The following is a 138,946-nucleotide window of genomic DNA, read 5'->3' on the forward strand; positions in this document are numbered from 1 at the left end:
CTTTGTTTGGAACCTCTCTTAAACTGATATGCCTGTTTAAGGCTAGGCATAACCACATCTCTTGACACGGCTAAGGAAAGCTGGGAAGCAGAAATGAGAGCTCAGCTGGAGCCACAGAGGCATTACCAGGAGCAGGTGGCAGAGCCACGGGTGTCCTGCAGCCCCCAGTGTCCACCCAGGGCTCCCAGGATGCTTCAGCCAGCCGGGACAGGCGGTGTCCAGGAGGCCATGGAGGTTCTCTGCCCTCCAGAGGCTCATCCGAGACCCCCAGGCCTGGGGCTGGTGACTGGAATCATAGAGAGTCCTTCTGGGATGGGTGTTAAATAAACTGGGATTGCCCCAAAGCGCTGTTGGAGTGTTCCTGCTGTTCTGGATTTGACTGGGAGAGGGCAGCTGTCTTCCCAGGAACTGCCTCGGTGCTGGGTTTGGGTTCAGGCTGGGAATGCTGTGGAATTGTGAACTACTTGATTTGATTTAAAGTTCTGTTTCTCCTCTGGGGCTGAGGAAGTATCAGTTTCATCCCTCACAGGTATTTTTCCAGCTGCAGCTGGTGGCACAGCCATTTCTGGTGCTCGTGGGGCGGTAGGGCCACGGCTTGCAGGGTTTAGGGGCTGTTCTCTGCAGGGTTCAGGAGCTGTGTTCTGCAGGGTTTAGGGGCTGTGCTCTGCAGGGTTTAGGGGCTGTGCTCTGCAGGGTTTAGGGGCTGTGCTCTGCAGGGTTCAGGAGCTGTTCTCTGCAGGGTTTAGGGGCTGTGCTCAGCAGGTTCCGTCCCTGCTCTCGGGATCGCGGCATTCCTGCGCTCAGCGGCCGGGGATGAATTACGCATGCGCGGGAAGGGGCGGTACGGCCCCGGGCCCCCGGCGCATGCGGCGAGCTGCGCGAGCTGCGCATGCGCAGGACGGGGCCTGACGCAAGGGCGCTGCAATCGCCGTGCGCTTTATCCTGTCCGACCTTGAGTGCGCGGCCGCTACAGGACCCGGGCTGCCACAGCCGCGCCGGTGTGCACCGCTCCGCTTCTTTGCCTGTGTCCTGCCTCGGCCCGCGCCAGCCTGTGCACCGAGCTGAGTATCCGTGCCGGGAAGCCACCGTGCACCCGCGCCTCCGGTGCCGGAGTCCGAGCGGCGCGCCGAAAGCGAGCGGTGGTATCAGGCATTATTGGAGACAGCCCCCGGCGGGGGTCCTGCGGCGCGTCTCGGCCCCCCCGCGGCCCACGTGGGTGGAGGTTTCCAGAAGAGCCGCGGCCCCGCGCGCCCTGTCCTCCGCCGCCGCCATGCTGAGCGCGAGCCGCCTGCCCCTGCTGCTGCCGCGCGCCGCGCCCGCGCCGCCCGCGCGCCCCGCGCAGGTCAGCGCCGTGAGGGGCCGGGGGAGAGCGCGGGCCGAGATGGGCCGGGGGGACGGAGCAGGCCGGGAGGGGCCGGGGGGAGAGCGCGGGCCGAGATGGGCCTGGGGAAAGCGAGGGCCGAGAGAGGCCGGGGGAGAGCGCGGGCCGGGAGGGGTCGGAGAGAAAGTGCGGGCCCTGAGGGGCCGGGCGGACAGAGCGGGCCGTGAGGGGCCGGGCACTGCAGGGCACAGAGCCGGGGGACAGAGCGGGCCGTGAGGGGCCGGGCACTGCGGGGCACACAGCCGGGGGACAGAGCGGGCCGTGAGGGGCCGGGCACTGCAGGGCACAGAGCCGGGGGACAGAGCGGGCCGTGAGGGGCCGGGCACTGCAGGGCACACAGCCGGGGACAGAGCGGCCGTGAGGGGCCGGCACTGTGGGGCACAGAGTCAGGGACAGAGCGGCTGAGGGGCCGGGCACTGTGGGGCACAGAGTCAGGGGACAGAGCGGGCCGTGAGGGGCCGGGCACTGCAGAGCACACAGCCGGGGGGACAGTGCTGCGCTGGGAGAGCAGCGAAGGGCGCTGCCTGCGGACGGGCCCGGGCCGCGGTTCCTCAGCGCTCAGATTTTATTAAGAGCTATCTCGTGTTTTTGCGGGGCGATGCGGTTCTGGCGGCCGTAGAGGAGCCTGTTTGACGTGTTGGAGTCTGTTTTGCGTTAAGGAGGTTTGTAGTAAGGCCGCTCGGTTCCTCACCGTGCGTGTGCCGGTGACAGCGGGGATCGGGCTGCGCGGGGCACATTGAGGCGATTTAGGAACAAGCGGGGTCCGCAAATCCCCCCCGCGCTGTGCTGGCCCTGCTCTGTCACACCTGAGCCACCCATGCACTGTGCCCGGGCCTTACATCTTTAAATTTCTTCAAAGTAGTCATGGCTCGGTTCCGTTCGCATTAAAATATCATCTTAGACGTTCGTTCTTAATCAGAAAGAGGGCCAGTGCTTCCCCAGCTCTCCAGGATGTGCTTTACATGTGCACAGGGGTGGCCACGCTGGGGCGGAGCTGGAGTTGTGCAGCAAAATCTCAGCTGCAGGTTCCTCAAGGGATGCACTGGGGCTTTTGTTGCTGACTAGGCACAAAAATCTCTGAGAAATGGGGTTAATGTTTATCTGCTGCTGCTCGTGGAATGCTGAAGGTTCAGTGTAGACTTACTGAGATATATTTTGCCTGGTAACATGCTCACAGATTATTCTGTATGAGGGAAATACCTCGGTTCTGGTCATAGAAATTAGGCTTGTGGCAGATTGATTAGTGCAGTAATTGAGTGGGGGGCTGTTTATGTCAGCCTGAGTCTTGCTCAGGTTATTAATTCCTTTGCAGTTGAGTGTTTGAAGAGGGTTGACTGCAGTAGGAAGGTGTTGCTTCAGACATTATCTGCCTCTGAAAGCCTTGGTTTGAAGAGCTCTTGATGTTTTAAACCAAATTCTCATTGAATGTCTCTGTTTTACAGACATTTTGGAATGGCCTCAGCCAAAATGTTCTCAGAGCAGCATCCAGCAGGAAATATGCGTAAGTGCTCCTTGGGGTGGTTGTGTTTGGCTCTTGGTGTTTATATTTATCTCTTTCTGATACCAAAACTGATTATTGGAGCCAGGGATTGGGTAACAGAGCCAAACCAGCAGAATAAAGCTGGAGCCTCCTCCCTTAACTTCTCTTAGGTTGTTTTTTAATATCTTGTTTTTCTCCAGGGGAGCTTTGAGAATTGCTGTTCCCTGCTGCTCCCCTCACCAGCAGTGCCCACAAAACATGGATTGCTGAGATTTGTTTGATCAAAACCAACCAAAAAGTAATCCAAACACTGTTGGGACAAATTGTTTTACACTGACATAATATGGGTGATGTCTGGATCCATTTCCCTGCAGATAAAACATTTCAGACATGCATTTGAATCACTCATTTTCCCTGTTGCAGGATAGTGGGAGAAGGGAGCAGTTGCTTGTGTGACTTACTCAGATGTTTGTGGCTGATGCTGATTCAGGCCATGGGCTGGGAAATCTGTTTGTGTTGGGAAAGCTGGGTCTGTCTGCTACAGCTGAATGTTCCAAGCTCACTGCTTTGTTACTGGAACTGGAGTTAGAGCCCCTGGCAGCTTGGGCACTGAGAAGGTGACATTCCTGGAAATAAACAGTCCTGCTCTGCTGCAGAATGCCTTCTCCCTCCCAGGCTGTGCCTTTGTCTGTAAGCAAAGCTACGGTTCAGGGATTCTCTGAGCTTCAGGGGGAGTGATGCACTCTTCCCACAGAGGAGGAAGGGGTTCACATTTGTCTTGTGTGAGAGCCACCCCCATTTTTCAGGACTAAATTCTCCTGTTGCTCCTGAGGATCAGGAAGGTGGTTTGCTTTGGCTCTGGCCCAGAGCACCCTGCATGGCCCAAGTGATTTATCACTGTGGATTCTTCTCCCGATGCTAAGCAGTGGTAACACAAATAAATTGTATTTGTTTATTTTCCATTCCAGGTGAATGTTTTCAAATAAATTTGAACACCAGGGTTGCCCAGAGCAGCTCCTGGATCTCTGGATGTGTCCAAGGCCAGGCTGGACAGGGCTTGGAGCAGCCTGGGACAGTGGGAGATGTCCCTGCCAGGGCAGAGGGTGGCACTGGATGGGCTTTAAGGTCCCTTCCAACCCAAACCAGTCTGGGATTCTGTGATCAACAGTAACCCAAAACACTTTCTGTCTGTAGGGACAAAGTTAGTTGTGACTTTTTTATACCAAACTCTTAAGGGTTGTTGAGAAGATATAAATATGGACATGAAGTAAAGATATTCTGGGGAATAATAATATTTTATATGCTTATTTTAACAAGCAAGGGTTTACCTGTAAGTCATCTGGCTCAGAACAGAGGCACAAGCTTGAATTTTGGTGTAAGAGTCAAAGAACACCTTGGATTAGGATACAGCCTGGTTTTGCTTCAACACTGAGTGGAAAATCACTTTGTCCTGTCTTTGGAACTGGACATTTTTTTGCAATTAATTCTTCTCCTTTAATGGTGATTTTTCTCTGCCCTGATGTGCCATCCAGCTCAGAAGCGATCAAAGGCGCCGTTATTGGGATTGACCTGGGCACCACCAACTCCTGCGTGGCCGTTATGGAAGGGAAGCAAGCCAAGGTGAGTAAAGCAGGAGAGTGACACGTGGGGTGTCCCCAGCGTGTCCCCAAGGTGAGTGTGTGGCTGTCACTCCTGCCTTTGTGCCCAGGTGCTGGAGAACTCGGAGGGTGCCCGCACCACGCCGTCGGTGGTGGCGTTCACGGCCGAGGGCGAGCGCCTGGTGGGGATGCCGGCCAAGCGCCAGGCGGTCACCAACCCCCACAACACCTTCTACGCCACCAAGCGCCTCATCGGCCGCCGCTTCGACGACGCCGAGGTGAAGAAGGACATGTGAGTGAGGGGACAGGGACACTGCCAGGGCAGCAAACACCACGGGGGCAGCACGACCTGCTCTGCTGCCACACACCACCCTGCTCTGGGGGAAGTTGTGCCCTCTGCTCTTGAGATTGCAGTGCTTCTGTGTGAGGGCCAGCTGTGTATAGCTGCATTCATTGCTGATCACATTAAAGCTTCCAGAGAAGCAGAAAAAAGGCTTGCTGGTGCTTGCAGTGCAGACTTTTCTAATTCTTGAGGATGCTTGCAATCAAAGCTGTGTGATCATACCTCAGGCCTGTGATTAAATGAGGTGTCTGATTAAAGCAGCAGAGAACAATGCAGTGTGTAAGCTCTCTGCAGGGCTGCTGAATAGGCATGAGTGCTGTCTGTGCATTTGATGACTTAATTATCTTTCTTTGAGACCTTAAATAGGGTGTAATACATATTTTCCTGACCTGTCTCAAACACTTATAAAGTTGGTATACGTGTATTATTTGTATTGTGTAAGTGTTGGCAGCAGCAATCTGTAATTGGTACTTCTGAGACTGTGGATCTGGGGCTGTGCTGGCAAGTTCACTGCTCTTTGTTTAGAGCTACCCATGTTCTGTATGTGCTGATACTGATGGTAGGGGGTTTGTGCTGCTGCAGAAACTGAGTGTGAGTTTTGTTGGTTTCAGTAAGAACGTCCCGTTTAAGATTGTCCGTGCCTCCAACGGGGATGCCTGGGTGGAGGCTCATGGGAAGCTCTACTCTCCCAGCCAGATCGGTGCCTTTGTCCTCATGAAGATGAAGGAGACTGCAGGTTGGTACAGCTTGCTCTTTGCTGTCTCTGTGCTTTGAACGTGGAAGTGCTGCAGCCAAAACAGCACTTTCTTGGTACCAAACCCTTGTAGAGCAGGGCTGCAGATGGGGGAAGGAAGCAGGGTGGGCTCCTAGGAAGCCTCAAGGAAGATCAGTGCCTGCCTCAGTCTTGGATCTATGGCAAAATATCAGTGTTTAACTTTAAAGATACTCATACCAGAATTGGTTGCTGATTAAGTGGACTCTGAATTCGCACTTTCTCAGAAGGGGGAGCTCCATTTCCCTCCCTGTGCCTCCCTGGCTGCTGCTGGGCACAGGCTGGGGCAGCCAGGCTTGAAGTGGCTTTGTTGCTACTCAGCTGCTGGGTTTGTGGCAGGTAGGGAGAGAGGAGGGAGTGTTCAAGGCACCACATTGTTGGGCCCTAATAGCTAATTAACCAGTGGTGAGTTTAAGCCTTCACTAGGAGAAAATGCCTATTGGCCTGAAGAAATATTCCTCTCTTTTTTAATTCCTTAAGCGTTTTCTGGGGAAACTTAAGTGTAGTACAGAGAGGGAACAATCAGTAGTGCCTTCTGCACCCTCACACTCACTGTGTCCAGTGAGTGTCAGGACAGGACTGAAGCTTCATCAGTTATTGTATTTTCTCTATTAGGTTCTGGGCACTTGCTAGAGCTCCACCAGTAGTAAAATACAAGTATGTGGTGTGTGAGCATCTGGAGGTGATAGATCTGACTGGGATCTGCTTCCTGGAGGAGTGTTGTCTTTTGGCCTGGCTGCTGCCTGGTTTCAGCAGTGCCTTTGCAGGCAGCAGAGAGCAGTGCAGTGTGTAAGCTCTGTGCTGGAGTGCTGCACAGCCATGAGTCTTGTCTGTGCATCCACACTGCATTGTGTACATTTGTATTTTTTAGCATTTGGTGACTTCCCTTTTTTGAGACTTTAAAATAGAGTGTGATAGACATTTTTCTGACTTGCTGTCTCAAACATTTATAAAGTTGGTATACGTACATTGCTTGTGCTAAGTGTTGGCAACAGCAGATTCTATAAATGGGATGAAAATGGGTAACTTTTAAGTGCACAGCATGCAGGAAAATGGAGTAGAGCTTCAGTCTCATGCAATAAAAAGACAAGCTCTCAGATAATTCATTACAGTGGCATCCACTCACTGATGGAATTGCAGAGGTGCATTGCTGTGCTGCCAGAAGTGTACAAGCTATTCTGTTTTGTGGAAGGACTGGAATTCTGCACAGCTCCCTCTGCATTTCCCCAGAAAACAGCAAGCCTGTCTTCTGTTGGTTGGGAGAAAAAATTTCAAACTAGGTGCTAGTGGAGAGAGAGTATTTATAAAAGCATGTAGTGATGGGACGGGGGCAGTAGATTTAAATTAGGAGAGTGAGTTTGTTAGACAGTAAGAGAAGTTTCTCCTGTGAGGGTGGGCAGGCCCTGGCACGGGGTGCCCAGAGCAGCTGTGGCTGCCCCTGGACACTGGGGCTTAGAGCAGCCTGGGATAGAGGAAGGTGTCCCTGCCCCTGGCAGGGTGTGCAGTGGGATGGAGTTTAAGGTCCCTTTCCCACCCTTTCTGTGAGTGATAACTTGGTGTTCTCACAAGGATAACTTCTGTTTTGTCTCCTTTTTCTTCCAGAGAATTATCTGGGACATGCAGCAAAGAACGCCGTGATCACAGTCCCTGCTTACTTCAACGATTCTCAGAGACAGGTACTCATCAGGCTGGGATTGTTTGGGCTCATGAATTGCATTCAGTTTCTCTCAGCAGTCAGCACTGTCCCCTTTCCTCCTCAGGCTACCAAAGACGCCGGGCAGATCGCTGGCTTGAACGTGCTGAGGGTGATCAATGAGCCCACAGCAGCTGCACTTGCCTATGGGCTGGACAAGTCTGAAGACAAAGTGTGAGTGCATAACACCAACCCTCTGAAATAAACCTGCTGGGATTTGCCTCCTCTGCTTGCTGGGTTTTAGAGCACTGCTTGGAGTTCTGCCAAGGTGGACTCAGCTTTTAGTGAGAGCTCTGTAATGTCATCTCTGTTCTGTGCCAACCAGCCTTGTTAAAGAGAGTTCATAATTTGCAGCTACAACTTAATTACCCAACCTGAGTGTCAGTTTAATTTCCTTACCTGCCGGTGGCAGCAGTGGGTGTGGCTGAGGACAGCTGGGTGACAGGCTGTCACTAGAGGTGCTGATGGGCAGCACAGGAGCTGTGCTGAGCTGTGCCAGCTGTCCATGGCCTGCAGCTCCCCTGCCTGCATTCAGTCCTCTCTTGCTGTCAGGGATGGTTACAGAAGTGCAGGCTTTTGTTAGACATTCTGTGTTTCTGTGCTAGTGATAATGCTGCAAAAGCCTCATTACATTTGAAACATTTTGGGGAAAAAAAAATTCATCATAGTTCTGGTGTGCCTGCTCTTGTCACTGAATGTGACGATGCCTTATTTTGTAGAGGCAGGAGCTGCCCTCTGAAAAAATGGGCAAGGTCAGGCTTTGTGCAGCACATTTCCAGGGACCCCCACATGGACTCTGAGTGCTCAGGGGGTATGGACATTTTGGGATGGTTCAGTCTGTCTCTAGAGAAGCTTTGAACTTGTGTGAGCACCAGTGTGTGTTCTGCACGTCATCTCTTGAGGAGAGGGAGTTCTGAGCCACTCACCTTTGTTGAGAAAGTAACATTGTCCTGCCTCTCTCCCTGCAGCATCGCAGTCTATGACCTGGGTGGTGGCACTTTTGATATCTCTGTGTTGGAAATCCAGAAGGGAGTCTTTGAGGTGAAGTCTACCAATGGTGACACTTTCTTGGGTGGAGAAGATTTTGACCAGGCTTTGCTACAGTATATTGTGAAAGAGTTCAAGAGAGAGGTAAGGTGTCTCTTGAGAGTACAATCCTGTATTACACTGCTTTTCAACCTCACTTCTTTAGAAGAATGAGCATTCTCTTAAATTCTTAGGACTTGTCACCTCTGGCACTGCAGGAATTTAAGAGGATTAGACACTCTTTAGCCTGGCTTCCACTTCTTTTCTTGAAGTGGAATGTTCCTTTCCTGGAAGACAGAGAATTGCAGAACTTCTGCCCTCTTTCTCATTGGTGTAGCAGGACTGTCCTATATACAGTCTGCTTACTTTTAAAAGTAAACATCTGTGGTGCAATTGAATGTGACAGGACAGATGCAAATGGGTTGCTGGGAGGAGACTGCCAGGTAATTCCAACTCCTTTGCCAATTCAGTCCTGTCTTACTATTCTGTGCTGCAGCAGCCTTTGCAAGGTTCAGTCTGTAATTCAGTGTATGATCACTTGCAGAGCAGAGGGCTGGCAGATTGGAAATGCTGAGTACCCCTGGCAGCAGGGAGAGAGCAGCACAGTGCACATGGCACTGCTCTAGAAATAGCTCTTCAGTCAAGAGCCCTGAGTGGTGAACTGCAGGGATGTGACTCCTGGGCAGGTGCTGAGAGTCTGTTAACCCTGTTTTTTCACTCAGACGGGAGTTGACCTGACTAAAGACAACATGGCTCTTCAGAGGGTGAGAGAAGCATCAGAGAAAGCCAAGTGTGAGCTTTCATCATCTGTGCAGGTACGTGCCTGGATCCAGAGCATCCAGTACAATGCTAGGAGACGTGGAGTTCTGCACTGGCTTTGTTTACTGAGCTCTCTGACACTGTTTTTTCTTCTCTGTAACCCGGTGGAATCACTGGCACAGGAGGTCAGTCAGCAGGGTGGGCTTTCAGACCACAGAGAGCTGCTGGAAGCTGAGTTGTTGGGTGCTGGGGTTTGCCCTTTTTCTGGCACCACACCTGATCTTGCAGGGAACGTGACCTTCCCAACTTGTTCTGTACCTCAGAACTGTGATGGGCATCAGGGAATTTAGCCAGTGCTGCTGGGTTACTGGAACCACTTACAGCTCTGTGCAAGCACTTCCAAACCCTTGGTGCTGCTCATTCCACTGCAACAGCTAATTTGTGTAGTAATTCTTATACAGAACCTTGACTTACGTGCCTATGGACAAGTTGGCTGCACAATGGGCAGCAGCCACCCTCCTTCCTTTTTTCCATCAGCTTTGTATATTAATGCAGTCAAGTGTGTCTTTTATGAATTCATTACTGAATAAGGAACTGGAAAAGCAGAAAGTTTGGAGTGTAATAGTCCTGGCTAAGTGAAATTAAGGTCAATTATATAGTAATTGAAATGGGGAGTCTGCCAAGTTCTAGCTTCTGAATAAGCATCTTGAATTTTATCTGATGGTGGTCTTTTTTGCTGGCCAGTGGGGAGCTCATAGCAAGGAGCTGAGGGCAGTCACAATGGCTGCATAGTTCTGCCAGAGACATAGCAAGCTCTGTTTTATGAGCCCAAGAGCTGGCAAATGCAGTTTGTTCATACCAGGAAAGACTGAATTCTTTAACTCTTTAGCAGTGAAGTGAAAACAACTTGCTTTTGGTCCTGTTTTCCCCTAATACTTTTGACCATGCTGTGTATAAAGTGAGTGCACACCTCTAGTCAGCAGCGTGGTTTTAATTCTTGTATAAACTTAATCTCTAGAGCTTAAAGCACTAATGTTTTAATTGCTTTGGATTGTAGTGTCTTTTGAGGTCAGCATGACTCAGCACTTGAATCAGATGATTTCAGTATAAGATTTGCTTTATAAATCCAGCATGTGACAAACAGCTATTAAAATGGGGATTATGGTTCCTTGCTCTAATTAACTTTGTGTTAAATGGCAGCAGAGTGGCTGTTGAGCATGAGCTGTTGGCATTGAGAGAATAGCCAGGAGGGAGGGAAATACCTTCAAGGAGTTTACCTGGTGTGGAGTGTCAGTCAGTTGGCAGAATCGTTGCAGGAGCTCTGCAGATGGGCTTTCTTCTGTGTTGTGCTGAAGGAACAGCATTAAGGTTGTCACTTCCAGTATTTCTGCTCTTACCTCCTGGCTGTGACAGATTGTTTTGCTCAACAGTGAAAGACCTTGAAGTAACACAGTCTTAAAATTGGGGTTTAGCAATTGTAACAGTGAGGTGCGGAACAAAATAATTGTCTTATTTCTGAAATGTCAAACATAAAAGTGTGCCTGCTGCCTCTTAAACTGGGCTGGAGGGTGAGCAGCCACACAGATACCTCAGCACAGCCAAACAGAACCTGTAAGCTGGTGTGAAGCCCATTGCTGGTTTTTCCTGAGCCTGTTTCCGTGCCACAGACCGACATCAACCTGCCCTACCTGACCATGGACGCCTCCGGACCAAAGCACTTGAACATGAAGCTGAGCCGGGCGCAGTTCGAGGGCATCGTGGCTGACCTGATCAAGAGGACGGTGGCCCCCTGCCAGAAAGCCATGCAGGATGCTGAAGTCAGCAAGAGTGACATTGGGGAAGTCATCCTCGTCGGTGGCATGACCAGAATGCCAAAGGTATGAGCTCAGGGCCCGTTCAGGCAGGGCTGGCACAGCTGCCCTGTGCCTCTGTTTGGGGATCAGGACAGAGGAGCTGGGAGTGCTCAGGGCAGGCTCAGTGCTGAGGGTCCCACGGGGGCACTGCCCAGGATCTCCTGTTCTGTTTGCTCAGCCCAGCTGGGCCCTGGGGGCTGGAGCTGAGTTGCACTGTGCAGAGCCAAGGGGACGTGCTGGGAGGTGAAAGTCCAGCTGCAGCCTGACAGCCTGGGCTGCACTGGACACCAGCAGCATTGCTGAGGAGTGCAGGGCACTTCCTCTTGTTGTGCACTCAGTGTGGTAAAGGTGCATTTCAGTGACAGCCACTTGTAAGCAGTCTGTGCCTTGCAAGGGATTTCCAGCACTTGCAGGTATGAAGAACCTGCACAAGCAGAGCCCCTCTGGTACCTGCTGGTTGTGTGTAATCAGAGGTACCTGTTGGAGGCTGCTGTTGGCAGGCCCATTTACCTGGCTCTTGCAGACACTCCTTATCTAAAGCTTAGCCCTTAGTTCTGTGGAGATAAGCTCAGCAGGTAGCTTTAAAGCCAGCTGTGCTGACATGCACAGTTGTGCAGATAAGTGCTGTCTGCAGATGATTTACTGCTCCTGTTCCAGCCATGCCCTGCTGCTGCTCCTCCATCCCAGAGCTGAGCAGGGATGTTCACTGCTCCCTCCAGGGGTACAGCCTGGCCTTTCCTGCAGAGAGCACCAAAATCTCACTCCAGGGGGATCACTCAGGCTTGCACTATTTGTTGCTTTTTGATTTGCAGGTCCTCTTTAGGACATTAGGTGTGTACATGGTCCTGCTTGGGGTTGATTTGGGGTTTGGTGGGAGGGTTTTTCCTTCCTGCATTAATGAGCCTGGTGGCTGGAGGTGGTACTGGTATAAGCAGAAGGTCACCCAGGCAGGGGAGCCAGAGCAGCAAGATAAACAGAAGCTCCTGTTCTGGCCAAAGCTCACATGGAGTAACTCTGCTGTATGTTCCCAAAGTCCTTGTTGTTCCAGCTGGATAAAGGAAAAATGGTGTGGTTACCTATGTATAAAGTGATGACAAACACAAAAGCTTTTCCTGAAACATTATGTATCCTTCAAGGGTGGAAGACAGAACTTCAATTGATTTTTTTTTTCCCTTCTTCCCCTCTTAACCCCTAGCTGTGTGTAGGTTTGGGCTGGCAGAATGCTTTCCCAAGTGCCAGTAGTTGCTGCTCTGCCTCTGCAGTTGGTGCCAGTGTGTTGTAGACAGCCAGGCCTTCTCTTGAGTACCTTGTTGTTCTCTCCTCCCCCTGCTAGGAGGGAATGTGGCTTCTCTGGAGCTGCCCCATGGCCAGTACTCTGGGAGATGGGCTGTGGGTGGTTACATGCATTGTTTTGTTCTGTAAAATAAACCTCCAGAGGGAAAGACTTGCATTTAATTACATGTTCACACATAGAGTCTCCTCTGTAATGGGTGCTTGCTTGGGGCAGGTGTCTCCTGGCTGCAGAGTTGGGTGTTTGCTTCCAGCAATCTTCCAGGCACATCCCACTCACCTGGGCTGGTGTGCCCAACACCTGTACTGGGAGAGGAGGCCCAGCCCCACAGCCTTCCCTGTGTTCTGGGGCAGACCCTCAGTGCATTCCTGTGTGGATTCTTCAGCAGGAAATCTGTTGGGATCGTGAGCACAGTCCTGGGGAGTGGGCTGAGTAGGGCAGAGCTGACAGCAGAGCTCAGAGTGTTGACAAAACACATCTCTGCTGAAACAGCCCATGAGATAAAGACTTGGAAAATACTGTTCTTTATACAATTCCCTTTTTTTTTTCCCCTTCACTGCACACAGACAACATGAACTGCACTGCTGGATTTTTTCCCTTCCCTGTGCTCCTCCACAGCTGTACTGTCCTTGGCAGTTGTGTCCTGCTCAGTGCTGGCTTGCACAGTTCCCAGGGAGCAGTCCTTGACTCCCAGATAAGCCTGGAAGGATCCCCTGGGGATGTGGCTGGGCTGTGTCAGGGCACTCAGGGGGCTGCCTTGCAGCTGGCACCCAGAGCCTCTGCAGAAGGGGCTGCCTGGGCTGCAGTGAGGGCATGCAGTGCTGTGCAGGAGGGTGGGCAGTGAGGGAGCAGGCACAGAGCTGAGGCTCAGTGTCTCTGTCTCAGGCTTTCTTTGCAGCTTAAGGACACAGAGCTGAGCCAAGGCTGCTCAGTGTGAGGGTTCCCCTGTGGATGAGCTGTGCTGTGTCTCCACTCAGGTGCAGCAGACTGTGCAGGAGTTGTTTGGCCGTGCTCCGAGCAAAGCAGTCAATCCTGATGAGGCTGTGGCCATTGGAGCAGCCATCCAGGGCGGGGTGTTGGCTGGTGATGTGACAGATGTGCTGCTGCTGGATGTAACTCCCCTGTCCCTGGGCATTGAGACCCTGGGAGGTGTCTTCACAAAGCTCATCAACAGGAATACCACCATCCCCACCAAGAAGAGCCAGGTAACAGTTGACTCAGGATGGGTGGCACTTTGCTGGTGCTGTCACACAGCTCGGGAAAGGCCACCCAGAGCATGCCAGTAGATGGATTTGCCTCCTCATCTGACAAGAGAACCTGAGAAATCAGGTTTAATGTCAGCCACTGAGTATCTCTGAGGGGAGGGCAATTGAGTTAACGATGACAAGATATGCCAGGGTGTTTGTGGCCTGCTGAGGGTTGTTACTGTGTGTGTGCCATGATGTCAATTGTCAACACATCATTCTGAAGAAGGATTGTGTGGAGCCCTTGTGGGACTGAGCACCACGCCCATGGGAGAGCCCTTCTTGGCTGAGTGCCTGGGAAGGGGTTATCTTTGCATTGTAATGTCCTGGTGCCTTGGGTGTGATCCCTTCCTTCCCTTGGCTCTGTCTGGGCCTGCTGCTGTGTGCTCTCTGATAACACCTGAGCTGCCTGGGGTGTGGGCTGGAGCCTGCTGCTTCAGGGGGGATTTTCTGGAGTGTGGTGGCTGCCCTGGAACCTGCTCCTGCCATGGCTGGCCAGTTTTTGTGTCCCCAGGAGCATACAGGACAAGAAAACATTGGCTTGGCTCTTGCTAGCCTTGATGCCACGGAGTTTTGTCAGAGGGACGTGGGAACAAGCATTTCATTATTTTCCCTTCCAAGCAGCTTCCTTTTATTCCTTGCTCAGTCAGCTTGTAACTGCAGATGTTTGTGTTCTAATTAGCTGTATAGTAACTTCCAGTTCCTTTTCCATAGGTGTTTTCTACAGCTGCTGATGGGCAAACACAAGTGGAGATCAAAGTGTGCCAGGGAGAGAGAGAGATGGCCAGTGACAACAAACTGCTTGGCCAGTTCACTTTGGTACGTTGGCTTCTCTACTCCTGACCTTAGACCTGACCTTCTGGGAGATGTTCAGAGCCTTCTCCATTTCAGCTGCCCCCTGAAGGCAGTGTTGAGGGGGAGTCATCTTACAGAAGACATTTGACCCCTTTCTAGTACAAAGCAGCCTCTAGAGGCACAGCCTGGACCTGGGACAGCCTTTCTGTGGCTGAGGACCAGCTGGTTTGAAGATGGAGCTCAGAGTTTCTGAGCACTCCCATAGAGCACTGGGGCTGCTGCAGCTTTAGGGCCTGGTCACCAGGAAGGGCTCTCTGGGGATAAAAAAGCCTGTGCAGTACCAGGAGATAATCTGAATACTCCTCTGGTGTAGCAAAGATGGGACCTGGAGCAGCTCCAGGATACCTGCAGTCCCCAGGGACCCCATTTCAGGCTGGTGAGACCCTGGGAGCAGAGTCAGTGTGAGCTGAGGTCCTCCAGGGTGTGTTTGTGGGATTGCAGTGTGTGTGCCATGATGTTAAACTGTCAACACATCATTCTGAAGAATTGTGTGGAGACTTTGTGAACTGAGCCCACACCCTGCTCCCTGGGGAACAGATGTGTTCTGGGATTGCTGGGAGCAGAGGGGGGCTGCCCAACCAGCTCCCTCAGCAAAATGGGTTTGGTCAGTGCTGGCAAAGTTTGGCACTGTTAAACTGTCCAAGTTTGTGTGAACTTCCTAGGAAGAACTCTGCAGAAAGGAAGGACTTTGCCCTTCTGTGCTTTTGAAGGAATCTGTGCTGCCTCTCACTGTCTTAAAATGGTTCCCCAGGGGTGGCCAGTGAAATCTATGTCCAGAACTGAGGAAATAGAGCATCCTGCCACATCTAGGGAGGACAGGCTTGTGTAGCAATAAAGCAGAGCCTGTCCCACCTTGGAACCAACCCTGGGGGTTCTCTCTTGGGGTTTCTGTGCACTTTTCCAGGGCAGAAACCAGATCCCAGTGCACAGCATGGTGCCAACAGGTACTTAGAGGACTCAGCTCTGAGGGTTGGCTAGTGGCTCATTCAGTGTCAGATCCCCAGGGTGATGTGCCCAGCCCTTGTCCCCTGAGCTGTGTCCCTGTGGGAGCTGATGGCCACCCCTTGTCCTTGTCCTTGTCCCTGCCCAGGTGGGGATCCCTCCGGCGCCGCGGGGAGTGCCCCAGATCGAGGTCACCTTCGACATCGACGCCAACGGCATCGTGCACGTGTCAGCCAAGGACAAGGGCACCGGGCGGGAGCAGCAGAGTGAGTGTCTGGGCGGGGCATGGACTGAGCAGGGGGTGCTGGGGGTGCCACTGACCCCAGGGGAATGGAGTGTGCTGTCCCACAGTCCAGGCTGGGGATGGAGCGTGGGGCTCCATGCCTGGGTCACCCCCACTCTTCAGGCTGTTGCCAGTGCAGCACAGATGCAGCTGAAGTCATCTGAGCCTGTGTCTCTCCTGGAAAGGAGGGTGGCAAAGGGCTAAGTGAGAGCTGAGCTGTGGGTTTGTTGTAGGGCAGTGAAGCTCTGTAGGCACACAGCCCCTGCCCTCTCCAGTACCTGCTGCCAGGGGATGCTCTCCTTGCACGTTAGGCAGAGATGAGGCACCTGCCTGTGCCAATGTCTAGGCAGCCCTCACTGGCAGGGTTTCACCACATTCCAAGTGGTTTTGCCCTGTGTGACAGTCCTGCCTTGGTGTTGCCATCTGGAATAATTGCAGCAACGTGTGAGCAGAGTTCAGCTGTTTCCTGGGTTTGCTGCATGGATCAGCTGTGTCCCAGTGCCAGGTGTTGGGGCACACAGGGTGGCTCTCTGAGGGATCCCTGGTGTTGGTGGGCCGTGCTCTGTCACCAGGGTGTTTGGGGCAGTCATGTGTGCCCTGTGTTACTCTGAGGGGACAGAAGTTGGAGTCTGGTATTGCAGCACTGTGGTGAGTTGTCCTTGGGCTGTTTGGGGGTGCTGTGTCTTTGGGAACACACAGGGATTGCTGTCTGTGAGCCTGGCTGCGTGAGGGTGCCAGCTTTTAAGGCAGAATCAGATCAGGAGGATCTCTGACTCCAGGGTGTGTCGTGTACAGCTGAGCAGAGCAGCCCTGTGCCAAGACCTGTTTGTTATATTCCATTATAAAGGTCTGGAGATTAAGGTATTTTTTGGGATATTTTGAAGCAGCAGCTTTTACCTGTAACCACCTTGTCCGTTTCTTGTGTTGAAGCTGGAAGTGACTGCAGCTGGCAGGAGGCTCAGGGAATTCAAGTTGCCAGTGTATTCTGCTCTGTGGTACAGTGAAACATTGGGCCCCATGTACTGGGGTAATTAATGTCACAGTTGACAGTTTCAAAAGCTCTGTGGTGGGTTCAGGAGATTAATTCTAAGCATTTACAGATTCCCCTGATACAAAATAAAACTCTCTTCTCCCTTATAACTGGAGGCCTCTGTACTGCCCTTCAGCTGTTTCTTGGAGAGAGCCCTTGAGCAGTGAAATGCTCCAGTTAGCAGAAGCATTAGCTATGCACAACTGGAGGGTTTAATCACACTGCTTGGCTTTTTGGCAGCAGGTTGACACCAGAACCACCCTACACTTGTTACTTGGATTTCCTTGGAGATCTTGCACATGTGGCAGCCTTCTACTGCTGAGTAAAAGGCTCCTGGTGACAGGCAACCAGAATGACTTTTAGCTGCCTACCTGTAGGTAGATGTGGTCCTAATTACAAAGCTCAATTGCTCATCCCACATCTGTATCCAAAGGACACCTCTGTGTGTGTGTCTTTGTTCAGGGTTCTGTACCATTGACAAAGAATTCCTTAGGAAAGTTCCTTTAAATGGTGATTGTAGCTTCCACTTTTATGGGCATTGAGATATTCTGGGTATTGGTCCTCTTTCAGTGAAATTTGACTAATTCCCACAGTAAAACCTGAATCTGGGCTGTGCTTTTTGACACTAATAGAGGGAAAAGACCAAGGAAGGGATGTGTAAGAGCCTGCCCATAGAATTGTGCTCCATTCCTTATTAAGGGCAATGCTAGGAGCTGGGTGGGAAATGTTGTCTTACCCTGCCACCAAGCCTGGGCTGTTTCCCAACAGGGAAAGGAGTCTTTAGTGAAACCATTTCTTCTCTTTGGATTTTTTTTTTGTTGGGTTTTTGTTGGAGGGTTTATTTGTTTTGAGTGGTTTTAGTTTGGATTTTTTTGTTATTTTTAGTTCTGTGGTTCTAATTTGGGATGCTCGTTTGGTGTGAGGGCTTTGCACCCTCGATTAAGTGAGGACTGGCCAGAGTGACTTGCAGACCAGCAGGCAGGGTGTGTGTGGCAGAGCTGGGGAGTTGCAGACCCGGGAGATGAGGCTTTCACCTTGCCAGCAGCACCAGTGGCTCTCTAAAGAGTCTCAGTCTGTGTCCTGCCCATGGGGCCTCCCTGGGCGCAGAGCCTCTGAGCCAGGCTGCTGCTGTTAGGCTGGGGAATAATCCTCTCCTCAAAGGGGAGAGCAGATCCTTCATTCCTGTTCTTGTGTGCTGCAGTTGTTATCCAGTCCTCCGGCGGCCTCAGCAAGGATGAGATTGAGAACATGGTGAAGAACGCAGAGAAGTACGCGGAGGAGGACAGGCGGAGAAAGGTAACGGGGAGCAGAGGAGCTGCTGCCTTCAGCACTCTGCTCTGAGCTCTGCCCACCCCTGGGGGCCCAGGGCTCTGCTCTCCGAGCTCTTGCCAAGCCTCTGCTCCTTGCCCTGCACTCATTTTGTACCCCTGGCTCTCATGAAGGTGTTTGCAGAGGCATTTGGGTCTTGAGTTGGATACCTTGCCCTGTGTGACTGCACTTTACTGCTCCCTGAGGAATTGCTGGGATGTGGAGGCAGCAGTGAGCAAAGCCACTGCCTGCTGCTCATGGCAAACAGCTTTGCAGCTCTGGTGGGGGTTTCTGTCATCACTGCTCTGCACTGTCCCCCTTGGCTGTGCATTTGGCACCTGGAATGCTGTGCCCTTGTGAGCAGTGCTGGTGAGGCCAGGAGGTGGTGATGGAAATCCTCACTGGCCTTGTTGAGTAAAGACTGGCACTTGCCATGGACTGAACCTGTAATACACACAAGATTAATGGTTGGAACTAATTGGTTTAATGAGGGTAGTAATAATGAATTATGCAACTAAATATAGACCATTGATTTTTTCAGCAGGCACAGCACAGGCTGACTCTGGGATGTGGCACCAGCATGTGTTTAGTGATTGCTGAAACTGGCACATGGAGTTGATCCACTTTGTGTCCTTCAGCCTGTCTCAGGTGTCCAGGCAGTGCTGTAAATCTTGCCCCCAGTGGGGAAGGGATCAGAAGAGGGCTGAAGGGGAGAAAGCATGGAATAAATCCCCCGGAAGCATCACTGCCTGGCCTCAGAACCTCCAAAGCCACAGAGCAGTGGCTGATGGGCATTTGTAGGTTAGCTGGGGAACCTTCAAAGACCTTGCTCTGAAAGTCCCACTGTTTGAACAACCTCATCATCGCTGTGGAGGGTAGGGGAGGCTGCACTGAAAATTGTTCTGCTGCCTTACTTGGTCTCTTAAATTGTTGGATAAGTTCCTCTCTTTTGTAATCTGAAGTGGGACTCACCCCTGTCCAGTGAGCTCACAGAGCAAGGTGATCACTTGTATAACTGTAATTTTCAAAAATTGCCTTCTTACACTTTTCTGCTCCTAGTTTTGCTACCATAATGAAATGCATAAATGGGAGTTTTTTTATAAGGGACCATGAGTAAAAGCACCCAACATTTGAATTGTCTCTAGTGCCCCTGTTGCTGAAGAAGCTTCAGGATGTTCTCCAAAAGCTCTGCTCTTTGCCATGGAGCAGAGTGTGCTGTGCTGTCCCTGAGGTGTCTTGTCCTTTCCCATGTGCCAGCAGTGGTGGTGCATTGGTCACTTGTAGTTCAGGGGAGTCACTAAGTGAAAGGGTTGGCTGGCACAGGCTCCTCTTGGGGCCCTGTGAGGCCACAGTGCACCTAGGGATGGTTTGCTTGCATTTCTTCTTGCCCTGGTGCCATTGAGAAGGACCCTGGGTGGGAGCTGTTGTGGGGCTCGGCAGTCTGGGCATGCAATGTCACCACGTGTGTCACCGGGGGTGTGGGCAGCAGCCCTGACGAGCTCTCTCCCCCAGGAACGCGTGGAGGCCGTGAACATGGCCGAGGGCATCATCCACGACACAGAGTCCAAGATGGAAGAGTTCAAGGATCAGCTGCCAGCAGATGAGGTGGGTGGTTCCTGATCCTGGAGTGCTACAGCACGTGAAATTCCTCGCAGAATCCTTGCTCACATTCCCACTCAACTCCCAGCTGGCTCTGGCCGTGTTTCTGTGCTGGGTGAAGGTGGCACAGCCCTGCACCTCTGCCTGTGGCACTCCTTGGGAGGGCTGAGTGTGGCTGAGGGGGGATGGACAGACATCCTTAGGGGAACAGGGTTTGGGTGCTGGCAAATAACCTATTGCAGAGTGCTGGGTGGTGCCACTGAGGCTCTGCAGGTTCATCAGCCTGGGAAGCTGCTCAGAGGTTTCTGTCAGAGCTGTGGCCTTGCATGCAGTGATAAGGGCTGTGCTGTGGCTGGCTCCTCACAGGGGGTTTGCTCCAAGGCTGGGGGTTGAGGACAGTGCCTGCCCTTGTTAGCACAGGGACAGAGGCACAGCTGCTGTGCTCTCCTGCAGTGTGTGCACAGCACCCAGGAACCTGGGGGCAGTAAAAAGCAGCCCCCACTTCACTCCAGTTTTTCTCTCTCAGAAGTTAAATGGGTATTTGGTATCCAAGAGGGCTTTTCACAGCACTCTAAGGCGGTGCATTGTGAATTTCAAAAGTCAAGTTTAGAAGTGTGCACCCAATTACCAATTTAACAGCTCTGGCAAGCAGAATTAAAAGGCTCCTGGGGGTTCTGAGGTGTCTGAGGGAGCACAGTTACAGTTTGTTGGTAGCAGCCTCTGGTCAGTGAAAGGCTGTTTCTCTGCCAGCAGATGGGAACAGGACGAGGGGGCAGTGCTTTTAAACTGCCAGAGGGCAGGGCTGGATGGGATATTGGGAAGGAATCCTTCCCTGGCAGGGTGCTGAGGCCGTGGCACAGAGTGCCCAGAGCAGCTGGGGCTGCCCCTGCACTGCTGGCAGTGCCCAAGGCCAGGTTGGACGGGGCTTGGAACAACTTGGTTGAGTGACCATGGCAGGGGATGGAATGAGATGTTCTTTAAGGTCCTTTCCCACCCAAACTATTCTGTGATTCCATGATAATAGCTGGCTCTTTGTTTGGAATTATGTGAGAGTTTCCTCTCACAGGAGCACGGAGCCTAAATCGCTGTTCCCTGCAGGGACTGTTCCTGTGCCTTCCCTGGGGAGGTGGCAGCAGCCTGTGCTGGCTGGTGCTGATGGTGGCTGTCACTCTGTGTCCCTGTCCCCTGGTGTGCTGCAGAGCTGTGCCCGTGTCTGTGAGCCCTGCTGGCACAGCCGTGCCCAGGAGCCCTCTCCAGCAGCCTGCCAGGGAAGGAGGCAGTGCCAGCCTGTGCAGGGACTGGCAGATGGCTCTGGGCCAGGCTGAGCCCCCTCTGCTGCTTTGCTCTGAGCTCCTGCTCCACGGGCAGCACAGGGACTGAGCAGGGCAGGAGCAGCTCCCCACCAGGGCTTCAATATCCATGGAGGCCCCAGCTTGCTGTCCCCTGCCCTGGCATGGCTGTGCCAGGCACAGAGCACAGCCTTGGCCAGTGGTCAGGCCCTGCAGAGCTCTGTTCTTGGTACCTCTGCCCAGACAGCAAACAGGGCCCTTTTAATGCCAGCTGGGACACTGTTGGTGAAGTGGACAGGTGCCCACTGGGAACTGGGCACAGTCCTAGGCCCTGCACACTCACTTTGAGGCTCCACTCTGTGGCTTCTGGCACAGAAAGGGGGCCAGCAGGTGGTGGCATGACAGGGTGGAGATTAATGATGAACCAAGTGCAGCATTTCACCTTTGTGTCTTTGCAGTGCAACAAATTAAAGGAAGAAATTGCTAAAATGAGAGAACTTCTGGCTCGTAAAGATAGTGAAACAGGAGAGAACATCAGGCAGGCAGCAACCAGCCTGCAGCAGGCTTCCCTGAAACTCTTTGAAATGGCATACAAGAAGGTAGGTGCCTGGGCAGCTCTCAGTCAGAGCCTTCAGAGGGGAAGGGGGGAGTCAGGACACCGAACCCTTGGGTGGGGGGTGGTGCTGAGCCTCTGCAGCTCCCTCTGAGTGGCACTGGCTGAAGGGGCAGCTCTGGAATGGCAGGGAGAGCTGAAGGCTTGAAATCCTGACCATGCTTCAGGCTGGGTGTTCCGTAGCTGTGCTGCATTCCATGGAAAGGGGGAAGCTCCTAGTAAGGAGCATCCAGAAGAGTAAGGAGAGGGCTGTCCCCTCAGTGCAGTGAAGGAGTAAAGTAACTCCTGAGCTTTAAAACACGATTCCAGTTCAGTCTGCCTAAAGCCACAGTAAAGGCCATTGGGATTTCTTCTCTACCCCATTCCCAGTGGAAGGACCTCCCAGCCCCTGGCTCCTGGCCAGGCTGTGCTTGCCTGTGCTGGGAGGAGTCCCAGCATGGCAGGGGCACAGTGCCCAGGTGACCTTGGTGCTGAGCTGTCCTTTGTGGGGACAGCTGCTTCCCTGATGTCAAACCAAACCTTCAGTGCTGCAGTGTCAGCCTGTTACATCCCCTGGGAAAGGGAATAATGGGAAGATTGTTTTGTCCCTCTCAGAGCTCAGGCAGAGATGAAGATTTCCCTTCTCTGTGGACATTGCTGGTTGCACTCAAGGGAGGGTTCTGCAGGCTGGAGCTGACCTGAGCAGCCAGCCAGGGCAAAGTGGCCAGGAGAAGCAGTTTGTTGTATAATAAACCTGTTTGTTCACAGATGGCCTCGGAGCGAGAGGGGTCTGGAAGTGCAGGAGATCAGAAGGAGGAGAAGCAATAAGGAGGAGTCTCTGTCTTGCCTTGACAAGAGAGTGATGAAGAGGTCGATTTTCTTGATGCTTGGGAGAGAAGGGACCTTCCTGAGCAGCAAGGGGCAGAATTCAGACTTACTGTGTTTTTGCAGTATTCTATATATAAAATTCTTCAATGTATAAATTTAGTGATGTGTCTGCTAGATAAATTGTCACTTGATGAAAGTTAATTCATGCCAGACAAAGTTACGAGTTTGGCCCTGGCGTGTTCCCTGAGCACCTGGGGACTGGCTGATCATTTAATACTTGACACAATGGTGTAGTAAATCCGAGATCCAAGCTTGGAAACCATGTCATGAAATTGGAGGGTGGAGATGGAAGCTGTCCGGGCATGGGGAGGAGAGTTCAGCCTGCATGGCTCCTCCTCGTGGGTCTGAGGAGCTGGGAGCAGGTGAGGGCTGGGAGCAGCAGGGGCAAGGCTGGGAACATTGCTGGAGACCATTTAGCCCTGAGCTAGGCTGGTACCCTTGTTCTGAAGGAAAGGGGCTACTTCAAACTCAGCTGTAACATTATTTCTTACAAAAGAGGCAGTGTGGAAGTTCAATACTTTGCTTGTCTAAGCCTTCTGCTCCATCCTGTGTCTGTTCTCTGCTTATGGTAAAACAATTTCCTTGATAATAAAACTGTTACTGGATCCATTCTGGATTTTTTTAAAATAAAAGCAGAAAAGTGTCCAACATGGAGTTCCTGGTCTCCTGGCCTTTGATGGAGAACACAAGCACTTAACTGCCTGTGACAGCTGCAGAGGGAACAGCCAGGCAGCTGTAACTTTCTGGGCTTGTGCTTCATTCACAGGGACAAAGGAGGTTTCTGGTGTCAGGTTGGGGCTGGGCTCTGCTGAACGTGGCAGTGCTGCTCTCACGAGGTGCCCCAGGTCCTGTGACTGCAGTGGCACTGGGTCTTCAGTGTCAGGCACCTTGTGCTTGGCTTAGCCTTAGAGAGCAGGCTGCAGCCTGGAGCAGCACTTGCCCACTGTGCCTCCAGCAGCCCGGCCTTGCAGGGAGCTGCAGAAATGTGGCTGTGTCTCCTTTTCCCCATCTGTTACTCTGTGTCTCTTGAACTGGAACAGAACCCGCGTTTGCAGCTGCTCTGTCCTGCCAGCTCAAGTGTTAGGGGGAGGAAACGGTGGTTTTTGTTCTGGCACTCGGGACAGTTTCCACCAGAGGGTACAGAGGTGACCCCGCATGTGCTCAGTGTGGGTTCATTAAAGGGAAGTTGTGTCTGACCCGCGTGCTTGCCTCCTACAGTGGGGCAGCCCCTGCATGGATGAGAGCGCAGCAGTGGCCGTTCCCTCTCCGGGCTGGAATCCTCCTGGGCAGAGCCGGGCACTGTGCGCTGGCTGAGGGGACAGCGGGACGGGCTGGGCACTACCGGGGGGCCATAGCCCAGAGGCCTCTTCTTGCGGGCATTGATGAACGTGGCCGTCCGTGGCTTGGATGGGGGGGTCAGTGCGAGCTCTCGGGTGCCACAAAACCCCAGTGGCTGTGCTTGGCCGTGAGTTGATGGTGCAGGCTGCTCCTGCCAGAGCCCCGCCCGTCCCCTCAGTCCCGCTCGGTGCCGGCCCCGCCCCGGCCCCGCCGCCCCTCACGGGCCCTTTAAGCGCGCGCGGGCCTTTCTGCGCAGCTCTCGCGAGACGCGCGCGCGCGCTCCCGCCCCGCCAGGCGGGCTCCGGACTACGCGCCCCACAATGCCCCGCGCGCGCGCTCGGGGAGGGGCGGCGGCCAATGGCGCGGCGCCCCGCTGCCGGCTCCCCCCGGAAGTGACGTCAAGGGCCCCCATGTGAGGCGATTGCAACACATGGTGCGCGGCGCGGGGGAGCGCGAGCACCGCGTGCGACGTCAGCGCCGCGCGCCGGGGGGAGCGGGCACCGAGCGGCGGGGCCCGACCGGCACCGGCACCGCCCGGGACACACCCGGCCCCAGCGCCCCGCTCCGCGCCGCCCGCCCGCCCCGCGCCGCCGCGCCCGCCGCAGCGCCTGCCGCCGCGGGAGGAGGAGGAGGAGGAGGAGGAGGAGGGAGAAGATGGCGGACGATCCCAGCGCTGCCGACCGCAACGTGGAGATCTGGAAGATCAAGAAGCTCATCAAGAGCCTGGAGGCGGCCCGCGGGTGAGCGCCGGGCCCGCGGGGCCGCCGCCCCGGAGCGCCGGGTGTCCCGGCTGGAGCGGGGCCGTGGCCGGGGCGCTGGCCGGGCCCGCCCGGCGCGGGGGGACGGGAGGCGCAGCCCCGGCCCCGGGGCCCTTTTGTGCGGCCGCGTGGGACCCGGCGACCGCTCGGGCCCGGGGGGCGGCGGGGAGGGCGGGCCGGGGTCGGGAGGGCAGGGCCGAGTGCAAGCGTGGCCGCACTTCCCGCACGGGAAAAGGGAAAAGGGCCGCGGCTGCCCCGGGCTCCCCCGGCCCCGCAGCCGCTCCCGCAGCCGGCCCCGGGCAGGGCGGTGCCCCCGGCCCGGCGGGAGTGGCACAGGTGCGGGTCCCCGGTGCCCGGCCCGTCCGGCCGGCCCGTGCCAGCTGGCACCGGCGGGAGGCGGATTCCAGCCGGGGGAGCCGCTCCTCTGTCCCCGTGCCGCCTTGGGCCGCTCCCAAGGGACCGGCTGGGCCGGGGAGGGCGGCGCGGCGGGGGCAGCGGGGCAGGGGCTGGGGCAGCGCTTGCTTAGTGCTTTCCTTACCGAGAGTTGTTTGATCTTTCTCGCCCCTTCCCCTCCCAGCCAAGGTGCTCAGCTCCGTTTCCCTAGAAGTATGCTCTTCCAAAGTTTGGACAGTGGGAGATTTAAAGTCTCTAGTCCCCCTTTAATCCTTGCACTTTAACTTTTTTTGTCCCCCCAGAATATCTGTTCCTGCAGCCTGCCCCATGCCAGAAGTGCCTGTTTGAGAGGGCAGCTTGGCAGTGGCTGCTTCCATCGTTTGGGAACCCTCTTGAGCCTGAGGAATTGCAAGACTTCAAGGTTCTGGGGCTGTAAAATAGCAAAGAAAGTGTGTCTGGGCAGACAGTCTGGTAAAATAAAAATGAGGGGTCACTCCTTAGCCACCCTTGTGGCTCCAATTTCCCCAGGCTCACCTGAACAGGTGTTGCTGTAGCTGGGGCAGCACTGGCATCGTTCTGGGGCCAGCTGGCAGAGGCTGAGCTGCTGTCCTGCCATGTCCTTCATGCTGGTGCTTGCTCTGTGCAGTCATTCAGCTGAAAACTAACCCAGGCAGGAGGGGATCCCCAGTCACAGGTCTCCCCAAATGTGTTTTACTCTGGTTCATGAGGCAGCTGTGCAGGGATGGTGGGGGGAGAAGCGAGTGGGGAGCCTGGGCTGCCCTGCCCTGTGGCACACTGGACTTTGGCTGCCCCAGCTGATCACTGTGTGCTGTGGGCAGCATGGGCTGTGCTCACAGGGGTCCTGGGAAGCTGAAAGGGCTTGGGGAGCTCCAGGGATCCTCTGGAGCTTTGTGCAAGAGCACTTAGGGAGCCTGGGTGGGTTTTGGAAACGTAGAGTTGGAGTTTTGTTCGAGCTGTGCCCATTTCAGTGTTGTTTGGGATGGGTGAGTGCTGCAGAGAAGGTCCCAGCAGCTGTTGGAGTGCTCCTGGCAGGTGTCTCCTGTGGTGTCAGCTTCCTGGGGCCACAGCCCAGGGTCTGCCCTGTCTGCCCTCCTCCAGTGATCCCTGGACAGCTCTGCTGTGCACTAGAGGTGCCACAGGCACAGTCAGATCTGTGCAGGAGGTTTAGCTGTGCCCCCTGCATCCAGCACATCTCCTGGAGGTGGTGATGCTGCTGTCCCCTAATTTAATCTGTGCCAGCTGCAGAAGCAGCTCCTGAGGAAGGCAGTGCTGGCTCCAGCAGTCTAATCTGAGCAAGGTGATGCTGGTTTGGTGTCTTCCAGGGATGCCTAGCCCAAATGACCCGGTGTGGGTGCAGTGAGGAGGAGAGGTGCTGCAGCCTCAGCCCCCAGCAGGCTCGGGCTCCCTGGCACAGGAGCTGTGGGGCAGTGGAACAGGCTTTTCCTGCCTCTGCAGGAGTCACTTCCCCTTCCTGTGCAGTGGGAAGACCTGTTCTGGGCTGGGTTAGGGGCAAAGCCTTCCAGCAGGGTGATGTGGAGGGCCAGGCCTCGCTGGGAAGGCGTCCCCACCTTGCCTTACTCATGTGCTCCATTAGTGACCCAGCAGCAGTGTCCCAGTTTCGTGTGCTGGCTGCTCCTGCCGGGATCAAAGGACGGGGAATGGAGGAAGCTGGAGTCAGACATTCCCCTGGCCTGTGGTGTTGGGGCACCTCTGCTCTGACCCAGCTCATGGGGTGAGATCTCTGTGCAGCCTGCAGGGGGTTCACAAAAGTGAGCAGGAGGGCGAGGAAGTGCCTGTATGGGATGATGAGGAGAGGGGCAGTGCTTGGTCAGAGCACCCAGGGGAAAGGTTAAAACCTCAGCTTTCCCAGAAGCTGATCAGCTCAGACCTGGAGCTAACATCCTAGTGGGAATGCTCTGGGTTGTTTTTCCAGCCCTGCTAAGGAAATCTGCCTTTCTCACTGATCTCTATAGAAAGAATCTGTCAGTTCCAAACAATGAAAAATAATTTTAAACTCCCCAACCCCACCTCAAAGCCCTGTCTCTGCTGACAGGGACTAGAAGGAGCTGTTATCTGTGTCTTGCTTCCTAAACCAGAAGTTATCTCCTTCCAGCTCTCCAAAGCTGAGTTGCAAACTGTGTGGTCCTGTGCAGAGTGGCTGAGTTGGTGTTTGTGATTTGGTGAGGTGGAGGGGGTAGCTGGGCTCTCGCAGGGTGTGGGGAGGAGCACAGGGACCAGCCCTGCAGGCAATGAACCTCTGTGGCCAGAAGCAGGTGGGAGTAAAAGGCTCCTGGTGGGGCAGTTGTGGCCTTGGCAGAAGTTTAACCTTGTCATGCATCTCTGAGAGCTTGGAGTGCTCAGACTGAGATCCAGCATCTCTGCTTCTCCCCTACTGAGGGACTCATTTTGCTTTCAGTACACAGTTCAGTTTTGTAGAATAGGTTTGGAGAAACACTGGGCCCCCCAGAAGCTGCAGCTGTGTCTGTCTCTGTGGGGCTGCTGCAGCCCAAGCAGAAGCAGCATTAGCCACTGTGTTTTCCTTTCTTCTCCTCTCTCTCGGGGCTTTTCTGCTGTTGCTTCATGCAGTTTTTCAGTGTCAGTGCTAAATTGACAATCCCTCTTTGTTCCTTTGGTCTCTGCAGTTCTGAATAGTTAGCTGGCCTATGGGCAGGGTTTTTCTGCTAATCTAAGCTGTAAATGCTTGGCAAAATCAAGTATCAGCAACAACAAGCAGTCTCTTTGCTGGGAGAGGACCTGAGATGTCACATTGGAATCATGTTTAGAAACTTCTCCATATCTTAGAAGTGCTTTCCTCTGCAAACATCTCTGCTTCCAATGGTACTGACACCTGCCTGGCCAGATGGGCTACCCAGGTGAGAGTGCAGGGTGTGGAGCTCCCTTACAATGGGAAAACTTTCAGGAATGTGCTCTCTGGAGACCTCTCCCCCGTCCTGAGCTTGCTCTGTTGGGAGCAGAAGCCCTGGTTGGTTATTTTACTGGAACAGGGAAAGAGGAGGTGAAGATTGAGGTGTCACTGAAGGCGCTGAGTGCAAACACAACTGAGGCTGGTGTGGGGAAGAACATTTCCCAAATGATGTGCTCTGGAAGGTGGGTCAGACAGGCAAATGCAGAAACAAAGTCTGAACAAGTAACTTATTCTGGTTGTAACTGGAAGAAATGTTTCAAAGCTGGAGGAGGGAGAAATGGCAAGAGGAGGGGACATCTTGGTGTCTCCAGAGTCTTGGGGGGAAAGCAAAGTGTTGCAGTTCCTGCCTGGGTTTGGATTCTGCCATGTTGAGATTTCCATCTGCTATGTGGGAGAAACAGAAAGGGAGAGAAACAGAGTCACCATGAGGGACAGAGGCCTCTCTCTCCTGCAAAGAGAGACAAAGCTCTGCTCGAGTTCCTGGAAAATGGAGCACAGTTCTGCTTGAGGGTGAACAAGCTCACCTGTTGCTTGGACAGAAAAGATTTGCCCACATCATTTGCAGATGGGTTCCCTTGCAGTCTGTCTGGAATCTTGCTGGTCCTGATGGAAAAGTCCAACCTTGGAATTAGGTTCAGGCTGCTGCTGTTTCCCAGCCTGTGGAGCAGGAGCGGGAGGCTGCACTTCTCAACACCTTGTTCTGGGATATGCTGGGGTGCTGCTGCTCTGGGACTGGGCAGCTTGGCAGGGCTAAGATGTGCTTGGATGAGTGATGCTTCTGGGGAATAAGGCAGTCTTAACCTATCCATTGTGAGGGTGGGGGCCCTTTCCATGGGAGGCCTGAGAGCCCAGCTGGCTGTGAGTGAACACCACTGTGGGCAGGGCTGCAGAGCTGCACTGCTGGGGCAGTCAGGGATCACTGGGTCAGTGACAGCTCTCTCCTGTACAGCTTTGCCCTGCTCCCAGTTTCTTTTGAACAAAGTCCTGGGAAGCCATGGTGCTGGGGTTCTCTCCTGCAGCCTGAGTGAGCTGTATTTCCCACCTGGATCAGGCACAGCTCCTGCAGCACTCTCCTGTGAGTGGGTTGTTCTGCTGGTGGTGCTGCAGGTGGAGTTGTGCTGGGGTAACTGTGGGACTGTTGTAGCTGAGTTAACTCCAGCGTGGGTTCTCCTGCTCCATACAAGGATTTACAGCAGATTTAGGGGGGCCCCACCACCATGGCCAGGCAGGACCAAGCAGCTCTCTTGGCTCAGGGGGTGTCACACAGCAGGAGGAGCGTTTGGTGAGGTCTGTCAGCACTGGCTGGTGTCTGTGCCCTGCCAGAGATGTGTCAGTGCAGGGGCTCCCTCCCCTGCTCCCAGCCTGGCAGCAGATCTCTTTGCCTGCCTTCTTTGTCAGGATCTGTTTGTCATTGTGGCTGTGCCTCAGACCTGAGCTCTGGGTCAGTTTAACTGTTGATACAGGAGCTGTTTCTGCAGCTTTCACCTCAGGTTGGGGGTGTGATGGAGGCCTTGCCCAGGCCTGGGTGAGCTGGTGCATTGGGAAGGGCAGAGCCATGCCAGGGGGGTCCTTGGCTTTCCAGCTCATGCTGTGGTATTTAGGTTACAACTCTGTTATGTTGTGCCAGTGCCAGTCATGGGAGAGGCTTGAGGATCTCTCCTGTGAGCTGGTGTCTCCAGTGGCCCTCTCTTGCATAAAGGCCCTGCTCCAGCTGGGATTGAGCTGGGCTCTCACTGTGTGAGGCACAGGTGGGACAGGGGCTGGGGAGCAGGAGGCTGTGCAGGAATTGGGCTTTGCTGACAGTGAGGTTTCTGCTTTGACTTGGTGATGTGACCTTAGCGTGCCGTGTTCAGGGTTGTGGTTGAAGTTCTTACCCAAGGCAGATTGCTTCCTCCAAGCTGTGCTTTCTCATGCTGCCTGTGGCAGGGGGAGTTCCTGAAGGAGGTCGTGTTTCTGTGAGAGGCAGAGGCTGTAATGCCAATAGTGCCTTTTGCTGCTGTGAGGAGAGGGAGGAGGTGTTGGCAGAGGCTGGAATAGAAACAGTGCAGGGCAGAAGGGAGAGCTGAGGGCACTGTGGCAGCAAAGCACGTGGGATGAGCAGCAGCTGCTTCCACACCATTTCCCTGCTCTGCTGGGCCTCTTCAGCTGCCAGTGCCCACAGGGCTGGGGTAGAAGCTGAATGTGGATTTCATACAGGCAGGGCTGATCAGGGCTCTCAGGACTAAGCAGTGTCCTGTGTTTCAGTGGTGCTCAGGGTGGGAGGTCTGAGAAAGCTGTGCCAGGTGGGAAGAGGAGCCAGGGAAGCCGAAGCCAGGGACAATGTCCAAAGGGTTGTTGACATCCTGCTGGTTGCCTCAGTCTGATGGTTGTAAAACATCTCCTGGGCTCTCACCTGCCTGCTGTACCTGTTCCTTTGGAAGTGCAGTGACAATTAGCAAGTGCTGTTTGGAGAGAGCTCACTGGCAGGTGGCTGAGGAGGACCTGAGCTGGAAAAGTGGCTCCAGATCAGAACTCCAGCAAGTGTCTGACAGCCTGTGGCTGTTCAGCAGCCTGGTACCTCTTTTACAACCGTGTGAATCATTAGTGAGCAGCGTGATTCATGCACAGATCATCATTCACATCGAGCTAATGAATGAGCCCCTGAGGAATGACGTGGTAGGAGATGGGAACAAGCACCTCAAAAGAGGACAGACTTTTTTGGCTTTGTGGCAACTGGATTTCTTTTCCCTCCTGTTAGCCACCTATTCCCATGTAGCTCTGGGGCATTAGCATCTTAATAAGCAAATCTGGATTTGTTTCAGTCCCTCAGTGTACATCTTGTACCCAAATGGCCCATTAGCATAATGCAACAAGTCTTTTAAACTTGGAGCATTAATAATTGGAGAAGGAGGAGGGAGAGCAGGGGAGCTGTGGCAAAACTGAGCCTCCCAGTGAGTCACAAATGTCTGAAGTGCAGAAATGTCTGTTCCACTTCCCAGTAATTGGGCATCCGGGCTTTCTGCATGAGGTCAGATGCAGCCAATGAGGCCTATTCAAAACATGCCTGTGCAATTATGTTTTGTGGTGTGTTGCCTTTGATCCAAGGATTTTGGAGAGGCATTGATTCACCTTCTCCAAGGGGTGTGCAGGATGCACTTGTGCTGATTCAGGGCTTGGGATGAAATTGGGATCTGCTCCTGGAGCTGCAGGGACATGGGATGGGGGTGCTGGTGGTGGCCTGAGCAGCAGGATGGGAGCCAGAGCTGGCCCCAGTTTGGGGACGGAGCTGCTGCCCTGTCCCTCTGGGCAGGTGCTGTGTGGTGGCCCAGGGGCCAAGGGCTCTCTGTCACCTGCTCCCTGTGCAGCCTCAGCACAGGAGAGCTGCCAGGCTGTGCTGTGAGCTGGAGCAGGAGTCCGTGACCTGATTCCTGTCTCACCTCCTTTGTCCTGGCACTGAGGGAGGCTGGGCTCAGAGGCAGCTCAGGGGCAGCCCTGCCTCACCTGACCCTTGCTCTGCTCCTCTGCTGGGCAGCCATTTGCTGCCTCCCTGTGGGAAGCTTGTCCTGGCTGCTGGAGCCAGGGGTGCACTGAGGCTCTCTTGTGTTTCCCAGGGTGGGTTCTGGCTGGCACTCACAGCTTGGTTGGCATCTGGAGGCCTTTGCTCTCTGAAAAGGTGGTGGGTGAGGGTAGGAGGGCAGGATACCTTTCCAGGCCAGTCTGAGGGTCTGCTTCAAGCTGGTTCTGGTTACATGAGGTGCTTCTTCTATCCAGTCTGCCAGCATTAGGGGAGAATGATGTATAGGATTCCTGTTGTGGGCTTTGGAGCAGGACTGCAGCAGGAGAGGCTGGCATTGTGTGAGCCATGGTAGAAAAGCTGCATGGTCTCATGCTGTGCAGTTAAGTGGTTTTCCTTTGTCCAGGGGAGAGGTGGCATGCAGAGGCTGATGGAGGAATTCAGTGTCTGGGGCGTTTCTTCAGTTCAGTGGAGGAGGGGGGCTCAGTTTCTCCAATAAATGCTTGTGCTGAAAAGGATTCCTGAAGAATTAATTACTTGGTCTCCTGACTCTGCAAATCCTCTCCTCATACCCACCCTGCCCCCATCTTGTCCTTTTCCTGTGCTTCTGAGGTGTCAGTGGATCCAGAGAGGTGAACTCTGCCTTCCTTTTGCTTGGGAACTGGTCCCTTCCATACCTTCAAACCCTTCTTTGGGTGACATGGAAGCCTTTGAGGAGTGACTTGTATTCATGTTGCCTTTTAGGAGATGATCCAGAGCTCTAGGGTGAAATGCAGGATGCCTCTGGGGGATTGTGAGGTTCCTGCTGAAATTGTGCTGTACAAAGTTCTGCCTGGCTTTTGGCTCAGAGTGAGTCCACAGCACAGGGGCTGTGCTGGGTCCCACTGAGCTGCCCAGTGCTGTGTGCTCTGCCTGGGTGTCTGTGCAGTGCTCAGGGCCCATGGGCTGAGCAGGGAGGGGGAGTTCATTGCTTCTGGTGGAGGCATCACAGAAGCCTGGTGCCTCCAAGCAGCAGTCAGGCTGGGGGTGTTTGCTGGGTTTATTGCAGAGCATTCAGCTGATATCTTACAGGCTGTGCAGTCTTGGGCTTCCAGGTGATGTCACCTCTGAGGGATCTGGAGATTCCCTGCTCTTTCCTAGCAGGTTTTCCAGGAAAAGTTGTGCATCTCCTTCATCTGCTGTTGTCTCTCCAGATTCGGCATCTCAAGGGGACTTGAGGAACTTTGTGTTTGATGAAGGCTTTGTCTTATTAAAAGACCTGAAGTGTTTAATGGGTGCAGCTGTGAGCTGTTTGTTTCACAGCCATCATTCAGGAGTTGCAGGAGTGTGTGCAGAGCTTCCCTCTGGCAAGGTCAGTGCTCTGGCACTCAGGGCAGGATGAGTGGGGAGTGTCCGATGGCCTGGCTGTTGTAAGGGAACCCAAACCAGCAATTTTGTACTTACCAAAGGACACTTGCTTTTTATAGCACTCCATTCAACATCTGTGCTCAGGTACAGCCTGAAAAACCCTCAAATATTCTTTCCTCACATCAGTGATTTTGTGTGCCCTGGGTGTAGTCCTTCACTGAAGTGCCTGCAGCACTGTGGGTGTTGGTTCAGGAGCAGCTCCTTGGCACCTCTGGGATGTTCCTGATGGAGTTGTGCCTTGGATTGCAGTGACATTGCTGCATCTGCCATGCAGCTGCCTGCACGTGGAGCTGCTTCAGCCACCACACAACCTGGGTAGCCTTGGCTGTCCAGGCTCCTTGGGATGGGCTGTGCCTGCCCAGTGATGCCCAGTCCTGGGTGAGAGCAGCACAGGGTACCTGGGGAAGGTACCATGGCTTGGGGCACTGTGTGGCAGCAGTTGGTTCATAGAAAGCTTCCTGGCTGTGGAATGTGGTTGGGATCAGATTATCTGGGAGCTGCTGGCTCTGTGCTCCTGCCAGTCACACACAGGCCTGGTGCTGCCCTTGGTTCCTGGGGACAGCAGGATGCTCATGAAGCTGTGCTCTGTAAAAATAAGCACATTTTGAGTCCTAGGGAATGACTGCTCTGCCTTGCCTCTGTATCCCACATTCCACAGTGTGCTGTTAGTGTGAAATGTTTCACTGTGGAGCAGCTACAGCTCAGCTGCTGTTTGTCAGGCCTTCTCTGATAGCACAGGGCAGGCCAGTCACTGCTATTTATATAGCAGGCTGTGAAATTAGTGCTCTCCCGTGCCAGCTCACAGCCCAAATTGCAGGAGCCAGGTCGATTGAGTGCTCCTCCTCAGAGTGCTGTGGTTGTGTGCCTGCTGGAGGGGAGCTGTGCTGGCTGCTGCTGCTTTGGGCTGTGCCAGGGCAGGACCCATTTCACAGCACAGGGCTGTGTAAGGAGGTAGGAGCCTTGTGGAAAACCACCACGTTACTGTCTGGTGCCAGCTGAGACTGAAGGTCTGAGGATCTGCTCAGCTGTTCCTTCTGGTGGCAGGGGGGTAGGAACATGGTGAGATGGCCACCCAGAGCAGGAGGCTCCTCTGGCAGCTGTCATGGAAAGCAGCCCATGCCAGCAGGGTGCAGTGCCTGCTTTGTGCCCTTGGCTCTGCTCTGGTGCCTCCTGGTGCTGGAGCACAGAGCACGTGCAGAGGGCCCCACTCCTGGTGCCGAGCAGGGACCCAGCTGGTGCCACATCCCCTGGGCCATTGCTGCTCCTGGCCTGACACACAGCAGGGAGGGCTCCTGGGGCCCCTCCTCTCCTGGCAGGGACAGCAGCTGCCTCAGGAGTGGCACAGCTGCCCTGCAGCTCTGGGCACTGGGTTGGTGGTGATTCAGTGCTGCCCACACTGCCACTCGCTGTGATCACCTGTCAGCAGTTGCTCTGAGGTCTCTGTGTGTCTGGGAAAGCTGTTTGGTGGCACAGTTGTCTGAAATTCCAACTGTAGCCACATTGGAGCTTTAATAATAGAAAGGCTGTCCTATCCACAAACCTTGATTTTCTGAGGAACTTACTGTCTCCCAAGAGTGAAATGTGCTTGTTTTTCCTTCCCCTCCTCCCTCAAACAGCCCTCCAGCGCACTGGGAGAAAGCTAGAGCTCACCTGCTGTGGTGTGGGAAGGTCGGAGCTTTGATCCTTGTCCTCTCTCCTGGAGGTACCTAATGCTGCTCATGGCAGGTGCTGCTAAATCTGAGCTAACTGCCCATTCCTGGCAGGGCTGGCACCGTGAGCAGTGCCCACAGTGCAGACAGTGCAGGCCTCCTGCCTCTCCAGAGCTGGCAGAGCTGCCTCCATGCTTCTTTGGAGTGTGTGAGCTGCTGCCCCTCGTGCTCCCAGTTGTTTCCTCTGCCCCTGTCCCCTGAGCAGTGGCACCTGTGGCACTGGCCTGTGGGCTGGGATGTGCTTCTCTCCATCACAAACATCTCGAGCATCCCACCCTTGGATGGCACTGGCAGCTCTCTGGCCAGAGCAGGGACAGCAGTGCCTGGAGCTCTGCAAGGCCCTGGCTCAGCTTGGTCCCAGCTGCTGTGGTGGAACTGGTGTGTGCTGAGCAGGGGGAAGCTCAGCAGTGCTGTGATACCAGGATACAGCCTGGCATGGGGCCCATGCTTCCCCAGGAGTGCTGAGGGGGATGCAGGGCACACCCAGCTGCCAGTGTGAGCAGTGCCCCTGATCCCATGGCAGGTGTGTGGTGCAGCTGTGCCCCCTTTTGGGAGGCCTTGGGATGGTGCTGGGGAAATTCCTTCCCTCATTCCCAGGTAAGTGTTCTCTGGAGCCCTCAGCTCTGGAGGGGACAGGATGGGGTTTGCAGAAATACCCTTTATCTTGTTGAGGCTGCAAAGACCCAGAGGAGACTTGGAAATTACCTTACTCTGCAGAATAACCTATTTTTTTCTGAGTGTTTTTGAACAGCAGCTTTCTTAGAAACTCCTTGCTGCATTTTGTCTCCTTGGGGTGAGTTTAACAGATGCAGCACAGGGTTTTTTAGACCCTGCCATACTGCATTAGGGTCACAGGCAGGTACAAGCTTGCTTTGAGAGAGGAAAGCTGCTCTTGCATGGTCAGATAACGAGGTGTTGGCAGCATGTGAGGGAGTTCTGCAGCCTCCCTGAGTGCTGCTGCCCATCTGCTTCAGCTGCTGCCTTGCTGGTCTCAGTCTTTGGTTGTTTGCTTGTTTAGTGATCCCTTGGAGTGCTGGGTGCGTGGGGACATGGTGACAAGCTGGCTGGTTCCTTGTGCTCTGGGCTTCCAGCAGCCTGCAAGGTGGCTCCTGTGGCAAGCTGCATGCCAGCTGTTCTGCTGGATTCTGCAGGAATTGGTCTGAGCCTGAAATAGCTCTGACTGTGTGAATAGTGGTGAAGCATGCCAAACCTGAGAAGTGCACTTGATGTTGGTAGTGGAAGGTGCTTTTGGATACAAATCCAGACTGGAATTTGCTGAAGGATTGGCCCAGGCACAGTACTGTGCTGTGTTGAACTAGTTGGGGATTTAAATGAGGGGGAGTGCATCCTCTGAGACCCTTTACATTTGTTTGTTTGCAGTAATGAACCCCAAGGCTTGTGAAGGCCCCTCTGTTACTTTGGGTGGGATGTCCCTGAGGAGCAGTGCTGTGACCCTGCCTGGTGCATGAGGAGCTGTGTGCAGGATCAGTGGGTGCTCTGTGCTGGCACTGGTGTTTCTGGGGCACTGGAACACAGCACAAGGCCAGGGGCTGGCGTCTGAGGGGGGTGGCTTGTTGAAAACTGAAGGGATTTTTACTGAGGAATTGCTTTTTACTGAGGAATTGCTCTTGGGAGTGCACACCCAGCCTTCCTCCTTATTGTGCACAGAGCTGGGGAAGCATCTGGAGAGTCAGGCCTGTGAGGAGCAGCTGAGGGGTCTGGAGGGGCTCAGCTTGGAGAAAAGGAGGCTGGGGGGGCTTCTTGCTCTCTGCAAATTCCTGTAAGGGGTTTGTGGGTGGGGGATTGGGCTCTTCTTCCAGGCAGCTTGTGACAGGACTTGCTCCCTGCTCTTTCCCCTCTGTCCTCAATTCAGGACAAATTGTGTGCAATCTCTTCCTAGCAGGAGAGCCATGGAGTGCCCAGGGGTGTGACAGTCCCACTCCCACCTGGCACACTGGGATGCCCTTAGGAATGCAGTTAAGTGTGATGGGCAGAGCTTTCTAATCTCTGGGAAGCTGTAAGGCTTTGTTCTTTGAGAGGAGAAGGTAACTTAGGAGTGCTGCTTGCACAGAAGTGGGGAAGAGTTGCTTTAGTTCTGATCAGCCTCTTGCTCAAAGGAGCCTGCTGGGAGTGATAGCCATTATCTGTCCCCTAGGGCTGGTGCCAGTCACTGGGTGGGGAATGCTTTAATTGACTGGGCTGTGGAGTATTCTTGGCTGGGGTGACCTGAGAGCTGCCAGCGTGGCTCAGAGCTCCTCCTGGGAATAACACAGGCCAGTGTGGCTTTGTGACTTCCACTGGTGTGGATGGGGAGCTCAGATATTAAAACCAATTAGTTGTCTTTAAGGTCAAGGACTTATTTGACCTACCAGCCTCCATTTCAACTTGGCCTGGATTGAGGATCTTTGGGAGAGGGCTGCACAACTTGTGTAAGGAAGCTAATGGAGTGATGCTTTTTAAAGCACTTCCCTGCTGCCTCTGTAGCCCAAACACTTCAGCAGGACACTGGTATGTGCCAGCCTGAAACAGCAGCGAGCAGGGGCTGGGGTAGGCTCCTTCCATAAGAAATGGAAAAGAGCAAAACCTTGGGGTTTGATGTCTGAAAAGCACTTTGTTGGTGCTCTGACTCAGAATCCTGAGAAAAGGCTTTTTCACAGAGCTTAGCTGCTTTGCCCTTGAGAGAGCTGGAGGGTACGATGAGGGATTTGATTTTTATGCCATTACTCTAATGGGAAGCATGAGGTCTGGGTTAAATCTGAGACAATGCAGAGGCAGCACTTCAGACATCTGGGATACTTCAATGGCAAATGGGAGGTACCTGCTGGAAGGCAGATGGGAACTTCCCCAATTTTCCTTTTGGCTTTGGGTGGATTTGAACCACAAGGCAGCTTTGGGGATTAAGATTTCTGCAAGACCCACCCCAAAGCCCTAGGAAAAATGAATATCAAACTTATTTTCCTTTAATTTAAGCCTGTCCTGTGATTTGTGGGGTGTTATCTCCTGACTCTGTGCCTGGGGTTGGTGCTGGTGAAGCAGCAGTGTGTGCTTAGCACAGCTCAGTTAAAGCAGCTGCCAGAGCTGATGAGCTGCTCTGGGGACAAAAGTGATAGTGGGAAAGCAGAGAAGACTCACTGTGACAAAGGAATCCTTCCCCTTCCATTTTCTGTATTAATCTGAGGAAAACAACATGTTAAGACAGCACTTGGGCTGCTTGGTGCTCCAGCTGTCTGAGAACAAATTAAATGGGCTCTGAGATGTCCTTGAAGTATGTGGCTGCATTGTTTTAAATAATCTCTGCTGGGAGCTGCTTCCATTCCTTCTGCTCACAGCCCCTGGTCTGTGCAGCCTTTGCTCTGTACGTGTGTTCTTTCTTCCCATGTAGTGCCCTGGAGTGAACAAGCAGCTTTTGGAGGACTTGCTTGGTGGAGGCTGAGCACTGAAGCAGAGCCTGTTTTGGTTTTGCTTTCTTTCCTCTCCCATTGTTGTCCAGCACAAGGGGAATTACACCGGCGACAGTGAAGAAGCGTCCTTGGGGGAGGGAGGAGAGAGCTGTGCACGTGGGATTTGGTGTGAGGGTGCTTGTTGCTCTGCTGCCTGCTCACATCCCTGTTTTCCCTCCCCAGCAATGGTACCAGCATGATCTCGTTGATCATTCCCCCCAAAGACCAGATCTCACGAGTGGCAAAGATGTTAGCGGACGAGTTTGGCACCGCCTCCAACATCAAGTCCCGGGTGAATCGCCTTTCAGTGCTGGGAGCCATCACATCTGTACAGCAAAGACTGAAACTCTATAACAAAGGTAACTCCTAGCTTGTGTGGATGCTGGCACACTTCCCTTGCTTGGAAGCAGCCTTAAGTTCCTGCACTATGCAGTTTGCTGCTAATCAAATCTGTTGGCCTGTGCTGCTGTTTTGCACTGATATTCCAGGTATGTTGCCTTGATGGCTGCTTCAGGGGTGGACTTTGGGACTAGAGTAGTAAGGTGGTCCTTGTCTTGAAGGAGTGGGGTCATGATTCTGTTCTTAGTGCTTACTCTGCTAAACTTGGCCAGGCTTAAGAGCTGGATATTCTGCAACAGTTCATTTGTGTTAAAGTAGGAATTTTCTGTCAAGCAGAAACTTCTGTGTGCCTTAAGCATGGCATTGAGCAGCTGCCATCATTGTGGGGGGAACAGACCCAGGCCATGTCAGATGAGCCCTGGCAGAGTTCATTGTTGCTGCTTTTGCACTGGCCTGTGGCCTTCCCTGGGATGGGCACTCTGCAAATCCCTGTGTGGGGAGCAGCAGAGCTGCAGGGGCTGCTCAGCCTTTCTCTCTCTCTCTTTACAATTCTCTTGCAAACTCATGGCTTTGAGAGGCAGCTGCACATCTGCTACAGGTGCACTAAATGAGTTTGTTTCCCATTGTAGAGACCTGGGAGGGAATGAGGTGGGGAAAAGGGAAAATGAAAAGTTTGGGATCTTGATTTCATTCTGCTGGCAGTCAGTTTTTGATGAGTACAGCTTGTCACATTTCTTAGTGATCTAAACCTGCATTGTGTTGCTTGTAGTACCTCCAAATGGTCTGGTTGTTTACTGTGGAACAATTGTGACAGAAGAAGGAAAAGAGAAGAAAGTCAACATTGACTTTGAACCTTTCAAACCAATCAATACGTCGTTGTATTTGTGTGACAACAAATTCCACACGGAGGTAAGGACTCCCCATTGCAGGAGCCAAGCTCTGGGCACAGCCTCGCTGTGCTTGAGCCACAAGAGCAGCAGGAACATGGCCTGGGGAGGGCTCTGGGTGGCTCGGGACTGCCAGAGATGAGGAATGCCTGCTGGAAGGAGCTGAGGGACTGCCCAGCTCCTCCAGCCCTGACTCTGTAACCCACAGACAGGAGCTCCTCTCTGTAACTGGAGGAAGGCTGGGTTTTCCTTAACCAGAGGCCCATAGATACTATTGCAAGTCAGGCTTTAAAATACTGCCAAGATATTATCAGTGTTGCCAGTCTTGCTATCAGATGTGTTAACTGAGAGCCTTGATGGAGAGCTGGCATGTGCCTAATCTGTCTGGGGGGAAGTGGGATTATTTTTATCCAACATCTAATTAAGTGAAATGAATGGTTTGAGGCATATTGAAAGAAATGTGGATTACAGCAGTCAGTGTATTGCCTCTGAGGCTGTTCTGGCTCTGGCAGGTGCAGAGGTCTCCATGTTTGCAGTGCCCCTCACGTCCTTGATGTTTCCCATGATAAATGTATGGCCTGAGACTTAATTGCCTGTTGTCAGACCCATCTGACAGGGCTTGGCAGGCCCTCCAGTGATGTAATTCTGCTTGTCTGTGTGGGTCTGTGGAGATTTGGTCCACAAGTGGCTTCCAGAGGGCAGGAGTACAGCAGGGAAAGGTGTGCTTGTTGCACAGGTGAGGTCCATCCCTACTATTCTGTCTCCCCACAAAGGATGAAATCCCAACGTGCCTTTGACCTCCCAGGAATAAAAACCTGTGCACAGGCACAGGTCTGCAGTTCTGCTGGGTCCCTGTGCCCATAGATGAGTGAAAGCAAGAGGGAAATAAGAGAATTCAGCAGAGAGCCAGGATGCCAGGCCCAGGGAGGTGTTTGTCCCTGCTGCTGTGGGCAGTGGGAGGCTGCTGGGTTTCCTCCTGCCCTGTCCCTGGCAGGAGATGAATTCATTTGGTCTCCTGTGCAGCTGCTGCCTCAGGGCACTGATTCCATACAGCAGGCTGTTCCCAGGAGCAGCTGCAAACCCACTGGTGCTGGTGTGTGGCAGTGACCTGAGGGGAATCTGTGGGAATTGCTGCTCCTGGTGATGGATCAGTGCCAGCCCCTCCCTGCACAGGCTCTGTGCTCTGCCCTGCTGGGCTGTGGGGTTGTTTCCCTGGGGATTGCCTGCCCTGCTGGGCTGTGGGGTTATTTCCCTGGGGATTGCCTGCCCTGCTGGGCTGTGGGGTTGTTTCCCTGGGGATTGATTGCCTGCCCTGCTGGGGCTGTGGGCTCTGAGCTCTGCCTTTGCCCCTCTCTGGCTGCAGAGCCTGGAGCCCTGAGCTGAGAGCAGGGGCAGCTGCTGGGGCACCCACAGCTCCCCTGGAAGGTGGGAGGAAGGGCTGCTCTCCACCTTTAGCTGCAGAGAGGGAGATCAGTACAGCCTGAAGGAGCACAACAAAGGCAGTGGTCCCTTGGTGCTTGACAGGTCAAACAGTGCAATTGCTACCAGAGCTGATCAGGGAATCACTGATCATTGGTTCTGTATGAAAATAAGAGGAAATCAAGGAATCAGAGCTGTAGTCATGGGCTGCCTAGCAAGAGCATCTGATAAGATATCTTCTAGATATTTTATTGCCTGTGTGGAACTGAAGTAATTCCCCCAGGGGCTGTGAGCCCTGGTGTGTCTGAGGGGCAGGATTTACAGTGACTTACTCTGATACCTTGGCTGGAGCATTCATTCCAGTCCCACATTTTGCTTGGCTCAGTCCCAGTTCAATAGATTGCAGTGTAATATGCCACTTCCTCCTCTCATTCATCCCACTGCTGAGGAATTAATACAGAATATTTACTTTGGCCAGGAGATTCCATTAAACCTTAGCCTCTGTTTCTTCTAAGCTTGAGAGCTGCATCCTGGCTTGTGTGGATTTTGGAAGAGGATGACTGATGGGTTTTATCCTGTCAGTTCAGCCCAGTAATCAGGCTGACAGCCCTGCAGGCAGCTCCAGGTCCCGTGCACTAACCCAGCACCATCACTTGCAGTGTTAAACTGGTGACTTCAAGCAATCTGGAGTTTTGACAAGTTCCCCATCCTACTGATGTGGTTTTGCCAGCCAGAAAGAGGATTCTGGCTATTGCTTTTTTGGGCATGTGTAAGTGAGCAGGAGTGTGTGTGTGTGCTGGATGTTTCTGCCCACTCAGACAGCCCCTGAGGCAGCAGCAGCTGAGAGACTGCCTTGAGAAAGGAGTGCAGAGTTTGGATGCTTGGGCAAAATGAGCTCAAAAACCTTGATACTGCTCTGTGCTTTGGTTGGGCAACTTAAATGACCTTATGGGAAATAATCAGCTGCTTTTTTTAAAGGAGGAAAATTGATGAATAACTTCATTTTGCAGTAAATGTTCTGGCTGTCTTCTCCACAGCCAGTTATGCACAGGACTATTATTGCTGCTGTTCCTTGTGCTCTGTAAGGCTGAATTTGCTACAGCCACTGTAGATTTATTTCATCATTCTGCCTGTGGGACTTGAAGTCAGCAGGTGCAGCAGCCCAGTAGTGGTGCTAGAGAGGCTGTGTCAGTGCTTTGGACTACAAAACTGAACTGACAATGAACTGAGCAAGGTCTGCTTTCCTGGCTGGAATGCCAGGAGAATTACTGAGGAGAATTACTGCTCCAGTTGTGCCAGCCAGAGAGGTGAGGCAGCCTCAGAGAGGTGGGATCCATTGCACTTCACACTCTCCAGAGTTTTGCTGTCACACCTGCCCGTGACCTCAGGTGGGGAGCTGGCAAAGCTGGGAAATTGGGGTCAAAATTAAACTTGAGTTTGCTCTGTGCTCCTGACAGTGTTGTATGGGATGGGGTTATGTGTGGAAGGAATTCCTTTCTGGGAGGGTGGGCAGGCCCTGGCACAGGTGCCCAGAGCAGCTGGGGCTGCCCCTGGATCCCTGGCAGTGCCCAAGGCCAGGCTGGACAGGGCTTGGAGCAGCCTGGGACAGTGGGAGGTGTTTAAGGTCTCTTCCAACCCACACAATCCTGAATTCTGTAGTGATCTGGAATAGTTACAGCTCCTGACTGTGCTGCTTTTCCTCCACTTTGTTGATGCCAATGCAGCCATGAGAGCAGTGAGCTGGGGCTGCTGGGCTGTGCTGTGCTGCCCCCTCACTCACACTGTGTCCTTTGCAGGCCCTCACGGCGCTGCTCTCCGACGACAGCAAGTTTGGCTTCATTGTAATAGACGGGAGCGGGGCCCTGTTCGGGACGCTGCAGGGCAACACGCGGGAAGTGCTGCACAAATTCACTGTGGATCTTCCAAAGAAGCACGGTAACTCACTGGGCTGCCTCTGTCCTGGGCTGGGATGGCAGGGTGGAGCTTGGCCTGTGGGGGTTTAGCTCTGCTCAAGTCTGTGCTCCCTTGGAATCTGACAGCAAAGCCTCCAGTCTGAGCCTTCTGTCAGAATTAATGAATCACAGCAATATTCAGTTGATCTCAGAAGTGGCACTTTTTGTTTCTTGCTGCGTTTGACCCTTTCTTTGGCTTTGGGACAGTTGTAACTCAGTGTTAGTAGCCCAAGCAGCAATCCCACTCAGTGGGGTTGTTAAGGTTTGATGTGCTGGGGCTGTGTGCACCCTGCAGGGAGGAGCAGCGAGCTGCTCTCTGCATGGGGCTCATGGAGCAAGGAAAATTCGAGTTCCACTCTGTGCTGCTGTGTTCTAGCCAGCCACTGATGAGTTCAGCAAATTGTCTGCTGGTTACTCCCAGTCCACTGTCCTTTGTAGAGTGGGATGGGACAAAATGAAACAAAAGCACTGCCTCCAGTGAGGCTGTGCAGCAGAGACTGCTGGGCTGTGCTGCGTCAGCAGCGTTTGAGGCAGCTTACAAAGGAGATGGCTTCTCTTGAAGGTACAGGGAGAGAAGATGTGCTCAGATGTTCCATTTCTACAGAGTTGCAAGTCTTTATAGAAAGAAAAGAAACATTTTCCTCTGTGGAGAAAAATCTCCTGGTGGGAATGAGCCCTCTTTATTCTCTGAGTGTTCATGGCAGCCCTTGCCTCGGCTCAGGGCACACTGAGTTCAGGAGGCTGCAGCTGCCCTTGGCTGTGGTTATTCCGGGCCAGCTGTGTCCTGAGGGTGCTGCTGGCGTGCAGTGTGTCCCCATGGGTGCCCTGTCCCTCCCTGCAGGCAGAGGAGGTCAGTCTGCCCTGCGCTTCGCCCGCCTGCGCATGGAGAAGCGGCACAACTACGTGCGCAAGGTGGCCGAGACGGCCGTGCAGCTCTTCATCTCCGGGGACAAGGTCAACGTGGCCGGGCTCGTCCTCGCCGGCTCGGCCGACTTCAAAACTGAGCTCAGCCAGTCTGACATGTTTGATCAGGTGAGCAAACCCTCCTGGCTGGGTGTCACTGGTGGGGTGGTGGTTGTACAGAGGAACGGAACTCTGGCCTCTGAAGAGATCTGATCAAAACTAAAAATGCAATGTACCCAAAGGAGTCTCCCATTTCTGAGAGCTCCTGTTCTTGAAATAGGGCTAATAAGAAATCTGTCCTCCCTGGTTTGGAACCGGCATTCGCATTCTTTGTGTTCCAATAAAGCAGAAGCTTTATTGGAATTGAACTGCAGTAAACCTAATCCTGGTCCCTGTTGCCTGAAAGCTGTGCTTCAGTACTGTGCATTCAGAGGTGCCTCAGGTGAAGTGCAGTGATGGGAGCAGTGGCTCCCGTGGCAGGGTGAGGAGTCTGAGCCCTGCTCTGGGCTGGATTCACCATTTCCTGTCTCCTCCTTCTCTCCTTCAGCGGTTGCAATCCAAAGTGCTCAAACTAGTTGATATTTCATATGGAGGAGAAAATGGCTTCAATCAAGCAATTGAGTTGTCAACTGAGGTCCTCTCCAATGTGAAATTCATCCAAGAGAAAAAGCTAATAGGTAAGTGATGCACTGCAGCCTCCTCCTGAGCCAGGTGTGGCAGTGCCCTTGTGCTGCCCCAGCCCTGCCATGCTGCCTGAGGGTGGCACTTGCAGTGTTCCTTTTGCCTGCTCACCTCAAGTGCTGGTATGGGGCAGGGCTTTGGTTGGTTCCTTTTCCACACCAGACTTCTTGGGCCTTCTCTGTCCTTCCATCAGAGATCCCCTTAGTTCCAAGCTTTGTGGTGGCAGCTGCTTCTCCCAGTTTCTGGCACTCAGGTGCAGCTTGTTTGGAGTTGTGTGCTGTGCTGGGTGCTCATGGCAGGCTCTGTGTGCCCTGCAGGACGATACTTCGATGAGATCAGCCAGGACACGGGCAAGTACTGCTTTGGTGTGGAAGATACACTAAAAGCTTTGGAAATGGGAGCAGTAGAGATCCTGATAGTGTATGAAAACCTGGATATCATGAGATACGTCCTGCACTGCCAAGGCACGGAGGGTACGTGGTGCTCTGGGACATGGGAGCTCTCAGGGTGGGACACCTGAGGGGCCTGGCTGGGATGGGTTTGCTGGAGGAACTCCCTGAGGATGTCTGACCACAGGGATGTTGTGTAGGGCTCTTTGCAGCTTTCCCAGCCTCTGGGGGGAGAGCTGGAGCAAGCAGGGCTCCAGTGCACAGAGGGAATTGCAGTGCCAGGGGAGCACTTGGTCCCAGGGCCAGCCTGGAACCTCCTTCCAGCTTTGTGAGCGTGGTACCAGAGGGGAGCCTGAGGGGACCTTGTGTGCAGAAACACAATTGCTGGGCCTGCAGCAGGGCCTGTGCCCCTCTGTGCTGGCTCTGCAGCTGCTCTGTGCTGCTGTGCCTGTGGGTTGCTCACAGAGCTTTGCAGAGGAAGGAAGGCAGTGGTGGTGCCCAGACCCCCTGTGTTGTAGTTGCTGGCTGTGCTCAGTCTCCTGCTGTCTTTAAACTGCATCTTGTGGCCTTACCCAAACTAATACTATCATTTTTTCCTCCCTTCTCAGAGGAGAAGATCCTGTATTTGACACCAGAGCAAGAGAAGGATAAATCCCACTTCACAGACAAGGAGGTATTTCAGCTTTGGGGCTTCTGGCTTTGTTCTCAGTGTGTTGGTGCAGAGCTCTGGACATCTGGGCTAAGTTTGTCCCAAGCACCTGAGCACAGTGACCTTCTGGCACTCAGTGTCACCTCAGGGCAGGATCCTGTGGCTCTTCTGTGTAACCCCTGGATCCCACACCTGCTTTTCTCCACTCTTCCCTGCTGCCAGTGCCAAGGCTGTGTAAATGGGCAGTGCCAGTCTTTGAGCACCACCTCCAAGGGTTTGGTAGCCACCATGCAGGCAAGGCCCCAGAGCCATTGCTTCCTGCTTACTGGCACTGCTTTGGTTGTGCAGAACCACTGTGAGCTCAGGAATGGTGACCTGGATCAGGAGCCAAGGGAGTGTCAGCTTTGGGATGTCTTTGACACCTGGAGCTGTCATTTGCCAAACAGCCCTCGTGCACCAGGGGTCTGTGCTACTTTGCAGGATAACTGGGAAAAAAGTGTCCCTTGCCAAAGGGTGGGATCTGTCCCACTTGGCTGTGCCTGGGAGCCATTCCCAGCTGTTCCCTCCTGGAGGGAGGACTGCCAGCCCCTGCTGTGCATGGAGGGTTTGCAGTGTTACCTGCAGTGAGGGGCTTCTGTTTCACAATAATCACTGCACCTGCTGTTAGAAAATGGTGCCTTTTGGCTCTGCTTGCATGGATCAGTGTTCCTGCTGGGTGAGGGGGCACAGCAAGTCTGAATGAGCAGTGAAGCTGAGGTGTACCATGGAGTGACACTGGAGCAGAAGAATCAAGGCAGTTTTTCTCCTGCTTCTGCACTGAATGTTGTATTAGAGGCCCAAAACCCCGCCAGTGATTAATTCTGTAGCACCAGGAGCTGCTGGTTGTGCCTGCCCTTGCCTGGTGCAGTTGTGCCAGAATGCCTTCCCCCAGGAATGTCCCTGAGGAGGGAGCCCTGGCAGGGCTGCTGTCCCTGCTACAGCTGACAGAGCCATGGAGCCAACCTTGGGAGGGGATTTTCTCAGTACTGAACACACAGGGACTGTAACAGGGCTTTATTATTTATTTTTCCCTTCCAATGTCTCCACAGACTGGGCAGGAACATGAACTCATAGAAAGTATGCCCCTCCTGGAGTGGTTTGCAAACAACTACAAGAAATTTGGAGCAACATTGGAAATTGTTACAGACAAATCACAAGAAGGATCCCAATTTGTGAAAGGATTTGGAGGAATTGGAGGTAAACTGCAAGAGGAAAATCTGTTTGTGTTGTTTAGTGGTTGGTTTGATAATCTGGTGCCAACATGAGTGGGATTAATCTTATTCCTGGCAGTCATGAAAGCAGTTTGAGAAACCAGTTGTGTTCAGCAGGGTGGATTCATTCCCTGTCCAGCAGGATGGTGATCCATGCTGGGCCCTGTCATTTGCCAGCTGTGTTCCTCAGTGCCTGTGTGCTGTGCAGGGCTCAGGGATGGGCTGTGCCCCTGTGCAGCTGCTGGAGCTCAGGAGGGCCCTGGCTCTGTGTGCTCAGGGGCTTGGTGGCAGCCCCTGCCCTGCCCTGGGGCTCTGACAAACCCCAGCCCTGTTCCTGAAGCACTTGGGGCTGTTGCTCATCTCTCAGAGCCTCCCTGATCTTCTGCTTCTTTTCAAAAGAGAAGTGGTTTTAGTCCATCCTGGGGAGCAGTGAGGCCTCTGGGAGCCTGTCCTGCTCTGCAGCTCCCTGGCATCAGCCAGGCCTGGCAGAGTGCAGGTGCCTCCTGTGCCAGCCTGGCCAGTCCTGGGCAGGGGGAGCCCCAGCACTGCACATCCTGGCTGGGCTCAGCTCTGGTGGTGGGAACCAGGGAGAAGGATATTGTAAAGGGGAATTTCTAGGTTACAGAGAGCACCAGTCGGGAGGAAAGAACCTTGGATTGTTTGGCTCCATAAGGAGCAAGGTTTCTAAGTTTCAGGGTTTGTAATTCCCGGAGTCTCTCATTTCCTGCCAGATCCAGCCTCATTGCATGGTGGGATCCTCTTTGCTCCCATGCCCTGTAGGCTGGAAAGGAAATGTCCTTGAAAATCTTCACCTCAGTGAATGATTCCAGGGATACAGGATTTCCAGAGCCCTGGGTTGGTGTTTGGGGTAGGAAGAGGAAAACAGACATAAATCCTGCTTTTACTTCATTGCAAAAGTAGCTGCAGTGCCAGCTGCCCTGTGGATTTCACTGCCAGGCTGGGTGTGAGCAGTGACCCTCGAGCAGGGATGTGCCACTGGTGCTGGTGGAGATGCAGCCCCAGAACAGGCTCAGCTTTTCCAGGCTGGGCAGCTTCCCTGGGGCCCTGAATGAATTCCCTGTGGCATTTCCCTCCCAGCTGCCTGTGCTGCCAGGGCTCAGTGAGGAGCTGTGCCTGGGGGAGCTAAAGGCTGTTTCTTTGCAGGTATCTTGCGGTACCGGGTGGACTTCCAGGGCATGGAATACCAAGGAGGAGACGATGAATTTTTTGACCTTGATGACTACTAGGTAGTCGAGCTGGGTCCGGCAACACGTGCCTCGCCCCTCCAGCATCCAACCCAAGGAGCAAACTCATGGTGGAAAACACAACTGATCCCTGCCTTAGAATTGGAACATTTCCAGAACTTGATCCACGAGCATTTGGATTTAAGAAAGCAAAACCCTACACTTTGATTTGTCATAGTGTCAGTACAGCAGCAAACTACTAAGTTCCTATATGCCACTCTGGACTAATTTAAAAAGAATCCCAGTTTTTACTTTTACTCAATGGTGAAATTGGTTGCTCTTGTATTTTATGGAAATGATTTTTTTAACCTTCATGATACATTAACTGCTGTAAACCTCTTCCTTCCAAAATTAATAGAAGTAAGATCCTACTGGTTTGTTTCTTTATACTTTGATTGGAGAAATCAATTGCTGCATTTGGCAGCGCCGTGACCCATTTACATGGCATTCTCAGCTTAGCCTGCAGAAGAAATGGAACGAGGTTGGAGCCATAATTCTCTTCAAAAGCTTGAGGAGGCACTGACCTGAGTGCTGGTTCATTACATGTGGCTTGCAAATTCTGATGGTTTGGGGAGGCTCACCAGCCGAACGTGCTTTAATCTATTTGCAGAAACACTGCTCTTACAAACTAGGAAATGCACTTCATGGATTGCAATGAAAATGCTGCTGGAGTCTTGGGCTTAATTTGGATTTGAGCAGTGCAGCCTTCAGGAATTTATTTTTTTTTCAGTCTTGACAAAAATAAACATGAGATTTCAGTGAAGTAAGGTACACTTGGCTTTTTGTTCCTCAGTAAGTTTTTCTTTTTGCTTTAGGACTGCGTAAGGTTTCCTTGATTATGTGAATTTGAGCCCACAGGTCTTAAATGGAAGTGGGTGTTTGACAGGAATACTGAGTCAGTGGAGTGAAGGCTGAGTTAGTGCTGGGAGTGTGGAATATTTGACTCTGATCCGTGGAGCACTGGCACAGCCCTGGGAACACCCAGCTCCCAGCAGTGTCTGTCCTGTGGGGATGTGCCCTGCAGGAGGCAGAGGATCTCCTCTGGATGGTCCAGCCTGCCAGGCTCGGTGTCCTGCCTGTTCCACAGAGCATGCATAGACCAGGGAGCTCATCCTTGGGGTGTGTCCAGCCTGCTGGGGACACTCTGGGGCTCAGGGGCTGTGCAGGCCAGGGGAGCAGTGGCACAGGGCAGGTCCTGTCCCAGGGAGCAGTGGCAGAGTTCAGGTCCTGTCCCAGGGAGCAGTGACACAGCTCAGCTCCTGTCCCATGGAGCAGTGGCTCTGTGCTCAGTGACACAACTCAGTTCCTGTCCTGTCCCATGGAGCAGTGACACAGCTCAGGTCCAAAATTCCCAGGGAGCAGTGACACAAGGGCAGGTCCTGTCCCAGGGGAGCAGTGACACAAGGGCAGCTCCTGTCCCATGGAGCAGTGGCTCTGTGCTCAGTGACACAGCTCAGCTCCTGTCCCATGGAGCAGTGGCTCTGTGCTCAGTGGCACAGCTCAGCTCCTGTCCCATGGAGCAGTGGCTCTGTGCTCAGTGACACAGCTCAGCTCCTGTCCCATGGAGCAGTGGCTCTGTGCTCAGTGGCACAGCTCAGGCCCTGTCCCATGGAGCAGTGGCTCTGTGCTCAGTGACACAGCTCAGCCCCTGTCCCATGGAGCCGTGGCTCTGTGCTCAGTGACACAGCTCAGCTCCTGTCCCATGGAGCAGTGGCTCTGTGCTCAGTGACACAGCTCAGCTCCTGTCCCATGGAGCAGTGGCTCTGTGCTCAGTGACACAGCTCAGGTCTTGTCCCTCCCTGGGGCTCTCCCAGCGTTGCTCCCGGTGCTTCCCTCAGGAGCAGCTCCTGTTCCAGCTGCAAACCTTTGCCTCTTGTCCTGGTTCACTTGAACAGAGGGAGCTTCTCTTCAAATTTCTGCCCCATTGTTGTTTGAGGTCCAAAATTCCTGTCCTTGTGAGCAATACCATTTGTCCCCTGGTCCCTGCCCTGGCCGGCGGCTTCGCTGCCATCCCCACATCCAAGCTGGAATCTCCCAGGAGATGGGGCTGGGTCTGCTCAGGGCTGAGCACAGCCCTGGCCCTCACAGCAGTATGTTCTGGATTTTGCCATTGTAAATGGGTCTAATGTGACATGACAAGACCACAAAAATTGGTTGTAAATTTACATTTTTGAATATACTGCTTGTTGTTTCACATGATACATTAGGGTATGCAGCTCCTTTTTGTAGTTTTTATTTTTACTATTTAAGTTTGGAAATGATGCCAAATTTTTGTATTTCTTTAATCAATGTGTTCTCTTCAGTGATATATATTGCATTATATATTGATGTGTATATCAATATATACTGATATGTATTACACTTACACATGCAAACACACTCAGTGGGGGTGGGAGATCCTAGCCTTTGCATACTATATAGCCTCTGCAGAGAGATCCCAAGCAGTGATATCTTGGTGTTGTGATGTACAGAAATGGAGAAGAGTATTAAACCATATTTAAGAATATAGTACAGACTCCTGGTTTATTTTCTCTAGTCCAGGAAACTCTGCTTTTTGCTCTCAGCTCAATGCCAGCTTCAGGGCTGGAGGTTGGAGGCAGCTCTTTCACAGCTCAGTTTGTGTTTCTGGATGTTTCTCTCTGTGCTGGCCCTGCTGAGGCCCCTGAGGGCTGTGCCCAGTTCTGGCCCCGCTCTGCAGCAAGGACACCGAGGGGCTGGAGCGTGTCCAGGGCAGGGAACGGAGCTGGGCAGGGGCTGAAGCCCCAGGAGAGGCTGAGGGAGCTGGGCAGGGGCTCAGCCTGGAGCAAAGGAGGCTCAGGGGGCCCTTGTGGCTCTGCACAGCTCCTGCCAGGAGGGGACAGCCGGGGGGTCGGGCTGTGCTCCAGGGAACAGGGACAGGAGCAGAGGGAACGGCCTCAGGCTGGGCCAGGGCAGGCTCAGGGTGGGCACAGCAGGAATTTCCCCATGGAAAGGGGGCTCAGGGATTGGGAGGGGCTGCCCAGGGGGGTTTGGAGTCCCCGTCCTCAGAGAAGTCCAAGGAAGGGCTGGAGGTGGCACTGAGAGCTCTGGGCTGGGGACAAGGAGGGGATCAGGCACGGTTTGGACTCGATGCTCTGGGAGGGCTTTTCCAACCTCAGTGATTCCATGTTCTCTTTCTCCAGCACACTCAGTTGCTCTTTGAAGCTGGAGCTTGAAACTGTGACTTCAGAAGGAGGGAGAAACCCAAGAAAGAGCCCAAAGGCAGCTGGGCTGTGAGTGTTACCTGGGTGCTCTGAACACCTGGGGCAGAGGAAGGACAGCCTGCAGCACAGCACCCTGCCCTCAGCATCCCAACCCCAGAACCCCAGGGGTTTTTTAAGAAGCCTTTTCTACTCTGCCCCTTGGGCCAGCCCTGGCTCTGTGGGCCTGCCCTGACCTCTGGCTTCTCCTGTGGCCACCCACGTGTGTCCCTGGCTGCCCAGGGAGCTCCTGCCTGCTCCCACAGCTGGGCAGGCAGTTTGGGAGAGGTATCATTAATATCAGGGCTTTTAGCTGAGGTTCCCCAAGGCGGAGCCTCCACCTTCCATGGGAGCAGCAGGGTTTGGTGTGGGGCTCTTGGCCTGTTGCTGCCACACTGGGGCTTGTGCAGTTATTCCTGGGGCTGAGACTGCCAAGCTCGTGCTCTGCCTCACACAGTCTCTGGTCTGCAGCTGTGGCAGGTGGGACGGCCTGGCTCGTTCTCCATTCTCTGGATTCCCAAATTTTGGACATGGGAGGTTTCTGCTGGAGCAGACATTAAAGTGATGCAAAATCTCACACTGTGTGTGACCCAGGAACACAAAAGTGATACTGTTCAGCTCTTGGTGTAGGTGAAGGCATCAAGATGAGCTCAGCACTAAATTAAAAATATAAAAATAATCCCTTCAGCTGCTGCAGTCAGGGGAAGCAGAAGAACTGCTCCTGCAGCCTCCCCATTTGGTGCAGCCAGGGATGTGTGTGTGTGTGTGTATTGCTTAATAAAATGCCAGATATTTCTCAGTTGACCCTTTACTGGCAGCACCAAGCCTGGTTTCTGCTTTCCAGCAGTGCAATCCAAGAGGAAGCAGGAGCAGCAAGGCCTGGCTGCTGTGGAGAGATGCCCAGAGCTCTGCTCTGCTGTCACAGCTGTGTTTGAGCTGCTCTTTGCCCGTGGAGCTTGGCTGGTTCCTGGCTCTTCCCCTGCTCGTTTCAGTGACAGCACAGCTGTGGCTGGCTGTGCTGGGTCACCTCAGTGCCTGGCACCTGGAATTCTCCCAGCAGCTCCTCACCCATGCAAGGGCTCTGGAGAGAGACGTGCTGAAACTTTGCTTCCTTTCAGCTGCCAGGATCAGGTCACTGGGTCCCTTCACATTCAGAAAGCAGCTCTGCTGCAGCCTGGCTTTTGTTCCCGGTGCACTCAGGCTGCTCTCTATCCAAAAGTGCCATTTTTCACACTGAATAATGCAGAGCATCAGGTGGGTTCTCCCTGCCCTGTCCAGGTGGGCATCCAGGCCCATCCAGGTGCCTCAGCTGCCTCCAGCACACGGGATTGCTGCTGGGATTGGGAAGGGAGTTTGATGGGGCCATGTTTGGGCACTTCCAGCAGGTTTGGGATTGGAAGCTGGGCAGGATTCTGTGAGGAATGACTATTTCCCCAGAAGGGATCCAATCTTGGTTATCTGGAACTGAGAGAAGAAGAGTCACTCCAGGATGTCCCATGGAGTTTGTTCTGTGCACGTTGGGGAGGTTCAGAGGGCCCATCCCTGTGTGCTCCTGGGTTTTGATGTGGGGCTGGAGGCTCCTTGTTATGGTTCACCAGCTCCTTCTGGCTCTCTGAAGGGTTTTTTTCCCTTGTGCCAAAGGCTTCAGCTTTTCTGAAAGCTCTGGCTGCATGTGCCTCTCCCCCTTGGGAACACCTGGAATTTGGGGTGTCTCTGTGGGGAGGCCGTCCCGCTCCCTCTGCATTCTGCACTCGCTTTCCAGCTGGCCCTGCATGCTCAGATACTCTGATAATGCTCTTCTGAAACGCTCCTTTTTGTCTGGCTGTAATTAAAGCCACAATTTGCCCTTTCTGAGTTGTTATTTCGGGAGCTGGAGCTCGGCCTGTGCTGTTGTCACTCGTGGGTTACAAATGCCATTGTCCCGGGCAGCTGGGCCGGCCGGTGCTGCTGGAGGCAGCTCTGGAATCTCACCCCGCTATTTTTAGGCAGTGCTGAAAAATTGCTCTTCCAACACTTTTGAATCACTGTCAGTGCTTAAATAAACCAAAGGGCAGGTCCTGGCTGCTGTAAAGAGCGGGATGGGGAGGTGGCCTGGAGCTGCTGAAGGGCTGAGCTGCAAATGGGGGAGCTGGGGGAGCCCTGGCCCTGGCTGGGCTGGCAAGGGGCTGGGAGGGGTCACACATTGCTGCCCTGGCACAGCTCTGCCACAGCCCTGACACTGCCCTGACACAGCCCTGACACAGCCTTGTCACTGCCACTGCCACAGCCCTGCCACTGCCACAGCCCTGACACTGCCACAGCCCTGACACAGCTCTGCCACAGCTCTGCCACTGCCACAGCCCTGACACAGCCCTGTCACTGCTCTGCCACAGCCCTGACACTGCCACAGCTCTGCCTCTGCCACCCGTCTGTCCCCTCTGTGCAGGTGTCCCATGGTCACTGCTGTGCTGGGATGGCTCTGGGCTCCTTGCTCATCTCACTGTGCCCCCTTTGGGGTCAGTTCTCCCCCCTTCCCTCTGTGTCCCCAGGTGTCCCCGCTGGCTCTGCTGCAGCCCTGTGGCCATGCCCTGTGTGCAGCTCTGCTCTCCCCAGAGCCACCCTGGACCTGGCAGCTCTTGGGCAGCTGGGATGGAGGCAGGAGCTGCTGAAGGACTCTGTAAATCCTGTGAGTGTCCCTTGTGTGGGCTCCCCTCCCACCCCAGGCCCCTCCAGAGCTGTGAGACAAAAGCTGTTGCTCACCCAGTTTCTCCTTTTCAGTGCCAGGGCAGGAGTTTCCTGAGAAGCTGCTTCACCTGTTTGGCCACCAGGATCACACACCGGCACAAACCCCTCCTCCCAGCTGAGGGATCCTCACAGCCGAGTTTCCCTGCCTGGTTGTTCCCTGCCATGAGCCTGGAGATCCCAGGTGGCTGCTTTGCTTCCCTGCCGAGGCTCCAGGACTTGCTTGGAGTGGGGAACCTTCAAATCAGCCTGGCTGAGGCTGCTGGGATCTGCAGTGTGCCCTGAGCTGCTCTGCTGCCAGCCCGGGGAGGAAAGAGGGGCAGTGGCTCCTGGAAGGACCCTGGGGAGCCTGGGCTTGTCTGGGCTGTGAATCTTGGCCAGCCTCAGGACAGCCCGGTGTGGGAGGGTGACAGGAGAAATAGTTCAGCTCATTGTCCAGAAAAGATGTAGTGAGAGAAAATCCAGCGGTGTCACTCCCAAAATGCTGCCCCGGTGTGCTGTGGTGGTGCCAGGGCACGTGAGAGACAGACAGACAGACAGACAGACAGAGCCTGTGTGGGAATAGAGCCTGTGGGGATGACCAGGGAGCAAATCCTTCCGTGGGACAATGAGTGGACAGAAAACACGGACAGAGCCGATGGCTGAGTCCCACTGGGTCAGCCCGGGGGAATGGGGGTGCCCAGGGTTTTTCCAAGCACAGAATCACTTTGCTGCCGTGCAGTGAGGGTGAGGTGACCCTCCAGGAATCCCCGCCCTTGCACAACACCGAGATATCTCCAGGTCGGGACTTTCCCTTCCACTTCCCCCCATCCTCATCCTCGCAGGAAAACCGGCAGAGCGAGTTCTGTGGGACAGGAACGGCCCCACCTCCCTGGGTGCCTCCACCTGAGCAGGGGCCTCATTAGCATTAATTAGCAGCTGTGTCCCTGGTGGCTGCTGTGCAGATGTGACACAGATCTGTCACACACGGGCACGGCCCTGTCTGAGCGGGGCACACCCAGAGACTGCTCCTCAAATTCTTGCAGCCAGGTAGGCACGGGAATGTTGTGCTTGAACCATGGAGACATTTAGGGAGGAAAAAACCTCCCTAGGGAGGAAAAAACCTCCAAACCGTGCCTGATCCCCTCCCTGTCCCCAGCCCAGAGCACTCAGTGCCACCTCCAGCCCTTCCTGGGCAGCTCCAGGGATGGGCACTCCAAACCCCCCTGGGCAGCCCCTCCCAATCCCTGAGCCCCCTTTCCATGGGGAAATTCCTGCTGTGCCCACCCTGGGCCTGCCCTGGCCCAGCCTGAGGCCGTTCCCTCTGCTCCTGTCCCTGTTCCCTGGAGCACAGCACAGCGACCCCCGGCTGTCCCCTCCTGGCAGGAGCTGTGCAGAGCCACAAGGGCCCCCTGAGCCTCCTTTGCTCCAGGCTGAGCCCCTGCCCAGCTCCCTCAGCCTCTCCTGGGGCTCCAGCCCCTGCCCAGCTCCCTCAGCTGCCCCTCCTAGGACTGACTCTTTCCCAGTGAGTTTCTATCTCAGAACTAATTTATCAAAACCTGGATTTTCATCTTCTTATGCCTCAGACATGTTGCTCAGTCCTCATGAGGTTTTAAATTATGACTTGTTCAGAAGCAATTTTAATTTACAGGTACAGGGGTTGATATCCCCACTCCTGAGTTCCTTGGTGTTCCACACTAAAGGCAAAATATTTGATGCTTTTCTAATGCTTTTCTAATGCTTTCCTTAATTATTTTCTGTGTTTTTCTCCTTCTCACATCATACGAATTGCTTTTATTACACCATTAAGAGCAGATTACAGGAACTGCAATTCCATCTGACATCTCCTGCCAGAGTGAGACCCATCCTGATGTGCAACATCCATGGCTGTGCTGCAGGAACCCTCAAACTGCCGGGGTGGCCACACTGATTTACCCTTTGTACAGAATCATGGAAGATTTCCCCCCTCCTTTTTTCTCTTTTTCATTTTCTCCTCATTTCCTTTGCCCTAGGAATCCTTCCCATCCCCAGAACACCAGGCTGTGCTTGGGAAAGCACTGGGAGCCTTGTGCTGTCAGCAAATCCCTGCCCTGGGTATATTTAGACTGAGACATGCTGATTTTTTACTTTGGTGTCCCAAACAAATCTCTGCTGCCTTGGTCGATGTCCAGAGCCAGGGCCAGCAGAATGGAGCTGGAATTTGTCCCACCTTTCTCTGTGTGGGGTGTTACACAATGGGTACAATCCCACTGCAATCCTTCCTTAGGGGTTCTGATGGGAAGGATCCAGCCCAGCTGCCAGGGGGCCCAGTTTGGCAGGAAAGGAAGGATTGTCCCTGGATGGGGTGTCAGGTGAGGGGCAGCCTGGGGGGTTTGGGGTGCCTTGCCCCACTTTGGGGTTTGGCTTTGTCCCCACAAATGGAAACGGGAACACATCAATTTGTTATCCCCAGGTGAGCAGCAGCAGGGGTTTGATGGGGAGGGGCATTTGCAGATCTTGCTTTGCCTTTTAAATGCCCTAAGAAGGGTTTAGACTTCATGGTAAGTATTGCTCTAAGGGATTTTGAGTGATGAAGGACATTTCTGCTGACTCCACTGGCCTGTGGAGCAGGTGAGCTGTCAGTAAGAAAGGACTTTGCACCATTTCCATTTGTTCATCCTCCCATCTCTTCACCATTTGGCAGAGATTTGAACAGGTAACAGAAGAAGATGCTTAGCAGGAAGCTGCAGGTCCATTTCCATGGCAAGCCCAGTGCTGTGCTGTCACAGCACTTTGCTGCTCTGCACAGTTTTGTTTCCAATTCCCAATGCCTGTGGCTGCAGCTGGTCCCTGCTCGTGGCCAGAGGGCAGCCTGGGTGTCCTTGGTCCCCAGAGCACCTGGATGGGCTCTGGGTGCTCCGTGGCTCCTGTGGCACAGGCACAGTTTGCCAGCAGGATCCAGACCCCAAAGGCTGAATCAGATGCTCATTGCCAAGGGCTGAGGTCAGCTACATGGATATGCCCAGTGGTGCCAGCAGAGACCAGGCCTAAGGCACAGATCAGGACTTGTTAAACAGAACGGTTTATTCAATAAACAGTCCAACATGCAGAGCCATCTCCTGAGTCCATGTACCACACAATCCCAGACTTGGGCTGGAAGGGACCCTAAAGCCCATCCCATCCCACCCCTGCCGTGCCAGGGACACCTCCCACCATCCCAGGCTGCTCCAGCCCCAGTGTCCAGCCTGGCCTTGGGCACTGCCAGGGATCAGGGGCAGCCACAGCTGCTCTGGGCACGGCGGGAATCCATAGGGGCGAGTGCCAAGGGCGCTTCCCAAGCTCCCGATCCCGCAGCGCCCGGCAGCAAACCCGGCCCTGGCCGCTCCCACACGGCTCTGCCCGCTCGGCAGCGCGGGACAGGAGGCCTCGGGAGCTCCCGCCGCCCCTCGGAGGCGCTCGCTGCCGCCCCGTTCCATTCCTGTTCCGTTCCGTTCCGTTCCGTTCCGTTCCGTTCCGTCCCATTCCCATTCCCATTCCCATTCCCGATCCCGATCCCGATCCCGATCGGGCCCCTCAGGCCGCTCCCCCCCCCTCCTTCGGCGGGCGCGCGCCTCTCCCGGCACCCCCCGCGCGCGGCCTGTGCCCAATGAGCAGCGCGGGGCTGCCCCGGGGGGCGGGGCCAGGCCCCCGCTCTTTCCGCGAGCGCCGTGACATCACGGCGGCCGCAGCGCGCGTGCGTGTGCGCGTGCGCGCGGCGGGGGCGGGCGGGCCGCGGCGGGGCCTGGCGGGCGCGGGGCGGCGGCGGCGGCGGCGGGGCCGGGCAGGCGGAGCGCAGCGGCCGCCGCCGCGATGGAGCCCGACTCGGTCATCGAGGACAAGACCATCGAGCTCATGGTGAGTCCCCCCGGCCCCCGGGCACACCCTCCCGCCCCCTCTCCCCCCCCCCCCCCCCCGGCTCAGGCCCCGCCGGCGCGCCCGGCCCGCGGGGTCCGCCGCCGCTGCGGGGGCTGTGGCGGGCCCTGCTCGGCCCCGGCCCGGCCGCGCTGTCCCCGCGGGGGGATCCGCTCGCTCCCGCCTCCGCCCGGGGCGCCACGAGCGCCTCCGTTTCATTGAAAATAAATAAATAACTGCAATGAACCCCCGCGGCGGGCAGGGCCGGGCCGGGGCACGAACCGAACGCGAAATGCCCCGGGCGGGGGGATCCGGCCCCAGCCCCGGCCTGGCCGGACCCCTCCGCGCCCCCGGGGCGGGTCAGACCCCGCACCGGTGCTGCGGCTCCGCTCCGGCACACACGGAATTACCTAACGAGACCTAATTGGTGTATTGGTTCTGCTGCTCATTAACGCTCACGCCGCTAAATTCGCGCTAGGGGAGAAGCAGCCAGGTGGGAGCGGTAGAAAGAGGTGTTGATTATTTATTTTAAATATAAACAAATTAGGTTTCTATGGGCAAATATCGGAGGCCCCTCATTTTACTGCCTTTAGGCATGAATAAAATTAAGTTAGGAGTTGAGAGAGAATACTAATAGGTAAATATATTCTAATTTATTTGTTATAAACATAATTGCATTTTCTCCGAAGCATAATTTGCTCTCATGTACAAAATTTTATACAGTTCTCCAGAACTGAGGGGCAAAATGCAAATAATTTCCCTTTAAGGCACTCTGAAGGTGAGCTGGGTTCAGTGGAGACATAAATGGGTTTTTTAGCCCGTGGAGTTGTTGCTAAACTACCTGATCCAGAATATATGAACTTTCTTTAAGTGTGCCATCTGGTCTCAAAAAGCAGAAATAAAATGAAGAAGAAAAAGGGGAACCTACAAAACCTTTGTGTATCTGTCATTATTTCTGCTGATCACTGAGGGCAGGGGCTTAAAAGTCATTCCTAGGGTGCCTCCTCCCTGGTCTGTGATCTCACACTTGCCCTGGGGGACATCAGAGCAGGACAGGCAGGGCTGGGGCAGAGCTCAGGAGCAGCCTCCCAGAGGTGCCTCCTGAATTCCCGAGGTGGGAAGTGTGCTCTGGTGCCTTTTTTCTGCCGTGGAACGCTCACCAGCACCCCTCAGCTTTGGGTTCTGTGAGGTGCTCAAATTGCATTTGGAGCTGGAAGGTTTGGCTCCCTCACCTTTCAAAAAACCCCACTTCTTTGTGTTTTCACAAGTGCTCTGCCGTTTTAGTCTCTCCTCTTTGTGGCCAGGTTGTATCAGGAGGAAGCAAATGGGATTTTTGCTGGTGAGTGTTGTACCCTCCCCTTGCTGGAGCTGGGAAATGTGCTAATCCATGCAAGCATCAGTGGGGCTTGGAGGAGTTTCAGTCTCTAGTAGGAGGTTTTAGAAATACACTTTTCTCTCTTTCACAAGAAATGGATAAATGTAAAAATTGAATAAGATGAACAATTAATTCTGTCGTTTCCAAGAGAAAATGGTGCTCTCTACAATGTAGTTAGTAGTTGAATTTAATGTTAACCTTAACTTGCACAGGATCACTTGTGTTTGAGTGGAGGTGTTGCCCTAAAAGCATTGCAGATCACTGCTGGATGCAGATGTGGAGGTTTTGCCTTCTGGTGTGGTGCAGAAGGGGAGATTCTCCAGGAGATCTGTTTGAATCCACAGGGCAGAAGCTGTTTGGGCTGAGTTCCCTGTTGGGGATTTCTGTGTGATCTGGAAACGTGGGAGTCAGTCTGTGGGAACATCCCAAACCTGGGATCATCCCAATCATCCCTGGCAGACTTAGGGGGATGCTGCTCCTTTTAAATGTTCCACATTCCTAAAAGCAGATGTTTTATACCCCTCTTTGATCAGGGAGATGGGCTTTGGTGCATTGCTTCCCTCCAGTGCCAGGGATGAATCTGTAAATACAGAAATGAGCAAATACAGGAGCAGAGTGTGATCTGAAGGTTCTGAGGAGCAAATACACCATCATTCTGATGAACATAATGTGTCAATATGTTAATTGCATGTAAGTTTGAGAACATGCTGCTCTACTCATCAACTGTGCCTTCCCTGGATTGATCATTTGCATTTATTTCAAGGAAAATCAGTCATGGAAATAATACTGTTCTATTTTTAAGGCTGGAATCTCAGAGAACTATTTCAAGGTTTCAGAGTGACAACTTTGATTTGCTGTGTGAAGTTTTAGTGGGTGTTCCAAGCCACTGTGTCCCTCAGGACAGCTGAAGGCTTCCTGTGCCCTGTGCTGCTTCTGTGGGTGCTGTCCTCAGTCATGTCCAGGGGATGGGTGTTGTGGTGCCACTCCGGGTGCAGGTGGGGTCCCTGAGGGTGGCTGGGCTGCCCAGGCTGAGCTCCTGGTGTGTGCCAGGGCTCACTGTGGGCTCAGGGAAGTGCTGGGGGTGAGCAGGTAATCCAGAACAGATGGAGGGTCACTCGCTGAAAGGGCTCTTTCTGCCCCTGGTTTTGGTTTTCTCAGTGAAATTAGATAACTGTGACCTTTTTGCTCTTTTGAAGAACCAACTGCAATGCTTTGTGAAATAAGTTTTGTTGCCTGCAGATCCGAGTTGTGTATAAAATCCGTGTTCAGTTGCATCAACCTTGTGATTTGCATTTCACTTCAATATCTGCTGAAAGCCTTGTGTTCTTCATTTTCCCAGGACCCTTCCCATGATTGTTATTTAGTGTTACCAGCAGCTTTCACAGTGTGGGAGGGTTAGCTGCTTAGGTTGTACTGAGGTGTTTGTAACCGAATACATCAGTGTGGTGAGTAGTTTGGGGGGCTTTTTGTACATTTGTGGGGTGAACTGTGTGCACCATGAGATGTGGAATAAATAAATAAATCTGCTGCTCCCAGGCTCCTGTACCTACCAGCCACCCACGGGAGAAGGGTCCTGAGCAGGAATCCAGTGTGTGGAAATTGTCCCACTCACTGAGCTTGTGCCCCTCGTGTTTGACTGTGGCCTTGCTGCCCAAGCTGCTCTCCAAACACAGGTCCCTGTGCTGGCAGCTTAAATTCAGCACTCACTGCTCTGTGGTAGGAGCATGAAAGGGTTTGGGGAAGGCCATGCCTGGCAGTAAAATGGGCAAGCACTTGTTCACACTGCTGTCATTTGTATGTTGAAGTTGTATATATGGAAATAATCTACCTAACACATGGCCTTCAGTGTCTAGAATGCTTCTCTCTGGCTCTCCTAAAAGCATCCAGTGTTTAAGTACCTTGGTAAATAAGAAATGAAGAATTATAATTGAATATCTTGCCAAAAATCTTTGTTTCTCCTGGTAGGACTTTGATGTGAGGTGGAGGTGTTCAGTTCAGAGGTACCAGCCTGGGAAGGAAGTGTTTCACACAGGCCTGAGCAGCAGCAGCTCCTGCTGTAAATCACTCCAGGGCTACCTCAATTCCTTGGGTCACTGCAGCTGGAGATGGTCGTGCCCCCAAAGTATTTAAAGCTAAAGTGCAAAGTAAATCCCACCATTCTACAATACAGCTGTGTATATCTCAGTAGGGCTGCAGTGCTCTGGCTTTTTCCTTCCCTGTCTCAGTCATTGCAAGCTAAGCAGGCAGTTGGATTTGTGGGATGGTTTTTTTCACATACTCTTGGAGGAACCCTTCAAAGAGTTGACTTTTGTAGCGACTCTGACACAGGCAGTGATCATCTTTGCAGCTGAAACAAAGGAGATACTGTTCTAGCTGAAATGTGACTGGTTCTTCATTGAAGCCTGGGAGTAGATGGAGTGTTAGTAAGCTATTTGTAAAAAACCTGTGTGTAACTTGGATGTGCTCTCTTCAGCAGGATAACAATCCGTTTGCTTTGCTGGCATCTTTTTTTAATCTTCAGTAGCTAAATGAGCAGAGCTGAGAGCTGCATGTTGGACAGTAAAGCATGCAGGGTTTTATACATGGGAAAAAAAGCAATGGCTGGAGCATAGAGCTAAAGAGGTGGTGGTGGGATGGATTTGAGGAAGGCACAGCCTTGGGATTAGCCTTGGGGCAGGGGATGTGAGGTCTGTGCTGCTGCCAGGCTCTCAGAATGACAGTCCTGTTTCAGAGAGTGCCTTGCAGAGGAAGGATGCAAATCTGAAGAGAAGAGATTGCTGTGACTTTGGCAGCAGTGCAGAAAATGGGAAGGAAGAGCTTAAGAACATGAATTAGAGCAAGGCAACTGCACTCAGAGCCAGCAGAGTGGTGAAAGGAGGGAAGTGGACAAAGGAGTGTGGAAAGCTTTATCTTTTGGTAGGGTTAGCTGGAGCAATGGCCTGATTGGGGAAATGAGGTGGCAGAGAGAAGGCTATAGAGATGCAGAAGTGTGTAAAGTTATCTGAGGTTTCTGGTGATGGTGGCAGCAGCCATCAGATAATTCAGGTGAAAGAAAGCTGCACATGTGCCAGTTGTGGGGGAACTTCTGAAACTGAATTGCTTTTGGTTCTTAATGAAAGGAAGTTACCAATTATTGGGGAGACTAAGCCCTGGTGTTTAACCAGAGGCTTTTTAAACCTCATTCCAGACTCAGAGATTTCTCACTTCACATTGCAGTTACATTTTCTAACATAACGAAGTTGTCCAAGCTCTGCCTGGTGCTGAGCAGAGGAAGTTCCTGCAGTCTGGAACACGTGCAGGGCTCACCTGGGCAGTGTGATGGGGCAGCCCTTGGCTTGTGCAGGGCTCACCTGGGCAGTGTCACCGGGCAGCTCTCAGCCTGTGCAGGGCTCACCTGGGCAGTGTCACCGGGCAGCTCTCAGCCTGTGCAGGGCTCACCTGGGCAGTGTCACCGGGCAGCTCTTGGCTCCAGGGGCTGCCCCAGAGCCCTGCCCGGGGCTGGCAGCTCCCAGAGTGAATCCCTGCCCAGGTGTCCGTGTGGAAGGAGATCCTGTCTCTGCAGCAGCTGCTGTGGGTGCAGCTGCCCTCTCTGAAGTGCTCTGGGGCTGCTGCTTTGATGAAAAGCCCATCTGCCTTTGGTGTGTGTCAGACAGTGCCGGCTGTGTCCCTCAGGATACAGAGCTTTGAGCACTGCTAAGATTTGGGTCACTGAGGAGTGTTGGGAGCAGCATCACAGCAAAACAACCTGCCTTGTTACAAGCTGTACCCTCAGAGAGACCTGGGAGTGTTCTTTGAAAGATGGATGTACCTTTTCATTTCGTGCTTTCTAAAACATCTCTGGTGCTTGTTAAATCAGCTTGCCGTGTGTCTCGGGGTGTGCTGGCTTTGTTGCCTCGCGGTTTAGCGGTCGCTGCTGCTTTGGCATTTGCAGTTGCCCAGCCCTGGGCAGCTTGGAGTGCTCGTGCAGCAGCGTGCTCAGGGAGATTGCTGATGGCTTTCAGATGAAATGGATGGTGCAGCAAATGTGCCAATGCGAGAGGAATGATGTGTGGGAGAGAACAAGAGGCCGTGCTTGTGAGAGGGCTGCTCCGTGACAAGGAATTTTTTTTTGTTGCAGGGCAGAAAATGAATTGAAAGGAAATGAGAATATTGACTGAGTTGTTTAAATTAATGCTGATGGATAACAATTCTCTCCTTCTAGCTTTTTCCTTGGGCGATGTCTTCTTTATACGGATGCCACTGTTTATGTTGTTACATAATCTGATTTTGTGGTTTGATTTTTTATGGCATCATTATTCACAGAAAATCCACTTTTTCTGGAAATTCCCTTCCTTCCCCAGTTTATTGATGTATTTATGAGCTCAGTGGTGTGACATCTGACAGCCTACTCCGTTTCCCTGTACCACTTCCACACATTTCCCAATATGAGCAATGCATGACCGAGAGCAGATAATGCAAAAATAACACAATGCCATTGGTGTTGTAACAACGAAAAGCATTGACTCTTTCTGAAAACTCAATTTGCTCCTCACGCAGGCTGAATTAACAGTGGGAACATTTGAAGGCATGTTGTTTCTTTGGTGCTTTGTTAATCCACATCCCCGCAGGACTTGCATCCTTGTACTTCCACCCCAGGAAATTAAGAGTTTTGTGTGGGATCAAAGAGTAGTTCAGCTTCCTGGGCCCATTTGTAGGATGAATACAGATGGAAATTTGTAAGATGTAGGTAGGGACCCACTTGCTAGGAATAGGGAGTGATGTGTTTTCTGGGTAAAATGACAAAAAAAGCTTTTTGGGTCAACTTCAAGCTGCTGGCAACAGTACAGAATTTTGGTTTACTCATTGACTTAGAGGAGAAGAGGAGAATCGCTATATATATATAAAAATATATATATTCAGTGTTACAAGTTTGCTCTGAGTTTCATTCTGTTGAGTTCTTGAATGTGGAGTTTTGGTACAAAAGTTGTGCCAGTGTGCACTGTTTGCCTTTTTGAGGGTGTGAGCTTGTGTATTTCCGCATGGTTTGCATGATGGGGCTGTTTTCAAGTCTTCCAACCTTTGCAGTGAAACCAGTTTTTGATTTTCAGACAAAAATGCCTAAATCTCTTTGAAAATCTATACTCAGAATTTGCAAAACTTAGTAAGTTCCAGCTTGGACTTGATAGAGAATCTCATTGGCAATTCTCTTAGGGCAGGGGAGGACTAGCCAGGGAAACTTGTTATTCAGGCTGTCTCCAGCAGGCCAGGCCTTCTGGAGACAAAAATCAGACCTGTGCTGTTACACTTGCAAATAATGTTAAGGTTTGGCTTCCTGGAGAAGTGCCTCTCCTTCCAGCACCCTGCTGGCTCTGCAGTGACTTGGCAAATCAGTGCATTTATATAATTTGATAGCTGGCTTCTTGCTGAGCTATATTGTACTCTGAAAATTCTGAGTCATATGCCTTGACATCCTAGCACTTTCCTTGGCAGCCTTAAGCATCATGCATTGGACATGGTACTGGGCCCACAGCGCTGCTTTGTCCTTGAAACGCTGCCCTGGGACTGCTGCCAGTGCCTGGGAGCAGGACACCACCCACCAGGGAGATGCTCCTTTCTTTAGGGAGCTCTGGGCAGTCAGGACAGTGCTGCCCTCATGGAGATGGTTTCCTGGCACAGCTGGAGACTGTGGCATTTTCCCACCCTTCTGTGAGTTGCTGGAGCTCGAGGTGTGGGGTGCAGCAGTGGAGGCTGAGTTTAGCTCTGGAGGGGCTGCAGAGCAGAGGGTGAGAGGTGGTGGGGATGTGTTCCTCTGGGGATGTTGCAGCATTTTGTTCTCCCTGCTGGTAGGGGCAGCTCCATAGGCCATGGCCTGAAGTTTTTGAAGCTCTTGGTGGAAGTTGCATGGTTTGGTCTCTGCAGGCTGAGCTTTCTGTTGTATGTGGAGTATGAGTTTTCTGCAGACCCCATCTTCTCTGAGGTGTCACTTTCTGGCTGCTTCAAAGTAGTCACACTCTGCCTGTGCTGTTGGCAGGACAGGCTGGAGGCCTTTTATCTCCCTGCTTAGCAAGAGGTGGCTTGTCTCAGGAGTGGTGTACAGTGTCTTACTCTCTGCTGGCTCTAGATTGTTTTCCAGAGACACAGCAGTACTGCAAATGTACTGAATACAGTGCTGTGTTCCCATCAGGAGTGTCTTGACAACTCCATCTTTGTGCTGCAGATGTGTAAGGCAAATGAGGTCATTTTGAGCCTGGAAACAGGGAAATAATCATTGCAGTGAAGTGCTTTAGAGGATGTTTATGGCAGACCAGGAGAACTTCATTGAGCTGTCGTGCAAACCTGTGTTCCTGGAGCAGGCCTGCGAGGTGTGAGCTGCTGGTGGAAGCTTTAGGACTTGGCTTTGTTATTTGCCTTGTAGCTTCTTCTCATCTTCCTTAATCTTAGCAAAGTGAGCTGTACCCAAAACCACTTGTTTGGGTGAGCCAGGGTAAGGGAAGGAGCAGTTTCTTGTCTGTAAATGCGTTTCTCTGTCTTAGATCCACCAATCCGACGACCCCACTAACGTAGTCGGTCCCGGGCTGGGCAGGTGCCTGGGCTGCCTTTCTCTAACAGCATTAGCAGTAATTGGGATTTCGTTCAAGAAAGAAGTAGATACACCAAGCTGAAGATGATTGGCTGCTCTCTTTTAACAGACAAGTCTGAGAAGGAAAACCCATTCGAATCCCCTTTCATTCTGGATTGGTGGATCTGAAGCCCAGAAACAAAGTTTCAGGTAAGAAGTCACCCTGTACTATATCTTGCTGCTTCTGCTTAGATGAGTTTGTCCGCACATTCAGTCCCTGCTTTAACTGCTTCATGTCCCCAGGTGTCAGGGCACAGGGAATCGGCTGCTGAGCTGAGTCAGGGCATGGCCAGGAGGTGCAGGAGCAGTGCTGGAGGGAATGGCCAGTCTGCTGTGGAGCATCGGGCTGGGAGCACGAGGTGAACTTCTGTGTGGGCAGGAACGGGCCCAGAGCCATTGCTGCCACATGTGTGTGTGCAAGGGGAGAGCAGCCTTGTCAGTGACTGTCCTGGGCTCCTGTGGAGTTCAGGGAGCTCCCAGCTCTGAGTTCAGGCCCTGTCCTGGTGGATCCATCACAACTGCAGAGAACTTCTCTGGTTACTCCTAGGACTATTTCCTGTAGCTTTTCCTGCTGCAATGCCATTTGAAATTCTTGGAGTCAGTGTCCTAAACCCTTCCTGAGCTGTCAGTGTGAAGGTTTGGCCTCAGCTGTTTGGGACAGGTGTAGGGCAGGGGTGGCACGAGAAGTCTCACAGTGACACTGGGTTTATTTCAGAGTAGGGGTGAGCCACTGTACTTGGAGTCACATTCCTCTGAGATTTGGGATGGCTGCAAAAGGTTGTCCTAGAGATGATTTGTGTGCCTCAGGAAGGCAAGCTAGGTCCCTGGCTGGCAGGAAAAGAAAATTGTGTGTTCAATATCATATCTGGTGTGAATGGGAGAGCTGCACCTCCCAGTGCCCAGCTTTACTGTGAGTTGGTGCTTTGAGGGGCTTGACAACTTATTTCTGCAGTGACTGTGAAGCAGCGTACCAGGATTCCTGTGGACAGTAACAGCAGTAATGCTCAGCCTTTGTGTGTTCTCCTTTGTAGGAGTTACTGCAGTGAATGGGGAGCCTCTGTATTTAACCTGCTGTGGCAGAAACTCTGTACGTGCTGTTGGTCTCATGCATGGTTTGAATCCTGCGTTTGTTTTCCTGGTGTGGTATTTTGTGCCAAAGTTATATTTGAATTTAATTGATAAGTACGTTTATAATTAATTACTTGTGCAAAGGTTTCCTGGTTTGATTTTTAGTGTAGTTGAATTTTATTTGGTTAGGGTGGAGAAGTCTGTTTTAGTGTGACTCTTTTAAATAAAGCAGAGGGAGAATGTAGGGGAAATACTTATTAACCTTACACTGACACATTTCTTGCATTCTCATCTAGTATCAAATTGAATTTGTTCCACACAGCCATCAGACTCAATTTGGAGTTAAAATTGTGAAATCGTGTCTTTCTATGGAATATTTGCTGTTCAGGGTGTGCCTTTTTCTAAAAACTAGAGAACAGGGAGACAGAGGCAAACTTGGCATCTTTAGTGATGAAAACTAAAAAGAGGAAATAATTTAAAATACACTGAGCAGGGAAAAAAAAGAGGAAGCATAATTGAGTGCTCCTGCTGATCAAGATCCTCAGTGTTATTTAATATTGCTTAACTTTTGGAGCCATCAGCCAGCCCTTCAGAGGCAGCAGTTGAGCTGAGCAGGTTGGAGGCTTTGCTGTTGCCTGTTGTTCCATTTCAGGAAGTGCCCTGTGAGGCACTCTCAGAGCTGTGGCAGTGTTCCTGTGCAGCCCTGCCTGGCACTCCTGGGTTGTTCTGGCAGCCCAGCCTCCACAGGCATCACAACTTGAGTGCTTCTACCCTGCCTTGGCTGTCCTAGGATTTATTGTCAGCTCTGTTAGGCCTCAGCCTTGAGAGCCTAAGGGTCTGAGACAGCTTTTAACGTGTTAGACAAGTTTCAGCCATGTTTTCCTGTGTTTGACACCCTGCAGGTTTCTCCTGTGTGATGGGCAGTGCTGGGTCTGTGTTGCCCACTCAGGATTTGCCCTGAGCTGCTGGCTGGAGATGTCTGCAGTCCCTGTTCTGCTGCAGGACAGCAGAAGAAAGTGTTTTGCTTTAGAAATTCCTTTCTAGTGTAACACTGGGGATGTTGGTGCAGGAAGGTGTATCCTACAGCTGTGGGAGGTGGGGTGTATGTACATGAAGGAGGCAAGGACTAATTAAATGCTGTGTATTTTGAAAAATTGAGATTATTTCAGTAATGTTCAGAGTGGCTTATGCAAACATCTTAGGATTTTTTCCCAGTCCTTTGTATCTTCTTGAAAACGAACTGCTGCATCTCATGAGTCTTATCCTGATTAATAAATTATAATGGAGTAAGATGGTTATTCTATTCAAAGAAAGCATTTAATCTTCTCTCCACTGAACCCATATTCCTTTTGTAGCATTGACTGTGTGTAGCAAACACACTTTGATCTTCAGGAGCAGAGTGGGACAGCGTTCTCCATCAGCCTCCTGTGAATTCAGTGTCCTATCTAGAGCATCGCTGTGGTAATAAGGAGAATTTCTCTCATCAATTCTTTTCCCTTGTCTTGCTTTCAATTTCCTGATTCCTCACTTAGTGTTTTTCCCCAAATGCAAGAGCTTACGTGCAGATCTCGAATGGCTGTTGGAAGGTTATTCCATTGAGCAGTTTACAAAACTATTGTGAATGGCAATGATTTGGCTAAATTGATTTTCCTAATGGCACGGTGACTCAGCTATTGGTTACCTAATTTTTTTAGACTGATCTAATAACAGAATAATAAAAAAAATTCACAAGTTAAAATTAGCTTTCCACTCTGTGGGTATTTATTTTTGAGAAATTAATTTTTGCATGGAAAGAGAGAAATAAATGCAAGAGTAAATTACGCCTGAAACAACTTTGTTGACCCGGGAGTCCAGTTCTGCTGAAATTGAAGCAGATTGCTGGAATGCAATGTAAAACTCCCTGAGTGTGGAATTGTATGGATGGTGCTCCAACAGCCTTCTGAATGCCCAGTGGGGCTGCCCTGGCCGTGGCAGAGGCAGTGATGTGATGGCACCGGTTCCAGCAGAGCCGTGTGGGGCACCGGGCACCTCCCCGGGCACCTCCCCGGGCACAGCCTGGCCGGGGGCGGCACAGGAGGAGCCAGAGGGCTCCTGTTGGTGCCTGCAGAGCTGTGCAGGGCTGGCCCTGGGGGAGCTGTGTCACCCTGCATGTCCCACCCAGTGTTCACACACACCTTGGATGTTGTGCTTCCCACCTGTGCACACTCAGTCCCAGCCCGGGGCTTCACCACTGCTCTGCTTGGCACTGTTTGAAGCCTGAACAGGAAAAGCACCAGGTAAGATCTGGAGGAAATCCCAGCCTGCAACCAGGAGGGAGCTGGACTTGGCTGCTGTTCCTGCCGAGTGTAAAATAATAATGAAGGCCTTGAAACTGTGTTACTGCTCATGTTTTTTATGTCTTAGTGTGATTAATGCTGATTTTTGAGGAGATCTGAGCTTGCCATTAAGTTGGAGGTGGGAGCATAAGGCTTTCCTAGACTGTCAGACCACCCTCAAATCCAAGTTGGCTTTTCAGAGCACCTCTTGGGCTGCATTAAACTGAGCCCCCAGCCATGGAGAGGGGTTTAATTAGCACCACTTACCCATAAAGTTATCAATATTAAGTGTTGGTGGCAATAAATACCAATTGTGTTGGTCCAGGCCCAAGTAAACTAACCATGAAGTCACCATTGCTGAGTAGCATGTGAATTTCTTATAGCTAAAAATCTGAAAATAATTGACAGTGAAGGCTGAGGTTATTTGGTTCTACCTTTTTTGCATGTTTTTTCCTTAAGATCAGATTTTCCCAATAAATTTGGATTCTCTAAATTATCTTGTATAAATAAAATTAATGCAGTGAAAAATTTCGAGGTCATATTTTTAATATTTTATAAAACTTGCAGCATAAGTCTGGGTTATGTAAATGTTGTCATTCTTAGTTATGACGCTGCAATATTGCCATGCCTGGGTTGCAAAGGTGTTCTAATTCCATCAGAAACACAGGCTATAGGCAGTTCTTGGGCAGTTTAAAGGGCTTTAGAGGATAAATGTGTGAGGTTTTGTTAAGGGATGCAGAAGTGTGAGGATTTCTGTGTGACAGTATCAGATGCTCTGAAGGAAATGATTTCTGGGCATGTTACACTGCTTTAACCAGGCCCTGCTGTAACCTGGGAGAAGTCCAGAGTGAAGGAAAACTTTGGGATAGGATAGTTCAGGGCCTGAGGAGGTGTTTTTGTACCTCCATCCTAAAATTCCCAGCTACAAAGTTGGTTTGTTGCATGCACACTGCTCTGTGCTTAATTAATACAAGAACTTCTTAACACTTGAGTTTTAAAGACATTGAAGCATCTCCCCTTTTTACTGAGGATTTACAGGTTTCTCTGGGAATGCAGCATTTTGTATAGGCTGCTTCAGTTCAAGATTTAAGACTGAAATGTAAAGCTTGAAATGTAATTCCTGGGGCTAGACCACCAAAGCAGTTCTTTGTGTATGGAATTAGCATCAGTCATCTCATAATAAAATAAAATACCAATCTTGCAAGCACAAGGCATTGAAGTGATGAGAATGAGAGTTGGTGTCTGTTCCTGCCTTGCCCTGGGGCTCAGAGCCCTCTCAGCTCTGCAGGTAGAACCTCCAGGTGATCCCCTGCCCTCACAATGTGAGGCACTTAGAGCTCTGCATTGCTAATTACCTTATTCCTTAAAATCTGAGTTTCAGTTTACCTTCACCTGTGCAGTTCTGCTCTCATTCAATGCTGTGCCTGTTGGCCAGTGGCACTTTCCCCTTCCCGGGCTTTATTAAACAGTGCTGCACCTCCCTGGGCTCCTGGTGAGAGGAGGGCCAGTGCAAAGTGAAGCCTTTGGAACACTGTTAAGCTTTTATTCATCACAGGTCAGGCAATAACATGTCAGGGAAGCACACAAATATTTGCACGTTGCTGTTTTGGTGTGAAGTGGGACACAATATTTAATTTGTGGCATTGTGCAATAGCAGTGCTGCAGCTGAGTGTCCAGGGAGTTTTTGTAAAGCCTTTCATGCAGGTTTCGTAATGCTGTGAAAAGGTTTTTGTGTGGCTTAACCTTGGCATGGAAATGGCCTCAGTGCCTAATGCATTTTGAATTAAATTTTTAAAAACGTTCTCAACTTACCCATTTTTGTCTTAAGCACTTAAAATTCAGTTTATTTAGCTAGAGTGCTTCCTAAACTCCCCCACATGATAACCTCTAAACCAGTGATTTTTAGCTTATAATTTCTGGACATCTACAGGTGTAGATTCATTAAAAACATTATCCTCAGCTTTGTGCACCTAATCTGAACATCTCAGGAGAGGAGTTTGCTGTGGTTTTTATCAGTGACTTTTATAAAGTCACGTGAGCAAAGTGACGTTTTTTAATCAGGCCTGTATGTTTAAAAATGCTTTTAGGCTTTAATCAACACCTGCAGAAATACCCTGAATTTTGCTGGTTCAGTGTTGCAGAACCATGATGAAGGTATTGTCCTAAATAGGAACAAAGAACAAAATTAATTGGAAAGGGAGTTTCTTGAATTATACACTCATTTTTGAGAACCAGACCTATAAAATGTGTATCTTCAATCAGTGGGTTTTAACAGTACATCCCATCTTTTTTGAAAATGTGAAAACCTCTTTTTTTTGGTGTTTTCTTGAAGTTAAGGTAGTTTCCCTGTTGCCACTGATTGACTGTCTTAGCAGTGTCCTGGGAACTAAATTTCCAATGTTAATGCAAGGACATGTCAAAGTTAAGTAATGCAAAATAATGACAGATATAGTGGAGTAATTACTTTATAGCTAAATCCCATTTCTCTATAAACATTAAATAAACTTTTAAAACCTTTTAGTAATTGAAAACTATGGATTTGTTTTGCTATTAATGAAAGAATAATACAATAAAACATAGATATGACTATTTTTACCCCTGTCCATAAGAGATATGCTCCCTCTCTTGCCATTCCAAGTGCACCTCACAGGATATCCCTGTGGAATCAGCACCTTCCTGCTGGGTAAGAGAGGGAAATTCAAGGTGTTGTGGTGCTGCTAGGGCCATTCTTCTGCTGGTTTTGCTGTAATTTCTCTCCTTGGCATGAGTCTTCCTTTTGTTTTATCCATAAGATATGAAACAAAAAAAGTTTTTTACCCTTCAGGTGCTCTGGGCTCTCTCCCCCTCCTTGATCCTGGCACAAACTGCTTTCCATGAGGCTTCACCTCCAGTTATTCCACTTTCAGCTTGGACCTGTTGGGGCTTTTCTTTCAATGTTTTGGTGTCCATTGTAACTAAATTGGAAGCCTGTGTGGAAAATAGTGAAAGCTCAGTCTGTGCCAAATATTGCAGCTGGGTTTGTGCTCTGCTTTATGCTGAGAAGTTGAATCCTTTTCCCTAACTTTATCTGGTGTATGTACTGCTCTGTCCTTAAAAAGAACTGGGAAATTATATTGGGGAGCTACAGAAATTCTGGGGAGTCTGCCTGCATCAAATTTCTTCAGCTTTCTCCAAACTTTTCCTAACTTCTCGTGTCAGCAGTGGGGAATTTGGTAGTTAAGCTTGGGTGGCAGGAAGAGCAGTAAACGTAGCCAAGGGATGATTTGGCTTTAAGATATCTTCAACTATAATTCCAACATTTTTCCCCAGGTCCTTAGGGTTCCTTGATTAAGCAGAACTTGGTCATGTAATTTGAGCTCAGTTAAGTGTGGTTCCTCTCTAAAATGTGCTCCCATTGTCGGGTTGAGTAAAGAACCACAGTTTGTTTGAGAAAGCTGAGACACTGGGGAGTGCCAAACCTTGATTCCCAAACTCCTCCAGGTGGATTCTAAAGCCTTGCCACCCCAGTGGCACCTCCTGTCCCCATGGGCACTGTGCAGGGCACAGCTGGGCAGGGATTTTGGCCAGGCTGGATTGCTGGGTGGGGGCTCTGGCCTGAAAGCTCTGCTGTGGGCAGCAGTGTGGGTGAGCTAAACTCTGCTGCTGCTGGGAGTCAGTGAAAGCATTCAGCTGGGCACGGAAGGCACGGGCTTACAGAGGGGGAGAAGGAGCTCAGGCCAGAGGGGATGGCTGGTTCTGGGCAGGCCAGAGGGGATGGCTGGTTCTGCACAGGCCAGAGGGGATGGCTGGTTCTGGGCAGGCCAGAGGGGATGGCTGGTTCTGCACAGGCCAGAGGGGATGGCTGGTTCTGCACAGGCCAGAGGGGATGGCTGGTTCTGCACAGGCCAGAGGGGTGGCTGGTTCTGGGCAGGCCAGAGGGGTGGCTGGTCCTCGATCACTGCACAGCCCCTTCAGTGGTTGTTTCACCCCTGGCACTAACTATGGTGAATGTAGAAATAACATAGATAAGTACCCACGTTAACATACTAATGAGTTGCCTGCCTTGAGTGATTTGTTGTGGCATCTAACTGCTTCTTCTCTTCCTTCCTTTTTGTCACCCTGCAGTGTTCTGTGCCAAGGTCTTTGTGGCTAGGCTGCTCCAACCTGGTAGAGAGCATGTGCGCACTGAGATGCCTGCAGAGCATGCCCAGTGTCAGATGTCTCCAGGTGCCTTTCTTCTTTCTTGTTGTAAATGTTATGCTGTTGAACTTGTGTTAAACTCTCAGGACTCTGTTTAATCGAATTGTTTAGTCTGCTAAATGTTTTTTGTGCATCCTTTTCTGAAATCTTCTACTTAACTGCATTGTAGGAGTGACTCTTTAAGGGCTTTCTGTGCAGCAGGGCTGGGGGGAGCTGTTGTGTTTTATTGCCTGTTTACTGACGTTGTGATATCAGTAGCATAGTTCTGCATGTTGCCTGCTACCTTTTGCTTTCTCTTTTAACTTAAAAATAACGTAATGAGCTTTGCTGTTAATGAACTGACCAGCCTGTGATATTTGTGTGATTGAATTTAGAAAGGAAAAGCTTTTTATTTGCTCCTAAGCGTGGGCCTGGGTGTAGCCTTACCTTAGTCTTTGCACGTGTGTGAACAGAGAATAGTGAGCATGGAGGCCTGGGCTCTTTGGGTTGCCCTGTTAATTCAGTTTTTTAACTTCTTAGAAGTGAGGGATGGGGGTGGGGGGTTGGTCTGCATAGAAAACCACTAAATCCTAAGTTGTCTGTTGTTTTCCTTCTAGTAAACTGTTGGAGCTAAGCCTGCATAACTTATAGATGGGGAATTGCTGCTTCACTGGTTTGGGAGGATGTAAAATGATAAAAAGGGAGCTTGTGGGACCAGTTAACAGTTTTTCCCAGGGTATTTACCTTGGAAGGAAAATGCTGAACATGTGTAGTAACTGTGTGACACTTCCCAAAGTATTTCTGAATGTAACATTTTTTTTAGCAGAAAACAAGGATTATTTAACATTAGTGTATTTGCATAAGAGCATCATTCAGTGGTTCAAGTCTTTCATGTGTATAAAATGAATAGTTAAAAGAAATTGCTTTTTTGTGAATGAAAATGAACAATTGTGCCACTCCATTTGAGGTCAGCCACTGGAGAACATCAGTGTCTTACCTTAGAGAGTAACCAGTTATTTTAAAACGTCTCACCTGCAAAATGTGGCCACTTGAAATTCAGCAAATGTGAATTTCAGAATCAGAAATTCCTTCAAAATTTTTGTTAAAATACAAGTCTTGTTTTCCATTTGAATGCTTTACATTTCCAATTTTGAAATAGTATTCAAAGAAAGGACAAAAACTCACGTCCAAGACCAACTTCTAGATGGGTAATTCAGTTTTATAGAAATAAACAGTTTCATGGCCAAATCATTGCTTAGAGAGGAGTGCCTACAGCCATGCCAGGGCAGAGTCCCAGAGGTTTGGTGTCTGTCTTGGCAATAATCACAAACTACTTCTAATTTTGAATGGGTGGGATTGTTGGGGTGTCTGCAGGGCTGGGGGTTGGACTTTGCTGATCCTTGTGGGTCCCTTCCAGCTCAGGGTATTCCATGGTTCAGTGAAATATTGTGTCAAAATAAAGACTTTTTCTTTTTATTAAGGTTTGATTGTTTTGTAGAGCTGCAACCAGAAGAGGCTTTGAGACTTTTGGAAGTGTCTGTGAAGGATTATGTTTTTTAAAAAAGTTCTCCTTTTAGGTGTGTGACTCAGTGATGTCGTAAGGGGAACTTGGAAGCAAAAGTGACACCAGCTGCTTTCTCCATTTATTATTTTTGGCACTGTGACTTGCCCTTCATCGTTTCCTGAACTCTTAAGCCCACATAGAAATCAGGTGGGGCACAGGTAGCAGGAGCTCTTGGTTCTGTAGCACACATTGGTTAGAGTGAAATGATGGATAGGAGGTGCTGGAAGGGAAATGCAGAAGCCCTTGGTGATTGCCAGAAGTTACCTGGGGTTGTGAATGTTGTGTGTGGTGTGAGCAGGCCAGAAAGGGGCAAGAGCAGTCTGGAGCCTTGGAGAATCTCTGCAGGAAGCTCTTGCTCAGTGCTGGGGGTTTGTCTGACCTTTGGGCTTCAGCAGTCACCTGCCATCCACCTAAAGGCAGGATTGGGTTTGTCCTGCCTTTCTGGGAGGTTGTTAACAATCATCAAACCTAACAAAGCTGGTTACAATCAAGTAAATCCCCTCTGCCCATGCATGGGGAGGTGCTCCAGTTCTCAGTCTGGGTGTGTATTCTGTGCTTTTCCTCATGCAGTAAAATACCCTCACAGTGTTTTAAACCTTAGTATTTTAAACCTTGCAGTTTACTGGAGAAATATTTGCTTTCTGCATTCTGTGAGCTGTTAGTGAATGCAGAAGAGAAACAGGTCATTTATTTAAAAAAAGAATTACTCCTGTTTGTGGTACTTGAGGTTTCTTCTCATCTACACTGGCTTTTGGTTTAATTGGTATTATTAGGAAATGCAGTCCCTGATACTTAACACTTGTTTCTGTTGCATGGAGAAGTACATATTAAGTGCCAGTTCATAATACTTGAAACTGCTGCAAGGCCTTATTTTTAACTGCTCAGTTACCTTTAATGATGTTTTTGTACATGAACGCACTGGTATCCAGTAGCTCCTGTTCTCATTTGCTTTGATATGGATTTCTCTGCAAGATTACAACCAAAATTCTTGTTTAGGTCTTTAGAGAAACTGGTTCTTGTTAGAGGAACTTGTTAGCAGGTGTGTGATGCAGCCCTGTGGGTGCAGCACCTTCCATGGCTCCATCCTTGGAGCACAGCAGGGATTTTTGGAGTGTTTTGTGGTGCTGGTTTGGGAAGTGGCTCCAGCAGGGCTGCCAGGCAGAGACAGGCAGGGCTCTGGGCTCTGTGAGTAAACATCTCCAGTGTGGTGTGAGCACTGCTCATTAAGCAACAGAAGATAAGAGCCCAGGCATCACTTTGAATTATTGCATAATGCAGGAGATGATGAAATAAGTCTTGGGAAATGAATTATTAGAGAGATATAAATGAAATTAACCCAGTAACCAAATACTGCCCCACCAAGTTTCTTCCCTGCCTTCAGTTACGCCTTTCTTCTACTTCTGTTTTTTTTTAAAATAATTTTATCTCTCTTTTAAAACTCCACTTAGGTTTTGTTGGGCTTCTTTACACCCTCCCAAGTTATTTCTTGCACCTTTCCATCTATGCTTGAAGTTTTCAGCTTAATTGCATGCAGTGCCCTGCTCCTCTTTGCCCCTGTGTTCAGCCATGGCCTGTGTGGCCTGGAAGCTCTAACCGAGTTCATTCCCTGCAGGAACAAGCAATGTCTCACTTCCCAAGCTGCCTGTGGGAGATCTCAGCTGGTTCCTCCACAGGCCAGATCATAAAGCTCATGCAGTGGCATTGTCAGACTCCTCCAAGCCCATTGTGCCAGGTGCTCAGAGGCTTGGGGCAGCACCTCTGCCTTCCCTGTCCTTTATCCTTTCCTCCTGTCCAGCTCCAGAGGTGCTCCTGGAGCTGCATTTTCCTGTTCATGGAGTCCCCATCCCCAGAGGTGGCACTCAGTGCTCTGGGCTGGGTATAGGACACAAGTTTCCCTTCTTTCAGTTTAAACACAGAAGTTTTCAGAAGGAAGTTTATTTTTTTATTTATTGATATTACAATTTAGTATTAACTTGCTTAAGCTTCTGTTTGTTTTTCTTTACTAATTTTGAGCTTCTGTTGATGTTTCTATTCTGATACCAGAGGGAAGCACAACAACAGAAAGTGTAGTTGGAAAAACTTGCAGTTGAAAGCTAAGAATTGAACATGAAAACTACTTCATCCTCCTTTTCCAGTACAAATTCAGGCACAGACATGATGCAGCTTTCTTAAAACCACAGAGTGCTGGAGATGGGCTCTGCTCAAACCTCCTCCTCCAGAGCATGAAATCACAAATGGGAGATGATGAGTGGCCTGTTGCTCTGGAGCTTGCATCCCTTTGGAAATGTTATTCTCTGTAGCTGTTGAAATGGGTTGTCATAACCAGGCAACTGCTTTGCTGCTTCTGTTGGGTCTGAAGTCATTTACAAATACCTTTTTGACATGTTTTCTGGTATTTTGCCTCAAAACAGTGGAACTGTTACCATTTCTTTTTGGAAACAGTCCAACAGCTCCATTAAAAAGAAATACATATTTGATTCCTTTTCTTTAAAGGAACAGAATGTTCTGTCCAATATCTGAAATATTTCTGCTTGTTCCCTGTGTTTAAAAAGACTTTTCAGAGACACAGCTTTCAAACCCAGGCCAGCAGTGTAGAAGCAAATAAAACTCCCCATGGTGGGTCTGGGGGCAGTGTGGCAGAGGGATGGCCTGGATTCCCCAGTTCCTTAACCTGAGGTAAAAATGGCCAGTTCTCCCTCTGGTAATCAGCAGTGCTGCTTTCCAGTGTGGTTCCTTCTGGCTGGAGTCTCCTCTCAGTGAAAAGTGACACCAGTTTGGGGTTTGTTTTCAGCAGTTTCTTGTAATAACTTTTCTTTTTTAGTTCTCAGTGTGGGTGTTACAGATTTTGAGGCCTGATCCAGCAGCTCAGTTTGGTGGCAGTTGCACATCCTGCAGGCATTTGCAAAGGGTAGGATTGCATTTTATTCCCCTGGTGCTTCAGTGCTTGGCCATCCTTGTCCTCTCCACCATATCCCAGCCTGTTTCCTTTGGAGAGCCTGAACTGGGATGAGCATTCTGCAGTCTGGGCATCTTTTAGAGTCACAGCAGCTTCTGGTGGTGCTTCCAGGTGGTGTGGCCAGCCATGGCTTGGTGCTGGATCCAGATACCTCTGCCCAGCAGGATGGGGAAATGTGAAATGCAGGGATTGCTTTCTCCAAGTGTGATTTGTTCTCCTAGGGAAGCACTCACTTCTCTGGTGTCCTTCATGGATCTGAGTGCTTTGGGCTTTATGACTTTAGCTTTTAACTGAGCCTGTTCATTCTTAGGGGCAAGAAGGGACCTTCTCTGTCTTGGGTCAGTTCCTAGTGTTTGGTTGGAAGTGGAAGTGAGTTGTTATTTACTGGAGTGAATCCCAGGGCTGAGCTCTGAGCCAGTTTGCTTTCCTCAGCTGAGGAGCAGAAATGTGTCCTTGATGTGTGAGAAGCAGCAAAATGGAGTAAATATCTCTGAGTTTTGGTTCCTGATTTGCCTGGGACATGATGTGCATCTGTCACTTGGAGCTGGCTGTGGCTCCTGCTGAGGATTCCCTGTGATCACAAAAAGGAGGTGAGGATTCCAGCTGTATTCCCTGTGATCAGTTAGGGGGTGAGGATTCCAGCTGTATTCCCTGTGATCACAAAAGGGGGTGAGGATTCCAGCTGTATTCCCTGTGATCAGTTAGAAAGGGTGAGGATTCCAGCTGTATTCCCTGTGATCACAAAAGGGGGTGAGGATTCCAGCTGTATTCCCTGTGATCAGTTAGGGGGTGAGGATTCCAGCTGTATTCCCTGTGATCAGTTAGGGGGTGAGGATTCCAGCTGTATTCCCTGTCAGCAGCAAGCGGGGGGTGGGAGCAGCCTGTGGAACCTCGTGGCAGGTTGGAGTCACCCGTGGTGGCCTCTCCTGGCTGGCACCATTTGGGTGCTGCCAAGCCCTGACCTTTCTGCTTGTGGGGAAAGAGTTTTGCTACTCCAACAACCTGACACACATGAGTGCTTTTTTTGGACTTTGTTGTTTTCAGTGGTTTTTGGAGAGCACTAAAGGTCATACACTTCATCCCCAAGCTGCCAAGTGTGCTTGAACAGAAGAGTGACCCCTTTCAGGAGCCTGCTCCTCTTGGTGGGGAGTTCTCTCATTGTGGTCTTCTCTTCAGAAGCTGCCAGTATTCAGAAGTCAGTAATTGACTTAATCACTGATCTTCATGAGCCAGATGAGGTGGAAGTAGTGAAATGAGTCCCTCTGAGATATCACTGCAGAAGGGACCTCTGAACACACCAAAAGTAATGGGAGCTTAGAGATCCAGTCCTTACTCCTTTGGGTGACTTGCTGGCCTACCTTTTTTTGTTGGTGTTTCTCTCCTGTTCCATTCAGAGATCCCCACTCCCCAGTGGGCAGGATATGTCCCTGTGGAGGGAAGTTCTCCATGGTGAATTCATGGATCACCACAACGTACTGGCAAATCCAGTGCCCGTTGCTCAGAGCTGCACCAGCGAGGGCAATGTCTGACATTAATTGTGTCCCTCACAAAGCACAACACAGTCCCACTAAGCCTGAGAGATTTCACAAGTGGTGGGCAGGAGCTGTTATTGCTGATGGCTCTGCTCAAGTGTCTGCAGAAGGGATGCTGTTAGCCACAGCCTTGTGTTGATGCTTTCTCAGCCTCCTGTGGAAGAGAGGATTTTTTCTCTCTCTGATCCTGTTATGGTGGAAAGAAATGTGTTAGGAAACGTGCCTTGCTCCCTGCCTGCCTTCTGGCAGTGCCATGCTCGTGCTGGGAGGGATGGAGGAGGGAAATCTGCCCAAGGAGAGGAGGAGATGCAAGGCAATCTGTTCTGGGTGTGTGTGACAGTCCTCTTCCTTGCAGGTCTTGTCTCTTTCTCACACAGGAATTTTCTAGGAAGCAGAAATGTATAATCAAATATTTCCTACCAAGGTTGAAATATGTCATTTGTGCAGTGTCTGTGCACTGCAGCCTCCTCATCAGACCCCCCTGGCAGGAGGGTGGGTCCCTTGCTCAGGAGGATTCAGCAGCTGTGAGTGCCAGCATTGATGGCTTTGCTGATACTGGAGGTGCCACTCTGAGTCTCCATCAGAAGGACACTTACCCTCTCCAAGTGACAGACTCCTGGTGCTGAGCACACTGCCCCTTCCCAGCTTTCCCTCAGCCTCTGTGATTTGCATCTGATGAGTTGTAGCTGTTCTGTGGGCCTTCAGGACTCACATTGAAGAGTCTTTACATAGGTGGTTGGTTTCTTACAGCAGGAGAACCCAAATACATCAAGGGAGGCATCAGAGTCCAGGGTAGCACAGCTGGCTGCAGACACGGCAGGGGATTGAGCAGATTGTACCAGTCCCCATCTGGGAGGGCTGGGGGAAGTGCTGCAGCAGAGAAAAAAGGAACTATAAAGTGAGCTTTTTACTCCTCTGTAATATTTCTGTGGCAAAAAGGTCCTGTTTGCAAAGCCTCACTGCTTTGTGGTGCAGGATGGTCTTCCACTGTTCCCAAGTGGATTTTGGGATTCCTGAGAAGTTAGAGGTGAAGCTGTTGCCCTCGAAGAACAATGCTGTAACTGATTTGTGTTGTCCTGAACTATCTGTGAAATCCTCTCTCAGCCTTGCTGAGTTACCCTTCCCAAGACCCTGCAGACAGTGGGGCTGCCCCAGGGAGCAGAGCTGGGACTCGTGGGGCTGTCCCTGGGTTCAGAAGCTTTCCAGCAGCTTTCCTGCCTCAGTGCCATCCTGCCAGGCCCTGGGGCAGGGATTGTGCTGGCACTGCCAGGGCACAGGGCTGTGCTCGGGGTGCACAGGGTGTCAGCTGGCCCTGCCTTTGGTTTGCCCTGTGCCACAGCTCTGCCACCTCTCTCTCACGAGAAGCTGTGCTGTGGCACCAGGCACTGGTGGTGTGGTGTGGATTGAAAATAATCTTCCCAAGCCAGGAACCTGACACGTGGGACAACTGTTCCTGCTGTTCTCACATCCTCTTCTGCAGAGTCCCACAGTGAGGTGCTCTTGTATTCACCAACTGGATCTTGAAGTTGTAGAGAGAGAAGGGGTGCTGACCTTCCAGGTCAGGAACATTTACCATCCATTATATAAATCATGTGAAATGTAAATTATGCAATTGCACGTGCCTTTGAAAAGCCAGATAAAATCAGCACTCAAGTGCAGAGTGTCTGCCTATCCCCAGGCAAGGCTGGGTGGATATTTTAAAAAAATTATTTGAGTATTTTTTTACAACTTGTATTACTGAAGGCCTTTTCATTTAGCTGCAGTTAGGCTGCAGCCCTCATGGAGATAAGATTTTCTCCACGTTCTGGGTTGCTTGGATATCAGCAGTTCCAAACCCACACTGAACCTGTGCATAAACGAAAGCTTGTGTTTCAGGCAATTAGTGGGTGATTAGAATTTCCTGAGGAGTTGTGAAGATTGATCCATTTCTGTGAGCTGCCAAGTCTGGAATACACTGCTCTACATCTCTGGAGGGAACAACTGGACTTCCAGCAGGACAGGATTCTTCCTTGGGGTAGCTCACTGCTTCTTGGCTGCAGTTGTATTGAATTTCCATTGTGGTGGCTGCTTTTTTCTGTATTTCTTTTGTGTGCAAATACCTTCTATTTTGCAAAAGATGAATAATTGAGGGTTATTGCAGGTTTAGTATTTCAGACTGCCCAGTGGCTTTGAGTAACCTTTGTGTGGCTTTCCCTGTAAAAGTTTGTATAGAAGCCTGTTCAAAACCTGCTTAAAGTTTTGCAGTGTCTGAGGCCTTTGAGTGTCCCCTCCCTCTCACAACTCTTCAAACCCCTCGTGCTGAGGGTTGTGCTTTGGGCTGACAATTTGAGGTAACTCCCTTTAGTTTGATATGGAAACAGCAGGAGAGATCTGAACCCAAATTCCCTCTGGGAAACCAGGAATAATCTTTGAAGTATTTTAACTTTGCACCAGGCAGCCGAGTTGCAAATGTGTAGTTAATCTTAACAGAGGCTAACTTATTTTTGATGAATTTGAACTGATCTAATTACTAGCTTAGCCTGAGATTTGCTTCCCAGATGTTACTTATCCTGCCTTGAATCTGGAATACTGTTACCATTTATTAATTCTGTGGGGCAGAGCGCTGTCTTCTGCCTGTTTACCCCTGAATGTGGCATAGAGAAAAACGTCCAACTTCTGGAGCTTTTGGAATTTGATTTTGCCTTGCCACGGTGTGGAGGTGTCCCTGCAGGCCCTGGGCTTTGGGAAGGATGCTCCGTGGGATGGCAGAGCTTCAGGAGGGGATGGGCAGGTTCTGGGCTGTGAGCAGTGTGCAGCAGTTGGTGCTGCAGGGATGCAGCCGCTGCCCCTGGAGCTGCAATTCAGCCCTCGGTCACATGTGCGAATCTGAGCAGTCAGCAGTCAAACGCAACTTTAAATAGTTTGTTTTCCTTTTCCAAGTCCTGTAAATGACGAGATGAGTGGATCTGAAGTGGTCTCTTTGCATCTGCTCTAAAAGGAAGAAAAGCGATGATAATCTTAAGCCAGTATTTTCCCTTCAAGTTTTCTTTTTTGGATGCTTTTTTCATACAGGAAATAAAAGCTAAATCAGTTTTTTACTAGACATTGAGACAGCCTCTAAGGTAGTAAATATGACTTAATGTTTTCATTATATTAAAAAAAAATCCCAAAAGCTTGACATACCTAATCCTCCTAACTGCCTACCAAAATCCAGTTATTAGAGTAGCTTTTGATACAGTTGCAGGTGCAGATGTTGTGAACAAGAGTGTAACATGGTGTAGTCAAAGCTTTGAAAACTTAAGCTCTGCTTTTCCTTCAGAACTTTCAGTGAGTTTGCTGTATAAGGGACATGGTTTGAAGTTTGCCCTGAGTTTTAAAAGTACAGAGGAAAAACTGTTCTGCTTTGGAATGGATTAAGATTGAAAGTGCAGATTCTGCCTAAATAAGTTTATCTCGAAAACAGATGAACCATTAGTGCAAACTACTGCTAATAATTGTGGCTGAGAACTTGTGGTAACTTCTTAATTTAAAACAATCAATTGAAAAAGCAAATCAATACCTTGCTCCTGATATCTGTGTACCTTCCTACAGCCCGTTTGTCAGGGCCATGTTTCTGGTTTAAACATTTTACTTTTAAGAAAAAGTTATTCACAGGCAGAAGGGATTTGTCTTTTGAAGTATTTGGCCTGTAGGGCAGTGAAAGTTAATTGTGAGATGTTTTAGGCAAGTGACTGCAAGTGTTATCAGTGATGTCAGTGATAAGCTTGATGGCTGCTTTGATACACGTTTGAGTATTGAGATTTGCAGCTCTGGCAGGAATGGATTGGGATTCCTGCACACATCAGTGCCTGCCAAGGAAAGCTGAGTGACTGGGCAGTGAAAGGAATGAACTGAGACACCTGGGAAACAAACACCACTCTGAGCTGAAGGTGGAGTTCAAGCTCCTGTTGGGCTGGGCAGGGGTGGGAAAATGAATCCAGTTTTCCTCTGGGTGAGCCTCAGGTGAGGCTTTGCAGAGAGCCTTGATGGCTCCTCTTACTGCTGGCTGCTCTTGTGCAAGCTGGGAGATGATGATGATGATGATGATTATTATTATTATTATTATTATTGATTGAAAATTTCCCCCTGGCAGCACCAGCTGAGCTTGTGGGCACCTGAACGCCCAGCCCTGGCTGAAGTGCCAGCTGTTTTTGCCATTTCTCCTGCATCAGTGGTGCTCTGTGTCTGAGGGCAGGTGGACACACAGTGGTTTTTCTGTGTTTGGGCTCTGGTTTCCATCCAGCACCAGGGTTTGCACCATGTGCAGTTTTGCAGGCCGTGCTTTGGTGCTGGAGTGGTGCAGGGATGAGTCATCAAATTGCTACAATTACACAATTCCCTGCTCATTGTCCTTGTAAATACACCGTGGTTTTATAGCATGGGTACAGGCAGGTTTGGGTTACTGACTCTTGACTCCAGACACTCAGAACATTAAATGAGAGTTTAGGGTGTCTTTGAAACAGTTCTTGCAAGGAAGGTGTCAATGGGATCCTGCAGTACCTGTTGAGGTAAGGCTGCCCTTAGAACCCAACCAGTTACTGCATATTTAAAACCCAACCAAACCAAATCAAACCCCCACTGGATGTCTCTTGGGATTGCAGTAATTACATTGTTTTTCTGGTGACATCAGCCTGCTGTGTGGAAATGGAGGCGTGCTGGAAAATAGCTCTGAACTTGGACAGAAGTGCAATTGTTTTGTTTCTTATGACAACCTACACTGAACTAACTAAGTCAGTCAGTGAATATTTTTGATGTAAATCTCTCTGAGAACGTGTGATACGTTATTTCAGAAGTTGTAAAAGCCCCAGAGTGATTTTCCTGCTACAGTTCCCCATCATCTGTGGCCCTTCACAGGCTGGGGTAAGGATTAAATCCTGCCCTGCCAGCAGGCTCAGGCTGCAGCTTGGGCACAGAGCTGCCTGTAAAAGGATGTGCCATCACCAAAGGCTCGTGGTGCAGTTGGAGTCCTTGCTGAGAGTTCCATGGAATTGGATCAGAAAAGCAATCCTGAGCTGCTGAGCATTTTCATGTGTAATTTCAGTTTCAAAGCAAGTTGTGTGCTGTGATCTGGGTGCTGCCCCCACTGACCTGAGTTCTGAGGGCCACCAGGGTGACCAGAGGGATGGAGCACTTCTCCCATGAGGAAAGGCTGAGGAAACTGGGATTGTTCAGCCTGGAGAAGGGAAGGCTCCAAGGAGAGCTCATTCTGGCCTTCCAGCAGCTGAAGGGAGAGCTGACTAGAAACATGGAGAGAGATGATTTACATGAGTTTATTAGTTTCATGTGAAGTCAGATATACTGAATACTCAGAGATACATGGGTTTTATATATATATACATACACAAGATCAGTGAGTTAATTTGTAATGAGTTTCAGGTGAGGACTGATACTCTCAAAGGAAAGTTAACATAGTGGTACTAATTGCCAGTCATCAAAGCATTGGTGATTAAGCAGAGTGATCTCCTTAGTGACTGCTTGTGGTCTTTGGAACCTGCAGAAATGACTCTTCTGGAACATGGACGTGAGGAATGGCTTGAGGTTTTCCTTCTTTGAGCAGAAGCAAGAGTAAGCAATTCTAGTTTTGGGAGACTTATTGCTCTGGCCAAAACCTCCTGCACAGCAAACCCTTGAGAGGTGTCACCCCCCCCAAACTTGGTATCTTCTAAAAACTTACCATCTGTAACTTGTGGTCAAACTAGTTTGTAGCAGCTTGAAACACAAACTGGGGAACTGTGGTGCTGAATTCAGCATGTCTTCCTTTTGACTTTTTGGTGGTTAGTCAGAGGCCAAATAAAAACTGATGCCCTATTTTCAGTTCCGAGGTTTTTTTTCTAATTTTGCCTTCAGCTGTTGGCTCTTGGTAGACTCTTTAAGTATTTTAAGTATATTTTTGTCTGAACTTCCAGCAATAGCTGCACTAAAATAAAACCTGGCAACTGGGAGAGCAGCAAGCTAGGTAAGAATTGAAGCATGTTCAGCCTAATTCGTGCAGATCCCCGGTGCTTACATAAATAGTTTAGTTTAAGCTGAAACAAGCAATTACTAATACAGACATCAAATATAGACATGGCTATGGTCAGCAGTGTAAACCTTCATGTTTGGTGGACAGCCAGCTGTCCCTGGGGGCCAAGGAGGCCAATGGAACTTGGGGACATGAGGAGTTTTGCATTTCTTCACAGGCAGATCTTGAGGAGGGTGAGAAGGGAGGGATTTGGTCCTTGCTGTGAGAGAGGTTCATTCCCATCTTGTGCAGTCTAGGTTAGGGGTTCTCCAACTTAATTTTGTATTTGTGCTCCAGAACATTTTTACTGAGAGCCTCTCCACAGTTAGAAGAGGAAAATCCCCTCTAATCCCTGATCAAATATGAAGATGTTGTTAATAACCATTGTTTAACAGGTTCCTGGGTCAGCAAATACTGCCCATTTCTCCCCATGGAGGTGCTCATTCCATTTGGAAATGCCCTGAAGCCTTTGGCAGTTTGTGGCTCTGTGAAAAGCAGGAAGCCATGAGGGGCATGTGCTCATCACTTGTGGCTGGTGCAGGTGGCAGCCCAGCTTTGGCCCTGGCTGCTGGCCCAGCTGTCCCAGAGGGTGGCAGATTCCTCTCTTGCCTGGCAAATGTGTGTGGGACCTGCACAGTCCCTGTGGGGCAGAGCTGCCTTCAGGAGGGCGTTGAAGCTCCAGTGCTGTGTCCTCCACCTGCAGAGTTTGACTCTGAGGTATCCAAGTGTGTATTTGTTGTTTTATGTCGGTTCTTCAGCTTCTTCAAAATCAGATGTGGTTTGTTAAAGGTCATCAGAACATGTTTAGCTGAATTGTTTTAATTGGTTTTGCTTATTTTGTAACTTTAACTGAAATTTCCTGGTGGTTTTTTCCAGAGAATGGGAATCTTGTGAAAAGTTAGACTGTTAAGACTTAGCTGGGTCTTTAACTGGGATGGGAATTACTGGTGTAGTTTCAAGGGCAGTGAGACATAGAAGTTCTTACTTCATTAAAGCTCAAATATAAGACTCTTCTTTTTTTTTAGGGCAGCAGAGCTGTTGTCTTGTTTTGTCCATCCATCCTGTATCCTGTGAATCCTTTCTTTGTCAGGGAAAGCTTTATTATCATCAGAGAAACTCAGCAGTGCTGTGAGCCTTGCTCAGTGCTGAAACTCGTGTGTCCTGCCCCAGTTGCCAGGATTTCCTGCTATCACCTCCATAATTGCTCTCCCCTGCTGGAGCTCTCAGTGGCTGCAGAACAAAGCTGCACCTGGCTGTTCTCCTGCCCAGGCAATTGAGTGACTCAGGGCACTCCCAGCTCCTGGAGCCCGGGCTGAGAGCAGCCTGCTGGAAATCTGGAGCAGCCTCTCCGGGTTTGATGGATTCCTGCTGGAAAAGGTGCAGCTTTTCCTGCTCCTTCTGAGGGAGGGGAGCCTTGCAGTGCCACTCACCTGCAGGAAAACACTGAGTGCTTTTGCCCTCACAGCCTCAGATCTGTGCAACTGCTGTGCTTGAGACATCAGATGCTGCCTGGTATCCAAGGATCTTAACTGAAACTGTGATTTATGGAGTTATGGAATACCTACAGTATCTTTGCCTTTGGGGATCGTTCATAGTTCTTTCTATTTCAGAAGCTTTTTGTGATCTCCAAAAGGAATTAGCTTGATGCAATCAGGCTTGTCAGAACCTCTTTCTCTCCAAGTAACTTGTGAACCTGTTTTTGCACGATTTTCTGCACCCCATAGAAATCTCATAAAATTAAAGTATTGTGGAGCAGAAAGACTGAGGAAAGCCTGAAGTTTCTGTGGGACTAAGCAAGGAATGTGGGATACAAATCTCCAGGAAATGAGCTTTTAAACTTGCCCAGCTTGTGGAGCAATGTGTGAATTTTACTGCCATTTCTGGTTACAGTCAGTGGGAATAGAGGCTGGGGCTTTGCTCAGTGTAACTCGATTCATTTGGGTTTCAACAACTGTGAGGCAGCAGCAAACCATCCCAGCTTGGAGCCATTGTTATCTCCTGGCTGTCACTGCTGTTCCCAGTAGGGATGGAGAGCATTTACTCCAGGCTGACTAATTAAGGAATGACAGCTGGTTGGAAATAATCATTCTACTTTTGCAAGAGCCATGAGCAACTTCACAAGAATTCCTGGAAGAAATGAACCTATAAACAAGATGAATTGACAATATTTAGAAGCTCTTGCCCTGTGAGAAGCTGCAAGGCTCTTGTGGAGGTCAGAATCACACCTGGAGAATGTCTGCAGGGCAGCTCAGCCTTGCTGGGGTCACTGGGATGAGATGTCAGTGCTTCCATCAGGCCTTGGAGCTGTTGAGCAGCAGAGCTGGGGGAATTGGGGTGAATTCTGTGGTGATGGCACTTCAAAGCCACGTGGGAAAGCAGCTGTGTGGAGCTGGGTGGGGTGGGCAGAGGTGCCACTGAGGGCAGGGAAGAGCTGCCCGTGGAGATGCCTATCAGTGTTCTTGCACAAGCACTGGTGACACCATCTGTCAGGAATTCTGAAATCCTCCTTCTGCCAAGTGCTGGGAATGGACAGGGCAGATCAGAGCTGTCTGATTGCTTCTTCAGCCAGCAGGGCAGGGCCCACCCATCACCTCCTGCTCTCCAGTTAGTAGGCTTAAGTGTTGGAGAGAGATTGGAGTCTGAATCGGGATGGGTGTGATGGGGGAATGACCCCAAAATGAAGTGCTTTAAGAGAAGCAGAGCAAGTTTATTTGGAAAAGAACATATAATAGGGAAAACAAGATATGTATTTGGGAGCAGAAGGGGAAAGGATGAAGGATTTAAAAGCTCTAAAATACAGTAAGAAAGTGTGGAATGAGTCAGGGTGGGAAAAGAGTAGATGTAGTAGTAGATGCCGTTAAATGAATGCAGTTGTCAACTTCCTGGTGAAATATCTGAGTACCATGTTCATTTCCAGCCTAAAATACCAGCTGAGTTATCTGCCCCCACACTCATGGCTCCCATGGTGACAGGACATGAGTGTCTCTGGGAGCGGTGCATTTGGAGTCCCCACCCTGCAGGTGGCACTCAGTGTGCTCTGGGCAGGGGACAAGGTGGGCACGGGGCACAGCCTGGGCTCTGGTCCCTGTGATCTTTCCAGCCTTAATAATTCTGTGGTCCTGTGAGATTCCAAGGCTGTAGCTTCTCCCCACAGCCTGCTGCCCAGGTCTTTCCCAGTTCAGTGGAATTGAGTAGGGGCACAGCACAGAGAGAGTCACTTTACAATCTGCTGGTGTGGAAGTCTGATGGTTTTGGTGACATTTGTGTCCCTGCACTGTGTGTCACAGTGCTGCTGTGCTGTAGTTCTATTGGGTGTTCATAGAATGACATCGTGTTTAGGAGGCAGTTCTTAGTCTCCATCCCTGGGAGAGCTGGCAAAGATCTCTGAGATATTTTCTGATAAAGGGAGAAATGCAATGGCAGAGTCCCATCATAACCTGCTGAAGGAAAGTTAGGACATAGATGGATAAAATGTGGGATTTCTGCTGAATTTGCTGACCCAAGCCACCTGTTTGATATTCTCAGTGTTCTTGTTTGTAGCTCCCAGGATCCATGGGTTTATTCAGCCTTCAGCTGCCAAAGGACACGAGATGTTCCTTACTCATTTAAGGACACACTAATTGGATGCACAGTTAACAACATATAATCACTCTAATGAGTGTTTTTACATATTCATATTGAAATAAAATCAAATCAAAGACACCCTGCATAGTTCCCTGGTGGCATGTTTGCTTTCCAGAATGGTGTAACTGGTGTGGGCTGGCTGGTCCCAGTCAGTGAGGGGCTGCTGTGAGCTCCCTCCTGGGGAGGATCAGCCCTTGCCCTGCTTTGTGTCCCAGTGGGAGGGGCTGGCTGGGACTTGTGAATAACTGGGATGGCCCTGCAGAGACTGTGGCTGCAAAAACCATGGAAGATATGGATGTCCAGAAACACTAAAATCCATGTTTTTGTAGAGGCACCCCAAACATCTCTGCCTTTATTCCTTTCTGGATTCCCCTCCAGCCACCTCCTGGGCTTGTACATGTCACTGCTGTGTGTCATGACCAGGCAGTTGAGCCTTTCCACCACCTGTGGGCACAGTTTTTGCCCTGCCATCCTCAGCCCACGTGTTTTCCTCTCCTTCAGAGAGGGCTCAGGGTAGGCTTGAGCCAAGGCACTGGGCAGGGGAGGGAGGGTTGCTGTGGGCAGGACACTGCTCATTTTCCAGCTTCTCTCAGTTTGTGCAGCACATCCTTGTGGAGGAACGAGGAGGAGATGAATGCTTTTGAGATGGAATTGTGTTTTGAGTGGGGGTGGATGCAGTTTCTAAGGAGTTATCCATAATCCAAGATGGTAGGAGTAAGGGAATTGTGTGCCTTAGTCCATTGGATGTTTTAGCTGAGCTCCTTGTTCCTGTTGAGACAGAAGGGAAGAAGGCTGAAATAATTGCAGGTGTTTGAGGACACTCAGTTTGTCCTGCCAAGCCTCTGCCAGTGCCTGGGCATGGGGATGGGGCAGCTGGAACTGCCTGGGCATGAGGGATTTGGGAGCAGGGAGGAGGTGTGGGTGTGCCATGGGCAGCCAAAGGGAGCAGCTCATCAACAACAGGGGCAGAAAAGAGAGAGAACTGCTTTGGGAGACAGGGTGAGCTCAGAGAAACATTTGCAGCTGCAGCTTTGTGGAAATGCTTCCATCTTGCATTGGTGAAGGAAAGGGAGGGAAGCAAGAGTAAGGATCAATTCTGATGTGGGCAGAGCATGCAGCAAAGGCAGGGGTGACTGCCCAGGGTTGTAGGCACAGCCTGGGCAGTGAATTGCAGAGATGTTCTGCAGAGAATGATCCCTATTCCTAGAGCTGGGAAAAAAGCATATTCTGTTGCATGTAAGTAGTGTATAGTGATTTTTTTTTTTTTTTTGCCTAGCTGTATGCAATTTAACTTTGGCAGAAAGTGCTGGTTGAATACATTGACAGGTTTAATTGCTTTGGCTTGAGTAGGATGAAAGTGAATTTATTTCCCAGTGAGAAAAGCGTTGAAAGGCTGCATGAAAACCTGTCAAAGGAAATTGAAGCGGGGTTGGGGAGTTATCTTTACAGTAAATGGAATTGATAAACATGTCAGTTAAAAGGGGAATTTATTTATAATACTCAGGTTTTGTGGCCAGAAGTCTTTGAGAATTCCATTCACTGGGAAAATGAATTTTATTTGTTGAATTGATTTGCTTTTTTGTAATGCTTGTAGAGCAAGAAATTGTCACAGAGTAAAAAACTGAAGTAATATTTGTTCTTTTTTTCCAGAACACGTCAGTAATGGAGGATCAGAATGAAGATGAGTCTCCAAAGAAAAATACCTTGTGGCAGGTAGGACTAACATGGATGTAGAAGGAGAGGTGCCAGGATTTTGTATGTTCCTGCTTTTGAGAAATGGCCAGATCTTGGGTCTGCATAATCACCCTTGGAAGTCGTTGGCTGTATCCTCCTAAAATTAGCTCAGCCTTCAAATGAAGGATGATGCCAGTGGATAATCCTCAAGAAATTATCATTTTTGCTCAGATTTTATACTTTGTGCTGACCTTGGAAGGACAACGCTCTGTCAAAGCATCCTTGGGAATAAAGTTAATTTATATTTCTGAGCATGTGACTTGTTTAGAATGAGAAGTTCAACATGGCAAGGACTCACAACCCGTTTGCTTTGAAGAAGTTTGGGAATATTTTGGAGCTCCAATTGCTCCCCAGCGGCCCCTTGGCTCCTGAGGGGCTCAGAGGAGCTGAGCTGTGCTCAGTAATTTCAATGGCTCCTGCTGGGGTGTTCTGGGCCATCCTGATGTGCAGCTGAAGCTCCTGGGATTTTAATGAGGTGTTCATGTGCATGTCCCAAACATTGACAGGAGCAAAAACAAACCAAGCCCTTGATTCTCAGTTTTTATTTGAGGACAACCAGTACAACACTGACATGAGGGTCTGGAATTCTTATTTTAACTGCCAGAATCTGAGCAGAACATTTGTGGAGACAATCTGCAATGTGCCTAGAAACCACTGCTTTGAGCTGGGAAAGGTAGCTCTAAAAACAACTACATCCTTGGGGTTTAAGTGGTAAAAAGTGTAAGGGAAGAATTCAAGATTTTCACTGTAAGTAGTAATTTGGGAGCAAAGACTATGAAAGACTTTAAAAAGTGTTTGAAATTCATCTGATGTAACTCATTTCTTGAAGAATGTGTTTTAAAATTTAGTTTTGATTATTTCTTTGCATTTTCTTACATGTTCTTCCTTGAGAGAGATTTTATTAAGCTGTTCCTATAGCTTATATATAAATACCGATATTGAAATATTGGTATTTATATGTATTTAAATATATAAATACCAATATTGAAATATTGGTATTTATATGTATTTAAATATATAAATACCAATATTGAAATATTGGTATTTATACGTATTTAAATATATAAATACCAATATTTAAATGTACACTAACCTATAAATAATGTTCCTTTCCTAACCCCAGATAAGTAATGGAACTTCATCTGTGATTGTCTCAAGAAAAAGACCATCGGAAGGAAACTACGAAAAGGAAAAAGACTTGTGTATAAAATACTTTGACCAGTGGTCTGAATCAGATCAAGTGGAATTTGTGGAACACCTCATTTCCCGGATGTGTCACTATCAGCATGGACATATTAACTCCTACCTGAAGCCCATGTTACAGCGGGACTTCATCACTGCGCTGCCAGGTAAGGCACGGCAGGGGCTGCTCTGGGCTCTGCAGCCCCTTGGGGACATCCCTGCTGCCATTGTCCCTCCCAGAGCCTCTCTCTCTGCTTCCTGCTGCAGGGAGGGGCAGCAGGGTGCTGAGTCCCTGCTGTGATTGATTGTGTTGGCCACTGGATGCCAGTGTTGTTCCACGTTAAAACAGTCGGGCTGGTGTAGCCCAAAGGATTTGTGCTGGAATTGGAACTGAGCTGTCACAAAAGTTGTGTGTCTGCAAGCTTTGGTCTGAACTCCTTTTTCATACAGAAACTGCTGCTGCAGAGGTATTTTAGTTTAGGAACTCTTACATTTTAGTGTTGTTCTGAGTTTCTGCTTAGATGAGTGCATCTAGTTTGTCTACTCTCGTTGCTGACCAGAGAGTAAAAACACTTGTGGATTTTTATTGTGCTGTCCAACCCTGACTCCTCCTTTCACAACCTCTTCTGACACCCGCAAGTGTCAGCCTGTGTTGATATGTTCACATATGAAATCTGTTTTTACACTTGCTCAGTGAATTTTTTCACAAAAATGCAGAGCAGCAATAGTGGATATACAGGATATCTAGGTTGTAATCTGGTAAAGTTGTGTGTTTTTTTAAAGTTTTTGGAAGAAATTGTATTTCTGGGTTCTTGCTGCTAGGAGCAGTGATTCATATGATTGTTGGAAAGGGAGAAGTGTGGACATTGTTTGCAGAGTGGGCAGTGAGCCTGGGTGGGTGCTCAGTGTGTTCTGTGTGCCCCTGGCACAGCCTCGCCCTGCAGGGTGGGAGCAGCCTGGGGGTTATCCCAGGAATGCCAGGACAGTTCTGAGCTCTGAGGGTGGAAGAGGCCATGCAGAGCCTAAAAGCTAAATCCCAAAACTCCAAATCAGCTGCTCCTCCTAGAAATGACTCTCCAGACCCTTCATGTGCAAGTCTGATCTTGAATTAAAATTCTGGTTTGTTTGCTTTTATGCCTCATAGATAGAGAACTGTACAGATCTTTCATTTTATTTATTTCTGCCTAAGAAAATGTTGGGAGCTTTGTAAGGTGACACTTGTTTACACCACATTTGTATGTACCAAAATACATCTTTACAACCTCTGTTGCTTGTCCCCAGTGTAAATACTGGGAATTGTTCCCATGTTCGGCCTTCCTTGAAGGTGCTGTGGCGTGCAGAGAACATCTGTGCAGATTTACCCAGGAACTTAATCCCAGCTGCTTGAAATCAATCCTGTGTTGGGCTGCAGGCACATTAAAGGAGCTGGAGTACCACTCTCAGGCACATGGGGGGATTTCTGGGGTCATTCTGTGCAGGGCCAGGAGTTGGAATTAATGATCCTTGCAGGTCCCTTCCAACTCAGGATATTCAATGATGCCTTTTTAAAAGATGGCTTTGCTTGTCTTGAAGAAATCAAATTATTTTGTTGTAAAGAGGAGTAGTTTTTGCTCACTGTCCTGACCAATTTTACACCTGTGAGAATGTAGGAAAAATGGAAGAAGAGTTAGAATTGTTTTCAGTGACAGAGTGGTAACTGTGGCATGTTTCCTGATCTAAGTGACTGTTTTGTATCTGATGTTGATCACATTTAGAGAGTTGACATCCCACATTTGGGTTTCATTTTCACACAAAGTGATATTTATACACAGACCTTTGAAATGCCTGTGAATTTTAATTGTTTGAATTTATTATTGAAATTCAACCAAACCTTCAGCTGCTCCCTCTAATCAACAACAGCTCTTTTTCACTATTTTCTGTTAAACTGTAAAGACTCTGTAGAGTCATAAGGGATGGGTGTCATATTTTCCTTTGAAAAGTCTACCAATAGATGTCAAATTCATTTTACTTCAGAAAGTGGAAATGCTTTAGTACCTATTTCAGAAATTTTCTAAAACAAATCCCTGTCTTTTAATCTAAAATAGGGGCATCCAGCTATTTCAGGCCTTAATGTGTCTTAAACTTAGTCCTGCATGTTGTCTGACATCAAATCTATTCTTGAGATTTTTACTGCTAGCAGAAGTTCACAGGTTTAAATTGCTACATCCAAAAGAGATGTCAAGTGAAATATTTACCCTAATTAACACAATAGGATCAGGTCCAAAGCACAGACACAAAGGACAGGGCCACTAGACATATGTTATAGTTACCTAAATTGTGTAGAATAAATCAATAAATGAGTAAGACTCACATGTATTAGTTTCTGCTTTCTGCTGCTGTTCATTTTTATGAAGGCCATGTGAAATTCAGTGTGCAGTGGAGGACTGTATGAATATACTTTCTTCATGCTCTAAAAAATAACAGTAGTTCCTTTGATTTGTCAGGACTGTTTGAAGCCTAAAGTGGGCTGTCATGAGATAAAGTGGAAAATTAAAAAGGTCGTCATCTCCTGGTCTGAAAGATTTTTTTCATGCTTGGCCAAGGGGTGTATGTTACTCATGAAAATTGACTTATTCAACATCTCAGGTTCAGGGCAGTTTTGTGGAAAGCAAAATTGCAGGTCTTTGAAATAAGGAACAGACTGAGCAGTGACTTTTCCACAGGGAAGAATTTCTCTCCAGTATGCCACCTAACCCTGCCCTGTGCAGGGAAGCATTCCCCCTGCCCTGGCCCTGCAGTTCCTGATGCGGGGGAACTTTCCTGCAGCCCTTGCTGACACTGGCATTCCCAGCCCTTCCAGCCTGCTTCCAGGGGGAGCTGCTCTGGTCCCTCCAGCAGCTCCAGGGCCTGCTCTGGACGTGCTCCAACACTTCCATGTCCTTGTGCTGGGGACACAGAGCTGTGATCCCTGCTCCAGGTGGGATTTCAGGAGAGCAGAGTGCAGGGGAGAATCCCCTCCTGGGCCTGTCCACGCTGCTTTTCCTGCACCATAGGAAGAGTGGAAAGACAGGCAGGAAAGACAAAACCTCGGGGATATTTTGGTGTCTCTGTGTGCACTCACCTGTAGCTGGTGCCCCTACCAATGGCAGTGTTCTCACGTTGGTGCCATGCCCTGAAACTCTGATTCTCAGTGTCTTGCAAAGCAGGTTTGGTTGTTTCTGTGCACTCACTGACTGCTCTTCATTTCTTTGTAGAGCAAGGCTTAGATCACATAGCAGAAAACATCCTTTCCTATCTCGATGCCAGATCCCTGTGTGCAGCAGAGCTGGTGTGTAAGGAGTGGCAGAGGGTGATCTCAGAGGGGATGCTCTGGAAGAAGCTCATTGAGAGGATGGTACGCACGGACCCGCTCTGGAAGGGGCTCTCCGAGAGGAGGGGCTGGTGAGTGCTCATGTGCCTCTCAATTCTTGGGGGCTTGTGGGTCCCAGGGTGAGGGGAGAGATGAGAATTGGCTCCCAAGTTCTTAGAAGGCTGGTTTATTATTCTGTTCTATTCTACTCTACTCTGGTTTATTTTTTCCCTCTCCCTCTCCCTCTCCTCTCCCTCTCCCTCTCCCTCTCCCTCTCCCTCTCCCTCTCCCTCTCCTCTCCCTCCCTCTCCCTCTCCCCTCCCTCTCCCTCTCCCTCTCCCTCTCCCTCTCCCTCTCCCTCCCCTCCCTCTTCCTCTCCTCTCCCTCCTCTCCCATTCCATTGAAAGAAAATTATACACTAAAACTATACTAAAGAAACAGAAAGGAGACATCAGAAGGCTTGAAAAGAATAATAATATAAGATATATATATATATATATATAAATAAAGATATCTTATAATGAAAGATATATATAAAGATAGCTTATAATAAAGATAATAAAAGCCTGTGACAGAGAGCCCGACACAGCTGGACTGGGATTGGTCATTAATTAAAACCAATTCACATGGAACCAAAGATGCACCTGTTGGTAACAACCTCCAAACCACATTCCAAGCAATCAGATAATTATTGGTTACATTTCTTTTCTGAGTCTTCTCAGGAGAAAAAGTCCAGGTGAAGGGATTTTTCATAAAATATGGCAGTAACCCCTGAGCTCCCCTGCTGCTGCACGGCCTCCTGCACACATCCTCCCACGAGCTCTGCCCAAAAGGAAGGGTACAGGGGATTGGGTATTGCTGAGCTCCTCATCTCTGCTGGGGCTGGAGGCCAAAGCTGTCAGCTCCCCTTTCTGCTCTGCCTTTGGCCCTGTCCTTTTGAGCTCCCATGTCTGACACCATTTTTTTCTTGCTTGAGTCTGTGCAAATTTGGAATTTCTGTATTGCAAGGAGAACTGTCAGTTCCATCAACTCACAAAAAACAGTGCCAGCACATTTGCAGGGCTTTTTCTCAAGTGAAGTATTTCCAATTGGACTTTTTCTTTTTTCTTTTTTCTTTTTTTTTTTTTTTTTTGGTTTGGTTTTGGGTGGTTTTTTTTGGTTGATTTGTTGTTGGTTGTTTTTTCCTAAAGTATAAAATAGCAGCTTGGGCTGCAGGAGCCTCTCAAAGGGGAAACCCTTGTTTTGCTGTCCTTCCCAAGTTTCTGGAGAGCTGTTCTGCTTCAGAAACCTGTTTCCCTGTGCTCTCTAGTGGTGTGCCTGAGCAAAGGCATGTACAGAGCACGGGGATGGCACAAGGATGAAACCTTGTGGAGCAGGAAATCAGAACTGGAAAACACTTGTTATCTTTTTAACCTTGGACATTCTAAATATTTGCCAAATTGCAAAGTCACAAGGGTTGTAATAGTGATACTAAAAATTCTCCCAGACATTTCTGAGAATATGTGCTGAGGGTTTTGTTCTGGGCAGGCTTTGCATTCCTGTGAAGTTTGGATTCTTTGTGATACATTAAAAACTGTTTCTCTTTCTTTCTAGGGATCAGTACCTGTTTAAAAACAGACCAACAGATGGGCCCCCAAATTCATTTTACAGGTCCTTATACCCAAAGATAATCCAGGATATAGAGGTAGGTGTTCTGATCTGTCCTGTCTGCAGGACGGATAATGGGGCTGATTTTGGGGTTTCAGAGGTGGTGAATGTTGGAACAATGAATCTGTGTCACTGCTGCTCTTGGGGTGATGTTTAAAACTCCCTCAGCAGCTCCCTGGCACAGCAGGGGCATTGGTTTAGGTATTAACACCATCTTTTTTGCATTTCAAGAGTTTTGGAACTCTTCTGAAACTATGGATTTTAATAAAATAGCAGGTTTAGGACACACTACTCCAAGAAAATTCCCTGTATTTGTGAATGTTCAGTATATTGATGATACACTCACTTAGAAGATGATCTGACATTGATGCCTTAAACAGCAATTATTTAAAATGTAACTTATCACTTCTAAAGCAGTGGCTGAGTGTTGCAAATACAGCTTTGGTCCTCATAGGGGATTTTTCCTCTCTGCAGTGGTTTGATGGGACAATCATCAGTGCTGTGGTGATGAACCCACAGGGCCATCAGCAGTAAAGCAGCTTCAAATATAAAATTTTGCTTATCTTGTTTTGAGATTTACAGAGCTGGGCTTGCCTTGGTGGTTTTGAAATATTTCTGATAAATCAGGATCATCCCAGCTGTTCTGCCAGCAGGAGAAAATGTGTCTTGCTCTGTTTGCTGTACTCACCACAAAGCTCTGAAGTTACACCACAGACTGTCATGGATTTATTTCAGGATGGGAATTTATTGGTCTGAAATTCATTAGTGAGGAAATGTGTTTTGATGTTGAAGACAGATGTGAACTAATGGAATCACTGTGTGGAATGGCAAATTGCAATTTGTGCTTCTTGGCACTCAGGAAACAAAATTATCCTCAGCTCTGAACCCAGCTGTAAAATGGTTCTGCTGGAAGCCATTATGTATTTTCCAAATATCTTTTTATAAACCTTGCTACATTATTTATAGGCATTTAAAGAACTGAGCATGAAATACACCTTAGGCAAAATATGACCAAGCTTGACATTTACCTGTAATCTGAATGATCCACTTAATTATGGGAGGGGAGTTGTATTTCCCTGTAGGGAATGAGAGTGATGCTGCAAATGATAAGAGGCCTGTGGGATTAAGAGCTTTTAATGTGATATTTTCTTGCTTTCTGCACAATTCTGGCCTAGTTCTGTAAAGAAAATGGGCAAAAAGCAGCATGAAAATGTTTGCCTAGAACACTAAAACAGTTTGGCATTACTGTAACTCACACTTTTAATGTTATTGTTCTGCAACTCATTTGTATAAGTGGAACATTTGTGTAGGCACTGTTGTTATTAGAGATGGAAGGACTCCTTGAAGGTGTTCTGAGGGCTTTTGAATTATCCCAATCTACTCTGTAGTGTTTTGGTTCTTTAGTTGCTGTGGATTTGCTTTCCAGTGCACAGAAACAAAGCTCCTGAATTAAATACTTCTTGCTTGGGTGAAGCAAGTAAGAAAAAACCCAAACCCCTTGTGCTTTTCTCATCCCCAATATCAATAATAAATAGAATAAATAGTCAATATTTGAAAAGCTGTGAGTGGAAAAGAATAGGATTTAAAAATGTATTGTAGCAATGAGTATTCCTGCCACAGCAGGTTTCCCCCTGCTTGCCTATTCCCTCAGGCCCTCTGAAATATTCCTGTTTGCCAGGTCTCTGACCTGGAGTGGGGTTGGTGTTTGTGCTGATAGTCAAGGGCCCAATAATTCTTCACTTCCAAAAGTCTATTAGAATTTTTCAAATAAATCACCCTTTAAAGTACTTTTCACAAATTGCTTCCCTAAAGGGCTGTCAAAAGAAGCTTTCAACACTGCTTCAAATGTAGAGAGTGAGTACCAATAATAACCAAACCTAGATTTAAGATTAGCTTTTTCCTCCTCTTCCTGTTTTTGTTGCTCTTCCAGAGTTTTGTATTTCTCCATTCTTCCATGTTTCACAGCAAGGTGTAGAAGCTCTTGAATAAGACTTTCATCTTAGATGTCATGAGGAATTTTTTGTCTCTGAATACCAAAATGTTTTTTCTTCAAATATTTGCCTGGCTCTTAAAGATCTTCCTGTTTCTGCCAGAGGGTCAGAGTTTAGGGAGCCATATTAGCATTTATAGAATTATATACCTGTTGTTAAAAACAAATCCAAAGGATGGGGTTTTTTAATACAGTTAAATATATTTGATGTAGCACAAAAATGTTGTCATTTGGTATTTTACCACAAAGATGGACCAAATCCTGCTAGATTGTTTCCAAGGGTGAGAGTTAGGAATTTACTGCTGGTGCTAAATTGGGTTGTGGGCAGAGATAAGTTTAAAGCAGAATGTACTCTGAATTTGAAAAATAATCCCAAACCTGAATTAACAATTGGAAGGAAAAATGAGGAATGATAAACAGCAAATTTGAATTCTTTCCCTTGGGCTCTGCTTGCATTGTGGGTCAAAAGTTCATGCAGCCACAGAGTGGTGGGAGCTGAAGGTAACACAGGCAGGGGTTTGGCACAGGGAGCTTCCCTTGTGTCTCCAGAATATGCTGGTGCCAGTGTCTGTTCACTTCATGCCAAACACATTTTAGGAACATCATGTCACTTCTGAAGTCATTTGATTTGAAAATAAGAGGACATTCAGAGATCAGAAAGGAAATTCTTGGAAAGAGATGATTATTCCCCACCTCCACTGTGAAACCAAATATTTAATTAGGTTTCATTTCACAAGAGGTGGCCCAGTCTCTCCAAACATCTCCAAGTCACATGTTGAACTGCCAGGGTTCTTTAGGAGCTGTTTTAAAGGGAAAACCTTTTTTGATTTGGGGGTTTATCCGAGCAAACCAGCCTTGGTGTGAGCCTTGTTTGTGGGGAGCCCCAGCTGGTGCGGGGTCGCCGTTCCCACGGGGCCAGGCTGGGAGAATTAATCCTGCCCACTCCAGAACCCCAAGTCCCTGGAATGTTCCCATATTATTTGTGAAGCTTGGCCAGCTATTGTGTTGTCCCCTCAGGATTAGCACAGGGCTCTATTTCTGGTGATGAGTTGAGAAGACTTTATTTCATAAATGTTCTCCTTATCTTGAGGCACATGGTGAGTGCCCTCAGTTTGTTTCCATGGAGACTTGGGTCCACCTAATTAAGATGAAAATAAAAATGTGGTTTATTCGAAGACTTTACAAAGATGTGGTGCCAGGCCATCAGATAAACACTCTGTGTTCTTCTGATTTCTGGAAAAGTTCAGGTTTAGGACTGGAACATAAATTTTAAAGCCTTGGGACAATTTGAAAAGGGAAAGAAGTCAGTTCTTGCCCTGAGTCCCTGCCAGCATTGCGACTTGGTTATTTATGAAGATTGCAGGGTTTAATTTCTGAGGGAAATGGGTTTGTTTAGTACTGCTCTAATTATGATGCTGGAGAAATTTTATGTGCATGTGTGGGCAGAATCTGGTCAGCATTAGATGCCTCGACATTTTTTCAGCCAGCCCTTGAAATCTCTATTCCACAGGCTCTTTCCAAAAAGCATTTCTTAAAAATGAAGCTGGCCAAGGAGAGGGGAGGCTTTGGAGCAGGAGGGACCAAGTTCTTGTGGTGCATGGCACAGATTGCAGCTCTCTCCTCTGAGCAGGGCCCTGCCTTGGCTCCTTGGCTTCCTTTGCCCCACAGCACTCCTGTCTTTGAACACAGAGGGGCTGGAGAGCAGCCCTGGAAGGGAACCTGGGGGTCTTTCCTTATCAGACCCTCTTAATTTGATCATGAATGAATTATCAAGTCCTCACCTACCCGGGTGACACAAGTTCATTTATTCTCTCTCTCATAGTCAGGAGGGATTTTCCTTTTTCCCTTTGAGGAAAGCATGAGGAGAACAAAGGGTTGGATTTTCATGGCTAATGCGTCAGGAGAAATCCCTGCATTCATAACAAATGTGGATGTTCCTGCTGCTTTGTCCTGCCCCACTTGTCCTGCAGGAGAATTGTGTGTTCAGAGGGAACAGAAACTCCTTGGTTTATGGGATTAAGATAAACCCACTTACTCTACAATAACATTCACAAGGATAAAAATGCAATTGTTAGCCAAGGAGCTGAACACAGTGTACATTATCCAATGGTAAAAAAACCCCTGCTCCTAGTAGATTATCCTTAACACTTCCAATGTATAGTTAATGTTCCAGCTGTTAATGCAGATGAATTGCATTCTTTTCACTGTGCATCTTTGCACCAGAGAATGTATTCTGGCATGGTCAAGGCTTGGCTACACCTCTACATCTTGGACTATGTTCTGTTTGTACTTTTCTCACTAAATGCCTTTTTTTCATTCAAACCATTTGTGCACCACTTCAGCTGCCAAATGACTCTCCTGCTGTGGCAAATGCTGGGTCTTCCCCTTGTATGTCCAGATTTTGTTGGTTGTGCAGCATTTGTGAGCTCCTCACTGCTGTTGCTCTGGTGAGCTTTTAGGAGAGTGTGAGAAACTGTGGGTGTGAACTCAGAGACTGTTCTGCCTTTTACTGGGAAACCTGAGTTCAGAGGCACAGAAGATTTTTGAGGGCATGTGTAGGAAATGCAGTAGTGGCTTTTGGATGTCTTGGTGTTGGTTTGGAGTCATAAATACACAAATAAACTGTGGTATTCTTCAGCCCTGACTCCCTGGTGCTCATAAGAGGCCACAGACACAGTGATCTCCTCATACCTGCTGTCCTTCCTGCTCAGTGCACCCAGTTAGGATCTCTCCTGGCAGGAGGGTGCAGATGAAGACTTTCACTCCTGCACCATGGAGCAATGACCAGAAATTCCCTAATTCCCTGTAGCAGAAGCTTTCATGTGGTTGCCAGTTCTTCATTAACCATGTTCCTCTCGGAGGGTCCTCCAGTTGCCCACCCACTCAGTCTGTTCAGTCATCCCAAATGTTATTTCTCTCGATGTGCACATCTGGTTTCACTCCACTGCCCAGGGAAGTGCTGCTGTACATTCTGTGTGTCATGGCTGCTTTCCCAGCATCCCAAGAATTAAGGCAGCGTGAGGGGATTTTACAAGTTCTCCAAACACAGGCACTGTTTTCCCACAGTAGCCACACCACATAATGCCTGTATGGAATGACATCTCCTCACAGAGCTGAAATGTGCACTTGTATGTGCCTTACTGCCCTCACAGAGGTACACAAGACTTTAATTTCCTTTATCTGAAGCCAGCATTTTCCCATGGGGAGCAGCTGAAGTAGCTTCCTGTAGTGAACCCGTGAGAATTGAGCCAGCTCGTGTCCCCAGTGCCTGCTGAGCAAACTTCCACTGTGTGCTGCTCTGTCTGGGGAGCTGTGGCCAGCAGCATTTCTGATCTGGGGGGTTCCCAGTGTGTGCTGGAGCTCTTGGGAGTGGCTGGCACAGCAAGCTGAAGTGTGGAAGTGCTCACAGATCCTTCACAGCCCCTCTGGCACATGCTTGGTGCAAGCTTAGTGCAGACCTTTCCAAGAACAGGGCTGTGGGGAAGCTCTCCCTTAAGGCTATTCAGAACTGAGTATCTGAACATAAATAGTTTCTAAAACTATTTAAATTGGCTGACTGGAATCTCTGATGCCTTATCTCCTGTGCCTCCAGTGTTACTGTTACATATTTAAATCTGCTGCTTTCAGGTCTATAATGATATTGGTTCCTGCTGTTATGCCTGCAGTCCTGTCCTGTTGCTGAGGGTCAGAGGAGTTGATGGGCTGCAGTCATGCCCTCCTAGCCCAGATGAGATGGAGCTTGGGAGCTGCCTGTCCCCCCTCCCAGCCTGCGTTGCATGTGGGCAGGGAGATGAGCTGGGCTGATCTCCCCAGGGCAGTGCCAGCTTTGGGCCCAGCTCCCAGTGTGCCAGTCAGCAGGGCACTGGCTGGCCAGAAAGCTGATCCCAACTCACACCCTCACTACACTGATTTCATTGATTTCCCCACCAAACTGGAAAGGAATGAGGGGGCTCAGTGATCTGTCAGCTGCTCCTCCAGAAGCATCTTTTCATATTTGTGATTTACACAAATTCCTGGGGCACATCAGGTTTGTATTAGGACTGGGTGTAATTCCAGATTGCATAATGAGAGACAATTTAAGGAGCAAACAAGTGGAAGACAAAGTGGAAAGTCAGTTTTCCCTTGAAGCAGACATGTTTTCCTAGAATTGGGATGTCACAGTCACACTCCATTTCTGTCTCTACTGAGGGTTCAGTCAGTTTTAATCTTGGAGGAGCTGCAGAGGTGCCTGCTACTGCTTTGGAAGTTAGGATTATATAATAAATATGCTTTTCCAAACAAACTGCCAGTCTGTCAGCTTCTCTCCCAGGTTTCCATGCAGTATTTGGGGAGAATTCCAGGGAAATAGCTAAACAGATGGCCTATTCTGGTGAAAGCATCCCAGCCTGCCCAGGTGCTGCAGGTGTTGGCCTGCAGTTCTGGGCACACATTCTCTTATGGTTGTGTTAGGATCTTGCTGTCCAAAACCCCACATTTCTTTGAATCCAGCATTGATTTTCCAACAAGGAATAAATCTGATTAAGACCTGAAAATCATGCTGGTTCTGCTGTGAAATAGTTTGCAGCTTTTTAAGGCGTGTCAGGTCTCTCTCCTTAAAAATACCCCTCCAAATGAAAATGTTGAGAATTATTCTTCCAGAGATTTCAAATGGGGGGGAGGAAAGCAAGTTTGGGTTATTTGAAACCTTATAGTTCCTGCTGGGCTTTATTTTTTATCAGGTTTTTAGGTACTTTCAGGAGGGTTTCATATCTCAACACCTCTTTGCAGGGTGTGAGTACAATTAATGGGTGATATGGCTGGTAGGGGAAGGGAAGACCCAGGAAGTCCCTTCACCCACGTGTTGGAATCAGCAATTCTGTAATGTTGGTCACCCAGGTGAGGCTGGACAAGGCACCATGTGAGCTCCTGGTCTCATCTCTGCAGCTTTTGTTGGATGGTCACATAAATGGAGGGGAAAATGGTTCTGGAATGTATCTCTCTAATGGCTCCTTGTGAAATTCTCATTAAGGCTGCTTGAGCATGATTTCCTCCATAAACACAGCTTTTGTCATGACAAATGACAGAAGTGCTAATGGTAATTCATTGTGGTTTGTGTGCCTTTATTGGGAGCAGGAGAAGATATTTGTTTCATGTCCTTCAGATTCAAGGATGGTGTGTGTAAAAGTGGGAATCTGGGGGTGTGGGGCAGTCCTGCTGCAGCCCGAGGCCCAACTCCTGTTTTTGCCCTCTGGCCAGACTATAGAATCCAACTGGAGGTGTGGGAGGCACAACTTGCAAAGGATCCAGTGCCGCTCTGAGAACAGCAAAGGGGTCTACTGTTTACAGTATGATGATGAGAAGATCATCAGTGGCCTACGAGATAACTCCATTAAGGTGAGCACTCCCCTTGGTGCTTGCCCTGGCTGTGGCTGGGGCTCTGCCCTGGAAGCTGCCTGTGCTTCCTGGTGGCTCTTCATGGGACAGTGTGTGCTTGGTGAGGGTGGCATGTCTGTGCCTGGCACAGTCCTCACCCACCTCTGCTCTGGGAGCCTGGGGCACTGCCAGGGATCACATCCATTAACCAGAGGGTGCCCTGAAATCAGTGTTCCCCAGGAGGGGGAGGTCTCTGTGTGCCACTGGCCTTGGCTGGGGCTGTTTCATTGCCAGGACTTTGCTTCCATGCTCATCCTCCCTGGCACTGCTTTGGCCAGACAGGATTTGATCTCCTCATTGTGCTTGGTTATTTTTCACTGTTCTCTCAAAATCTTACATCAAGACTTCCTAAAGCTAAAGGGAAGGACAAGGCCCACTGATGGGACAGACTCACCCCTCATGGTTGTCCTCCTTTGTAGCTGTGACAATGTTCAAGTCTTGATCCATGTTCTTGATGTGGATAAGCCATTTACCCTTCTTGTTTCCTACAGATTTGGGACAAAACAAGCTTGGAATGTTTGAAAGTATTGACGGGACATACTGGCTCAGTTCTTTGTCTGCAATATGATGAAAGAGTTATTGTAACTGGATCTTCAGATTCTACAGTGAGGTGAGTGTTAAGTTCTTGTACAAAAATAATTTGAGTTTCAGGGCTGGGAATATTTTCAATAATCTCTAAATATCAGAAAACATCCCTACGATTAATGTGATATTTGTATTCCAGAAGCAAGATACTCATACTTGGCAAAGGATCATATTAAATAATTTTTCTTCAAAATCTATTTTGTTCTTTTAGCATTAGGAATTTTGAAGGAATATGACCTGAGGGATTCAAGTTTTGGAGTGGCTGATGGCCAACTATGCAATAATTTCTTCAGTTAGGGTTTCTTTAGTGCCCTGTGACATGTTGCAGTCGTGACTTACTGACAGGGTGTTCAGTACACATGGAGCTCTGCCTGAGGTGCAGCTCTGCTGGCAGTGAGGACACTTCAGCAGCCAATCTTCCTGCCTTGCACAAGCCCTGCCAGGGTCAGCCAGCCAGAGCTGTCCCGTGGAGACTGGGGCAGGCTTGTGCCTGTTCTGCCCCCAGAGCCATCACTTCCCTTGGGATAACGCTGCTCTCTCCCACAGAGTCTGGGATGTAAATACAGGAGAGGTTCTCAACACGCTGATCCACCACAACGAGGCCGTGCTGCACCTGAGGTTCAGCAATGGGCTGATGGTGACGTGCTCCAAGGACAGGTCCATCGCCGTGTGGGACATGGCGTCCCCCACGGACATCACGCTGCGCCGCGTGCTGGTGGGACACCGCGCTGCCGTCAACGTGGTGGACTTCGATGACAAGTACATCGTGTCAGCCTCGGGGGACAGGACCATCAAGGTCAGTGCAGAGCTCTGCTCCAGGGCCTCTCTGGTGTCTCTGTGAGCAGCGTCCTCTTGCTGGCCCTTGGTGACTTTGGGCACACAACTGCACTGGGGTATTTTAATGGGAAACCAAAGCCCATTTGCTGTTTGCACTCTTTGTCTCCAGATCAGCTGCTCTGTTGAATGTGGCACATCCTGTGCCTTTTTCCAGTGGTATTTTTAATTTCACTTGACAGTTCTGTCCAGACAGAACTGTCTGCAGTTCTTTTCCTCACCATGCCTTTCCTCACCATGCCTTCCCAGCAGCTCAGCCAGGCTGTGCCGTGTTTGAAGGATTCAAAGACTGCATTTGACATACCAGAAGATTTGAGTTACCCAGAGTGCACTAATATAACAAAGGCATTTCCACCCTGCCCTCTGTGAACCGGAGCTGCCCAAGAAATTCTTGGCAGTCCCATGTCCAAATCTCTGCCAGAGATCCTGCTGCATTCTGTGTAGGAAAATGAGGCACTTTATACTCTGTGTTACAATTTCAATTACAGTTCATTAAAAATGGGCAAAGTTGATTGAATCCTTTAAGGTTAAGACCAAGCTTAAAGGCCATTTGGACCTTCTCTTACTAAGAGCCTCCCAATAATTTTTTTGGTAAAAAAGTGTGAGGGTTTTGTGTTTTCTAACTTCAGTTTTAAAAATAATTTTTCACTTATGAAGTGTAATGAAGGTTTTGAAATTATTTGGAGCAGTCTGAAAATATTTTAGATACAGCCCCCAGTTGTTCTCAGTGCCATAGCAGCACCTGTGCCTCTGTCCCTGCTGGGTCCCCACTGGTGCCCGGGCCCTTGGTGTGGGTTTTCCCTCCTGTGTGAGCCCCAGGCCCCCCTGTCTGTGAATTCCTTGTGGTTTCTGGTGTGGAAGGAGCGCTGTGTGCTGCAGCTCTCAGGGGTTTGTCCCTGTCCCCAGGTGTGGAGCACCAGCACGTGCGAGTTCGTGCGGACGCTGAACGGGCACAAGCGCGGCATCGCCTGCCTGCAGTACCGCGACCGCCTCGTGGTCAGCGGCTCCTCGGACAACACCATCAGGTGGGTGCCTCCAGCTGCTGGCCTGCCAGCAGGGGCCTCTGGCCTGGAAACAGCACTTCCCTCAGTTCTGATGCTGCAAAGCTTCCTTGGCATGGCTTGCCATTGGAGCAGATGGTATATGAATGGGGCTTACCTCAATGTGGGAGTAAAGTTTCACAGCCTTGTGAAAGAGTGGGACACTGAGGCTTCAGAGTGAACAAAACCTCTTACCTCCTGCTATATCACCTTGTCCTCTGCTGGGAGAGATGGAGAAAACATTGCTCCATGGTTTTCTTATTTTCTGAACTTCTAATCAATGGCTTACAGAGAACAGAACAAACTCTGTTGGGATTTCCCAGAATAACACACATCTGAGCTTTACTTGCCTGTGACTCTGAATGCTTACAATAATTTTAATATGTGTACTGTAGCTGCTCTGAATGACACTTCTTACAGCACATTACATACTCCCCATGCAAACCATGCAGTAGGTGCTTAACCCTGGGTGTGGGAATCAGCCTTTCTCCTGTGTTCTCCCCAGGCTCTGGGACATTGAATGTGGTGCCTGTTTAAGAGTGTTAGAAGGCCATGAGGAGCTGGTTCGGTGCATCAGGTTCGACAACAAGAGGATTGTTAGTGGAGCCTACGATGGGTAGGTCTGACAGCAGTTCCCAAAATTTAACCTTTCTCTTGTGGGGCTCTCGGGAGTCTGCAGACCATTTCTGTGGGCTGATTGCAGGACTCCTCTCCAGAGTGCTTCTGGCTTGCTCAGTGTCTGCAGTGCATTGTGGATTCATGGCTGTTACATCCATATCCAAATTCTCCGTTTCTTTCTCTGCCTGGAGAGTTACTGAAAACAGTTCTGGAACTGGGTTTGTCTGTAGCCTTTTATTTGGGCTCAGTGTCTGCCTGGGGTTGGTGGGCCCAGCTTCATTCCCACATTGCAGAGGGGTCTGTGAGTGCATTGTCAGCTTGTCTGTCACAGCTGTCACAGAGCCATCACTGGAATGGCTGCTGCAAAGAAACTCAAAACCACCTGGCTTTTACAAGCTTGAGCATTTCTCACAGTGTGCTTGATCCTCAGGAAGTAGCAGTAGGGAAAACATGGCAAGCTTTCCAGGGCTTTGGATGTTAGTTTCTATGTTTTCATAATTTCTTTCTTCCCTTACTTTTAGGAAAATTAAAGTTTGGGACTTGCAAGCTGCTCTTGACCCTCGTGCCCCAGCAAGTACGTTATGCTTGCGTACGTTAGTGGTAAGTAAAAATTATTCATTTGGAGCAATCAGGGGTGTTTCAGTGCATTATTGGGGGATAGGTGGGAATGTCAGGATGGTTTGTGAAGTCTGTAGGGCTTAAGAATGAAGAAAAATTTATTATCATATCCTGAATGATTTGCATCTGAGCTTAAATGAAAGAACAGATTTTTCTGGTTTGAGATTCTCAGATACGCTGAAAAGAAACAGAAATCATGATACTGTATCAAATCACTCTGGTTATTGGTGTTTCCCTAATGTCACTGTAGGGCTGCTTTTAAGGTTCCTCCTATTAAAAAGGGGGCAAGAATCTTGTGAGCCTTTCCCAGACTTTTTTCCTAACCCTTCACTTTGGAAGGAAGAGCTGGGAAGGGGAAGGAGGCTGAGTCCAACAGGTTGCCACAGGAACTCTCAGCCCCTCAGAGGACAGTCACATTTAAAGCTTAAGTTGCTTAAGGTATATTTTTCTTTGTAATGAGGGTTTTGGCTTATGACAGCAGACTTAATTAAAAATAGATGGGGGAATGAATTCCTTATTCTTTCCACCCAAAGTGTGTGTGGAACTTTACTTCAGGAGTCAGACAAGCCCATAGCAACTCAGAGTCCTTGACTGTAGGTGATGATGTGTTTAGCTTTTCCAGCACCTGGAGAAGTGTTTATGTGGCTGGAAATGCTTCTCCTTTTTCTTTCTCTTCAGTAGTCTTGGTATAGAGATGAGATTTAACTCTTATTTAGTTTTAGTGAAGAAGTTCTTTGTTTCTATGTTCTGTAGGTATCCTGTGGCTTAGGTTGGGGTTTGGGATCGCTCTGCCAGCTTGGGTTAGTTCTCCAATAAAGGCAGAGTCCTCACTTTAAATGTAATGAATGTGGATAAGCTGCACTAAAGGGAGAGCCTTTTCTGGGCTTCTTGGGCCACTTTGAGATTTGTTGGAAGCTGCTGGAGCATGTGCTCCCCTTCTTATGGCAGAGTTTGAGTTCCTGGCTGCTGCTGTGTGAGCGTGAGGATCCTCTCAGCAGGGTGGAGCTGTGATGTGCTGTTTGGGGCTGCACACAAACAGAGTCAGCAGAGAATTCTGCAGGAGAAGGAGCCCTGGCAGAGCATCAGTGCCAGCCAGGGCCAAAATTGCTGCTCCTTGGTGGACAGACAGCTTCCATCTGGAATAATCTCAGCCTGTGGCTGGGCTGGGCCCACTGAGGGAGGCTCAGGGTGCAGCACTGGATTTGGGAGCTGTGTGTTTCTGTAAAGAATTTATATACAAAAGCAGCTTTTCTTCTATCTGTGTATAATTATGAAGGTTTTTAGTCAGCATAGCAGAGTTTGAACATACCTTGTGTGTCCAGATCCCTGTGTGGTACCAGTGCAGTGCCATGTTTCCCTCTTGCCTTGCTGACTGCTTGCTTCTTGCCCACAGGAACATTCAGGACGTGTCTTTAGGCTCCAGTTTGATGAATTTCAGATCATTAGTAGTTCCCATGATGATACAATTCTGATTTGGGATTTCTTAAACGTGCCACCGAGTGCCCAGAACGAGACCCGCTCTCCATCTAGAACATACACCTACATCTCCAGATAACAGTCTGCACTTTACTGCCCTCAGAAGGTAAGGCTCCTCACTGGCTGGGGCTGGGAAATGTCTGAAACATTCCCTGTGCCTGCAACTTGGCTTAGTCAAACAAGCTGAGGTTTTCCTTAAGAGAGTAAAACCTTTTTATGCCACTTCTTTCCCCATCTGGCCTTTGTGTGGTCATGTTCCAGCATGCCCTGATGGCTTCTCCCTCCTGTAAAGCCTCATGGTTATAACTGGGTGTTGAGGCATGTTAGAGAGAGCTGTCATGTATTGACAGCATTGCTGCAGTTGAGGACCTTGGTGTATGGCACAGACATTCCAGCTGCTGGGAGCTCTCCATGGCCCTGCTGCCTGTGGGGAGCAGTGCAGGGATCTGAGCCTGGGGCAGGAGCAGCAGCTCTGTGAGGAGCACAGGTGGCAGGGAGAGCTCTCAGAGCTGTCTGAACCAGAGCCCAGAACTCGCTGGAGTTTGGTTCCCTTTCCCAGTGACTGCACTCAGTGCTCAGAGCCCTTTGTTGGGATTCTGGATTCTTCTCTCTGCCAACAACTGCACTTCGAACTACACCTGCCTGTGAGTGCTGGGGCCTGGAACACAGGCACTGCCTTCCAGAGCACAGCAGGCTGTGCCAGTGCTGCCCAGGAATGGACACACCACAGCAGGAGGAGCTGGGAGTGACATTGCACCAACAGGAAGGATTTACTTTATTTGAAGTAGATAATGAGCACTTTGTTTAAATGTGGTGTGGAAAGCCTTCCTGTAAGAAGGGATTTCCATTATCTCTCTGGATACATTTGTCCCTGCTGTGGCAGTGTATTCCTCAGGGTTTTGCACTCCTGCAGGACCTGTCTGGCTGGGAAATCCCTTCCCTTGTGGAGACACACTTGGAGGTGCTCCTGCTAAAAGATGAATTTTCTTTCATCTCAGGAAGGGTTAGCTGCCTTCCTGCTACCAAACTCCTTTAAAAGCACCAGGGCAGCCTCCTCTGTGGATCTGACCTGGGATCTGAGCCAGCAGTTGGCCATTGCCAGGCTGAGCTGCCTCTCAGCATTCCTGGAATAAGGAAGAGCTGTAATGCTGTGAACATGGGCCATGTGCAGAATCCCAGCTAAACCTTCCCTTCACAGCAGGTTTTAACAACCCTGCTGCAGGGGTGGCTTAGTGACAGTCATGGAGTGGCTCATCCTGCCTGGGGCAGGACAGGCACACCTGCAAAAGCTGCAACAGTCTCCATCTGCCTTCCAGTCCTGCATCAGTTGCATCCTTGCTTCTGTTAACTAAAATGATAATTTGAGATGGACAAAATCTGTTTTTAAATTACAGATTGGGCATAGGTCTTTAAAAGCCACATAGAGGGTGTCTTAAGCACAAAAGAAACACAGAATCATAGACTATGCTGAGCTGAAGGGACCCACAGGATCATCAGCCCAGCCCCTGTCCCTGCCCAGACTCCCCAGCAATCCCCCTGTGCATCCCTGGTGCCCAAAGGCTCCTGGAGCTCTGGCAGCCTCAGGCTGTGCCCATTCCCGGGGCAGTGCCTGAGGAGAATTTCTCCCAAAATCAGCCTGGCCCTGCCCTGGCCCAGCCCCAGCTGCTCCCTCAGCTCAAGAAATGAGGAGTTGTGTAAAATTCCTGTCACTCCTTGAGCAGCGCCGTGCTGGTGCCATTTGGCCACGTGGCACACACGGCTCCATCTCTGGGTTTGCCAGGGCAGGGGGTTGTGCTGCTCACACCCTGCACCCCTGGCAGCTGAGCACAGCTCAGCCTGCCTGGCCCAGGAGGCACAGCTGGGACCACACAGCCCCCAGGTCCTGCTGTTGGCAATGACAGTCCCTTAACAGCCATTTCCTCTGCTGCAGAGATGCTGTGGTGTCACTCCTTGACAGGTTTGTCTGACTTGAGAATCCAAAACGCCTAAATCTACATACAATTATGGTCAAACAGCTAATATTTCATCATGACATTTAATGAAACAGTTTTATAAGCTTTCAAACATCACAGTCTTGCGAGTTTTGAAGCAGCCCTGCACACGTTTTTACAGGCTTTGCAATGTGAGGCTCTTCAAAGTGGATCAGCTTTGACAGTCCTGGCAGTTGGCTGTGAGAGTTTTATTGCTTTCTGTTGAATTCCTGTTGTTTATTGTAACATGATAAAAATTGTTACCATATGATAGTCTAATATTCTGGTATTAAGCATTAGGCCTTGGGCTGAGGGAAGGGAAGTCAAGAGCAAGTGCCTAAGGATGTTTTAACCTTTCATGGGAATGTCATATCAGAAGAGGGAAGTTCTCCCTAGTCCATTAAAGATGGTTTTGGGAAGTGGCAGGTAAAATCAAAGTTCAGATTTAATTACACTCAGACCTTACACTGATAACAGAGCCATCAGGCTGGAAATGGGATTATCAAAGTATTTGAGGGTTTTGTCTGTTTTCCTAAAAGCTGCTCATGTATTAAAGCAGCTGAAATTGCCTGCTGTGCAGTGTGAGGAAGAGAGAACCATCAATCCCCAGGCCATTTTGGGTTGGGTTCAGGGGCCTGGGCTGGGACTGTGCCTCTGTGAGAGGAGACTGCCCGTGGGTCACTGCCAAGGAGCAGAGCCTGGCCCCTGCTGCAGTGGGGCTCAGAGCCCTGGCTGTCCTGCATCAGTGTCACCTCCTGCACGTGCCCTGCCCTTCCCCTCCTGGCCTGGATGCACAGGATGCTGTGGGCCTGAGCGCCTGGGGAAGCTGCTTGCTCTGTGCCTCCTCTCAGGTCACTTGTCTTTTGTCTTTTTCAGGGTTCCACAGTCTTGAACTACTGGATTTTTGGCTACTACATGCCTGAAGATGATTGACAGCTAAAGTCAGAATTGGTTCTAGATGCTGTGTAGATGCAAAGCAGCACAATTCTATATCTAAATTTCTTAATCTTTCCTGCTCTCAGTGGTCGTCTTTGAATTTGCTACAAATTCACTGACTTGGAGTAGATGAGTTTCAGAAGCCTATCCTTCCCTGCTGTGAGAAATCCAAAGCTTCACATGTAAATTGTCCGTAGAAACTGAACTCTGATGGCTTGTTTTTCAGATATAAATCAGAAGTCAAGAAAGGACTTGGCCTAATTTATATTGCTTTGCACTTTTGTCTGACTTTAAAGGAAAAAAACAAACATTCTCCAGTGAAATTTGGGTGCCAAACACATGCCCAGAATGTACAGAGCTTTGCTTTCCAGTCACCACTGTCCTTTAGGCGTTCCCCGTGGCAGGTTCAGAGCCCGTTCTGTTCCATAGGTGTACGTTGGACTCTTAGAAATATTTCTGAGTTGCTCAGTAATATTTTTGGATTACAGTTTACTTGTTTCTGCACCAATAATTTCTTTTAAATTAAAGATTCCCTGTAATTCAGGCTAGGTTATCTGAACTAGTTGTATAGCACTGTCTTTTCCTTTGCCCTGTGCTCTGTACTCGCCGTCCTGCGCTTCCTGATGTTTGCTGTAGTCCCCTCGTTCCCTGTGTGCTTCCCTCATCTCGGATACTGTGTAAGCATGTAGATACCTTGTACATACAGCAGAGCCTCTGGTGCCAGCCTCGGGGTGTCCTGACACTACACACCTAACACTCAGCGTGGTGGCACTTGGCAGCAGGATGTCCCGACCCCTGGCACTGGTGGTGACATGATTACCTAGACACTGTCTCTGCAAAAGGAGGTTTTCAGTATTCATTAGTTGGGGTTTTGTTTTTGTTTTGGTTATTTTTTGGTTTCTTTTTTTAATGGGAACTACATATTTTAAAATGTAATTTCTAAACTTTTTAAAAATTAAAAACTGTTTAATTTATGTTCTGTATCTTATATTTTTGTGCCGCGGGGTTTGCAGCTGTGTGTCCCTGACACCAGTGGGGCCTCCCAGCCCCTGCTGATGTCCTCGGTAGCATTAGTTTGGCTGCTCAGTGGAGAAGATACCATGGGCCAAAGTTCCATTATTTATGTTTGATTTGTGACACTTGGTGACGGTGAGAGGAGCTCGTTCCAGTCACCGCTCTGCTTCCTGTGCCGGTGTCCCGGGAGGATCGGCTGCCGTGTCCTGGCTCCTCCATGCTTGTGTTAGGGAGCCTCCATAGCTGCTTCTTCAGTTCTCGCAGTGTCCCTGTCATCTGTGTGTCACACAAAGCCCTGGTTGTGCCGGGCCGGGCGGAGCCGTGCCCATGCCAGCGGATTCACTGGTGCGCGGGAGGGCTGGGCTGGCACGGGCGGTGCTGCCTCCCCTGTCTGTGTCTGTGCTGGTGTGTGCTGGCAGCAGCTCTGGGCTCTGTGGGCTTGTTGCCTTTCCCTGTGCATCCCAGGGCAGGGTGGGGACAGCGGGGCAGCTCGAGGTGTCACAGCCCAGCCCCTCACAGGGTCCCTCCCCGTTCCTCCAGCTATTTATTCATCCAGATGAGCGAATGTGATGAAGTCCAGAAGAGCAAACTCGCTCCTGAGCGTCCATAAGGTCACTTTTTGGTAAGCTTGACAGTAGTTCGTGCAAGTGTCTTACTTTACCCTTCTCATCTAATAGCTTTAATATTAAACTGTTTAAAAAAGATCTGTTGCAGCCCTGAAGAAAAAGGTTCTTTGTTTCTGAAGAGCGGAGTCCTTTTTTTTAAAATGCATGTGTAAGATTTAAATTCCTGTTTTTCCTTGGGAGATAATGGTATTTGGACATGCAGTCTAAACTTCTTTGTGCTTTGTGTAACATAGCAGTGGACTTTTGTGATTGGCACCCAAGGAACTCGACTCCTGGGATTCATGGTAGTGATCCTGGCTGCACTCTGGACTTTGTTTTGCTAACCATAATTGAGCAACTGTACATTACTGCGATATTAATGTTTCAAAGCACTGGGATAGTCTAATTCTAACTTGTAATTATGTTTGCCAATTATCTGTTTGGAAAGTTGGTGTATGAACAGCTTCTTGAAACTGTTAAATTGTACAGATATCGTTCATGATCTAAAGCTTTGTACTGTGGAATGTGCTTAATAAAAAAAAGTTTGAACTTAATTTGTCACATGAATGGATGAGTGATGTCACCTCAGAGTTTGGGTGTGAGTTAAGGATGGGTTGGAGCAGCCTGGCTGGGGGGTCCCTGCCCAATAAATGCCCTTGCAGCCCAACCCCAGGGGCAGACATGGGGCATGAGGAGCCCAAACCCATCTGGCACAGGGGTGGCAGCTGCTGTTCCACCCTTCCCTTCAGGACAAACTGGGAGGAGCAGTGAGACCCGGAGCTGAGCTCATTCACCCACCACAGAGATCTGAACCCCACTGCCTCTGCAGGAACATCACTAGGAATCTTTCTTACTTTAGAATGCAGATAGAATTTTTAAAATACTCCCCATCTCCTGACTTGAAGCAACCTCCATGCCTTGAGCTGTGCAGAGTCTTCCAGGGCTCTGACTCAGGAAAAGCTTTGCCTTGGGCTTTCCTTTGCTGTGCAGTGACTTGTTCAGTGCTGGGTTTGGTGGGTGTTTCTGGGAGACACTGACCTGAACAAGTTTTGGAGGTGCCAGAAACTCCGCTATAAACATGAGCAGTTCTGGCTCAGCATTGGCAAATCCAGGCCTCAGGAATGGCTCTGGTGCAGATGACTTCTTGCTCTCCTTGCCCCACTCGTGATTCTGGGTGGGAGTGCTGGAAGCAGCGTTGCCTCTGTCAGGCTGAGGCTGCCCCTGCAGCTGGGTGAGTCCAGGCCCCTCCGGTGCCAGGAGAGCTCTGTGGGAGCACAGCCTGGCCCAGCTCATGACGCGGTTCTGAAGGCCTTGCTGGATATCATTATCCAAATAAGCCACAAAAGCTCTGGGATGGATCTGCAGTGTAAACCTTGAGGTCAGGCTTTAACATTCCAGCACACCTGGGTGGCCTTTGGGTTTGGTTGTTTTGTGGGTTTTCCCTTGCAGCTTTCATGGTTGGCTGTAATTCCCACCAGAGAACTTCCCAGAGAAGTTGTGGAGGCCCTGGGTGCTCCCACCCATCCTGGGGGGATTTTGAGGCCCCTTTGGACTCTCCCCACACCCTGTCCTGAGCATGGAGTGCCCGTGGGGCCGGGCAGTGCCCTGGGAGGGCGGGCAAGAGGGCAGGGCTGGACCCAGGGAGCCCCACAGGCACTGGGGTCTCACTCAGGCCCAGCATCTCCTGCCAAGTCCTTCCCAAACTGTGGATGGGGCTAAAGAAGCACAATTCCAGAGGGGAAATCCCCAGTGTCCAGCCTGGCCTTGGGCACTGCCAGGGATCCAGGGGCAGCCCCAGCTGCTCTGGGCACCCTGTGCCAGGGCCTGCCCACCCTCCCAGGGAACAATTCCTCATTCCCAATATCCCATCCATCCCTGCCCCTGGCAGTGGAAGCCATTCCCTGTGTCCTGTCCCTCCATCCCTTGTCAATTGTCTCTCTCCAGCTTTCCTGGGGCTCCTTCAGGCCCTGCAAGGCCACCCTGAGCTCCCCCCAAAGCTTCTCCTGTGCAGGTGAACAATGGCAGCTGTGCCAGCCTTTCCTCCCAGCAGAGCTGCTCCATCCCTGGGATCATCCTGGAGCCTCCTCTGGCCCGGCCCCAGCAGCTCCAGCTCCTGCCTGTGCTGGGGCAGCTCTGCAGGTGGGAAATCACCTGAGCACAGGGACACAGGGAATCCCCCCTGCCCTGCTGCCCATGCTGGGGAGATGAAGGGAGAAAAAGGATCTTTGGAAAAGACCCCTTTCTGCTCCCCATCCCAACAGAGCTTTTGCTAAAAATTCCAGACCAGGCTCAGTCTCCAGGACCACTCCCCAGCCTGGCTGTGCTGGCAGACAGAGCTGTGCCCATCCCTGCAGTGGGAATGGCTCCTGTGGGAAGCTGCTGTGGCACCCAGGCTCTCCGTGGTGTCTGTGTGGGCTGTCCCTGTGCCACAGTGCCCGGCACAGTCCCTGCTCTGTGACAGGGACAGGATTTGGGGCTGCCCTGCCCCGCAGCCTTCAGCAGGGCAGGGGGATGGAGCCAGCATTGGCTTCTCCAAGCTCCAGCTTTTCCCTGGATACTTTAAACACATTTGTGCGATGCTCTGTGGTGCTGAAACAGAACTCGAGTCACTTGTTAATCACACACACCAGGACCAAACTGTTCTGGGCAGTGGGTGCTCCATGGCAGAGCTCCTGCTCTCTGCAGAGCTGCTCTGCAGCAGAACTCAGTTCAGGGCAGGGGATAACAGAATTCACAGCGATTATCCAAGCCTGTAGGTAACATCCTCTTGGAACAGCTCTGGGCACTGGAGCAGGGTGAGGGACTGCAGGGAGTCGAGGCCTCTCTGGTTCAGGCTGTCCGAGCTCACTCAGTCTCCCTGAGTGTTTCCGTCATCATCAAACGCGTGGCACATGCCCACTAAAATCTGTGAGCACTGACTGAAATGGTCCTTAGTATTTTTGTTTTGAGATTCTTTTCTAAAAAATGTTGTAAACAGTAATTTAACAGGTCAAAATTGCAACTGAACCAAAGAGAGATCCCACAGTATTTTCCTTGGTTTTTGAACACTCAGGACAGGAGCTGGGCTCATCCAGCCGGCCCCGCTGCCTTCCCCGAGCACCAGCAGCGCTGTGGGAGCGCTAATTGGGAACCGTAATTGGTTCCGGCTGCCTCTGGGAGGGTTTGCAGGGACCTCCCTCTCTCCCGTCTCGTCCTTCCCAGCGAATGCTCGCGGCTGAGCCCGGAGCAGCCCCCGGCAGGACAATCCCCGCGGCAGGAATTCAGGGATGCTCTGTGGGGTTCCCGTATCAGCTCGGGGAGGCTCCGCGCCCCGGGGACCCCGCTGCTCTCGCGGGTCTCTCTCGCCCCTGACGAGCTCTGCAGGTCCTGCAGTCCCCACCCTGCAGCTCCTCGGGGATGGATTGGGTGGGAAAAGGCTCTGGGAGCGCTCTGCAGACACCTCAGTGACTCCCAGTGCCGGGGCTGCTTTGGACGCTGGCAGGGACATCGCTCTGGGACATCCCTCTAGGAGATCCCTCTAGTACATCCCTCTAATACATCACTCTGGGAGATCCCTCTGGGACATCCCTCTGGGTCATCGCTCTGGGACACCGCTCTGGGACACCACTCTGGCTCCTTCCCAGAGCCCCGGGCGTCCCTGGACGCTCCCAGCCCTGTCCCCAGGCCCAGCGGCTGCCACGGGAAGGTCCGACACAAACCCGCCCCCAGACCGGGGCTGTCCGGAGCGGGGAGGAGGAAAGCGGCGCCGGGGCTTGCCCCAGACCTTTCCTTTCCCTTGGGTCCGGATATCGCTCTGGGCTCCGCATGTGGAGCCTCGGGTTTAGAGGGGGGGCAGCGCCTGCTCCGCCCGACCCCCGGCACTCCCCATTCCCGCCCGCTGCTCCTCGGCGGAGCTCCCGTCCCTGTGCCCGCTCCCTGATCCCGGCTCCAGGGCAGGGGGAACGGCAGGAGCAGCCCTGGGCTGCCGCAGGCACGGCAGGGCAGGAAGATCCTGACTGCGCCAATTGCTTGGCGAGGTCGGCGCGGCTCCGGCTCAGCCGCTCCCGGATGGCGAAGGCCGGGGACAGCGGCGGGGACAGCCCGGGCGGGCGGGGCCCCTTCCCGAGAGAGCCGGGCCGGGCTACCGAGCACAGCACAGCCCCTGCCCGGCCCACTGAGCACAGCACAGCCCGGCCTGCCCAGCACAGCCCTGCCCTGCCCGCCGAGCACAGCACAGCCCCTGCCCGGCCTGCCCAGCACAGCCCCGGCCCGGCCCTGCCCGGCCCGGCCGCTCCCCTCAGGAGCTCCGGGCTGCCCTGCTCTGCACGGCCCTGCCCGGCCTGCCCTGCCCTGCCCTGCCCGGCCCGCCGAGCCCCTCAGGAGCTCCGGGCCGCCCGCTCCCGGCCGTGGCTCATGGAGCGAGGGGAGTCCCTTCCCTGGGCGGCGGCGCTGCCCCTGCTCCCCCTGGATGTCCCTCGGGAGCCAAGGGCCCAAGGCCGAGCCCTGGAGCCGAGGGCGATGCTCTGCCCCTAAATCACAGCTCGGGGCGCATAATCCTGACTTCACACTTTTTCCCAGACAATATCTTTCCATATAATCTTAATGATTCCTGCTGCAATAACAAATAGGCAGCCCTGAGAATAACTTCACACTTAATTGCTCGTGCCAAGAATCTCACCACTTGGCCCTTCTCTGGGTGTTTTCCCTCCAATCCATCTGCGCAAACAGAAGTGGGCCAGTTCTGTGCCTCAGGAATGAGGAGATAAAAAGGCAATAATTTATTTTTCCACCAAAGCTAGAAGTATTTTATAGAATTTGCTAAAGTTTTTGTTTCAGGAAATTTCATCATGTCTCCAGGAAAAAAAAAAAGCGCCTAATTGGCCTCAGATTTTCTAACTCCCTTTTCATTTTTGTAATATGAGGAGGTCTAGGTCATCTCAAGGTCACTGCAGTTAGTGTTGCTTTAGTGCACCTCTGTGGATACCTCGTTTCTGCAGCAGTTTTTCCTTGAAAAACAGCCCCAGCCTGCTGCTGTAACAGCCACTTTCCTTGGCAACCAGTTGCATTCCTTTAGCATATGGAAATATTTTTTAAAACACATAACATATAGGGCTGCTTGTAGGTGAAATTTGCCAACAGAAATGGAGCAAATTCTTCTAAGCCCGTCGAATGGTGCTGTAAAAAAAAGCTTTTAACAGAAAGCTGCCATTTCCCATTATCTACTCTGGGATCTTGATGTCAAAATAAAATGCTGGTGGTTATCAAATTAATAAAAATGTTTTGCTTGGGAAAAATTTAATTTTACCACCCTCCCAAGGCTTCCTGCTGTGTTGCCATGTTGGTTTACATGGCTTCAGGTGGTGAGGTCATTCCAGCCTGATTTTTTTTTGGTCTATCTCAGTAAAGCTGTGGATTCCAAATCTTTTCTTTTAGAAAGACTTGTTATGTGGTATCTTGAAAATGTAACAAATGCTGAGTCTGCAATACTGGAGAAGCAGAGCTCAAAAGAAAGAAGTGTTTGTACCTGAATGATCAGACTTTTCTGAACAGGTAAGGCCAAAAAAGAGAGGGGGCTCCATCACAGCATCCCAGCATGGTTTGGGTTGGAAGGGACATTAAAGCTCATCCAGCTGAGCTGGATCCATGCCCTGAGTTACTGCTCAAGGCTTTCCTTCCGAGGGACCAGCCCAGGCTGGAATTACTGCAGGTTTCAACTGCAGATTTAAAGCAAATCTGATGCTTTCTACAAGTACCCCCACATTGCTTCCATCTGGGTCGGTGCCTTTGTGCTGCTGCTGTCAAAACCTGGCAAAATTTTGCAAATTCAGCAAGGAAAAGCCCAAATGCAAATGAAAGTTGGAGGGCAAATCTGGCCAGGTGTGTGGAGGGCAAAGCTCCTGGTCCCTGATCCTTTACACAAGAGAGTATTTTAAATTTGCTGAGGAAGGGCAAGCTGCCTGGATGTGAGGGGAAGACAGAGAGGATGGAGCAGTGAGATCCCCAGGGATCTGCCACAGCCCTGGTGCATCTTCCCAGGGCTCAGGGACACAGGGAGCAGCTCCCAGAGCTGGGCACAGCCACAGGGCTCGCACAGCTGGGCCAGCTGCAGCTTCTGCCAAGCTCCTGGTGGCAGCTCTGGGCCTGCCAGGCTGGGACAGGACCCCAGAGCTCGCTGATGTCACATCCAGGACATCAGTTACAAGCAGGACTCGGAAAAAGTTGTAGTGGAAGTGGTTGTGTTCCCCAAGGAGAATTTATTTTCTGGCACACACGTGCTTCAGCAGAGAGCTGGGCTGGACCCTGGGCTGAGGGATGTCAGTGTTTGTTGGTTAAACAGAGGGAGAGCTCCTGCTGCAGAGCTAGGGGTCCCTGGTTCCCTGCTCTGGCCTTGCAGCCCCTCTGGCACAGGCTGGGGTGTGCCTGTGCTTGTTCATGCTGAAACAAACCACTGTCTTTTCCCTTATTGCCGTGGGGGGAACTGTGCCCAGCGCCAGGGACACCTCCCACTGTGCCAGGCTGCTCCAGGCCCCATCCAGCCTGGCCCTGGGCACTGCCAGGGGCAGCCACGGCTTCTCCCTGTGCCAGGGCCTGCCCACCCTCGTGGGGGAATTTCTTCCTCAGTAATCTCAACCTACTCCCATTCAGTTTGAACCCATTCCCCCTTGTCCTGTCACTCCAGTTGTTGATGAATTTGTCCCTCTCCAGGTTCCCTTCAGACCCTGGCGGGGCTGGGAGGTCTCCACACAACCTTCCCATTTCCAGTCCTCACACCCAGCTGGTTTTTTGGTGAGCATAGCACAGTTTATTTGCACCTCCTGCTTCATCCTGAACACCTTTTGCCATATTAGGCAAAAAATAGAACTGGAAAAGACACCAGTAACAAATCCCAAGTTTTTCTGTGGATGATTTCCTGCAAACACTCATTCCTAGGAGTCTGCTGGCCAGCATTGGCTGAACACCCAGCCCAGTGAGCTTCCTTCTCAGAGTGCAGGTGAATTATTTGCCATGCCTTGCCCTTGGCTATTTTTTGAGGGTGATTAATGATGTACCTTGGGTGCTCTTCTCTTGTTTTGCTTTTTCTCTCCATGACCAGAGAACTGAAACAAGAACAGTGAAATGAGGAAATTCAAGTTGCCACTTGCAGCAGGAATTCCAGAGCCAGCACAGATCCATGTGAGAGCTGGCCAGACTCCCTCCCTGCAGAGCCTCTGTGACCTCCTGGCAGCTCCTGAGCCACTGCTGAGTGTTTAACCTGTCCCCTGGGACACAGCCCAAACACGCTGGGCCATGCTCCCTCCCAGCTCTGCAGGCACTACAGGCATCCAGATGATCTTCCTTTTTCAGGGAAATCAACACCTTCAGGAGCCTCGTGGACTGGACGTGTGTCCCTTTCCTCAGCCAGGCTGTGGTGTGGTGTGAGGAGAGCCCGGAATTCCTGTGGGCCACAGGACAGGGACTGAGGGCAATGGCAGCACAAAGCCAAGCAGGCTTTAATTCAGCTTATTCTGAGACAGTCCCTGGTCCCCTGTGCCACAGCAGGGCTTTCCTTCTGCAGCCCTGAGAGCAGCTCAGCACACACCCAGCCCCATTCCCAGGGACCCAGCCCCAGGGGCAGCAGGGCTGGCTGGGATGTCTGGGCTGGGAATTCTCCCCAGCTGAGCCCTCAGCCACAGGGGCTGGTGCTGCCAGCCCTGCCCAGGGAGGGCTGGGATGGGTCTGACCTGAAAGGGAAGGCATTGCCCCAAACCCAAGCCAGATTCCAGAGGCAGTGGCCCGTGCAGCAGTTTAAACCCAGCTCCCAGCAGGGCTGCAGAGAGGCCATGGTGGATATGGAAATGCTTTCCTTTTTCAGAGCTGGCAACGAGTTCCGTGCCATCCCTTTGTGATTTCAGGGCTGGTGGAGATGTGGAGCTGTGTAGGAACCCAGGACATCCCTCTGGCTGTCCAGGACGGGCAGGACCCCTGCCAGGGGGCTCAGAGACCCTGGCACAGAGCCCAAGATGCCCATGTGGGTTTGATTATGACCCATGGAGCAAGTTACCAACCTTATATGAAGATCAGGAAGCCACAACAGTTTAGGTAGAATAACAGTGAAGTTATCACAGGGTGGAAAAGTAGATTTTAGGGGTTTTGGTATGGGGGTTCAGGAAGCAAGATGGAGGGATCTGGGTGTGTCCAGCCTTTCTCCTTCTTCTTCTTGGCCTCCATCTTCTGCTGTGATGGTGGCACTTTTGGATTGGTTTAGAGTCGAAGCTCACTGTCTAACATAGGTGATAGGTATTGGGAAGCAATTGTAAACATTGTACACGTAGTTTTTAGTATAAAGACATAACACTGCCCTGGGGGCAGGCAGAGTGCCTGGAACTGTCCTGCTGGACGGACCTGGGCAGGGCAGGAAACAATTTTTTATAGATGAGATGCAATAAACAACCTTGAGACCAAAAACTGAAGAACTCTGACTCATTCTTCAAGTGCCCAAGCTAAGAAAAGAGACTTTTAACAATCTCAGAGTCACAGCAACCCAGAAAAGCCCAGAGGGAGCTGCATTAGCTCCTGTCCCAGCTGCAGGCAGGGAGGAGCTGAGCTGTGGCTGCTGCTCACACACAGCAGAAGGGCAGGAGGGTTCTGCACTCGCACATCCACAAAAATGGCATTTTGGTGCCACAAAGGGCTGTTACAGCTCCTGTGGAAAGCCTGGGCTGAACCTGGAATGCCAGAGCCAGGTTGCACATGGAGATGGGGGTGTGGGAGCCAGACCCAAGGAATGGATGTTGGGATCTTGCAGCCCAGGCTGCATCCCTGTCCCCGGTGGAGACTTGGATCTACAAACAGAGCCACTGCAACATCTCACCTGTGGGAGCTGATTCTGCACCTGTTTGGTTCAAAACCATCAGCAGTGCCCTTCCTGAGCCTGCCCTGTGCTGCTTCCCTTCCTGCAAAACAAACAGGAACTGGGCTGGGGGAATGCTCTCGTGGCAGTTCTACACAGAACAGAAATGCACATACGACCTGGCATCTGCTTCTTTTCCCCAATAAACTGCAAAATCAACACACACAAATATGTTTATGTGAACGGGCCAGAAAAACAGCTGGTTCATCAAAGCAAAGGGGCACGCTTGGCTCTGCTGGGCCGGCGTTCAGCGGGCTCCCATGTATTTATAAAGTGAGAAAGTGGAGCACATTTGAACATGCAGGTGTATAAATATTCCTGCCAGATCTGCTGGAGTGTTTGAAGTCTCCCTGAAGCCGCTGCTCTGACTCACCCCTTCCCAGGGAGCGCTGCCCTGGGGGAGCTGCTGTGCCAGCCTGGAGTGGCCCCTCTGGCAGCCCTGGCACGGGGATGGTGCCAGGCCAGCCCCAGCTGTGCCCTCCGGGGCCAGGGGCTCAGGCTGCCCTGCCTGCCAGGTTGGGGTGGCTCCACAGAGGTGCTGAGGGCAGATGTGGGGCTGAGCTTTTGTTTCCTTGGCCTGGCACCCGTGGCTGGAGCTGCAGCTTCCCTGCCAGCGTGGAACAGCCAGCTCAGCTCTGCAGCCTGCACTGCCAGGGCAGTGGGCTCAGGGCTTGGTGACTCTCCCCAGTGACCCTGAGCAGGGAGCAGAGCAGCAGCCCTGCCATGGGGACACAAAGGGCACATGCAGCACCAACATTCTGTCAGGGGCTTCCAGCCCTGCCTGCCTCTGGCTGCTGTCACTGCTGGGCAGGGAGAAGTAAATCCTTTCATAATAAAGCACATGCACACCTCCAGCCCAGGCACACACCTGCAGAGCCAGAACCCAGCACAGCCTCCCCAAAAAGCCCTGGAAGCTTTCTGTCACTGTGGAGCAACCTGGGGCTGCAGCCAGCCCAGCACAGGCTGATGTGCTTCTACAAAATGAGTTTCCCCAAATGTATTCTCCTTTTCTGTGTGGAGCTGGAGTGTCCAAAGCTAAATAATACAATTATTAACATATTTTTTCTAAGTGAGAGTTTTTATGTGGGTTTTTTTTTTTTTTTGTCAAACAGGTCTTCTGTGTGGGAAGTTTAGAGTAGAATCATAGAATGGTTTGGGTTGGAAGAGACCTTAAAGATCATCCAGTCCCACTCCCTGCCAAGGACAGGAACCCCTCCCACTGTCCCAGGGTGCTCCAGGTTCAGGTTCTGTCCAGCCTGGCGTTGCCAGGGATCCAGGGGCATTTGGCTGTAAATAGCCTTAGACTGAATTTTGATGTAGAAAGTTGGAATAATTGTTTCTGTGGTTCCTGGTGAAGGAGCTCCCTAATGTGAATGTTATTTCCACCAGGATAAAGAAAATCAGGAGTTTTACCTTGTAATGTGAGCTGAAGAAATGACCCATGGGTGTTACCTGAGTGGATTTTCCAATATCTTAGAGTTTATTTTCATTATATTATCAGAATTTTCTAATTCTGGTAAGCTCTATGGAAGAGCTTGTCCAGCTTCTACTGACTCTCAACAATGGAATAAGAACCCCTGACCTGGATCCATTCCCACATCCTGCCAGTCCCACCTTCCTTCGCTCATCAGGACACTGATTAAAGCCACTAGATGTCACTGCTATATTGCACTAATGAAGTTAAAATAATATTTTTCTGGCAATAAATGTTCTGACTCATAAGGAAGTTGGTTTATAAAAGCTGTGGATAGTTTGGATTCCTTCCAGTTAAAAAACAAAACAAAACTTCTTTTCCTTTTCTTTTTTAGTTCACTAAAAATATTGGATCCAAGTTCAAAACTCTCATTTCACAAATAACATTGATTTGTATTTTAAAAGGAGGAATACTTTGAAGTTAATACCAAGTAAAGAAACGTGGTCTGTGGCTCTGTGAGCTGAGATGATGGGAAAAAATTATATCTGAAGGTCTGCAGTGCTAAAGACAGGGCTTGACTAAAGGCAGGGCTGGAGGTGGTCAGGAATGCTCCTGTTCCTGTGCTGGCAGAGAGGGAGGCAAGGGGCAGTGAAATAACATAACAGCACAATAACATTGCATTAATGTGCCTTGGTGTCCCAGAGCAGGGCAGGACAACCCTCCCCTCACCCAGCAGCAGCAGGAGCCGCCCTGGCAGCTGCCAGAATTCCCTCATCTGATTCTCCCTTCTGCAAGGGAAGGTGCTTTGGGCTTGGGTTTTGTGTTTTTTAAGGCTTTGGTCATTGAAAAACTGGCAGGTGAGCTCAAAATGTAATTGCTTCTGGGAAGAAATTCAATGTACCACAAGTGGCCACCTGAGAATTCCTTCCCCAAACGAATCCTTGGTTTTTTCTCCTGATGTCACCTAGACAAGAACTGACTGCTGCAGGTAATGAGATCTTCCTGAACTCCTGATGGTGGAAGATGCAGAGAATGTCCTGAATTCTGCTAAGAACATGCTCCCTCTCATCTGTCATGGGAAACTCTTTTTTGGAGATGGAGAATGCAAAAATGACGGGATGGGATGGGATGGGATGGGATGGGATGGGATGGGATGGGATGGGATGGGATGGGATGGGAATGGGATGGGATGGGATGGGATGGGATGGGATGGGATGGGATGGGATGGGAATGAGGTGTGATGGGGATGGGGATGAGGATGGGGATAGGGATGGGAATGGGGATGGGGATGGGGATGGGGATGGGGATGGGGTGGGATGGGATGGGAATGGGATGGGATGGGATGGGAATGGGGTGGGATGGGGATGGGGATGGGGATGGGTATTTTTGCCCCATGTAATTTCTTTATCTTCTCTCTACCAGTAAGTAGACACGTTCATGCCCTTTGGGAACCAGCATTTTGATGTGGGTATAAGAACACAAATTGCAAGGCCATTTTTGGGCCTGTCCCCACCCTTTCATGATTTCTTTATCCCAGCAGAAGGAGCTGAAGGTATTGGCAATTTACTGAGAACTGTTTCCAACAGTGAGGAGGAGCCTGAGTGCAGCTGAGCAGAGCTGAGCCCCATCCCTGTGCCTGGGAGCAGGAAATGTGGCTGCTCTGGGATTCCTGCCCACCAGGATGGAGAAGAGCCATGCTGTGGGTACCTGTGTGAAGGAAAACAACGGGGGCTCCTGGCAGGAGTGGGTTTAGTCTGTGTCCTCTGTGCAATGTGGGTGTGAAATGAGTTTACCCCATGCTCTGCATTTTGACCACACAGCAGCAGCTCCTTGGCTGTCTTGGACCAGCACCAAAGGGGGGTGAGGGGATCTCTGAAGTGTCTGGGCTGGGCTCAGAGCCTGGGACACAGCCCACTGTGCAGGGGAAGTGCCCCCTGTGTGCCTGCTGTGCCCCAGGGGTGCCTCTGTTTTCATGTGATTAGGACAACTGGAGTGGGTGAGCTTCTGCTTTGGGAAGCACCTGGGGACTGATGGTGCTGGAGCACTGCAGGCTCTAATTAATCACCTGACATCCAGCAAAAAACTGTGCCCAGACACCCAGGGTAACTGGGACTGCAGGGAAATCTCTCCTGATGGGCAGTGCTACAGAGTTTGTGTGTTCCATGTCCAGGTAAACTCCCAGCTGGAGCAGGACTGAGACAGAGAAACACAGAAAGGCAAGAATAACTCACTTCCCTGGCTCAGGTTACTGACAAAGGCATGAAAGCCTCAGCCTGGAGGATAAATTATGAGCTATCAACCCAACCAGAGCCATAATAAGAAGGGAGGAATCAGATGAGTAAGGCTATAGGGGAAAAGCAAACACTGTGAGTAATGGCAAGACAAGGTTGGTTCCCTAGAAGTTGTCTGACCACATTAGATAGCACAGCTCAGTGGCTGGGGCTGGGCCCAGTGTCTAGAGAATAAATCAAATGGGTTTTTTGTTATTGATAAAACATTCTCTCCACAGCAGATGGATTTAATATTTCCTGGATCCATACTGTTGAAGCCCTGCAGTGGGGATGCTTTTCCAGGTCTGCACTATTGATGGCTTTGTTTCCAAGGGGTGCAGACTCCCAGAGTTCTCCCAGGACTTGTTGCTATAAACTGTGAGGGGAGGATTTTTGTCTCTCTCTCTCTCCTTTGATTCCTTCCTCAGTTTATTGACTTTCTTTGCTCCTGATCCACTTCACTTCCCCTGGCCCAGTTAATTCCTCCCACTTCCTTCTCTCCCCTGCTCCTTCTTTCCTGGCACTTCCATCTCTCCCTGCTCAGGGCGTGGGGACCACGGATTGGGAGGAAATCCTTGACTTTGGGAGTGTGAGGCACTGGCACAGGGTGCCCAGAGAGCCTGAGGATGCCCCTGGGTTCTGTGCAGGAGCACATCCCTGGAAATGCACAGGAGCAGAGGCACAAGCACTGCCAGGCTCCTCAGTGGAGCTGAGATCTGACCCAGGCTCTGGGATGAGGGAGGTGCAGAGGGCCTGGGCTAAACCCCCACCAAAAACCTTTTGCCCTGGGCTAAACCCCCACCAAAGGCTTCTGCCCATGGGAATTTGCACTCTGCCCTCTCTCCTCTTTCAGCTCTGAACCCAACCTTCCATTCTCTGCACCAGCTGTGGGCTCTCCCTGCTCCCTGCCTGGTGTATCTGCAGGGGCCCAGAGTGGCTGATTTGGTCTGGGATCACCTTTAGATGGACACTTTTAATTGAGGACAAGTGTGGGACCTGGGACAGCCCATGAGAGTGAGAGCTGCCCCACTGCCACCACAAGGAGCTCTAATTACACCAGCAGTTAATTGAAATGGCAGCAGGACTGAGGGCCTGGGGGGCAAGGTGAGCATTGGATGTGGAGAAAATACAAAATGGTCCTTAACTAGCTGTGACTCTTTCCAAGCCCATCTGTATTCACAAAATATATTGACCACAAATAAGTCAAGAAAAGAGCAAACTCTGGGGCCAAGTGTCCAGGCAGTTCTGTAGGACAAATTCTGCCCCCACCATGAGCCTAAGCTTAGATTATATTTTTCAGCAGAAAACTGGTATATACAATTAAGAACCAAGTTTATCCTCCCATGCCTTTTGCTGACCTTCAACAGTAGAAAAGGGAATCACTGCACAATTTTTTGAGTAACAGAAAAAACCCTAGCTGCTAGGGATTAGTGGTTTATTTATTTTCTCAACTAATTCATTAAGAGAAGCTGAATTTAATGTCTTACTCAGCCTGTAAAGCCTTCCTCCTCGTCTCCTCCAGCCCACTTCCTCTGAGTTCAGCACTTCCTGCAGGTACATGTGGTGCTCACTGTTGTTCCACAATGACTAAGTTCTCTTGACTTGTGTTGAGGTTTAATAACAACAGGAATTAGGTTTGCTGCTACCAAAACCATTTCATTATGACACATCCAAAGACACAAAACCCTCTTGTGCAATAATAAGGGGAAAAAAAGAAATCTTTCCATCCACTTGTACAAAAGAAGCCTCAAGAGATCAGTGCTATAATAAGAAGAAAACAAACATGATTCAGTTTAGAAAAATGCAGCTAATGTGTCTTAAAGGAAACTGCAAGTACTTAATCAAACAAGGATTTGGGAAGCAGTGTTGTTAGACATGACCTGGGAGTTATGGGAGACAGCAAATGAGATATTAAACAGATAATTAGGCTTTTTTGCTGAAATGGCACTGTCAGCATGGGATTTGGGGTGTTGTGTTCAGCGGTGTGCATCCCAAATGGATGGGAGGTACAAAGGTGTTGTGGGGATTGAGTAGCCATGAAATAAGCACATGAGGGACACAAAAGAATTGGAAAATAAATGGGGGGAATAATTAATAAGAAAGCAAATCCTGAGGGTTTGACTTAGGGATGGCACAAAGAAGGGTGAAGGAGTTCAAATCTGGGAAAGCCCTAAAGGGAAGAGGAGCCACACAGGGAAACACAGAGGGAGAATCTGAAGGGTGTGAGGAAAGACAGTTATAGGGTGACAAGCAAGAAAGGACTGAGACCTCTTAGCACTCATAACAGCCACTCCATCCTTTCCTTTTATTTAGAATAGCCTGCACTCACTCCTCCACATTCCTGATCCTGACTGTGTTGTCTGTGGATGGACAGACAGCGGGACAGAGCTCTCCTTTGCTTTTAATTAGTTTAGCTAGCTGAGGCAGAGAAGTTCTCTGGACTGTGGTATTTTCCCTTTTCTTTGGCCCTGTTTAACCTGCTCTGGCCTGAACACCCAGCACAGCACCGGCAGCTGCACCTGTGGCCCACCGGGCCTGGCTTGGCCTGCGACACTGCCAGCACTGAGGGACTGAGCAGAGCCTGAGTGAGCTGAGCTGCAACCCGGGGAGGGACTTCTCAGTTTGTCATCTCTTTTGGAGATGCAAGGGGTTTTATTAGCAAATGTTTAGGTTTTATTGTTTAATAAACAGGTTTTTTCCAGTTTTCTCCAAAGAGGTATTTTATTTTTTCTGAACCGGTTGGGTGAGGGGCTGATTGAGTCTGCTTTTTTAGAGGAGACCCTTTGGGGGTTCTCTCCCAAATCTGCCCTGACCCAGGCCATGAGGTCAGTCTATAAGATCAGGGCTGATCCAGTCTCATCTCACTGATGCACTTTGGTGTCTTCATGTCCCAGATCCAGTGGGTCCAAAGGCTGGGCCAGGTTTAGTGGGGTTTATGCAGTTCTCTTGTGGAAGTGCTGTGAACTTTCTGACTGGGGCAGTGACTGACACTGGAAAGATTCCTATTTCCTCCAGAGTTTGGAAGACAGGGTACAACCTCCCCTCCTCACCAGTTCTTCCAGCCTCAAGCTGCTCAGAGTCCTTCAGGGCTGCTGCTGCTCCCCAGGGAGGGATGTCCAAGGTGCAGGACACGTGTGAGCACAGTGTTTTTTCTGCTTTGGTACTGCAGCCCCTCTGGCCAGACATCAGAGAGGAAGAGACAATCTAAAGCTCTTATTGATAGCAAAAAGTTAAAGGAATCTTTTCAAATCTTACAGTGAAAGGTTCACTTTGATCCAAGTCTGACTTTCTCCAGCCTATTTGCACAGCTTTCCCTATTACACGGGACATCAGATGAAAAATAAAATTACTGATACCTGGGAGGTTTTGGGGCTGCTTGTGACCTCTGTTTGACCTGAGTGGGAGCCACAGATAGAAAACTGAAAGTTTGCAAGAGCTTGTGGAGCATGGGAGCAGAGCCATGACCTACAAGCTCCTCTTGGTGGCTCCTGGACCTGAGAGCAGAGCAGAGGGAGGAGAATCAACTCATCCCCACACCTCCTTGGGAAGGGAGAGCTCCCTGGGAATCAGCACCTCCCTGCCGGGTGCCAGCCTGAATTCCTGACATTGCAGCCACAGGCAGCTGCCAATGCTGCTCTGGCCCAGCCAGGCCAAACAAAAAGTTCCTCTTGAATATTAAAATTAGAAATAAGATCTTGCTCAGTTGGACATCACATTGAGAGCTGTGGCTCACACTGGGGTGGCTCTGACAGGTTTAGGACTCTCCCCCTCCTTTCCAGGGCTGCAGGTACCTGCCCTGCTCTGACCTGGCACACTCAGGAGTGCCCAGCACAGGGGCTGCCACTGGGGAGGAGCAATGCTGGGGCATGAAAAAAGCAAAAAGGAGTTTCATTTGTACTGAAAAGCTTTTGTAACAATGCTTTGATGATGTGCTGATACTCTAAATGCATGTGACTTCTGTCTCTTTGGGGACAGGGATATAAAGAAAGGGGATGAGGATCTTGGGGGAAGCCAAGCAGCAGAGCCTGGTGTCCTGTGGAGTTGTCCAGCACAACAAACAAGTGACTTAGAGAAGAGTAAGTCCTGAAGTTTAAATACTGTTTGTAGCACAAAAAGAGTCTTTGTTCCATAACTGCCACCAGCAAAATGGAAAAGTTCTCTACCTGGATGGAAACCCCCTGTGCCCTCTCGTGCAGGGTTTTGGGAAGAGGCAGAGGGTGGCAGGCACACACCCAGAGAGGCCCTTGGTCTGTGCCTCTCCAAGCTTGGTCACAGAGCTCTCTACAGCATTGGCCACCTCCTACCTACAGCAACAGGGCTTGGAGTCTGCAGATGGAAATAAAAACCAGCCCTGAAGCTGAGTGACTTTGGCTGTTAATGACTTGTCCCCAGGGCAGGTGAATTGTGATATGCATCAACAGCAAAATTTGTTCTTTCACAGTTCAAGTATTTTAGCTTCGATGAATAAAAATGCAGCAGATTTTTGCATCCCAGCAGAGCCTGATTTCCCTGTCACTGTGGAGCAGTGAGCACTTAAAGCTTCATCATCATCTGAGCCTGGCTTGGCCGGGGAGCTGTGCAGCTGCAGCTCTGAGAGCAGCAGGCCTGGCTCTGAGATACAGCTGCAGTGGGACTTTGTGGGGTGGGAGGGGTGGTTGTTAACTTGAATTGCAGACTCCTGGGCTCTTTTCTCTTTGATTCTTGGTAGTGAAATGTTCTTTCCTCGCTAAACCTTCGCAGTGCTCCAGCTCAGCCCCATGGGTGTGCAGGAGCTGCCCTGCCCAGCATGGTGCCTGCTCCTCCTGCCACAGCTGGGATGCTCCTGGGCATGCAGAACAGCAGGGTTTGCCACTGGCTGAGACTTCCACATCAAAGGGCTTTATAAGCAGAACCTCCGATGTGTTTGAGGTTTGCCCATCACTGCAGGACACTTCCCAAGAGCATATTTGCTCATTAAAAAGCAGCCAGACTTGTTCCTGCCGGCGTTCTGGTTTGTTTGGATCCCGGGCTGCCTCCAGGATCAATGGGAGTGTGCTCTTGGAAAGGGCTGTGCAGAGATGGGGAAACCTCAAACATTTTGGAGGTTCAGTCTGGAAACCTCTCTGGTTTGGAAGTCCACCAAAAGCATGTCATGAGATGGTTGGAAGACTGGGTGGGGTTTACATCTGAGGATAGAGTGCAAAAGTGAGAATTGTTTAGCTTGGAAGAAGGAAAGGTTGGAGAGTATGTGAGTGAGGTGTTTAGGAAAGGTACTCAAAAAACTAACCCCCTCCTCAAGTTAACTTTTGTCTCTAATGTGAGAGCAAGGGGTCAGTTAGCAAAAAATGAAAAAAAATTATTTTATCATGGACCATTTAACTGGACTACTTAGAAGTGCTCATCACTAAAGGCAAAGACAAGAACTGGTACAAACAGCTTGATTTAACAGAAATGCTGTTGATTTTGAGATGGTTGTGTTCCCCTCAGCAGTTTTCCCTCTGTGTGATTTGCCTGAGAAGGTTTTAAATGAACTGAGCTCCTCAGCACAGCAGGACCAGGAACTCCTGGAGCTGAACAAGGGCTGGAGCAGCTCAGTGCCCAGGAAAGGCTGAGGGAACTGGGGCTGCTCAGCCTGGAGAGGAGCCCAGGGAGAGAGAGGGGCCTCAGCCCTGGCTGGCCCTGGGTGTCCCTGGGTGTCCCTGTGTCCCAGTCTGTCCCTGTGTCCCTGTGTGTCCCTGTGTGTCCCTGTGTCCCCAGTCTGTCCCAGTCTGTCTGTCCCTGTGTCCCAGTGTGTCCCTGTGTCCCAGTCTGTCCCAGTCTGTCCGTGTGTCCCCCTGTCTGTCCCTGTGTCCCCAGTCTGTCCCTGTGTCCCCAGTGTGTCCAAGTGTCCCCAGTGTGTCCCAGTGTGTCCCTGTGTCCCCAGTGTGTCCCCGTGTCCCCAGTGTGTCCCTGTGTCCCCAGTGTGTCCCAGTGTGTCCCCGTGTCCCCAGTCTGTCCCAGTGTCCCCAGTCTGTCCCTGTGTCCCCACTGTGTCCCTGTGTGCAGCTCAGGGCACCCCAGGCTCTGCTCCAGGCCCAGCCATGGCCCCAGAGCCACGGGCAGGGCCTGAGCCCAGGAGCTGCCCCTGCCCAGGAGGCAGAACTGCTGCCCTGGCAGTGCCAGCCCTGAGCAGATGGTGCAGGGGCTGTGCAGTGTCCCTGCCTGGGGACATTGCAGAGCTGTGAGCACACCCTGCTGTGCCCTGGGCTCTGGGATGGCCCTGCTGGGGCAGGAGGTGACACAGCTGAGCCCTGGGGTCCCTCAGGGATTCTGACCCACTCTGGGATCTGGGATTCAGAAAGGAGAATCTGCCCTCATTGAGGACTTTTACAGCATTTCACTCCACAGGCTTCAATCCAAACTTCAGGCTTTCCCTCAGGATCTGACCTAGCCCAGATTTTTATGCAGCTTTGACAGAAACACCTGGGGCAGTCTTGGGACTGTTCAGACATTCAACAATGAGTTTGTGTGTCTGATGGGATTTTTTAAAGTACTTACATGGTAAAATCCATCATCGATGGATGGAAACACCAGGTGGGTGTTTTTATCTCAAGAGCTTATACACCAAAAATCCCAATTATCCTCTAACTGTCCTCCTGATAACACAACAGGTAACCAGCACTGGCTCCTCTGGAGGGGACCTTGTGCTGGCAGGTTCATTTTCAACATTGTCAGGCAGCAAGGACAATGTTAAAGTCTGCCAGGGCTGGAATAGCACATGGGGAATGGATCCAGCAATGGAACCCCTCCTTGGGACAAGTATGAGCTGGGATTTCCCGGGCTCATGGAAATCCCTGTGATGAATGCACTCACCACTGGATGTCATTGTTTCTCTATAGGAAAGCGTCAGGGACACTTTTATTTGGCAGCAGAATTGTTTTTGTTGTCTGGGTCTTTTTCTCCCCAAATAGCCAGCCCCACATATGGGACATTCAGGTGTTTGGCACCCCTTCCACTGGGCTGCAGCCAGCCCAGGGCCCAGATTACGCCTCTTGTTTTGCTAGGGCGGGGCGGCTTTGCAGCGCTGTGATGGATTCGGTCTCTGCTCAGCCCCGCAGCCTCCGGGCCAGATCGTCAGCTGGTGTAAATTGTGCTGCTCGCAGGATTGCAGCGGCAGTGCCAAGGCAAACACCGGGATCCAGCCCGTCCTGCCGCATCGATCCCTCCGGCCCAGGCAGCCCGTCCCGCTCCCTCAGCCCCTCCGGCCCAGCCATCCCTCCCTGCTCCCTCAGCCCCTCCGGCCCAGCCATCCTTCCCTCCTCCCTCAGCCCCTCCCTCGTACCCCGCTCCCACCTTCCTCAATGATCTCTACCACAGACCGAATCTTTTTTTTCTCCTTTCTAGTCTAGTTCACCGTTTGAAAATATCACCCAAATTATGACATCAGTCGATTTTCCGTGTTCTTTTGGCTCTTGGTTGTGTTATCATCAAGATGCCCCTTCCAGGTGCAAATCAGCCTTAGGGAGAAGTGGTCCGCTGGAAAGGTAAACAAGTCATAAAAACAGAACCCAGAGTCTTGTCCAATTTAACATCCACCTTGGCTTTTTGGTTGTTCTAGATTTGTTTCTGATCCTGTCTCACTGTCAATTTTCCACAACAACTCCTTCATTTTTTTAAAATCTCAAAATATATCATAGAATCAGGGAATATCCTGAGCTGAAGGGACCCACAGCATCATCAGTCCAGCTCCTGTCCCTGCCCAGACCCCCCAGCAATTCCCCTGTGCATCCCTGGTGCCCAAAGGCTCCTGGAGCTCTGGCAGCCTCGGGGCCGTGCCCATTCCCTGGGCAGCCTGGGCAGTGCCAGCACCCTCTGGGGCAGAACCTTTCCCTGGTGTCCATCCCAAAGCTCCCCTGCAGCCGTTCCCTCCTTCCCTGAGCTCTGCCCTGGGCTCCTCTCTGCAGCTGAAGCAGCCCAGTGCCCTCAGCCCTCCTCGGGTGGCCCCTGCAGAGCTTCCCCAGCCCGGCCCCTCCTTTGGGCATCTGGGACAGCTCTGGGGCTCTGATGTTGTGGCACCCGAAGGGCCCCAGCCCTGGAGCTGAGGCTGCCCCAGCCCAGGGCACTGCTGCCCAATCCCTCAATCCCTCCCTTTTCCCTGGTGTCCCCAGGACAGGGATGTCCCTCCTGGCTCCAGGGCACTCCTGATCACATTTGTGCAGGTATAACTAACACAGAACATTAAAACTGTCTGGTACTTAAGTACTAATATTTAGTATATATATATATATATATATATATATATATATATATATATATATATATATATGTATAGATAGATAGAGATATAATATTTATAATGTAATGGATATTATATTGCATTATAAATATTTAATATATACTATAGTATATATAGTATATGTTTATATAAAATATTTATATATTTAAATATACATATATTTAATATATACAGTATATATATTACATATATATAGTGTATATATATACACTATATTTAGTGTATATATATATATATATATATATATATATATATATATACATACTAAATCTAAGTACTTAAATACCAGACAGTTTTATAATAGGTACATTTAGTATTTTAGTATTTAAGGAACATGGGCTTTTACCTTGTTAGTTCCTGACCTGAGTACATACAAGGACTGGCAGAGGTTAATCTTAATGTAGGCACGAGGTGATAAGGCTGCCATGCCTACTGTCACCTGCTGTCCCCATGCTCTGTGCCATTCTCTAGGACAGAGGGGACATTTGGGACATCTGCTCCTGCAGGGTGAGGAACCAAACCCCATGGGCAGAGCATTCCTGAGCAGGATCAAATCTTCCCTGTGCCATTCCCTGCCATCCTCTGCCAAGGTTCAGTGCCAGCAGGAGGCTCACAGAGCTCTCATCTCTCCTTACCTAGAATGAAAAGTGAATTAAGGCAGTTAATTATTCATGGAGCAACAGACAAGGAAAACACCTTTGAGCATCACTCTGCTAAGCCAGACCAGTTGTTTTTACTTCCTTTGTATCTCTGATTATCCAGCAGCTCAGGTGGATGTGGGAGGAATTTTGAAGATTGCTTTTCTGGTTTGAGGTGTGGTGGCTGCAGGAGATTGAGAGCCTGCTTGGTCAGAGGAGCTGTCCATTGTTTGTTGATAGATTACATTTTTAGCAAACCCTGCCACCTCACACTGAGCATTGTCTCCCTCAGAAAGGTGCACCCCAGGCTCAGGGCTGTCTGCACTGCAGTCAGGGATGGATCTGAGTGCATCCTTCTTTCTACACCAAACCAGGAGCTGTGCTGTGAGCAAAAGCATGGAAGGGAAAGGAATTGAAGCATTTTGTTTCACTCAGGGCTCTGGAAGAGATGGAGAGCCTCAAAAAGAGGGCACAGAAAATAATCAATCAGTGCTGTCAGACAGTCTGCATCCAATCCATGAGAGATTTTTGGTGGAAGTGCAGGTAATTTGTAATTAAACAGAGAGATGATGGAGCTATTTGTGGGCTACAGGAATTTAGGAGATCTGTGAGGTAATGAAACCATGCAACTTCAGAGTTGTAAGGATAGATAAGTTATAATGAAATTCTTAATTTCTGTGCCAAATAAAAACAGAAGAAAAAGATTTGGCATCTCACACAGTCTTTTGGGATGGGATAAACTGGAATTTTTTTGAGTTTTAAGATCAAAGTGTGTTTTAATTTCAAATGAGGCTGCAATGACACCACATTCTTACCAATTAAATTGCTGATTTGTGTGGGTTTGGGATCTTTGGGTTAAAACCACATGAACAAATATTCCTAACTCGTGCTCCTGTTACCTGACTTTGTCCTGAGGGCTGCAGCACAGAGGAGTGTGCTCTGCTCAGCCTTCACCATGGGAATTCATTTTATATCCTTTTCATAATTTTATCATCTGTCTGTTCAAATGGTGTCTCTGGCACTGGGATGGATAATGAGCAAGGGGCTGCTTGGAGAGTCTGATGGAGCAGAAGTCCTGAACCCCTGATGGGTAAGTCTTTAGCTCAGAGTGACTCTCAGGGGTCATCTTGTGTAACAGAGGAGCCCCATGAGCAGGACATGCTCTTGGCAAAGCCATCTGCATCAGGCATCTGAAAAAATCCATGCTCAGCAGGTCAGGATGTCTCACTTGGGGTGCTGTGGGTCTACTCTGCTCCTCCACAGGGCCAGGGAGGAGGTCACTACTAAATACTTTGGTTTTTCTATAGGAGTGTGACACCCAGCCCTTTCAGGTGCCTTGAAAAATGTCCCTTCATGTCCTGCTGGGGCTCAATTAAAGGCAATTTGTTAATTAAAGGCACTTTGTCTCATTCCAGGTGCTGAGTCCCCATGTAGAACAGCTCCCCTTGGCTCAGAGCAGCTCCAGGAGCCACAGTCCCTGCTGGATGCTTTGAGGAAATGTCTGATGTGGGAATTTGCTGCCAAAGGGAACATCAGCTCAGAGGCTCAGCTTGTTTGGTAACAAATTAAACCCCTGCCTGTTTCCCCAAATTGCAGCTGTGACCTGGACATTTTGCAGCTGCTGCACCGTTAACTAGGAGTTCATGGTATTGCCAAAAAAAGATATGAAAGAAATCATTTTCAAGTGGTAGATTTGACTTATCTTCTTGTTCTAGGGACTCTAAAGTGGATTTCTGCCCTGCTCACTCACAGCCATGCCAGACTCAATTACCCAAATTAAGCCTGTTCCCAACTGCCTGAAACTGTTTCAGTGTCAGGAGGTCTCTGTAACACTTCTCAGAGCTCTGACCTAGCAAATGTGCCCTCTGGAGCTGCTCTTTTGATTTTTTCCTAACACCTAAAATCCAATTGCTTGAAGCAAGTGCTTGGTAAAAGACCCAGTGAGCAGCGCAGAGTGGGGAGAGAGCCCAGGACAGACCAAGCACTGCAAGGAATTGAGATTTCAGCAAAGCTGGGAGCAGTCCCAAACATGCTGAGCAGTGAAATGGCTGTGCCACTCCTGAGGTTTCAATCCAGATTTTGATAATGACTAGGAAGGGCAGTGATAAATTTCTCTTAGATGTAAAAGGACCAGACACACAGTGTTCTCTGTGGCTTCTCTGTGTAGGAGATCTCCTGTTATGTGGAGGAGCAGGAGGAGCTGGAGCTGCAGCTCTCAGGCTGTGATCCCTCACCAGCACAGACCCCTGAGCCCACGGCTTTCATTCAAATCACAAAGTCTTGCTCAGAGTAATTCAGAATTGCCAGTGCTGGATCCTGAAATCTTCTACCAGCCTTCATCCAGGAGGCTCTGGCACATGCTACAGGCTCCCATCAGGCTCCCTGCCTTGCCTTTCCCAGGGGAGTCACACACATTTTCTGCTCTTTGAAGCCCAGCCTCCAATTTAGAAAATGTGCTTTTTCATTTAGAAATTGTGCTTTTTCATTTAGAAATTGTGCATTTTCACTGAGCCAGAGAGTGACTGCTGTGCTGGCAGCAGGGCACCAGGAGGGCACCAGGTGAGCAGCATCCTCTGTGCCCCTCAGAGCTCTGGGGCAGGTGCCCAGGGCTCCCCTGGCAGCCTGGGCCTGCTCTGCCCTGCATGCTCTGCCATGGATGAGGTTTGCTTTTCTTTCTGATCTGGTTCCATGCTTGACACTAATTTGTCAAGTTGGACCTCCTGGGTTGTCTGTGTGACAAATAACCTGCAGGTGCTCTGAAGGGCACCTGCTGTGCCAGGGATGTGTGAGGGCTGGCAGGCTGTGTCCCTTTGTTCAATCTCCCTGCCTGGATGTGCTGCTGTGTGTGCTGGAAGCAGCAGACCTGGACAGCACGGAGAAGAAATGATGCACAAAGCCTGTGAGTTTATAAACTCCTCTTTGGGCCAAAGACTTCTCTGAGGGGGATTACTGTGAGTTTTAACTTCTGCAGCTGTTTCTCTGTGTTCATAAAAATTCAAAGCTCCGTCTCATGTTACACCAGGCTGGAGCAGCTGCATTCACGTTTCAGGTACTGCCCACTGCAAATTGCTCCTGCTTCACAGCAGCAAAAACATTGCTCAACAGGGATGAATTTGTCTTCTAGTGAAGCTCCTGGTCCTTATCACTCTGAGTAAGCAGTCCAAAACTCCTCTGACTGTTGGATCTTCTGTGATACTCACTCCTTCCACTATTCCAGTTCTCACACTTTCATCGAATCTCTTGGAGCTGCATTTGAATTATGATGAAACTCATCAGTCATCACAGCCTGCTCTTGCCTGGGAGAAAGCCCTGCCTGGGTTGGATCCCTTTGCTGCTCCCTTCTCCCAGGTGGGTGCTGAGGAGGGCAGGCAGTGCTCTGACCTTGCCTGGGGTCAGGTGGAGAGGGGGCAGAGGGAAAAAGCCCAGCCTCACACCTGCTGAAACACCTTTGCCTCTCTATGGGCACCAGGCCATCCTGCTGAGTGTTGTGAAGGAAAACCAAGGGTCTCTTAGAGGGACAGTGGCTTCAGCAAAAGACAAAATATTGGCAAATGATAGAAGATAATTAAGCAACTGTGAGTTTTGGGGACAGCAGCAGTCTTGTATCAGCAGACAGCACCTCATGCCAAACCACAGCCCTTCCTCTGTTCCAGTGAGGCTTTCTGTGAGCCTGGGAGAGCTGCCTCAAACTAGAGAGGAAACAAAGAGGAGAGTCTGAATGTCAGAGTGTAGGGCACAGCTATTTTGAAGATGCCTGGTTTCTCCCAGCAGAGCAGTGCCAGGGGGAGCAGCCTGGGGACATCCCCAGCAGGTTGTGGGGACCTGCCCAGCCCTGCCAGGCCCAGCCTGCCCTGGGGGCACCCTCCCTTCACCCAGTGCTGGCAGGGGACAGGAGCCTGCTGTGGGGGGCTGCAGCCAGGGGCTGATTGCATCCATTGGAGCTGAGCAACCCCAGAACTTCCTGTGCTCTGTGTCCACTGGGGCTTGTAAAGCTGTTATCTTGTACTTAGTGATAGCAAATTAGTATTTTATGCAGATTTAGCATCATTACCCAATTTGTGTGTAAGAGCATCTGCCTGGGTGGACCTAAC

General features: G+C 50.2%; 3 protein-coding genes and 2 non-coding genes across 8 annotated transcripts; all 5 read left to right on the plus strand.

Moving 5' to 3' along the window:
* The first annotated feature begins 865 nt into the window (after nt 1-865).
* HSPA9 (heat shock protein family A (Hsp70) member 9) lies at nt 866-22,880 on the plus strand. The gene is made up of 17 exons (XM_064724602.1): nt 866-1,342; nt 2,824-2,882; nt 4,394-4,481; nt 4,570-4,751; nt 5,414-5,538; nt 7,177-7,250; nt 7,335-7,441; nt 8,236-8,398; nt 9,016-9,108; nt 10,720-10,929; nt 13,174-13,401; nt 14,155-14,259; nt 15,386-15,503; nt 17,752-17,846; nt 19,371-19,463; nt 21,205-21,345; nt 22,107-22,880. Exons 1-17 carry the CDS (start codon nt 890-892, stop codon nt 22,164-22,166), a joined length of 2,394 nt encoding a protein of 797 aa, XP_064580672.1. The 5' UTR covers nt 866-889; the 3' UTR covers nt 22,167-22,880.
* On the plus strand, nt 13,630-13,701 carry LOC135453906 (small nucleolar RNA SNORD63). Its single transcript, XR_010441990.1, has one exon. It is a non-coding gene; the product is annotated as a small nucleolar RNA SNORD63 (small nucleolar RNA).
* Nucleotides 14,742-14,810, plus strand: LOC135453907 (small nucleolar RNA SNORD63). The gene has a single exon (XR_010441991.1). It is a non-coding gene; the product is annotated as a small nucleolar RNA SNORD63 (small nucleolar RNA).
* Nucleotides 22,881-24,034: 1,154 nt separating the features above from the next.
* ETF1 (eukaryotic translation termination factor 1) lies at nt 24,035-48,194 on the plus strand. Its single transcript, XM_064725013.1, has 10 exons — nt 24,035-24,304; nt 37,895-38,070; nt 38,820-38,959; nt 42,153-42,291; nt 43,150-43,340; nt 43,759-43,888; nt 44,210-44,365; nt 44,890-44,954; nt 46,019-46,166; nt 47,345-48,194. Exons 1-10 carry the CDS (start codon nt 24,219-24,221, stop codon nt 47,425-47,427), a joined length of 1,314 nt encoding a protein of 437 aa, XP_064581083.1. The 5' UTR covers nt 24,035-24,218; the 3' UTR covers nt 47,428-48,194.
* An 8,898-nt stretch (nt 48,195-57,092) lies between these two features.
* On the plus strand, nt 57,093-113,964 carry FBXW11 (F-box and WD repeat domain containing 11). Of its 4 annotated transcripts, XM_064724721.1 has the most exons (15): nt 57,107-57,215; nt 65,256-65,335; nt 72,673-72,774; nt 90,072-90,134; nt 91,279-91,504; nt 94,571-94,757; nt 96,259-96,349; nt 103,538-103,675; nt 104,206-104,324; nt 104,846-105,095; nt 106,040-106,158; nt 106,679-106,789; nt 107,313-107,391; nt 108,803-108,991; nt 111,732-113,964. In XM_064724721.1, the coding sequence occupies exons 3-14, from the start codon at nt 72,724-72,726 to the stop codon at nt 108,962-108,964; spliced, it is 1,596 nt and encodes a 531-aa protein (XP_064580791.1). In that variant the 5' UTR covers nt 57,107-57,215; nt 65,256-65,335; nt 72,673-72,723; the 3' UTR covers nt 108,965-108,991; nt 111,732-113,964. The 4 variants fall into 4 exon arrangements, with proteins under 4 accessions (XP_064580792.1, XP_064580791.1, XP_064580794.1 ...); XM_064724724.1 differs by lacking the exon at nt 72,673-72,774; XM_064724720.1 differs by lacking the exon at nt 65,256-65,335 and having other exon boundaries at nt 57,130-57,215.
* Nucleotides 113,965-138,946: the final 24,982 nt, after the last annotated feature.

The sequence above is a fragment of the Zonotrichia leucophrys genome, chromosome 13, assembly GCF_028769735.1.
Source record: "Zonotrichia leucophrys gambelii isolate GWCS_2022_RI chromosome 13, RI_Zleu_2.0, whole genome shotgun sequence".
NCBI lineage: Eukaryota > Metazoa > Chordata > Aves > Passeriformes > Passerellidae > Zonotrichia > Zonotrichia leucophrys.

Coding starts and splice junctions, on each gene's coding strand:
- HSPA9 (XM_064724602.1), top strand. CDS start 890: ATGCGCAGGACGGGGCCTGACGCAAGGGCGCTGCAATCGCCGTGCGCT. Junction 7,442..8,235: donor GACAAGTCTGAAGACAAAGT/GTGAGTGCATAA, acceptor CTCTCCCTGCAG/CATCGCAGTCTATGACCTGG. Junction 13,402..14,154: donor TCCCCACCAAGAAGAGCCAG/GTAACAGTTGAC, acceptor CCTTTTCCATAG/GTGTTTTCTACAGCTGCTGA.
- ETF1 (XM_064725013.1), top strand. CDS start 24,219: ATGGCGGACGATCCCAGCGCTGCCGACCGCAACGTGGAGATCTGGAAG. Junction 38,071..38,819: donor ACTGAAACTCTATAACAAAG/GTAACTCCTAGC, acceptor TGTTGCTTGTAG/TACCTCCAAATGGTCTGGTT. Junction 38,960..42,152: donor ACAACAAATTCCACACGGAG/GTAAGGACTCCC, acceptor TGTCCTTTGCAG/GCCCTCACGGCGCTGCTCTC.
- FBXW11 (XM_064724720.1), top strand. CDS start 57,171: ATGGAGCCCGACTCGGTCATCGAGGACAAGACCATCGAGCTCATG. Junction 94,758..96,258: donor CTCTCCGAGAGGAGGGGCTG/GTGAGTGCTCAT, acceptor CTTTCTTTCTAG/GGATCAGTACCTGTTTAAAA. Junction 104,325..104,845: donor TCTTCAGATTCTACAGTGAG/GTGAGTGTTAAG, acceptor TCTCTCCCACAG/AGTCTGGGATGTAAATACAG.